Source organism: Netta rufina (genome assembly GCF_964035555.1).
Source record: "Netta rufina genome assembly, chromosome: Z".
Classification (NCBI taxonomy): Eukaryota; Metazoa; Chordata; class Aves; order Anseriformes; family Anatidae; genus Netta; species Netta rufina.
The window spans coordinates 15,651,120-15,779,822 of NC_140126.1; the positions used below are offsets into that span (position 1 = coordinate 15,651,120).

General features: G+C 39.5%; 3 protein-coding genes across 5 annotated transcripts; 2 read left to right on the forward strand and 1 right to left on the reverse strand.

The window, feature by feature from the left end:
• Nucleotides 1-20,938: 20,938 nt before the first annotated feature.
• Nucleotides 20,939-79,809, forward strand: MAP3K1 (mitogen-activated protein kinase kinase kinase 1). The gene is given in 21 exon segments (XM_084305527.1): nt 20,939-21,078; nt 21,080-21,478; nt 55,592-55,742; nt 57,212-57,418; nt 59,145-59,345; nt 60,200-60,316; nt 60,865-61,013; nt 63,472-63,593; nt 64,330-64,411; nt 64,534-64,711; nt 66,713-67,003; nt 67,388-67,509; nt 68,669-68,760; nt 69,015-69,204; nt 69,520-70,795; nt 71,855-72,007; nt 72,663-72,825; nt 74,046-74,177; nt 75,192-75,334; nt 75,797-75,928; nt 77,167-79,809. Coding segments are annotated over 21 exon segments (4,575 nt in total). The 5' UTR covers nt 20,939-20,953; the 3' UTR covers nt 77,317-79,809.
• Nucleotides 79,810-83,989: 4,180 nt separating this feature from the next.
• Nucleotides 83,990-92,247, forward strand: SETD9 (SET domain containing 9). The gene is made up of 7 exons (XM_084305329.1): nt 83,990-84,093; nt 84,179-84,504; nt 86,305-86,428; nt 87,337-87,452; nt 88,687-88,792; nt 89,821-90,573; nt 92,095-92,247. Exons 1-6 carry the CDS (start codon nt 84,008-84,010, stop codon nt 89,906-89,908), a joined length of 846 nt encoding a protein of 281 aa, XP_084161455.1. The 5' UTR covers nt 83,990-84,007; the 3' UTR covers nt 89,909-90,573; nt 92,095-92,247.
• A 5,374-nt stretch (nt 92,248-97,621) lies between these two features.
• On the reverse strand, nt 97,622-115,018 carry MIER3 (MIER family member 3). Of its 3 annotated transcripts, none has more exons than XM_084305327.1 (13): nt 115,015-115,018; nt 114,523-114,547; nt 112,111-112,256; nt 110,074-110,208; nt 108,272-108,392; nt 106,104-106,189; nt 105,811-105,883; nt 102,071-102,222; nt 101,448-101,529; nt 99,724-99,815; nt 98,498-98,625; nt 98,175-98,320; nt 97,622-98,089 (listed from the first exon to the last, which is right to left on the reverse strand). In XM_084305327.1, exons 3-13 carry the CDS (start codon nt 112,207-112,209, stop codon nt 97,632-97,634), a joined length of 1,572 nt encoding a protein of 523 aa, XP_084161453.1. In that variant the 5' UTR covers nt 112,210-112,256; nt 114,523-114,547; nt 115,015-115,018; the 3' UTR covers nt 97,622-97,631. The 3 variants fall into 3 exon arrangements, with proteins under 3 accessions (XP_084161453.1, XP_084161452.1, XP_084161454.1); XM_084305326.1 differs by having other exon boundaries at nt 99,724-99,818; XM_084305328.1 differs by lacking the exons at nt 112,111-112,256; nt 114,523-114,547; nt 115,015-115,018 and adding an exon at nt 110,932-111,058 and having other exon boundaries at nt 99,724-99,818.
• Nucleotides 115,019-128,703: the final 13,685 nt, after the last annotated feature.

Here is a 128,703-nt window from a genome sequence, read left to right on the forward strand (position 1 = left end):
GCAAGCACTCTTATAAGAAAAGTTTCTGACACACTTACATTTTCTAACAGGCTTTCTGTGAGTTTTGTCTACAGTTTAAAATAAAGTATGATGATCGATCTTCCTGCTAAATTCTAGGAGAGGAAATGTTTAACAGGCTTAGTGACATCCTATGATCAATCAAAGGAAAGCTGTAAATGCACAATGGGTGTGTGAGTAAGATACAGTTTTACACTACAATCACTTTTCTGTTTTGTTAGTATTCAGATTTGTTCTCCAAAATGTGGCCAACAACATCGCAGATTTCATAAAATTATGTTTGTGATCATGGCCCACAGGTTCAAAGCATACAGAAATAATATGTGTTCTCTATAGAAGATAAAAATCAGACTTTTGGTCTGCCTGCTTTCTGTCTCCAGTTGTGTATTCTTGTTTATCTCTGATATGTTATCACCTCAAAGTCTCCATTACCTGTGCTGTATTTTCTCCTCATTTTCTTTCTTCCCTCAGTTTTGATTTGGACTTGAATGGCCTTAGGGCATTGAAGGCTCGGAGGTAACTTCTTGTCTAAGGACAGCATAAGATGAACTGCAGAGCACAGCACAGTCACGCAACCCTGCAGCTCAGCATAAGCCCTGGTTTGTAGGGCTATCCTGTCCATGACCAGTGCACAACATCCTAGTAGCTGTGTAATAAGCTCTTGCTGCAACCTTGCATCTTCAGCAGCACACAGGTTTATAATCAAGCACATCTTAAGTAAGATTTTCCACAAGCCCACAAGCATATAATCTGAAGTACAGTTTTGTAGTAGATATACACAAACTTGCATCCACATAACTTTTTCATTGCATATATTGAAATGCAAATGCATAGGGTTTTACTCCAAGTCAACTAAAGGATTAATGATATTTCAGCATGCATGTACAGCAAGTAAGTTGGAGTCCCTGAGCCGCTCTGCCTCTCTTGGCTCACAATTGCTAGGAGCAGTTTATGCATAGAGACATCTGAAGTACTAAGCAGTGCTTTGAAAAAAGTAGGTTCAACCTGCTGGGAGTGGTGAATTTCCTGAATGATATAATGGCATTGAAATTTCAGCTAATCAGACATCCTTTAAAGCATGTTGAAGAAATTCAGATATAATGTGCTCTGTAACCCCTCAGGACATGAAGATGGAGGTCCCATCATTGATTCATAGACAATCTAAAGATTTTTCAGGGTAGTATTAAACTCTGAATATGCTTATATGATAAGTACTTCCTGAGTAAGTATGATAGGAACTTTCATGGACAGTGTATCCGATGTTCCCCAAACAACCGGATATCAGGGTATCAGGATACCACGAGTGCCAGCTAGTTTAACTTGTTCCAACAACACAAGGCAGAGATAAAACTTCTTGTAAGCCATCTTCAGTATTTTGCAACATACATCTTGACCAAGAGGCAGATTTTGAACTTTTTATTCTCTTTTTCAGTCCGGAAAAGTATGTTTCACCTTGAACAATTACATTACTATAAAAAATACTTAGATCAAATACCTCTGCCTTCTCACATGTCTATGTTCATGTGTTACTTTATGTTTTTAAAGGAAAATTACCTTTCCTCTGCCTTTAATTTAAGTGCCGTAATTATATGCTTTCACATTTGCTCCAATGTATATCATATTCCAAATATTGTAATGAAGATGAATATTCCACAATTCCATCCGCCTGGCCTCAGCATTATCTGGATATTGTAGAAGAGTGGAGCTGAGGCCAATATGGTCTAACAATAGAGTTCAGACAAGGCACCCCATGCTGTGCAGCAGCACTGTGCTGTAAGAACAGTCTGATCTTATATAAATTGTAAATTCCTTTCCCTGAACATAATTCTTTCTTGTGTATTAAACTGCCTCAAAAAGAAAGTGTTTTCAAGGGTTTTCTGGAGAGAGAGGTGGGAGCTTTCTTTGATTATTTTAATTTTCTAGACATGAAGATAATTATTCCCCCAATTTTCTGTTGGGGTAATTGGTACAAGGAGAAACAAGTTGTGAAGAGTCATGCATTAAGCTTGAAATTTTCCCTGATATGCCAGAAAACCATACATGGTTTGGCAGAAAATAAACCACTTAACTTAGGCTCCAAGTATATTTTTGATAAAGTTGTTGCAGCCTTTAATAAAAGTATTCTGTTGTTATAACTGGAGAAACTACGAAGCTCCCTTGTCTAAGTGGCTTATCACAGGTTAAAATACAAATAGCACCAATTTCTGAATACACTGCTACTGATGCAACCCTTTCCTGCCTTGGGAGTCTCCTGACCTCTCATCTAGAAAGATGATTTATTCTCATGATCATTCCTTTGCCTTGGTTTGTGAGCAATACAGCAGTAGAGATGTGAATATATAGCTCTTTAGAAATGGAAGAAGATGGACATATAGAAATCCCATAAAGTAATTACTACTATGATCTACTCCAGAGCTAACTACAAATTCTTCTGACTATTAAACTGATCTAATTGTCTGCAAAATAATTGATACCTTTTACTTTGTATTCTCTGACATGGTCAATCATCACTGGCTTTTGTCTAAAGGTTTACTTTATTGACTATCTCTGTATGAAGCTATAACAGAAGAAAATTAAAAGTAATTAAAAATGTGGAATGTTTTTAAAAATATTTTTCCTTGATCTTCTTATACCAAGGATCAGAAGGCATGTCACCTTGTACTTTCTGAATAAGCCTTAAAATATTACAGAGCTCTGAATGCTGAAAATAAATGAAATCAGAAAACAGTGCAAAACAAAACAAAACAAAGAAACCTCACCACTTGTGTCAATAATCTTTCATTTACTTTTAGAGGATTTGATAGGAAACCAAATTAGGGAAATTAGGGAAAATCAATAGGGAAATCGATTTCCTAGTTAGGTAGTTTTGAGTGATTTGTGTGAGTAAATGGTATATTATCAACCCCCTTGATCATTTCTTTCACACAGTGAAGTTAGTATCTTTTGTAGACAGGGTCTTCATTCTCACATGCTTATAAACATGTGTTTTGCCTTCATTTTACACTTCCAGGAGAGACACAGCATCCAGCTAACAAATGTTGGTACAGATCATATAGATTTTAGCAGACTTCAAAACTGGTTTAATTTTAAGAGCAAACTCAGAGTGTGCATATCACAGAATCATAGAATCATAAAATCATAGAATCATAGAATGGCTCGTGTTGGAAGGGATCTTAAAGACCATCTAACTCCAACCCCTTTGCCACAGGTATGAATGTCATCCACTAGATCAGGTTGCCCAAAGCCCCATCCAGCCTGGCCTTGAGCACCTCCAGGGATGGGGCATCCACAGCTTCTCTGAGCAACCTGTGCCAGGGCCTCACCACCCTATGAGTGAAGAATTTCCTCCTAAAGTCTAATCTAAATCTATCCTTTTCTAGTTTAAGAGTATTCCCCCTCCTCCCATCATTATCTACCCAAGAAAAGAGTCCTTCTCCATCCTTTTTATAAGCCCCTTTTAGGTACTGTAAGGCTGCAATGAGGTCTCCCCAGAGCCTTCTCTTCTCCAGGCAGAACAACCCCAGCTCTTTCAGCTTGTCTCTATAGGAGAGGTGCTTCAGCAATTTGATCATCCTCGTGGACCTCCTCTAGACTCACGCTAGCAACCCCACACCCTTCTTGTGCTGGAGGCCCCAGCCCAGGATGCAGCACTCCAGGTGGGGCCTCACAAGGGCAGAGCAGAGGGGCACAATCCCCTCCCTCCACCTGCTGCCCACTCCTCTTGTGTTGCATCCCAGGATGCAGTTGGCCTTTTGGGCTGTATACCTTTAAACCAATTTAATCTGTGCAGAAACCAGTTATAAGGAGAGGTTGAGGACACTTGTGCTGTCCAGTCTGGAGAAGAGAAGGCTCAGAGGTGGCTTCACTGCTCCCTGTAATTTCCTGAGGAGAGAAAGCAGAGGGGGAAGTGCTGGCCTCTGCTCCCTGGTAACTGATGGCAGAACACAAAGGAATGGCACAAAGCAGCACCAGGGGAGGTATGGACTGGATATTGTGAAAAAATTCTTTACTGTGAGGGTGGCCAAACACTGGAACAGGCTTCCTAGAGAGGTGGTTGATGCCACATGCCTATCAGCATTAAAGGGGCGTTTGGATAATGCTCCAGCAACATGATTTATCTTTTCGTAAACCCTAAAAAGGTCAGGCAGTTGTACTAGATCTTTGAAGGTCCTTTCCAATTGAACAGTTTCTCCTCTCCTCTCCTCTCCTCTCCTCTCCTCTCCTCTCCTCTCCTCTCCTCTCCTCTCCTCTCCTCTCCTCTCCTCTCCTCTCCTCTCCTCTCCTCTCCTCTCCTCTCCTCTCCTCTCCTCTCCTCTCCTCTCCTCTCCTCTCCTCTCCTCTCCTCTCCTCTCCTCTCCTCTCCTCTCCTCTCCTCTCCTCTCCTCTCCTCTCCTCTCCTCTCCTCTCCTCTCCTCTCCTCATTTCAGCTTGCCTACACATGAGAAGTTTCCTTCACACATTACTTTCAAGATACTTATTGTTCTAGGGAACTGTAATATGTATTTCCCATCAGAACTTTAAATTTTGATCTCCAAAAATGTCTCTGGTAGAACCACTTTTACTTTACAGGTTCTGATAATATTCAAATGCATTGTAACTGAAAGAATATTGAAATTCGGCATGGCCAGTCTGGATTTACAAGACACACAACTTTCAGAGCTAAATACGTGCAGTGCTGTATCTGTACAGTCATGATTCATCTTCTCTGAGAAGTCCGTGCCAAGTTTCGCTGTTGGCAGTTTTGTATAATAAAAAGATTTGAAATCAGTATGTGGTTGGCAATAACTACAGAAATAAGTTAAAAGATCCCAGCGTGTTATTTATTTTTAAAGTGTCTGGACAGTTTTCTTTCTCAAGTCGGTAGCACAGATCACTCTTTTTGTGTCTTGGGCTAGGCTTCTTCCAATTGCTGTTTCACAACTACAGTTTCACAACACTGAGGCAATAGACAAACTTGTCTGCCTTGGAGACAGCCATTGCTACCAGTTTACATTTCCTTTCAAATACTGCTGGAAAATTATGGTACAGGGGGGTTGCTACAAAAATACTTGTTAGTATCATTAGTGTTTAGTTAGAGATGAGACTAAACCTTTGACTGTATTGCAAGAATTTTGTATGAAGCATCACGGTTAAATCTTGATCCTGCTTCAAATGTCTCACCATTTTTTAGCAAGTACAGAAAACTTGGGTTTAGCCACTTTGTGGGAGGCTGACAGGATAGCTCAGGTAATGAGGAAAAGCTTAGCTGACAGTGGGCATATCATTAACATGAAATCCCAAAGAAAGACAGATACTGCTGGAAAACACATATCCTCTGCCTGGCGTATCTGCCCTGCCAAGTGGCTGCATTTTCCTCATGGCTTCCTGGAGTAAAAGAATGGCTGCTGTGCTGTGCTGTGGTACTGGTGTCACAGGCTTGCAGTGGGAGGTGCCTTGGGATGCCTGTTGATGTCAGTATATTTATAGAAAGGACTTGTCCATCCTTTGCCTGTGTCCTGCTGTGCTGTGCTGTGCTGGCCCTTACAGTCCTGCTTCTCTTAAGGACAGAGGATTTCCTGTCTCCTCAAAGCAGGCAGGTATGGTGATTTGTCTACAGACATTAAAATGACAGTTTTCTCATCCCTTTTGTTTACAGACAGCAGCATTTAAAGGCACAAATATGAACAGAATTGTGGTGACAGTCATCTGTATTGCCTTCTTCAAGGTCTTTGATGTTGCAGTCCCAGATAATTTAATTTCCTCTGTGCATCATGTCTTCAAGTCACTAAGACTTTGAACTATATTTAAATGCATGTAGTCACAGAATTTATTTACATGGTTCAGATGATGGGGAAGAAATGCTTCTGGTTTTGAGGGCTCTGCCACTGTGCTATTGCATATACAATATGTTTGTTTTCAGATGGTTCATAAAATGCAAGCAAATTCTGATTCTGTTTTTTACCCCTCTTTACTGGTCCTTGTGGTAGGGTAGAAGGAGGCTTAGAAGAGACTTGGACAGAAATGAGAGTGATGCCTCAGTGTGTCCCACTGTTCTCTTGCAGGTTAAGCTGGGCTGGGTCCAGCCCTTCTGCCAGCCAGTGTTGGCTCTTTTCTCTTCAGAGGCAAGGGACCTGGCTACTTAACACGCTCTGTGCCAGCACACCCTGCTCTCAGCTGCCTTCAAACCCTGCCCATTCAAATTTTCCTAGCAAGGCAGCCACGGCAGGCAGAGCTGGATGTCAACATTTCCAGGGACAGCCTGGACAGTTTGCCCTGGAGAGTGTATTGGTGTGAGGTGAGGAAGGCTATGCAGAAAGACGAGAAAAATCCCAGGTCCCCCAGGCCTCATCCTAAAGGTTTTCTACTGGACTCTGCTGGGGCTTCGTTGTGCCAGGGTCTCCTGAAGTTGCTATCCTTTGCACACACTTGCTGTGGGCAGCAACGAGGATTTCATTGGGAAGATCTGCTGCGGAGGATGGGAATGCTTGTAGAGCCCATCTGACAGAAGGTGACATTATTACGGTTGGGACAGCAGGGCAGATCTTCCTGTAGATAGCAATGACTGAGTACATATGTAGGCAATAAATAGACCAAATGTCATTGTTGTATTAGAGTCAGGCTGTGGCTGTACATCAGGACCTTGTCAAGAGATAATGCAGCTTTAAAGGTTATCAGCCAATGCCCCTTGCTGCCTCCTGGGCTAGAAGCAGCTGTCTCCTGTGTTGTGCCAGTAGCTGTAGCTGTGGCTGTTCCTTAAATTCAATATGCTTATAGTCTGATTCAAAAAAATATGAAACAAACAAAAAGAGTGACCTTTAAAAAAGGCTCTTATTCACCAGGGGAAAAAAAAAACAACAAACCTCAGGACAGCTGACAAGACACTTATTGACAATCTTATCAGCCCACTTCCCAGTTGTAGGGATGGCTGAGATGCACATGAATGAGCTGCTGAACCAGTGCAGTATACAGCAAGATTTGAAGGTGCATGCCAGTTTGTAATCTGCAGTTCTTGGGCAGCTGACCTGTGAGCAGCTCAGCAATCTTGTATGGAGAGCAGTGGCCTGAGTTGCCATCCTCTGCCATGACACGTCTGCTTGGGAATAAGCACTCTTGGCAGAGGTTGCTGGGATTTTAAGCAGGGTCATTGCATAACTTCGATTTAGACAAGCCATAGAGGAGACAGAATAGGCACAACTGTGGGGACAGAAACTTTTGGGATGCTGAGACCAAACTGCTGGGCTCAGACATTTGGTAATGTCTTGAACAGATCTGCTCCCCACAGATTAGTCATGTGCGATGGGAATCTAGTTTGGACACAGAGATAACCCAGATCAGAGTGCAGGATGTGAGTATGACACAGCTTGTGATTCAGAAAGCTAAAAGAGAAGAATATATGTATCCTCCAGTGCCAATGTTTGGAGGTTTATTCTTCCAAAACTTTCTGGATTTTATGCTGTGGAAAAACAAAACAAAACCAAAAAAAACAACCACCACTGTGCATGGAAAAGAAACAAACACAAAAACAAAACAACACAAACTAAGTAAGTAAGTAAAAGAGACTAATAAGAAACATAAGTTTCTTACGTTTAAAATGAAAAAAATATAGCTTTCTTCATGGACAAACACTTAAGGAAATATTAAATGTGAACAGCTATAAATCCATGGCCTATTCCTACAAATACTTATTTGTGGTATGTTCTTCCTCATGTATATCTGCATTTCCTGCACTGCATTCTTCTTTAAATATACATTGTCACAAAGCCTGCACTTCCTTATCCCTTCTGAAATAATTTCAAAGTCTCTTTCAGATGTATCAAGCCATGTCAAATTCATGAGCTGACAGTTTCCAAAGCATTCTTCATTTGAGGTTACTATGTGCAGTGATGTTAAAAGATTAAATATGATTTTTGTAGCAACAAAATTATTTGACATACAGTCTTGAAAAAATGCATAATATCTATCTGTTGCTATGTATATTATTTTATTTTTCAGCACAAAAATCCCAGAATTTTGAATGTGTCTTCTTCTTAGCATCTTGCTACTTTTTTATATCTGAGGTGATGACTTCTAGAACTGTAATATAACCACAATGAATCCATGCTTAAGAGGAATTCCGAAGTATGTGTGTTAAAGTTGTCTGCTCCTAACTTTTTGTTGATGCACACATATTTCTTCTAGTAAGATATTTTTCTGTGAATGAGCTTATCAGGAGACACCATTGGCTTTCACTCTAAGCAAAATAATTTTGATAGCTTTGATAAATGTCCATCCTAATTTGGATTTATTTTTGCTCCAACAACTGTTCATCATGCTGACTAAGTGCTCTGGGAAAACTGAGCAATGCACAAAGATTGGTCGCAGTTGTATGGAGACAGATAGAAATGTTTGAAACTGAATATATTTTAGTTGCTTCCAAAGGAGCTCCTCATCTGGTTTAGAATGATTTTGCCCAAAGGTTACTTCTGTGGTCAGAGTAAAAAATCCCTGTGAATTAGAGGGAGCCATGACTTCACTTGTCTGTAAGTGATCTCCAGAATCTTGTGAATGTGACAAGTAACAGACCTGAGCAAAGGTATTCCGCCTGCAGAAGGATTTTCTCATTTCAAAATTGGGCTCACTTTTGAATTTGATTATTTTTTTTTACGCTCCATGTGAAAAATCTGAGGAAAAATTCATCTGAAATCAACACAAGTATTTTGTGTGGATGAGATGTTTCATTTCAGGTTTAATTGCTATGTGATTAATTTGCATATTATAATATAAAATAAATAACTATAAATATACAGAAAAAAATAAGTTAGAAGACAGAAGAACAGGAGATTTACACCTCATCAGAATCCTTTAAGGTCTCCTTTACTCAAATGAAATTCAGACAAACAACCATGCCAAACACTATTTTGGATGTGATTAGACTTCTAGTTAGAAAACTTTTCCCTTAGCTCTTTCTGCTGGCTCTAACTAGCAGTAATGCATGGTAGGTGTATTAAAATGGTGTGGTAGCTACATGTTAGTTATGCCTCACATAGCATATAATGTGGAAATTATGTTTTCTTTTGTTCTCGCTTTTTCCCTTTGACAAACAAACAAACAAACAAACAAACAAACAAAAAACTGTCTTCCAGTTCCAGTAAGGTATTGATGAAATGAGACTGTGGTTTCTTTCCCATCTTAGGCTCCTTCTGGCAACTTGGTAGCCTTTAAATGCCTTTAAATGTACTGGACAAGGGGTAAGACAAATAAAAAGGTTACAGATCACAGTGCCTGTGCTGATCTGCAATTTCTCCGCTTTTTTTCTTTTTTTTTTTCCATATGGGAAATAAGAATACCAGAATCCAGAAAAGGATGAAGTATTATTTATAACAAGAACTCAAAAGAACTCAACCTGTTCATGTGTGAAACTGTGCTAATGACTGTGACCTATCCATAAATTGCTTCAGCATGTCCTTCTATATAATATTGGTGTTAGCTAATCCCCCCCCCACACTCACACACACAAAAAAAGACACTGAATATTTTTTCTCCCACTATAACAGACAGTATATTGTGGCAAATCAAGCATGTCTATTTTTCTGAGATCATGACTTTTACTGACTTGGCAATTATGCAAAATCATCCATTCTCAGGCTCTTTCAGATGTTACAAGCCAACCCAAATGTAAGACCCATTGCATTCACACCAAGTATAAAATTGCAGGACTGCTGAACTGTTGTTTGGAAGGACTCTCTTGAGGTTATCTAGTCCAACCTCCTGCTCAGAGCAGGACTACTGCCAACATTAAATCAGGTCAGCTATGGTGCTGTCTCACTAAGCCTTGGGAACCTCCAAGGATGGAGATTTCACTGCACCCCTGTATCCTGTTCAAGTGACAGAGGAAGATGGTTTAGTATTAAAAACAAACAACAACAACAACAACAAAAAAAAACCTGCTAGCAGTCCAGTGCCTGATAGCTCAGTGTTAGTACAGCCTCACTGAAAATGTAAGCTAAATTTATCTCTGCATCCTGAAGGCAGGATGGAAAGTGGGGTGATGTTTCTATACTTGCTATGCGATCAATCATTTTCATTGCTTTTTGTTAAATGTGTTGTATGCTTTTACTTTGTCCTATTTCTATTCTGCTACAGTGCTATGTTTTGGCTGTTGGATGGTATATTGACCATTTGAATGAAACTTTGGGTTGAATTTTCTGTGGTCTTAATGTGATGGGGGAGAAAGCCTCCAGGAATTTTACAGATGCTTCCAATACCAATTTCGCTGGCAAAAAGTAAGTTCTTAGAGATGGAGACTCTATTAGGAGCTATCATTGTGTAAAAACATTTAAAAGTGAATCAAATAAAATTTTTTTTCTCCAAGTTGATTATGATTACCTTGTAATCAGTGTAAATCACTGGTACATCATTACAAGGTTAAAAGAAATGTGATCCTCAAAGCACACCCACAGCAGGACAACTTGGAAAACCCATGCGGCTTTGTGGCTGAAACACTGAATCGGGCAGACACAGATTTTTATTCCCAGCTTTCTATTTGCCCACAGTAGGCAAACCATTTCATCTGTTCTCCATCTGTGAAATAGAGTAAATGACAGTGACCTACTTTATAAAGTGCTGAGATCTATTGACGAAAAAAAAATAAACAAGAGACTTGGTTGATACTAAATGAAAGTTTTTTTTTTTTTTTTTTTTGTTTTGTTTTGTTTTGTTTTGTTTTTTTGTTTTTGTTTTTGTTTTTGTTTTTTCCCGTGGGAATTACTCAGTGATGCTCTGAGTGTTCATGCAAGAGATTGCTCTGATTTAAAAATCCTTTAGAAGCTGATTCATTTAAATAAGTGCAACTTCTGTGATACAGACAAGACCAAAGCTCAAGCCTGAAGCAATAAGTACAGGGGAAAGGGAACGTATTTGTAGATAGTTCAGGCAGTGCAAAGCAAAATTATCTGAAGCAAGCACTTCAGTCATAACCAGTTCTCACTGGCCTTGACCACCTCTCAGTTTAATGTGGGATCATTCCATATAAGTGACTGTAACGGCAAATGAGACCCATTTTTTTCACCTGAAGTTCACCCGTGTGTCATCCTGTGTAGCAATATAAACCATATTTGCAACTTTCAATAGATTGTGCAGGAGGACAAATAAAAAGAACTAAGGAACAACCTGTGCCAGACATGGACTTCCTAGTGTATTTTAAAGTAGGGATGATTCATTTTGGCAGCAGTCCAAAGCCTGGGGGGAACTCAGCCTGAAGGATAGATGGTGTTGTCGCTGTCATCCTTCCTCATAGTTTTGTCTGGAACAGCTTAAGAGCCTTTTCAGCAGAGCATGCTGAATCAACTCATTCTTGGCCAGCTCAGTTTGCTTTTTGCTGAGCCCAGTGCCAACAAAGAGGAGGGTGTGACCACCGCAGCCTCTTTATTCTGCAGACTTCCTGCCCCCTTTGTCATGGTTTCTACTACCTGGACCCAGTGAAAATTCAACTATGTCCATTGTCCCATGTCTATTGTGACTGGAGTTGCAATTTCTGTGGATGTTCCCAAAGTGCAAAAAAGCTATGCGATTCACTGTGACATGGTCACAAAACTCCTTCTCTAATTGTGTTATCAAAAATTATTAGGGCTAAAAAATATTAATGTCTTTCTTTTCAGACTGTAATAAGAACAGGAAGAAAGTAAAGTAGAACACAATGGCCTGGGTGAATTAATTCAATCCTGGATGATTTTCTATAAATTTTAAGGGAAAGTGCACGTGCTTGCAACAAAGAGAGTTAAACATATTCTGCATTAGATGAGCCTGTAAGGATTCCAGTAAGATTATTCAAATGCTTGAATCCAAGAGAAACAGTGTCTAGCCAACCTATCTTAACTGCAATCAATGACATTTCAGCTACGAAGCACTGAACAAAACATCAGATCTTTCTTTTCAAAACACTTACTGCTGAGGCAAAGAGGCAGCCCAAGCCATGACATGGAAGCCCCATAATTCAATCATCTCTCCAAAAGGAGATGTGCTTGTTCCTGATGACTAGAGCAGATGGTCTCATCGTATATCCAGCTTATATATCCAGTTTTCTGTATGATGGTAAATTGTTATGCTTGGTTGTGCTTTAGAAAGTACTGTCATCCACATAAAGTTTGGATGTTCAAAGAATGGCAGTGTAAAATTTGCAGGTCAGCCTTAATAGTTTTCCTCAAAATGAACAATTTGGTTAAGTAGATAGATATCCACATCAAGGTTAATGCAAAATGCCACATGCTGTCCATTAGACACATAGTATGAAACAGAGTATTTTTATTTTATCTTTGCCTGATTTGGAAAAATACCTTTATTTTTTTTTTAAGAGGTTCTTCTAAACTTGAACTTCTTACAGGGATGAGATCCAGAACCCATAATTTTGGGATCCAGTCAAGAGAGGGCTTTGGGCATATGTTGCCTTCACTGGGCTCAGGAACATTAGCAGGGAAGGTAACAGCCTTCTCCAGGCACCAGACCACAACTGGTGCCCTACAAAAGCTTAGCTGAAGATTGCAGTGCTAAGGAGAAGTGGGCAGATTTTGTCTCTTCTCTGCAATTTCAGAAACTTCCTCTTTCCTCTTCTAGACCAATGAATGCCAAAATAAATCATATAGTAAGCTTGGGCTTACTACCAAAATTTTCATTCATATTTTCTCATCTTCAGCAGCTAGACTAGAATGTGAGACATCAGTGGAATTCAGACCTACGACCTTCTGAACATTCACAACAAACCCGCTTTGAAAGCATCATACACATCAGTCTCAGGACAGCTTTTGTTATCTTTGGTGTGGTACCATTACTAAAATAAGGTGGTAGGAATGTCTTTCCATGTACCAACACAGACAACAAACACCCTCAACATAGTTCTGTAACACACATCTGACATCAAATCTACTTTTGGCTATGGTTTTAAACAAATTAATGACTTGTAAAGGTAGTCTATGTCTCACACTTGAACCCTTATTATGCCAAATAGCAGATATTTATCTCATGCCTTGTTGGGGGCAAGGGAAATAGAAATGTTTGCTTTTCATAGCTGCAACTTTGGCTTTCATGACATCATCAAAATGCATTGGAATTTAGCTTCTCTTCTTTCAGTACTTTAAAAAAAGAGGGAAGGAGGAAGGAGACAGGAGTTTATGTTACATGCCTTTCTAATATGCTGTCATTAGCAATAGTTTTAAAATGAAAAATAAGACCTAAAGAAAATTTTCAGGAAAAAAAATGTGCAAAGATTTTAGCATTTATTGACCAATTAACAGACCTGCTCACAAAAGTTAGAGAAATAACTTTGTTTTATGTTAGAGATAAATGAGTTGCTTTAACCACTCATTTTAGGGAAAATGCTGGATTTGAAAAGTAAGATTTTTGTCTTCCTACGGATACTACAAATTGGCCACATTCTTCCTTCATAATACTTCAGAAGTGATAATTTTCTTCAATTTCCTTCAAAGACTGGATAGATTAGGATGATGAAAAGATGTGCTGTGATGTTCTTTAATTTTTAGGTTCTAGGATAGCACTTTACTCACAACTCAAATCTTTTAAACTTTAAATGGGAAGCTCCTGGTGGACACAGAAATATATACCTGACCGTTGTCTTGAAGCTGAAGATTCCTCAAACCCCAAAACCAAAGCTGAAAATCACAAGAGATTTTTGGAAATGAGGAAAATAACAGGGACTCTACTACTCAGGGAGAGGAATGTCCACTGATCAATGATGCAGTCGATGACTATGTATTAAAATCTAATCTGTAGGATAAAAGAATAAAGGAACCATTAAACAGAACTATAAGGCTGTTCTAATCTATAAAGATAAAAGTATCTTTTCTTAGGATTTAAGTACCTTTTTTATGGTTCAAGGTCTTTAATATCTCCCTGCAGCTTAACTGACATGGAGAACTGAGCTTTCCTGATACTTAAAATAAAATATTGCTGCAATTATATGTGCTTTCACTGGATTAAAACCAAATAAGTCTGAGTTCACTGAAAAAAAAAGGGGGCTGGGGGAGAGAGAAGGAATATATACTGCCACAATTCACAGTAAACATAGAGAGCTATAGTATGTAAAGGAAATTGGGAATAAATCAGGAAGTTTTAGTTTCAGGAAGCTGAAAATAAAAGGAGGCATTATTTTCTTTTTTTAGCTTCTTCATCCCATGTTTTATTTTTACATTTATTATCTTTCCATATTTAAAATGCACATGGTATGATCCACAGGGTGCAAGAAGTTATTTGAAAAGGGCCTGCAGTAGTTCTTACTGTATACTGAAAGGTACGTTACCGCCCTAAGAAGGATCCTTTGTTCTGGTTAAATAAAGCAAACAAAAATAATCTCACAACTTCTGTGCCTAATATGTATATGTCAATACAAGTTCTTATCTAGGATAGAAATTAAAAGGAAGATTGTTCTTTTTAACATAAAGCAGATAGTTCACACAGCTTTATGATTAAGACATTAGAGACTACATAATAAAGCTAATATAATGAACTTGGTGTTAACATCTGTAAATAAAATCACCTCCAAATCTTGTGTCATGGATGAGAAGCTAGGAGTGGCAACTCAGTTTTGCTCATTTGCTAACAAAACTCAAGGGAAAATAGTGACATGCATATTTGAAATGATCTGACTTGCAGTGTTAATACCATGCATGATAAACTCAATTAAGGCAATGTTATTGAAAAGCTGTTATACAACTCACAGGAAGTGTTTTACATGGTTAATACATTCAACAGCAGGTGGTCAGTTATGTTCTTGAGACTTGTATGCTTTTGTTCAAAATTTGAAAAGTTTTGGCCTAAACCACAAAGAAAGAGGCAGATAGGCAATCTGTCAAAATAAATGATATATCCTACCTCAGCAAGAGCTATGTTAATGCTCTCCCCCAAATCCACACAAACAGCATCTTCTAGGTCATTCCTAGCTTTTGAAGACTTTTCAGAGAGAAAACACCAAGCAAGTAAAGTCAGCTCAGTTTCATACCCTCACAACATTTCTAGGTTTAATCAGCTAGGTGAAATGAAATCATGAACATTAAAATTGCAAAGTGTATATAATATATAAAATCTATTAGGGAAGAAGCACATATATATTATACATATATCTACAGTATATGCAAATTTATATTACAAGCAAATTAACTTTGTGGATGTCAAAGATGATCAACTAGTACATCTATTTTCTGTGATTTCAGTATCTAACAGAAGGAAGGTAAGTATGTAGAAACCAGTGGATTTATTTACTTATGATTTATTGATAGGTGAGATTCATTAGTCTCTATAAACATCATAAAATATGTAAATGAACTGGGTGCAACAAAGGAAGCTATGGTATAGGGCAGTAAGAGCTCTATGAATGATAAATGAAACCCAGGAACAGCAAACAAATTCAAGAAGTAAGTTTATACTGTGGAATACATACCATATTTTTTGTAAAATCTTTTTATCAATAAACCAGATCTCATGTCCACATCACCTTTAACTTTAAAGGGTGTTTAATATAGATAGTAGCTTGTGACTCTGTGATCAAGTGGTTCTGGAAGCATTACTCTCAGGGATTGCCACTTGCACACAAACAAGAAAGTAGTGTTGGTCTTACTGTAATTGCTGGAGGGAATAAATTACTGAAGAGCTTAGGAAAAATATTAAGTGGCCTTTTCTAAAAGGTGGCTATAATAAAGATTTGGCTGTTTAGACATAAAACTACTTTTAAGGTCTGTAGACTCCTTGCCACCATTACAGCAGAAAGAAATTTGATTTATTTCTGCCATTGTGCCAGAAAATTGACGGGCTTGTCATGGAAGGATCACATGATGAACCAGACACTAATGTCGCTGCTGAGTTTTGTTGTTCCCTCTGACAGCTGTGAAGGCCTTGGCAAAGTGTGCTTGCTGGATTTATGAAGAGGAACAGCACTGCCACCGCTGCTAGCCATCATGAATGAAAGCATACAGACAGCATTACTAGAGGGGCCGGGTGGAATGAACAGAAATAAAAAGGCAGGAGAAAATGTGTCAGGCAGGATGCCATTCCTGTACCCAGAAATGATTATTCAGTTATGCCCTGGCTCTGGAGAAAGCAAGCAGGGTACTCTATGGAGGGTGTTCTTGCCAGTTTCTTCCCTGTCTGGTCATTCTTAAGGAAGGCAATTATCCAGAAAGGCAGCTGTCAAGCTGTGTGCCTCTAGTCTCCCTTCATCTACAGGATCCTCATACAGCTTGTGTGGCATGTGCTGAATATATCCATCATGCAAGACTGTTGGTTCACAGCCCACAGCCATGCTGTGACACACCGAGAGAACTTGGCCTCACTTCTGTGTTTGCTGTTGGTTGGATGTTTATGCTGTTGTCATGCTGCCGTCCTCCAGTAACTGCAGTTTATTGTTGGTACTGTATGATTTGCTGTTGGCACAATAAGGATGAAAGAGCAGCCGGCAGAGGAAAAGAATACCCTCAGGGTCCTCTTTGGTGTGAGTGAGGAAGTGGTCCTTCTTCCATCCTGACCTTTACTGCTCCCTTTCAGTAGGTAGCTATATTGACCTTTGAGACAAAAATATGATTAAAGTTCTTGCATTTGTTCTGTAATAATTTGGAAATCTGTAGCTTCCAACATGGGACAACTTCTATGGTGTATTAACAGCCATGCATATTCCCTGTGCCTTTGCTTCACAGAATGGAATAAGCGCCCAAACTGAAACGGTTGTGACCACCACTAGTAGCTTTAGGGTAAAGGAAAATGAAGCTATTGCTAGAATCCATAATCTGAAATAATGCAGTTGTTTTCCATGGAAGAAGGAACTGATCGTGGTGCTTAAAACCACTCAAAAAAGAGGTAAGTGCTGATCAAGGTGAGAGCTAGGTTGTCAATTCAGTAGTCTGGAAGAATATAAGAAACAGAGTTGATGGCTGTAATAATTTTGGTAGCTGTTCCCAAGCGTTGTATGAGAAGAGGTTTAACAGGTCTTGCCTACTTCATTGTTACACTTCCTGTGAGCAAGGGATCACCTGGAAACTCAATAATATCAAATCCATCAGCCTTTTGTCACGCCTGAGGCAAGTAAATATCTTAGCCTGTTACAGTTGGGAAAATTTGGGCAATTAAAGGACAGTGACTTATTTGAGGTCAGAAAAATCCTCTATAGCACAGCCAGCAAGAACATCCAAGTCAGATGTCAATTATTGATATTATAAAAAAATAACTGAGATGACAAATATAACTGATTTTAGTAGTTTATGCAAAATATACTAAATAGCAAGAAAAAAAAAAGTTTAAAGCAGCAGATAGACTTTTGCTGTACAAGGACTGTAGTCTAGATTGGGAATTGTTCCATTTCTCACCTGTCTGTCATATTTAGATTGCAAACTCTTTAGGAACATTTCACCTCGTTACTTTAGATAGCATGGTGCATAGACCAAAACGTTTGCCAGTTCATGACTAGACCACAGAATCACTTAAAGGTTTGTGTTAGAAGGGGCCTTAAAGATCACCCAGTTGCCCACTGCCATGGGCAGGGACACCCCCTACTAGAAGGTGCAGTAGACGCTACAGCCAGAGAACTGACAACTCTAGTGAACATGGCTAGACAGTACAGGACTGTTAGAAGAAATATTAATTCTCATTCAGAAACAGAGAACTGTCCTTTGGCAGAAAAGGGAGGTTGTATATACAGCTATTTTCATATATAATGTGTTCGACGCCTAGGTCAAGATACAATCTCATGTCTTGTGGACCCAACCTATTTTTAAGAGTTCAGTTGTGTGTGAATGGAAATGTGAGGGAAGAAACCTTTAAATGCATTTTGCATAGAAATCAATGCTGAAATCGATAGGTAAACTGAAGAGAAAAATAAGTAACAGTAAGACTAGACATTCCCAGCATCTAAAATGAAGCCAGAAACATCCCTGTAACAGATCCTGTTTCTCCCTGGCTTTCTCTCTCTTGAAAAGTGATATAGCATCCTGATTTTCTTAAGTGGAATAGCTTCTAAAAGGCACACCTGTTACATTAGGAAGTGAGCATCAGCAAGATGGCAAAGCATTTCTAAAGGCAAGAGAGATGCCAGCATATTCTCAGCAGGTCTGTGGAAACACGAATGAAAAGGACCTCAGGCTCTATGTCCTCATTTAGTTGCTTGACTTCTCCATTACACAGAGGAATAAACAGGAAAGGATTATGGCTCAGGAGCAGTTCTGCTTTCCCTTTCTCACAATGGAAAGAATGAATGGAAGATCAAGGTGGGGATAAGTATTTCTCCACAGAAGAATAAGGCAGGGAGAATCTAGTCTGTATACAGTATTAGCACTTTCTGCATGTTTAGTCAAGACCAGAAGCTATGGACTGTGTTATCTCTCATATTTATTCTGTTTGTGGATGATGATGCCTACTTTATGTATTCAGAGGCATGGCAGATTCCTATCTCTAGCGTGTTGAAAATTGTTGGTTATTCATGACACTGTTACAGGTTTTATGCAACAAGGAAACTCCTTGGCTTGCAAAAACTTAGTGTGTTCCCAAACAGAACTTTCTTTGTGTACAACGGTTGATGTTCCAAATGTTGCACGATGCTAATTTGAGGCCAAAGGCTTCTGTTTCATAACAAACCCTGAGTGCCGCTACTTATGACTTAGGGGAAATTGGCCCACTGGAAACTGCTAAAAGTCTCATATTACCCTCCACAACTGTATTCTAAATTGGAACCTTGGAACTCAGCACTGTGACAGACTGAGAAAGAATATGTGCAAGAGGTAACTCAATATCTTTCTGGGTTCCTCAGTAAGTTTTATGGTGGTTTGTTTTTTTTTGTTGTTTTGTTTTATTTTCTACAATCAGGTCAACTCCTTCAATAAATGCAAAAAAAAAAAAAAAATAATAATAATTTAGAGCAGATCACAGGAAAACACAGACCTCTGAATATTCAATTAATGATTTCAAAATTTAGTACTTCTAACAGAGCACCTGCCACACAGGTGCTGTATCTCTATTGTACATAAATCCGTGTTGCATACAGGCATAACATTATCTAGCATTCTGGAGTGAGGCATGGGAGATGTCTTCTCATTTGCCACTGTGTTCCCCTAATCAAGGCAGAGTGGAGAGACATCCATCTGAAACAATGGGATGAATATAAGTATCAGAGCCAAACGTAATTTATTAGTTGGATTTTAGTCAAAAATCAGGGGATAAACAGACCTTATAAGGCATGCCTTGTATCAATACATAAATAGTAAGGTTTGCTATTTAACTAGCTGCTAGATTGCTTTTTGCTATCCCCAGAAAGTAACTCAAAACCTTGCTAGTGCAGGCCTTATTCAAATGGCAAAGCCATGTCTTAAGAGGAATGGTGACTGCATCTGTCGGCATGCAGGTGCCTCACACTACCCCTGGATTTCATGTTTTGTCCTGTTTTTCTAAGCTGCTTTCCAGAAACCATTTCATCTCAGTGCACATGCACATTCCTCAGTACCCAAGTCCACTCCGACGTTTTGCCTCAAATTTCCTGTGTTTCCTTCTCCTGTAGGCTTTCTTGGAGCCTTGGCACCTGGGAGAGCTGTTCCCTGTGATTCTGTTAGACCAAAGGATCTCCCAGATCTAGTTTTATAAGAGATTTGCTCTTTTGTTCTTCTCTCTATCCCTTTCTAACCAAGTGATTGCTATTCAAAGCTGCTATTCTCCATGTGACCTGCATTTAGTACATTTGTAAAGTTGTTTTACTTCTTTTCAGAATACTTCAAAAATGCAGTATGTTTATTTTTCTGTGAATGTGATTTTATGGCACAGAAGAATATACAAAAAAGGTATAATTGTGCACTGTTGTTTTATTCCTGTTGAAAACTACTGCACATGCAGGTTACACTGCCAACAGCTGGTAATAATTTGAGTTCATTTCAACCATCTGCCTCAGAATTTGCATGCAACTAATCGCCTCCTGCTTCTACAAAACAAATACTTTTCTCTGCTCTTCCCACACTTACTAACATACTGACTGTGACAATAAGGCCTGCTTTAGGAATCCTGCAGAAAACCGTCCCTAATTTACCCATAGTTTAGGCTCTAAACAAGGAAGCTATCAAATACTATATTTCTGAAATTCAGAATGACTCTTCCTTTAACTGCACAACCCTGAGCTGCACATTACAGGAGGATATTTAGACGACCCGTTTATCCCAGAGGTGCCTTATTTACAAGATGACAATGAATGCAGCTGACTTTTGCACAGCATCTTTCACTGGGAAAACTTCGGTAAGGACAGTTGCAGCGTGGCATCTTGACAGACCATCCAAGTGATCCACTCAGCGTGACCTTGAGGCCACGATCGTGCTGATATTGATCTGTAATTACACAGAGCAGCATTTGAAACACTCTCCTCGGGCATTTTGTCTTGCGTGTTTAGAGGGAAATAATTCTTGTACTATGCTTGTGGCAACCTCCAGAGAGGACGCTATGTTTGGGTCAGCATCTGACCGTGTACGCTAAGGCAGATTGTGCTTCTGTTAGGACCAACGTCTCGTCCCAGCTGTACTGGGGGGACACACAGCAAATTCTGCGCAGTATGCGTGAGATACTCTAAAGAAGCGTGGTTTAAGTGGTGCTGAGGGCACAACCACCCTGTCTGTGGCTGCGGGGAAAGGCAGCAGCCCATGAGGGCTCATGGCCGGCAGCAGGTACCCGCCCCTCCCCCCCACCTCCCCTCACGGGGCGCGCCCCGCCAACGTCCGACACCTGCGCGGGGGCGGGCGGGGCGGGGCCACGCGAGGCCCCGCCCCCCACCCCACCCCACCCCACACCTACCGCCGGCCGCCCCGCCCCCTGGGGGCCAATCGGCGCCCGCTCCCCGCTACGCCGTTTGCGCAGACAGCGCCGTTTGCGCAGCGTGAGGGGAGCGTTGCCCCCCCCCCTTCCCCCCCCCCCCGCCCCGTCCCGCTCCCCGTGAGCCCGATGTGACCCGCCAGAGAAAATGGCGGCGGCGGCGGGCACTCGCGCCTCGCCGTCGGGACTGTCCGCCGAAGCGGCCGCCGCCGCCGCCTCCTCCTCCTCCTCCTCCTCCTCCTGCGGGAGCCCGAAGGGCGGCGGGGCAGCGGGGGGGGAGCGCGGCCGCCAGCAGCAGCAGCAGCAGCACCAGCACCAGCGGCGGGCCCCTGCGTGAGGCGGGCGGCGGCCGGGAGCAGCGCTCCGACTGGCGGCGGAAGCAGCTGCGCAAAGTGCGGAGCGTGGAGCTCGACCGGCTGCCCGAGGCGCCCCTCTTCCCCGCCGCCTCCTCCTCCTCGCCTTCCTCCTCCTCCTCTTCCTCCTCCTCGCCCTCCTCCTCCTCGCCGGAGCCCCCCGAGGCGCTGCTGCTGCACTACCTGCCCGGGCCGCGCTCCGGCCCCGCCAGCCCGGCCGCCTCCCCCAGCCGCTGCGCCGAGCCCAGCGAGCCCAGCGAGCCGCCGGCCGCCGAGAGGAGGAGGAGGAGGGCGGCGATGGAGCCTCCCCTCGCCGCGAGGTGAGGTGACAGCGGCGGCGGGACGGGGACGGCAGCGGGGACAGGGGGGGCTGTGTGTGTGTGTGTGTGTGTGGGGAGGGGGGGGAGAGGCTGTGGGACGCGGAGGTGCGGGGCGGGAGGGTTGGGAGGGAGAGGAGGCAGGCTGCGAGGAAGAGGAGGCTGCGAGGAGGGAGGCTGTGAGGCAGTGCCCCCGCAGCTGTCAGCGCCCGGTGCCCCGCGGCTTGCCCGGCAGCTGGCTGCGCAGCGCTGCTGCTCCTTCCCCCCCCCCCCTTTTTTTTTTTTTTTTTTTTTTTTTCCTTTTTTATTCTTTTATTTTTTTTTTTTTAAAGGGACTTCTGGAAGGTCTTGAGGCCGGTTCGCGGCCTCGCGATACTGCCGGACTCATTTTGTTGTTTTTTTTTTTTGTTTTTTTTTTCTTGAGGCTTAGCCATAGAGAGGGGAAATCCCACCGCACTGCCCCGTCCGCGCTTATTTCGGAGCGAAACGACGTGGTAACAGCGAAGCGATAATTAGCGAAGCGGTAATTAGCGAAGCGGCTTCGCAGCGCAGCCTGGGCACTGCCTTCATGCCGTTGCCTTCGCCTGCTGGTCGCCACCAGCCCCGAGCCCTGAGGTGCCTGCCATGTGCCCTCGCCAGCTCGGTGAGGGTGTGAGGCCGATGGTGTGGGGCTGGTGGTTCCTTACGGGTGCCTCCTAAGGCGCTGGGTGGCTTAAGGACTCAGGGTGAGCATCAAGAGACCTGTTTTAATGAGAGGCCTTACTGCTTGGCTCGTTATTCAAACCTCGTAAGAAGTGCGCTCCCCGGTTTAACAGATGGTGTGTGTTCTTTATGGTTGTGTCTTATGCCGGTTAAACCTTAAGGATATATTTTAAAGGTTAACTTGTGTGGGAAAAGCTGTAGTAAGAGCTGTCTTCTAGACCAACGTCTTGTTTGTATGAATTCTGAGCTACTCGGATGAATTTTGGTCAGCGCCTAGGGCAGTGAGAAAATACTTGATGTGGTGGGGTCCTAGCAGATAAGTCCCTCTGCAGTTATAGAAAGATTAGTGGAAATCTGAAGTGTTTCAGGAAGGTAAAAAATCACGTACGGATTTTAGCAAGTAACTTAATTCTGACTCTTTAGCACCATCTTTTCCTCTGTCAAGTCATGAAGGTATAATGAACTGTATCTTGTAATACAAATTGTTGTTTTATGGCAATATTAAGAGGGAGTTAGGCTGAATATTAGAGATTTGGGAAGGTCAATGTATGTCACATCAGTGCAGGAATATTGACTCCGTCCTTGCTAGTCAGTCCCAGGGCAGCAATGACAGAGCAGCTGTGGAATTTTTCCTTTCGCATGGACAATTTTGCTTACTTTAAAGTACCTACATTTGGACAAGTTAGTGTTTTGAGTGTGCATGCAAGTTATAACCCTTCTCCCCCACCCAAATGCTCTCTCACGTTTGACTAGGAATGTTCACAAATCACAGAAGATGGTAAATGGCAACTGCTTGTCTCTTATTTATTTATATGTCTCTTCAGAGATGGGCTATTTTGAATTTATCATGAGTATGGTTGAAAACACACGGCAGCGTTAATTGTAAGTGTCCTTCAGAAATACTCTACACAAGGATTTAAGGAATATCTCAGTAATTCTGTATGTCCTGTTACCAGTAAACAGATGTTAGATAAGTACTACTTTGTCAGGCTATATCAAGAATTTAAAACGTCTCTGCCCTTGTTGTGATTTCATTAACTTGTTCTAGCCAAAGGAGGGGGTTATTTGTTTGTGAGTTATGTGAGTATGCAGTTAGCATATTACACGTTAAATAAGTCAGTACATGCAGTTGTTACCCAGACACTTATTAAGAGGCAAGCTGAAGGACGTGATCAAAATAATGTGTGGAGGTTTTCTGTTCTGGTTTTAAATAGAGCAGTTATCCTCTCCCATAAGGATCTACTGCTCGTTAAAAGATACTGTACTTGCTCCAAAGTCCCCTTGTCAGTCTTTTTGGTATTACAGTCACTTACTTTCTAAATAGATTTTCTGTTTGTGCGGGAAGACCTGCATGAGCCTTAGAATGAAGCTGAAAAGGGAAACTGACTCTGCTGTTAAGTCATAAATGTAAATATTACCCTTTTTCTTCAGTCTCTCAAGCGCTCTGTTTGTCACAAGAGCAGATCACATTTTCACTAAAAGCTGTGACATTGTAAGCTATCTCTTTATACCACTGTAGGAGGAGAAGGGAGTTATTTTACTAGGAAATGCAGCTTCCACGTAAAACATTAGAACCTTTTATTCCATGGCAGTGTAATGATTTGGTTTATATAAATAGGTCCTAACAATGAGTTCAGTGGTAACTGTACTAAGATTTCTTGTAACTTAAGCTGTAACTTCTGATTTGGGGGGAAATCCATGAAGGCAAAATGCACCTCCTCCTGTGTGATCTTAACGATGTTCTTTTAAAATGTTCAGACAGTTCAAGTGATGTTTATTTTTGTCTAAAATTGGTGTAGGTAACTTACTGCATTCCTGGGTGCAGGGTTGGTTATGCTGCCATAACCTCATTTTTATAGAAACAAAAAGCAGGAAATGCTGTGATTTGTCTTCTCTTTATACAGTAACCATGCACTGTGTGACTTGCATGAAAATTTAGTGTTCCAATTTCAGAATGTATGTGCTAGATACAGCAAGCTTGTGGGTTCAGCTGCAAGAAAACCTGTGTAGATATTTATGCTGTATTATCTGCAATTCCTGTTTGACGCCTGCTAGAGACAGTAAGAACACAGTGAAAGCAAAGTTTCGACAACAAGTACAGGAGTACTGGTAAAAGCTTGCTGGTCTGGGGTTTGGTTACAAATTGTAGCACCTTTAAAGGAGTGCACGAATGCATTAACAGAGCACTGGTTTGGGCAGCGAGGTGGGAACAGGGTGAGCAAGTTCCGTCAGAGCACAGCCTAGCAAAGGTTTGATTTTTCTTTTTCTTTCCACTGAAATGATACTTGTCTTGGCTCCCGTTGTCAGATCGTACTTATTGTAAAATATATAGCCTATTTACTGTAGCTATTTTCAGCTAATGTAAAATATAATCGCGTGTTTTATTGCTTTTCATAACTCTTGATATTTTTCACTGGCTGCTTAAATAAGCCACCACATTTTCTGCTTCCAATTTAAGCTGAATCCTCCTGTGAGAGAAATTCCACCTCCTACCTCTTCAGTGCTCTGTGGCTCGAAAGTATTTTTGGAAGAGGGTCACCCTCTCCCATGTCTGATTTTTATCACTCTTAGTTATTGCAAGTGGTAGGGTTCTGCTTAAATGGCTTGATCTGCTATGGCAGTTTCTTTGTTCCTATGCAAAGTAAATAGATTGTAACTAACTAATCTGGAGCTTTCTGTCTGGTTGGATTTAGTGATACTAAAGATCCAGTCTTCACTGTCACTGAGGGAAGTCTAGGTGCTGTTACTGAGATGGATACCTGGGGGCAGACATGCGGAACCGGGCCTTTCCCAAAGCTGCGAGATGTTCTGTCAATTACAACACATCTTTGATGATCAGTTTGTCCTTCTGTAGATAGATTTGAACCTCAGAAGATCTTCTGGAGCGCTGATGCGTTTGTTATTGTTTGAAGTCAGAGTAAAGGTAATGGTGCAGCTGTGCAAGAGTTTATCCTGGTGTGTGAGAGGATGAGGTGGGAGTGGAAGCAAGCAGCTAGGGGTGGGGTGACTGTGGGAATGCCGCTGTTGGCTTTTGCTGGCTTCCAGTATTCGCGAAACTTGGCTCCAGTTTGCTTAAAATAGAAATTATGCGCTGCCACGTAATTGTTCTTCAAACAAGCTTTCAGAGGTAGTTCTTAGCAGTGGCTGTGATAAGAGAACGGATCTGTCGTGAGCTCTGGAGTTTCTAATGCTAGTCTCGGCGTTCTCGGAGAGCTCAGTGAAAACCCCAGGGTCGTCTTGTTTTACTGTCTATCTGCTCTGCTCTCACTTAAAACTCTAGAATTACAGCTCATTCTTTTGCTTGAGACAAAGTGGACAGAAACCCTGTAAGAGGAGGGCTTCGTTACTTGTCTCTGGGTGACTAGGCGAATCTTGTTAAATGGTATGTGGCTTTCTGTTGCTTCCCTCCCTTTTTATCTTTACCATGCTGCCTCCAAAAAGCTTACTAGTTCCTGCTTGACCACCATGCAGAACTTGAGAATCCTGCTCAGTGGTGAATCTTCTTGATTTTTTCTTTTTACCCTGTAATATAAATGGGGGGGGGGGTGTTGTTTTTTTGTGTTTGAGGGGATGTGGGAGGGGTTGTTTGCATGGAGTTTTTTGTTTGTGGTTCAGGGATTTTTTTGAAGATTGATTTTTGTCAGATCTTGACTGAAAATTGTCGGGGGGGGGGGGGGGGGAACAGCTCTCTTGACTTGATGCTTAAAAATCATCTGAAATTGGGAATTGTTTACCTTCTGCCTGGAGACTGACATGGCTTTTGAAATGTATTAATACAACAGTAATGATCCCTCACCCCCCCCCTTAATTTTGCTCAGAAATACTTCCTAATTTTTTGATAGTGCTTTGTGTCCAATGGCGATGGACTTGAAGGTGTTTGCAAAAAGAGTTCTGCTTCTTTTTCTGTAATGTTAGAATGTCATTGAGTATTCCTGTTTCTCTGCTATGAGATGAGATGGGAATTGAAGTCACAACCTCAGTTTCACACTTTCTCAGTATATTTCTTTTGTATCCCTTAAGTGTAAATTATTTGTGTCGTTGATGGAAATCTTACATAGTCCTGCATGTTCTCATCTCCCTTGTCCTAATATTCTGGGTTGTAATGGAATAGCCACTAATGTACTTATTACACCAGGGGACTTATGTCCTTCCATAGTGGTTCTCATTGATACATTGCATATCATTTATTGCTGACACATTGCTGTTGATAATTAACCACTTTATCCAGGGTCACTGTGGAAGATGTGAGTGAAACACTGGAGAAATGGATTGTGTCTGCTAGTCCACACTGACATCTAACCACATCTGACGTCTTGTTTTCTGTGCTCTTTTTCTTTTTCAGAGCATCCTGTCATCTTGCTTTTGAGCAAACAGAAATGAGCTTTTGCTCAGTTGTCAGCAGTGATGATCAGGTCACTTTGTGAGCTGTTAGTTAACCCTCAGAGGTGTGCAACTAATACTCCTTGTTTTAACCCACAAACACGTATTGCATTTCACTAGTTATTTCTGTCAAATAACACTCTTACATCCTGAGGGCTTTTCTGTGACCACTATGCTTGTATCTTCAGAATTGTTCCTCTCGGATACTGTTGAAGAAGTAAAATCTAATGTGTGAAAATACTAATTTGAGAAACAAATTTATTTTCTAAACAAATTCAGTGTTACCTCCCCTGCTACTACCAGTAAATGTCTGCAGACTTGTTTTTAGTAATTCTGTAAATAGGCAGCTTCAAAGGTTAGTAGGTAATCAGGTCTCCCGACTACCTACGGGTAACATTTACCTGTATTTGAAGAGGCACATGAAATGCAAATATCTGAGTTGTATGATGAATCTTGCAATGACCTCCCATTTGCAGTTCATGTAGAGTTTACTGACCTTGTCAGATTAATACACTCTAGCAGGCAAGTGTTTGTTTATTGTCATGGTTAAGACAATATTCTAATTGTTTTGAATCATGACAGAGTCCTTTAATTTCTGGTTGCTAAATGTGTTCTTTGAAAACTCATTTGTAGTCAGGGACGGTTCTTTCAGTCTATCAATGTCTTGCACTTTTTTTTTTTTTTAATTTTGTCATGTTTGTAGACTGCTGAGTTGTTTGGTATGATACTAATATTCCTTCCAATTTTTTCCTCTTGTTGTAGGTTAACTTTACAATCCTGATTACTTATCTAATGATAAATGTTCCATTAAAATGCATCTGAAATGTTTGTTTTTTTTCTCCACTAAAGTAAATATCAGTACAGATGCCTAGCCTATGACTAAAGACTTGTTTGCTTAATCTGCGAAAATATTGAAGTTGTGATTAGTACAGAAACTCACTGAAATAGTGCTAGTATGTTCTTTAAAAAAAAAAAAAAAAAGGGAAGTATCTGCCACATTAAGGATCCATAGTGCTTATTAATTTTGCTGATTTGTTCGTAAAGTAAAACATATGTGATGGTTCGTGGAGTTGTGTAAAGTTCATTCTGAGGAATTTCAAACCCGAAATGGAAATGTGAACAGCTGGGTTTTAAACAGAGGGGCTGGATGGAGTTCCTCTTAAAACTCCAATGTAAATATCCATATGCAGAAGTTTGTTTTCAAAAAGTTATTTCAATAACATCTTGTATTTCCAGCAAATGAGCACTTCCGTAAATACAGAACAGACATTACTTTGTTGTATGGGTTTTTTGTTTTGTTTGCTGTGTTGTTGGTTTTGTTTTTAAGCTGTAAGTTCTGCATTTATTTGTAATCACTGTTTCAGCACAGTAGGCTTCCTGTGCTCTGCAGGCACATCAGATGCCCCAGCCGGTCTGGAGGGCAGGGGCGGTGTGCTTTCTGCAAGGGTTTCCTTCACAAGCTATGGAAAGTAGTTCGTCCATGCTGCAGAGGAAAGTGCAGCCACTCTTCCATGCCTACACTGCAACTGTGGCCCCAGGCTGCTGGGCAGGCAGAGCTGTCTTTTCCTTCCAGCCTCCAAGGGCAGGGCAGGAATCTCCTGCACCAGTACCTCCTGCTCCACGTGGGCCCGTTCGCGCCCTCAGACGTCTTCCTGAAGTTAACTCTGTTCCCATTTGGTGGCCTGGCAAAAACTTGTTCTGAGTCAGAGCTGTGTGTTTCTTATTCCTCCCAGAGGTGCTAGGGAGGAATAGCAAGGGAAGAGGTGGTGGAGCAATGCAGGTTGCTCGCTGTTTGTTTTAAATCAGCGTTACAGGAAGAGGGAGGGGAAGGATCTCCCTCCCCGCCTTCTGTAGGAGAGCACAGTATGGCCCTCCGTAGGCCACGCGGATCTCAGGCAGAGACCAGCGCAGATAATCTCCAGGGCTGTCATTGTGGGAATGCGTCGTGCCAAACCGATTCGGAAAAGGTTGGGTGACTGTTTTATGGTTTCTCTCCCTGTGAAAACTGTTACGCAGACTGACACTGAAACTGCCTCCTTTGTGGAAGGCAGGCAGACAATCCCCACGAAGGGACTGAGTAATGAAACATTTCGGATTAAGCTAAGAAGCCTTCCATCTGTTAAAAGTTGGAAGGTGCTTTCATGTAGGGATGCGTTAAGTATTATAAACTGACATACGCTGATATCTTCAGCAAGCTGAAGGAGAAGAAATATTAAGGACTGGCAGAGTGTTTAGTTCAGGCGAAACAGGGCAATTTAGAACTGGAGTAGTGCCTGGCCATTGCTTTTGCTTTCTGTTGGAGGTCAGCTTGCCTTTCTGTTGTCTCTGACCCTACCAGAGCTCTGTAAAGTGATGGGGGAACAGCAGGTCCAGTAAGAGAGGATCAGCAGGCATTAAGGAAGCGCTCTCTTCTACCCCTGCTTAGAAACACCATCATCTGGCTGTCTTTTCAGAAGCCAAAGGACTTCAGGTCCGTTCAAAAGTGTCTGTGTTGTCAGTAATTTCAGCTTTATTGTTGGTAATGAAGGATTCAGTTCATAACAGAAATAAAGCTTTTTCCTTTCTCATGTATTTCAAAGGCAGGTGGGTCAAATGACTTTCCTGGAAATGGAAATCATGGAGGAAGGGTTCAAAAGCAGCAGATCAGTAGAATAAACAAACAGAAACTGCTTCCTTGTACCTGAGATACGCATTACTTCACACGCTATTTCAGCCCAAAAGAATTTCTCAGATCAAGCTTTTTTTTTATTAGAGATAAAAATGAAATCAGCGCTTGCAGACTGCACTCCTAACATATCCTATGAATCGTGTTTCACCTCTACAGTTGAAGCTAGATGTCGCCTTCTGAAGGGGAAACAAATATTGGAAGGCTTTGAGCTGAAAGCTGCCCGATGAGATGTCCATGAGAAAGGTCTTGATGCCATCTCATTCGAGTACTTTCTGTACCATCAACTGTTGGTGGTGGTACCTTTCCCTGACTGTTCCTGAGATACTGTATATGATGCAATTTTACTCATAACATCGCAAGCCTTTAGGAAGACTCTAGCATTTCTCAGAAAGGTACTGACTTTACCCAAAACTCTTCCCCATTTTAGATGGTAAACTAATTAAATTGTTTAATGTTCATCTTCCTGAACTCATTTAGAGTATAATTATATTTGGTCTTGAAGTTGCCAAGTATAATTGGTAACTTACATTGGAAAATTTTGAACTATAGACGAGCTCTTTAGAAAGTTGTTATGTGTACGTACTGTAAGAGAAACAGCACTAATGTTTCTTCAGTCTCTTGAGCATGTGTTCCTGCATGTTCAGGTACAATGGTAAGCCATCTTGTCCCAGAAAATATGCTGAAGCGTATAATTCCCCTCAATACCTCTGCAGAAAATTAGTATGCTGAAATGTTTGCTTGTTATGACTTGCTCAGCATCACGCGTGTGTGGCAGTATTTTAGTTCTGCTACCAGCAGTGGGGGTGCCCGATGAAGCCAGTTGGAGAAGGACAATGGTTTCAGTATTTTGAAATCAACTACGTATGAATTGCATTCCTATATTTTAAAATGTACTGCAAAAGGGAATAGCTATTCAGTGCCAGGGCAGGCCACTTGAAGACCCTGGGAATCTAGTCTGCCAGGAAGAGTGCAGCCAGAGAGTTTAGGTTTTTGGCTTCCTTTCAGCCCACAATGTGGACTGCTAAGAGGAACCAGTAGGAAATCTGTCAGCTTTTACCATGTAGACTAAGTTCCATAGGGACTTCATCAAATTGTCTTTGACTTTTTTTGATTTAACAAACGATTTTAAAAAACGAGTTTCTTTCCAGGCTGCAACTTGTCTGTACTCATAAGTAGTTCCATTACCTTTACTCACAAATGTAGAAACAATTGAGAGCTAAATAATCATAAATAGCTGGGACCTAGGGGAAAACACAGGTTTTAATCTTGTGATTGAATCTCTAGTAAAGCCTCAATGCAATTGTGGTGCCTTATAAGCTTGTTGTTCTTTGTAAGCAAGTGTCCATTTTCATGTATTTCTATTTGTGGTGTTGGTGCCTCAGGCTGAGATAAAGCAATGTGTATCACTAAGTAAGTGAGCCTTTGCTAATCTGTGTTTCATTCAAAGCCTGATCCCAACTCAGAGGGAAATTAGAACCAAATTACCACTATGTTCACCTTGGAGTGGCATGTGACTCTTGCAGTGTTCTGGATGAATCTTCTCCGCTCATCAGCCCCACAAAGCTACTGGCAGCGGGGTTATGCTAGCACAAAGACTGCTATGCTCACAGTAAGTGCTGTGCATCTTGTAGCCCTCAGCTGTGTAAAAGCTTGGTATGGGTCTTACAAGATACGGGTGCTTATCAGAAAAAGACAGACTTTCTGTGATGCTTCAGGTGACTGTTGCGTATAGCCTGGGCTTTCATGGAAGAACTTTAAGCACTGAATTTGTGATTCAGACAAGAAAACAGCTGTCAAGAGTAGGGAACCAAAGGCTTGAGGACAGAAGTGTACCTGGAAGAAGATGAAAGGAAGTAGAAGAGGTAACACGTTAGATGACGGGATACCAACATGAAGAAAACATGGGGCTGGGTCTGGAAAAAGAGAAGTCGGTAATTGAAAGACAGAGAATAAGTAGATGAATGAGTAAGCTGGAGGACTGGAAGGCAATTAGTTGGAGAGGGTGCAGTAGGAGAAGCAGTTGTCCTGAGAGGAGCTGAAAGTGGAGGAAGGGAGCTAGAGAAGATCAAGCGAAGGCTTAGAGAGAGAGAGAGAGAACACCAATCCACTGAATTTCAGAGAGGGAGATGGGAGTACACGCAGAGACACATGCATATACGGCAAAGAAGCTGGGAGAGATTTCAAAGGGTGACTGAAATAAGAAAACTTGAGAGGAAAGCACATGCAGAGCTTGGTGGAATGAAGGGTGTAAGATCTAACACATAGCGCAGCATGTGTTAAAAAGTGCAGGACCCCATGCTTTAACAGAATCTCTACAACCAAATGTGTTTAAATTTAGGTGCATTTATTACTGTAAGGCTGCTTCTGCTAGATCATGCTGATAGTGTTTTGATATATGCTGATTTGAGAACTTTAAAATTATGTTTCTGCCACACTTAAAACCCTGATTCAAAAGATACAACAGTGAAAGTTGCCAAATGAAGAATATGATAGTTCTTTTTTTTTTCTTGTTCTCTTTTTTGTTGTATAATGCACTTAGTACCTCTTCAACTATAAATAGCTGTGCGTTAGAGGCCCTACAGTTTTTGAAAAAATACTCATTTACTTTTTTTTTTTTTTTTTTTTGCTTAATGGGAAATTATTCTACTCTGTTCCAATACAAGTTTATAAGGGAAAGACCACTGTACAAATTAATTCTTCTATTACCATTTGTACAAAGCTCAAATCAAGTTTCTCTGATCTTAAAGCTGAAATGTCTACACATCTCCCTGATTTGCACAACTGGTAAGTAGGTAAATTGGCTTGGAACAAAGCCAAGAATAGATGAAGACCCGATTTATGCAACTGCTGCGTTTTAAGATCTGTGAAACCATCTATGCAAAAGAGCTGTACAGGTTATACTAGTGGGACCAGCTGTGCTTTGTCTCCCCTCTGTGGGGAGTATATAGCTTGTGATATAGGAGCTGGTACCTTAAGCGTGACAAGCTTTTTTTTTTTTTTTTTAACCTAAATAATTCCAGTAAATCTTGTGGGGAGAAGATACCATTGCCTCTAGATTTCAAAATGCTTTCTTGTGCAGCCAACGTGATGACAAATTTATGGTTTGGTGGAGGCACAAAGCAGGCCTATGGATCTTGCCCTAAAGAAATGCTTAAAACTAGTTTTTCTTGCTTGAAACCACAAATATCAAGTGGGTAAGCATAATTACAGTTGAATTTCTCATTGTAGTTAGGATTATTAGCCAAGGTTTTTAGCATTTGTCAGTAATAATCAGTCTATCCAATCTTTCTTCATGTTTCTTTACAATCAGTTTCAGAAAATAAAGCAATTACATGGAACTTGTTCTTTTTTACTTGTAAGCTCGCTTGCAAGAAGCAACATCATGCTTTCCCTCCTGAAGGTCCAGTGTCTGCTTCATTGGATTTCTGAGCCTTATTGTGGTGAGGTTTGCATTTTGATACCTAAAAGGAAGTGGGAAATGATGCAATCTGGGTCTAGCACTGTTAACTCCCTTTCCATGTTCAAATAAATGGCATGTTTTTATAACTGGGAGTGGAAAAAGCTGGCTCTCGTGAGGGAAATGGTCAGTATAGCTAGTTCTTACTATGGCAATTTTTGATAAGGATTTGTTGGGTTACTGTATACTTCTGTGCAGTTGTTAAAATAATCTATAATTACATGAGTAAAAATGTTTAGCTCTTTCAGTTTAACTACGTTAGTATTTCAGAAGCTGTGAATGAGCAGTTGGTAGAAGTTGTGAGAACAGTGCTATTCTGTAACCATGCTGCAGTTTTTCTGGTTTTGTGTAGATGAGTGGCTCTCTGGCTAACGCTTAACCCAGACATGCTACGCAAGTAAGTGGAAAGGCTCTCTTTAGAACACGTTCACCACTGTGGACAGGAAAGGTCAAAGAGATGCAGCTTGAGTCCTTTATTTGAATGTTCACATAGTATTTGTTGTTAGAAGTGTAACTTAAACCAACTGTGCCAATGTCTTTGGTTTTCCAGGATAGAATTGTTTGACGTTACATCCTTCATTTTTCCTGCATGATCTGGACTGAAATCAGCCCAATTGTATTTCAAAGGCTGCATCTTCTGACATCCAAGTGGACTTGGGGGGTGCAGTGACCGTAGTCATGGATTCTGCAGCCCATTGCCCGTAAGTTTAGTGTAGCAATTAATCCAGTGAGGGATGCTGGTCTTCAGTGACTAGTTCACAGCCAGGCCAGTTCTAGTACCTGGTCTAAGATTAAGCTGTTCCGAAAAGTATTTCCATAAACAGTCCATTAGCATGGCACAAGGGCATGATTTGTTTCATGCACAGACTCATTTCCCCAGCTAAGGTTCCATCAGTATTTCCTGGAAACTAGCTTTTATTTTTGCTTTCTTATATATGTGGTGTATTTTTGCAGTGGTTTGAAAAGTGCTTAATGCACCTATTCAAAGAAATGAGACTGCTGCTTTCTCAGTTAAGTTATTGTCCCATTTCTGAGAGACTGTTATTGTGATATAAGTCCTCATGGTCAGAAGTAAAAAGAGTCTAAGCCATCTTAAGTCATCACAAATGTTTGTTTTAGCTTTGAATATTTTGCTAAAACTTAATAAGGAACTTACCTCTGTGTTAAAGCAAATGCTTTTTTTACATCTACACCAGAATAGCATGCTTTTCAGTGACTTTAAAACCAACATATTTCAAATGTTTCAGTGACGGTAGTTAAACTTCTATGCTTTCTACTTATGCATTGATTTGACAACATCCCTCTTGTACTTGCTTAATACATGGGAATGCCATTAACCTAATGCAGTAAACCTCCAGAGTTCTAAGGTATGGATTCTTTGCACTTTTTCTTTCATGGTAAAACTTACATTCTGTAGCAAAGTAGGAAAAGTGAAATTGGGGTATGAATTTTTAATAAGAGCTGTGCACAAATTACTGTGTCATATCAAGATGAGCTGTTTTTAACTCTAAGGTTGAAAGTCCAATCAGAAGAGTCCTAACACAGCAGGGTGGTCAGAAATGGGACTATAAACCAGTACAGCTGCCAAGTTTGCCAGATTGCTTGGTAATCGTCTGTTTAATTTGTTGCTTCTTTATCCTTTCATACATTGCAGCACAGCTGATGAGTAAAAGCTGTCTTAGTGGCACCTCTAGGAGAACATTCAGATTCAGTTGTTGGTATTGGTTTCTTCTGAGTGAAGGAGGTTTCCTCAGAAACGAGGGGGATATTTTCCCCTTTGTAGAGCTGGTGTGCTTCTATTTTCCCACATTTTTGTGGGTGTTATGTTGCTATAGTAGGTATTGCTGCTTCAAGTCACAATCCTTTTTGTAGAGATAAAGATATGTGACTGAAAGAGATCATCAGTAGTGCTTAATTTGTGTGTATGCATGTATACTTAAATTATACAATATATACACATTCCCCACCCCATGTCATACATTAGTTGTAGTGGCAGAGAGGGAACATATGCATTATATCTCTGAGGGTTTTATAGAATCATAGACCGGTTTGGGTTGGAAGGGACCTTAAGATCACCCCATTCCAACCCCCTGCCATAGGCAGGGACACCTGCCACCAGAGGTTGCCCAATGCCCCATCCAGCCTGGCCTTGAGCACCTGAAGGGGTGGGGCATCCACAGCTTCTCTGGGCAGCCTGTGCCAGGGCCTCACCATCCTCTGCGTAAAAAACTTATTCCTAAAATCTAATCTAAACCTACCCTCTTTCAGTTTAAACCCATTCCCCCTTGTCCTATCGCTCCACTCCCTGACAAAAAGACCCCAGCTTTCCTGTAGGCCTCCTTTAGGTACTGTGAGGCTGCCGTAAGGTGTCCCTGGAGCCTTCTCTTCTCCAGGCTGAACAACCCTAGCTTTCCTACTGGGGGTATGTAGCCCCAGGCTTCACACTGTTTCAACGGTTAATCAACTCTTCATGTTAAAAATTTGAATTGTCTGACTCCAAAGCTAAAATTTTAAGTACCTGTTTGAACCTCACTTTAAAGTTATGCAGTGTATGTTGTGGCAAACATTCCAACTCTTGCTTTTTTTAAAACAAAATGCTAAGTTGTGTTATGCTCCATCAAAATTAAACTAGCTGATAGTACTTCATACTGCTCTTTGAGAAAAGATTTCTGAAGGAAGAGAGCTCATAAGTGGTTTTGCCATGATTGTTACCGTTACCAGTGGAGTGTACTTCTTTCTCAAACCCTGTGCCTTTTTGAAGTATAATGAACACCACTGGTTGTACACATCAGAGTTTGGCAGCTCCTTGCCTAGCGTGTTTTGTAGGAGTTCGGTAACATGAAAGAATCTAGAATGTTCACATGACAAGGTGGAAACTAACATTTCATTTAAGAAATTATTTCAGATGTTGATAATATTACTATAATTAAATTATCTTCTCAGTTTCAGAAGACTTTTTCCTGACCTTTCTCATACCCTATATAAGTATTTTAAAAATATTTTTGGTAATGGTAAATTTGGTAAAAATCAGGTGTATTGTTAACTGAAGGCATTAGAAGGCTGTCTGTTCAGGTGAGATTGTGTTGAACGAGGAAATTTTGGGGAAGTCAGAACAACTCTAGCTGTACTTTACAGAGAATGAAATGAGCTACAAAAGCCTCGGGTGCCACTTCTGTGAATGTACAAACTACAGTAGTCATGAAACACTGTCCAGCTTTCTTGAAGGTGTGTGCTAAGTACTTGTTCTGGTAATGGGTACTCGGCTTCTTCTACCTGTGAAAGAAGGGGTAGTGGGAAGCATGGGTTGCAGGTCTTCTATAAAGTTTCACCATATATTAGGCTCTCAATTTAATTCAACAGGACAGATACCTTATTTAAAGGTAGGGTGGAATATTGTGCGTATCGGTGCTGGTTCATTCTGGTTATATAATCATGTACAAAAGGTTAGAAAGTTGTTAAGACAAGTGACCTTAGGGCTCTTTTATGGCGGTGGTCCATCCTTAGGATATGCATTTGTCTTTCAGTTAAAGTTAGCAGATCTAATTTTAATACACGATTTGAATGAGAGGAATAATCATCATTAGCTTTGTTCTTTTTCTAAGTTCCAGTTCCCTACATTAATATGGCGAAGCTACGTTATAGTCTAGTTCAGTACTGTTTGGATATCAGTAGCTACAACACTTTTTTCATCTGTGTTTTGTTTCCTTTCAGTGGTGATGCACAGAAATTAGTTTCAGGTTTTAGTTGGTATTTGTTAAAGGCAATTTAATAAGTAGCCACTTCAGTAGTCTTCTGTGTTGTTGAAATGTCTGTGTTGGAGGTGTTGTGTAAGAGAGACTTTCTTGCCTGTTTCTTATCTTTTAATGCATTGCTTAAAATAAAATCCTTTTTTGGGGTAATGCTGATCTCAGTATGGGTTCCATTTTTAAATCCTCACAGATTGTCAAAGGGTGGACAGCAAGCAATTCAGTGAGGTGTTTTACTTACGGCTATTCCTGAATAAAATATCTATGAAATTTTTGGAGGAAGGCTTATGAGACAGGTATGAAAACCTGATCTTTCCAAATAAGAGTGTGTCTTCTGATTATCTGCAAGTTCTTCATTTTCATTTCACTAAAGTAAAACAGCTATGGCTGTTTGCCACTGATTGTTAAAAATTAGTTGTTGACTTAAGGGGACAGTGAGTTAAATGTAGTGAAAAGGGTCCTTAAGGGTCCCTTCCAACTCAGGATATTCTATGATTCTATGAAAATAATGTATGTAACAGTAAATTGTCACCTTAGTAATGGAGGAGATGTATAGAGTTTTCTCTTTTACAGCAAGTAGCAACTGATGAAAATGTTTTGCTTTCATATTACACCTTAATAGATGGAACTGCTGTGAGTTTGTGCTCCTTGTTTAATTTTTCTCATATAGAGTTGGATTTTCATTCATTGTAGTCTCATTTTCCCAGTAGCTAGGCTTTTTTCAAAGTAACTGTCATATTTCCTTTTCATTTTTTTGTTGAAAAGTTGAAGTTGGAAGTGATTAATGATCTTCCAAGCATAATGCCAAAATTCTCCTCATCTCCGAATATATGACTTTTTTGAGATGCTTTTCATTAAACTCCTGTTTTTGAAGAGAAACTATGTGGCTTCATTCAGCAATTCAAAAACTGGTAAGGCTTTTTTGAATGCACATTAATGTGCCAGAATTTGTTACTGCAGGAAGAAATGATAACGTGACTTCTAAAAGACATAAAAGATTCAGCTGTTATTAGTTTAATGTCCCTTAGACCGTTAAGTTAAAATTAACTAGAGACGTTCTGGGAACCAGAGTAAGACACGCTTGGAAGCACAGGTGCACTTACTCTTTCTGGCTTTAGGACATCATGGTATTCAAAACTACTAGAGAATTTTTCATGAGAAACTGTTAATAAATGGAAATAAAAATCTGCTGCAGGAATGCATGTGTTAGTTTCAGAAATTCCTGCTAAAACTGTAGTACAAGAAGAGTATCTCACTTAGTAAATTTTATGTTTTGAAGTAGATAAGGAGCTCTGTTCTAGCAACGTCCAAAACTGAAATGTCAAAATCTGCAAATTATCAGGCTTTTGGACTTTTTATAAGAGAACTCCCTGGAAAAAGAGGGCTTCAGTCTCCTATCTCAATCTATTTTATTGCTTGTTACTGAACAAGTTTACCAGCAAGCTTGGGTATGCGTCCCTATGGAACAAGTGACAGTTATAAGGAACTTAAGAAATGTGAAGACAACTTGCTGTGTTTTCTTTCCAGATTCAGTGTTATTTGTTTGCTCGTTTAGATAGAATTGCTTAATTGATTTCTGGGGCTACCATTAACACCAGCATAGCTCTAATGTCTTTTGGTCTGATTGCAAGTGGTCAGTATGTTTTATACTAGAAGCCTTGCTTAATGATAAAAATTTTTTGAATCAATGAAGGGATATACAGTGGAACATCATCTTCGCTTTTAATTATGTTTATTGCTGAATATACAAAGCTAGAAAAAGATGCAGACAAGACAGCTGCTCCCTACCACCCCAAACACTAGTGGCATTTGCGCATTGTGGTGAATTAGATCTAGAAAATTTTTAAACTTTTGCTCTCATACATTCGAATCCTACTGTCCTTCATAAGGAAGAAAAACTACAGATAGTTATCTGGAGGTTTTCTTTTAGTTTACTGAATTAAGCTAACTAGCTTAACATGTAATTGTCATTTTTTGTTAGCGACTTTTTCACACATTGGCTAGCTTTTACATCGCAGAGAAAGTTGCTTTTAAGTTGATGTTACATAGATGTGAATACCTTTTTTTTTTTTTTTGCTTATGGGTTTTGCTTATAGAAGAGAAAACAGTACGCTGCTCTGTGGATCACGGTAGGTAATTTGCTCCGTGTGCAATGCCTTGTGTACCTGATGGTGGTAGTTAGCAAGTGGAATAGTCTGCTGCCACTTGCTACTTAATAACTCACACTCCCGGATTAGGTAATATTTTCATTTACCTCTTCAAACTAGATTCATTATATGCAAATGACACAGGGTTTCTTTTGTAAAGATGATAACTTATAAGATAAATATTTGCATTTTGTGAACAGTAAAATAACTCCTCTCCCCCCTGACCAAATAGGTCTGAATTTCTTTCTCCTAGATGAGCTTTAAAAAAAAAAAAAAACTGCTGTAGAAGTCTCTTGAGACAAACTGTAGATAACACTTGCCTTGTTCTTTTAGCTTAGCTTGTGCATCTGTTTCTTTATTTGATACTGAGATTGCCACAGATTTAATACAAGGGGACCAAAGGCTTGCTGCAAGAAAAGTGCACCATGAACTGTGGTGCAAGAAAACAAAGTACTGATCTCCGAGTTAATGTTTCCTGTTGTGTTCTTAATGTGTCTGTCATAGTAAGCTTTTTATTATTTAAGCAAATCTTCTAGTGAATACTACAGATCATATGGTATAGCAAAACTCATTTCTGTGCCGATCCTCTGTATTAACTTTACTATTATGTACTTCAAATTGAGCCAGCTGTATACCATGCTATTCATAACAGTTCAGTGTAAAAGTCACGTAACACTGTTTGTCACACACATTTCCCTTCTTATAATTGTTAAAACAAACAGCTGTATTTCTGCATTGTCCAAACCAACTGCTTTGTTTTGGTTGGTTGTTGTTTTTTTTTGTTGTTGTTTGTTTGTTTTTAATCTAAGGATCCATAGAGTAGGAACTGCTGCAAAAAATGTGCTCAGGCATTAGGACAGCACTTGAAAATAACCTCTGTTTCACAGATTTCTGCCTTCCATTAACTTAGTAACAAAGATTTGATGTGTTACACAGAAGGGAGAAGGGGCTTTTCTTAGTCAGGAGTAACTGAATACATGCAACTAACTTCTGCAGAATGGTTTTTCATTTCCCACTTTTGCAAGGGAAGGATTCCTTCTGAAGCCTTCTTTAGCTTCCCCTAATAGCTATTTTTGTCTTTGTACTATGTGTTGTCAGACACAACTTTCCCAAGTATATTGAAACTTAAGTATTTGTTCTTTTTATTCGTTTCAGAGAGAATAAAATGCATCTTTCTGGATGAATGTCTAACTCTCCTCTGTTCAGGCCTTGGGAAGGGATTGCCTTTTGTTATTAATGCCTTCAGGAGTTTGGGTTTATGTTATTGTTTATCTCTAATTCTGATGTAAGCTTTCCTTCATAGCTGAGGTACCATTTTCAGTGTGATAATGAAACAGTATCAACATCCAGCTATGTTAATCTATTCCTGCCTGCCTGTTAAATGTTAAGAAGGTGACTTAATAGTTTAGATAGTTTTTGCAAAGCAGGAAATTACAGACTTCTTACACTTTGTCACTAACTTCAATGCCTAGAGCAGGAAGAACTGCGAAGATCCCTAAGAATCTGTTCCAAGATGCAGACACATGGTGTTTCTGTTTTAGCTTCAACACTTATAAGGAAATTGGTTTAAGTGCCTTAAAAGTGCAGAAAAGTTAATTTTGATAGAAGATGATTAACAGCTGTTAGTTAAGGTACGACTTTCAATTGATATTTTTCTCAACCTGGGGATCAATCAGACCTTGTATCTAAGAATTTATTGCTATAGTATAGTTACCATAGAAAAAGCCTTAATGAAATAAAGCTTGCCTTGCTTCCTCTGCTGTTTTGGGCTGTATGCATGTAATACACTGACAGGTCTGTTTTTGTTGTTGTTTGTTTTCTAAATGTCTTCTTGCATGCACAGCTTCTTTTGGAGTTTTAACATAAACCATAGTTGCATAGTGTCTCATTTTCCCTCTCCAGAAGGTGAAGTAGGTTGTTCCAAATTCCCCATCTGCCAATTTGGTCTGTTGAGTGAAGCATCCATCGAATTCTGAAAGTGTTTTATTATCAGATGTCCTAATCTCAAGCAGTATTTCTGTCTCCATCCTCCATCCACCTTTACCCGTAAAGGAGAAAAAGTTTTAGGGAAAGCTAAGGTGATAAATTACATGTATTGCTAGGAAATGCTGACTGTAAAACTGCCGGTAATATACTGCTAATATGTAACTCTGTAGTTCTCCACATTGAGAGAACAGTGGTGTTCTGTTTTCTTTTCTTTTGTAGTTTAAATGCATTTGTATATAATGGCTTTTCTGGCATAAGTTTGTCTCAACAATGAAACAGTGGGATTTTTTATCAGTATTCTTGCGTGTTCATGCTGATAGTGTCATGTGTAATCAAGAACATGTAATCTCTTTTACCTAGGGCAGCTAACTACCTTCTTAAATTATTAATAGGAAAAATAAGGAAAGCAAAGCCCATGCTCTTATGGACCAATTAGTCTTACTCAGTACTCAGGGGGAGCTCGAGGTGCTTGTGCCTTTACAGGAATTCTTCAAGTTACTGTATCCCCAAACTTTCCTTTTTTGTTTCTGTCTGTGGGGTTGTTCTCCAACCTTCATTTGTACGCAAAATCGGTATATAAGCTGACTGGAATAGACAGTATGCATTTACCTCTGTGTTCCTAGCATGCCTTTCTGTAACTACAGTTAATCTTGGCTAACAGCAACCTTTGCTCTTTTCTCGCATTGTGGTGTGGTAAGTAAACTTTTTTTCCCTGGAGGTTAGCTTAAATTTTTTTAAACACCTTGGGTCACGTCATGTGACATCCCTTGGTTTTCAGCATGCAGCCTACATACAAACCAGAAGGTAAAAGTTTACAGCAGGTCAGAAACTGATCAGGCAAACACATGCAGAGACATCCTCCTCCAATTCCACTCTGAGGCCACAAATTGTAGGTGATTGTGAGGAAGAATTTGAGTAGAGGAGTTGCTCCAAAGTTGTCGTTGTAGTTTTACCGTGCTATCCACAGATAGTTGCCATTTGATGTAGGATACTGGGCTAGATGGACATCGCGTTTGATTTTATAAAAATGACCTTAATAAAGATGCTGTCATGGCAGGGCCTGTGGAGTTGCAGACTGCAGCTGGAAGCCTTATGAATGTGCAGTAGTTAGTTGCCTGTAAGCTGATTCCTATGTTTGTGTTCAAATAGTCCTATCACACTTCCTTTCTGTCCTGAAAATGTTTTTCTTCCTACTGTAAGTAGTGAACAAAGGAAGTAGTTATTTTGGGGAGTAGCCTCTTGAACAGAAAAATCAAAAAGTAGCATTAATCGCTTTCAGAGCGTTAAGTCCTCCAATACAAATAACCTCGTGGCTGCAGGTCCTAGCCCTGATATCTTGCTGAACAAATTCAGGTTGAAAGAAAACAAACTTCAGATTTTGGTGGGGGCTGTAATTCCTACTTCTTCAGCTTCATTTTAGTAATAAAACTTTCTCCATCCTATGAATCAGTGTTCATCGGTTTGGTAAACTCCCTTGCTGTGTTTGGGACATCTTCTCCACTGGAAAGTGTATCACAGTTTATATATACATGCTGTGTGCATATGGAAGACCTAAATACTGTGTCTGCAGAGAATGACTGAAGCTTGTTGCTCAGAAATGCCATCCTGCCTGTTTTCCAGGGAAACTGTTGTGGGACCGTGCTAGGAATCGCATTGCAGAGCAAATCGAGCTTGATGCTTTTCCATTTTTCCTCCTTCCTCTCCATCCTCAAGTTTCAAAAATGTTTTTTGAAGTCAGATCCACAGCAGTGGGAAGGAATAGAAATGAATAACATAGGTGGGGAGGAGGAACTTCTTAAACTGACATTGCTGCTGAGAAGATGGAGTACGGAACTGTTTCAGCAAGTCACCTACCAAGACTGGGATAGCTTCTGACCCTTTCTTCCTCTCTATTGGTATATGTAGCTGTTTATTCAGGGCCTAGGTATTTAAATTACTTAATATGCTTCCGTGCTCGCTATCACTCCAGTTCTAATGTTAGTACTTGATCTAAGATTATTCTAGTGGCAAATCCAAGATCCTACTTGCATATAATCTTTTATGTACTTTTTGCTGTTTGACTTTAAAAAAAAAAAAAAAAAGCGTAGTTTTTCGTGTTTAAAAGCATCTTAAACACTTTGAGTTTTGTAGATTATGGCTGGGACTTAGATTTGTAACTAAACTGAAAATCCTGGAGTAATCACAGCATGTGAAACTGAAAGTCAAAGCTGATACTTTACTGCATAAAAATAAAATCATGCAGGGATAATTTGAATAAAATCTTTGTAAAGCAGAATCTAAGTTTCTCTAGAGCCATTCTAAATAAAATGCGAAAATATGGTTAATTCCACTGCTTCATGAATCACTCTCACTAATTCCTAGTAATGATTATTCTTTTAACCACGCACTAGTGGCATTGGCATCTAAGAAGCTGAGGAAAATAAACAACGTATCTGTACTTCTACATCTGTTCAGGTGGCTTCAGGAGGATATCACTTGAGGATGTTGTTTTTGAGGGAGTCATTTTTAGAAATGTAGGAAAACATCAGTTAAGCCAAGAAAGTGTTCCCAGTTGAGTGTGTTTGTTGGTAGTGAACTTCTGTGCTAAAGGTTTCAAGGGTCGAATACAAATGAATAAAATACAGCCACAGAAGCAAAAGTCATGCTGTTAGCCTCCAAAACTACTTATTGATGGAAGACAACTTTTTTTTTTTTTTTTTTTAAAGGTGGTGGGGGGAAGGGGTGAGGTATATGGGGGAGCAATTTAAAAGTCTGAAAGCATGCTTATGTATTCATGCTTTTTCTTCGAAGCTGTGGACTTCGCTGAATATTGCTATCTCAGCTGAAGCAACGTTTGAGGATACTGTGCAGATGGCTAATAACCATTTCCTATCTGTACCTTTCTGGGTCCTACAGCATGGGTTGACTGCGTGGCCATTCTTAAAACCATGCTTTCCCTGGTGATATCACTGGTCTTAAATGGTAATTAATGACTGATTGGCAACGTATAAGAAATCGGAACCTACTAGCTTGAATGCTGGCAGTCAACTTCTGACAGCGTAAGTCTTAATAATTTTGAAATATATTCTTTCAACATGAACATTTTTCTCAATTAAATGTGAAGCCTGGAGAGTACATTTACTCTTGGACTGTATGCATAAGGCCTGGGATATAATAAATCCACTGGGTATCTCAATGTTTCAGAATGAGCAAATAAATTAGGTTCTGGAAATTGACGTGAAACTCTGAACAGGGAGGTTTGGTGGTGTTGCCATATCAGAGGTTTGGAGTTTGCTCATTTCATGAGGGTTTGTGTTGTTTGACTGTGGGCTCTGGTAGACAAATTCTTGTAGAGTTTGACTGCAGCAGCGTAAAATGGCACCACTGTCCGTGTGCACAGCCATACAGTGTGGGTGGAAAGGGAAGCACATTTGTTTGGGTTGTCCCAGTTTACCCCAGTCTAAGTAATACCCCAGTGTAACCTATACCTGCCAAGTAAAATTGATTTGGTATTGTTATTTGTCCAAAGCCAAGTGGCTGTTCTTTTTGAAGTTATACGAATGCATCGTGTATATATATGATTTATTTATGATATATTTATATATATAAAAACAGCAAATGCTAAGAGGAAAGAAGGTAGATGTAATAAGAAGCTGAAAGTTACAAGGAAAGTTTTGATGCGTTTCTAATGGAAACAAAAGATAAGTACTAGGATAGTAGGAAAATGGAAAACAAGTAATGCTAGAGCTAGTATATGCAGTCACCAATTGCCCTGAGCACCTTTTCCAGCACTAATGAATGAGGATCTCCTGTTACTTAAAGCATGAGGTTTCATACTAAGGTGGAGCTCATTCTATCATTGTGCAAACCTTTTTAAATTTGGCTTTTTTTTAGAATGTTCAAAAATATTTTAATGCATTCTATACAAGAAACTTAGGGGCAAATAATTGATGAGAAGAATCTGAAGTCACACACTTTCAAATATTTAATACTGACAAACATCCAAGATGGAATAAATACTGATATTAAGTATTTTAAAACAAGCTCTGGAGAAACACAAACTTGAATTTTTAAGTATATCAAAATATTTCTATATAAGTTAATTTTTTAAGAGAACATGATGATGGAGAGATAATTGCCATTGAAAATGTCTCCTCTGCCTGAAGTAAATACATATATGCCAATGCCTTAGATAATTCTTATATGTTTGGCACGCATCTCACTGAAAATACCTTAGGAGCTTGTCCTATAAACAATGCTGTTTAATGCAGTTCCCTCAATAAGCAACTCAATGCTTTTTTTTTTTTTTAATAGTGTAGTTTCAGCTGTGTGAGTCTACTTCCTTTTCCAAGACAGAGAGGTTGTTTCTTTTTGTGCTTGTAGGTTAGGATGAATTAAAAAGCTTTCTTATGAGTCACTGTATCCAAGTATCAAATTAAATACGAAATTAAAATTACCTAAGGGCTGCAGTTGAAATAAGTGTTTTTGAGGTTCCCGTAAAAAATACTAGTGTCCACAGAAGTTGTGTTTTTGATCTGTGCTTATTCCTGTTTACAGATTACATGCTTTTCACAAGTTTATTTTTTTCATTCCCAGATTCTTTTAGATCAATAAAAAGATAACATTGGTAAATTCAGCTGCTTTGATTTTTAATGATATTATGTCTGAAAGTGTGAGTTACTGTTGTAACTTCATCCTGGTCAAAACCAACACTGTTACTTTGGGGAGGAGATTTCATAGAAAACTTTGAGGAATGCAGAAAAGAGATTTTCTTGGGGTAGTTCATAGTTCTGCCAAATATAGCTGCAGTTAGCATGATCTCAAGTGTATTACTTATATTAAAATAATATCAGTACTTATTTTCAATGTATTTTATGCCCTTAAAGTCCCAGATGGACCAAATCTGTCTCTAATTTCAATTACCATGTAGATATATACACCAGAATATTTGGGTAATGTAATACTATGAAGCAGCTGAAAATCAGGGCAGATTTTTTTGTTCCATGCTGTGGTTTGTTGTCATGTTGGTCATTTCTTTCTGTACTTCCTTAGATACAAAACTGCTTTCAGCGTTCAAAATAGCATGGTGGCTTAATCAGTAGAGTCATGATACTTTACTAAATCTTGCAAAATGATTGCTTTACACAGCCTTGGTGGAAGAAAAAGATTTCTTGTAGCTGGGGAGCATGGCAGTCCTGTAAAGTGCTATCCTTAAGTCAGAAGTTGCTGTTAATTTCAAAAAGAGATTCAAGAAGTGAGAAGCCGGTAGACTGCTGGAAGGCAGAAGTGAAATCACCACCCCCAGACTCTGATTATTTCCTTGATTTGAATCCAAAACATTATCTGACTTTCTGCAATACATGCAGGTTTGCTTTATTATTATTTTTCCCCTGTGCAACTTTCCCTGCACTGGTTACTGAAGCTGTTGATCTAGAGAGTCGTGGGTGTAGCCCAAGTGGGATCCAGCATGAAGAGCTGCACGTACTCAGCAGAGGGTTCAGGAAGCAAAGGGTTGACAGAGTTCTTGGTGGCCCACAAACCCTGATGGAGGCTGGCAGCTGTACATTGGAAGTCACTGTCTTAACCCAAGTCTGAAGGTAACGGGGGCACCTCTATTTATACAAATCAGACCAATGCCTTCTTCAAAGTAAGACATAGCACTTTTATATCAAGTAGTGATGCTTTGTTATGAATCTGGACTTAGCAGGACCACATACGTTTTTCTAGATAAAAAGAAGTTTTGCTTGCTGTATGTATTAACATTGTTTCACAGGGAGGAAAAAGAGTGATATCCAGCTGAATGATTAGCTCTTACTTGTTGCATCTTCCTTCAAATATTGTATACATGTTTAATACTATTTCTAGTTACTGATGCACGGTATTTCTTAAGGGAATTTGACTATTCTTCTATGAGTGTGTTTTTGTAAGTAATATGCCTGTGCTCATACATCTTTCTAGGTATACGTAATGCTATTTGTATCTTTTATGGCAGGGTGCCCATCATTTTTTGAAACTTTTTTTTCGTAGGTGTTTGCTTGCAGGGGTAATGTGTTGTCTGGCATCCTGGGAGAGGGTGGCTCTCCTGAAACCTGGATGTGAGGACTTTATAATCTAATTCTGTTTCCTCATGGACACATGAGGGAAACATTTCCCTATGCATCCTTTCTCAAATCGCTGGTGACAAAATAGAGCTGTTGTAAAATGATGTTTCTTTACTGGTATGCATTCGCACTACTTACTATATGAACGTGTTTGCAGTTATGTCATGTTTTAAACAAATGCTGAAGATATCCTTTTTTTCTTTATCTAGACCCACAAGAAAAGGGTGTGAATTCACTGCATTTTTTTTTACTCTGACAATATCCAATTTAGTATCAATTATATTTCTAAAGAAGTGTGTATGCTATAAGTTAAAAACCTGAAAACGTTGTTAAAAATTACATAGAAATGTAGTGAAGTTCCTCTCTCTCAGGAATAGACTGAGAATGATAACAAAGGTGGTTTTTTTTTTGTTTTTTTTTTTTAAGGAGCAGTCCATATACTTGCTGTCCCACAGTCAGCTTCCTTGCTTTGTTGTCACAGGTGTATTTGTTTATTACTCGTTTTTTTTGCAATTGCTTGAGTTACCTTACTAAATATTCTCCTCATCAGGTAAGATAAAATAAGTGATGAATCTTTATATTCTGTGGATTTTAAGGAAACTGGGATACGAGATGCTGAGACCATAACCATTTTTAGCCATATGCTTGCAGAAGTTTTGAATGCCTTTTCCTGCCATTTGTTTTGTCATGCTAGCTTGTTATTATCTTACAAAAATAAACATTTAATAGCAGCAGCCATTGTTAAGAGTGGGCGTAGTTACAGTGTGCTTGGCTTGTGTCTAGACTAGTTGATGGACATCTCCAGGTAGTCGCTCCCAGTTGCACAGAGAGGTAGTGCTCTCCCCATACAGCACGCAGAATTTTGGATAGCATGCAAGAGCACTATATGTGCCAGAGCTTAGGAACTGAAGATCCTCAGTCTGTCTGGAAGGCAAGAGCAGAGAGAACCTCTGACTTTCTGCTGATCAGAAATAACCCATCCATGATGGATCTGCCATGGGTGTGCGAAGGGGTTTAGTATATCTGTATAGGCTGGTGTTTCTTCACCCAGCAGTTACTCAAAATAGATTGGCAAGGATTTTTTTTACTTTATTTATGCGCCCTAGGAAAGATTTTTATGCTGGAGTCAGAAATATATGCAGAGCTGTCTAGTCCTATTTGGCTATTGGAGCAAAGCTCAATGTATGCATGAGTATTTGCAGGACAGGGACATTTGAATAGTGTCTGGTGACCAGTGTCAGTGAGACAGACCTCTCTGTAGCATGGCTTAGTGCTTCTTTAGTTCACCTAATTGAATCTCTATCATAAAGAGTCAATCAATGATATTAATTCCAGTGTAACTCAGTTTTTTTCTTCTCACTTTATATAGCTTGTACATACACTTAACAAATAAGAGAGTAAGATTCCAAAAGATGAATACCAAATAACAAAACCAGACACAGGCAAGATACATAAGTAAGAAAATAAATTAAGATGATTAGCATAATAGGGTCCTGCTTCAAGCATGCTAATTGCTGCTTTTGTCCAACTCGTAGATGACAATTTGTTACAATGCCATGAAACATAACCCTGGGGAGAAATCTGATTTTTACCCTGGATGCATGGAATTCAAATCATTCTTCAGAAGCAAGCAGAGCAAACTTGTTAAAAGTCTTTCTGTGTCTCTGGCCTCCTTCTGTAAGGCTGTGGATTGGTGGGTTTTATAACTTTTTATGAACTTAGCTCTAGGTCACTTACAGATTTATTATTTGTTTCAAAAAGAATTAAGTTTGGTTCTCCATTTGCCTTGGATACCATTTGTAGTCTAACCAGTTATTTAGACTTAAAAAAAAAAAATTAGACTTATGTTGTTTGCTAGAAATAATATGTTTATAACCTCATATTTTTTATTTGCTGTCTTATGTGGCTATTTTTATGATCTTTTGCTGAGTGTACTTTAAAATTCTCATTCTAGCAGCAACCTTGGACCAGCTAATATCTGCTGATAATTCTAGTTTTGAGCAATGCCAGAATGGTCCAAATTCCTTTTTTTTTTTTTTTTTTTAAGTCCTTCAGAAATGATTTAATAGGTTGTAGCTTCAGAAAATCTATGTAGCTAGTCCAGTCCAAGTTACTTCTTTGTATACTTTCTTATTTACCCCATCCATTTTGAGGTGGGGTTGTATTGTGCATGGTTCTATCTTCTCATCCCTGTCATCTTTAGCTGATTCAGAGTGTAACTTTTATTTTAAATGTCTGATACTCTTATCTGTTGAGGCTAGGGGAGCCAAGTTGTCTAAGAAAGTTTATCCCATGCATTATGGGTGGAGACAATCACTCAACATGCAGTAGCCAATTTCAGCTTTGAAGCAGGACAGACATGAACTCAAAATGGTATAAATGTTCACGTTTAATATATGAGTGTGCAATAAATCATCTGCATTGGGAACTTTATGACTTCTGTTTTGGGTTTTATCATACCTTTTTATCCCATTTTTCTGCTAATGATTTTAGATTTCTACATCAGCAAGGATCACATGTATTTTGACCTGACCTCTTCTGAGTCTAGGCCAATTACTTTTCACCTAATACTCTTGTTTTGGGGTATGACAGACTTAAAGAAACTGAAGCCGAAGTTCAGTTTGGTGCTTAAGAGATTAAACCAGTGAAGAATTTGATTATTAAAAGAGGAGTTGAGTTAGGTGATGCATGACCAAGCAAATACTTGGTCTTGTACTTCGGTGTGAGAGAGCAGAGGGCTCAGATGGAGTAACCTATGGAAAAGTCCCTTTCTGATACTCTACGCATGCAATCCTGTGACTTTGTGTAGATGAATTAATTGCATAGTTGACTGTCAGTGAGCATTCGTATTGCAATCTTTGTTTTTAATGACATTACTGCCGTTCTTGGAGTAGTGCCCAGTAGTGTGTCACACAGGGATGGGCGCAGGACACGCGCGTTCTCTTCCGTTGCCCCAGTGTGAACTGGGCATGAACTGGATCCTTCTTTCTGGGTATCTGGAGTTTGTCATATAGTAATAAGTTTATTGAATCTTTGTGTAAGCTCTGTTATCACACTTAGATATGTTCAAATACATAACTTTGAGTAAAGAATTAAGCTGCACAACTGTTAGTAGCCTTTGGTCTCCATCAATATAAACAATTGAGTATTTCCCATGAGACTGTGCGTCCAGAAATTCTACTCAATAATGGAATAATCTGAGCTATATAGAGATGAAATACCAATTTCCCTCTGCAAACTTTCCGGTATGAAAGCATAGTGTTTGAGGGATCCTGTAAAGGAGCTGCTGTTTTTACGTCTTGAAAATAGCATAGCACATGGATACCTTGATGCATTTGAGTTAGTATTGAAAGATTAAGTAACAGCAGGAGGGATTAGAGAGACCTAGGAGCTGCTGTCGTATTTGCTTCAGATGTCTGACTGCTTTCCTAGGAAGCCAGGAGAACAGAAGTGCATGTCATTACTTCTCTGGTAAGCATCTGTTGCAGACAGAGGCCAGCATTTCTAGTCCTGCTTTGTAGGAGAGCTTATTTTCAGTGGTACTAAATAGCCCCTATGGCTAGGTGGCTTCAGAGCAAACAATCCAGCTAACTTCCTAGGATTTTACTTCCTAGGAGTTAGAAAATGCAGGCAGGTGGTGTATCTTCATAACTTTAGACATCTGTCTTCTGAAGGTCTGAGTCTTTGTCTTTGAGTGGTTCTTCACCAGGACATACGAGGTTCTGCTGGAGCTGGTGGCTCAGCTTGTATGTTTCTTTTATGTCCTGTTATTAGTGAAATGTTTTCTTTGGCAGATGTACCTTCTGACATGTCCCATTCTGATATGTACAATTAAGATATGCTTGGCTGTAGTGGCCTTTGAGGGCAAACGATGTTATTGGGAGAGAAGATGACGAATTTAACCAAAATAAGTAATGAATATTACTAAACTAGCGGAGGATCAGTAGCTTTGGGTTTACAATCAAGTAACAAAATTCTTTTCTGCCATGTTTTCATATTCTGTAGATTTTTTTCCCTTTTACAGAAAAATTGTGGAAGAAATAGCGTAGGCTCTAGCTTCTAAAACTCATTTGCCACAAAAATGCACTGGCTGTCACCTATAGTGGTGTTTTCCACAATGTTTCTCACACTGTTGTCTGGATTCCAGACATCAGTGGAGGTTCCACAGAAGCCTCCCTGGTATTGAGTTTTGCCTGTTTCATTACTTCACAGGCCCCATTTATTCTTTTTCTGTTTTGTTTATTTTTCTCCTAGCATGTAAATGTATATATAATTAGTAAGTACATGTATGTTTCAAAATGTCTGTAGAAGATGAATGTTAATGTGCTTGAGGTAAATAGAAAGGTGTTTGTAATGCAAAACATTTTTCAGTGGTTCATCAAAGTGACATCTTGCTGATGTGAGGGAAAGGCAAACCATAAATGCAGAGCACCGCTCAATACATTCTCCTTGTGAGCTTCAGGGGACAGGGTGTTGGTCAAACATCACAGTCTGTGTTCTTCTCAAGGAAAGATGATGAAGCCAAGGGAGTTAGGAAAAAGGGAATACTATTTATTGTTTCCCCTTTTGTATTTGTCAGCTACTCTAACAGAAGAATGGAACTTAATTTCACACTTACATAACTTTTGGCCAGAATCCCTGTAACTATTTTAGGAAGCCAGATTCATTAGTCTCTGTGAAGTAGTGTGTTTAGTGCTGTCTTTTTGTGGCAGTTGTTGCCATTTAGTGTTAGGTCGAGAGAGTTTCCTGTGAAGTTTTTCATTGTAAAGGAAGGTGTCATACTTCATCTTTTGCTTTGTTAGGATGGACACAGGTGGTTAGGTGATGGATGCCTGCAGTAGTTGTTCAGGAGGAAAAGAAGCGGAAGACTGTCAGGAGGTCAGACTGTCTTGCGTGTCTATCTTGGTCTGGTTTTAATGATCTTGATAACAGTACAAATATTTAATTGCAAAAGAAACTCTAAGGACTGATGCAAATGTTAGTGGCCAGAAGTTATCTAAAGCACTAGTAGCTGACCTTCTTAGTCGAGCGAATTTGCACTGAGAAGAATATAGGATTCCTCCCACACTCTTTGCTTCTCATTCACTGCTTTTCCTGTCTAACTCCAGGCTCTCCTCCTCACAACCTGCTGTTAAATGCATCAGTTGTTCTCTGATAGAGCCTCCTGTGTGACCACTTCTTCATCAATATTTTACCATAGCTATGATCATAGTTTGACTGCTGCTGGTATAAAAGTCACCCTTACTAATGTGTTTCAGGCAAATATTTAAAAAAAAAAAAAAAAAAAAAGTTACCCAGCAGTTAATTTTCCCCCCTACAATTGGGTATTTGTGGATATGGCAGACAGAGCTTCCCTTTTACTGATGAATTGATTCTTTCGTATTTCAGAACTTTCAGACCTCTTTCCTGTTTTCCTACTGCTAATAAGAAAATCTGGTCCATTGTGGTTTTTGGATAAAGCTGTTCACCCAAATAAGATAGCAGAGAAGCCAAGAAATTTAACTAACAGTTTCTAAGCATTGAGAAGCTCAGGCAAATGTATTGAAGCTACCATTCAGCTTTTTTTATACTGTTATATGACCTTTGTAAGAAAAATACTTGCAAAGAATTAGTATTAAATTCACTGAGACATTCAGAAGTAAAATTTGTTTGTATTTTTCACAATAGTTTGCTAATTAACTTGTATATTGCATACCTGGTATTAAAATATTAAATCATTGACCCATAGAGATCCAGTTGTTAATAGCCTAACTGTTTGCAAGCCTTCAAAATTCAGACAGAAGCAAAGGACGAGGTTTTGTCTTCTGTATTTCACAAGATTTCATTACTTGTGTGTTCCCGTACAGTGCATTAATCTTAGCGTTGTAGTTCATGAAGCATTCATTCACAGTGAAAAATGCAGTTATTGAGATGCATACCAATGAAATTCATAAAAAGCAGTATTTATCAGCTATGTAGTTGTAAAACTGCTACAAGAATTTAAAGGATGCTTAGTGCCATCTTCTTAGTTTGGCAGGGCAATGACTTCAAAAGTTGCTGTTTTCTTTTTCCTAGAAAAAGCCTTGTATTCTTTTTGGTTGATTCATGAAAAGCTGAAACATTTAAGAGCAAAGTCCTTGATTCCTGATGAAGCAGAGGGTGGTATATCAAGAAGTGTCAGGCTCCCTAGTCCAAGCTAGCACATTAACCGAGATTTGTGTTTTGACCTGCTCTTTAGCTTTGAATTACTGTTCAGATGAAGTACCACCAGACAGTCACATCATTACCTTGACTCAACAATGGTTTTTGCTGTATTGAGATCAGGATGCACGGTACCTTGCAGGGTCAAGTCCTCTGTGGTGTGCCCTGTGGGTTTTCTACTATTTTTATTTAGTACTAAGTTACAGCAGTACGGGGACTGACAGCCCAGTCACATGGGCAAACCTAAATTTGACTAGAACAATTTTGTTGTTGTTGTTTTAGATTAAAAAAAAATAAACAAAGCCTCTGTAGGTTCGAGCCACAAAATGAGGGTGTCTGGGAGTATACAGGAGACTTAATGGAAACAATATTTTTCCTCTTAATGCACAGACTCAACAGCAGAAGAATACATAATAAATTATAATTTTAGCCAAGTTTGAGTTAAAATCTGAAGATTTCTGAAACATATTGAAAACTGTTCTAGGAAAACTCACACATTACTTAAAATCTGGAGAGAAAAAAAATGGTTTTGCTAAGCAGAAGCTTTCAGACTTGTTTTTTCCACCTGCGTGTAAGAAAAGCACAAGAGTTCTTTGTGCAGGCAAGAGCAGATTGGTTTAACTGTCACATGAGAGGAAGATAGTTGCTTCTACTTTTTAGAGAACAAGTACAAATTGTGAAGCCTTTCCTGTTGTATTACATTGTTCATGAATTTGAGTCCAAGGACCTCTAAAAGACTTTTTAATATCTGTTGGGAACTCTAATCAGGGTTATATAAGAAATATTGTGTCATTCTTTCACTGCTAGGATAGTTTTCTCTCTTGTATACAAAACAATTGAGTATCTTGTATTCATGCCACTGAAATAGTTTGTGTCATGGGATAGCTAATACAAAAAAACAAACTGACCTATATTCTTAATTTGCACCTATATATTTATTTTTTTTTTTTGGAGCTCTGTTTTTCTTATGCAGATGAAGATTTTTGTCTTTGGGCTTTACATTTTTCCCTAGACAAAAAAAAAAAAATCAACCCTGTGTAAGAATAGACAACAGGTCTGTCTCTCCCCCTTCCCCCCATTTTAAGCTTCTGGCATATTTGAACTCTTCCTGTTGCTGTCATGTCTTTCTGTGAATGAAGAATCGCTAGTTCTTATGTCTCTTTCTAGAAAATAACAGTATAATTTCAGTGCCAGAACAAAAATAATTTCTATGTCACTTGCTTTAAGTTAAGGCTTAACATCTGGAAAAAAAAAAAAAAAAAAAACCTTTGGTGGATTGTTTTTCTATTTTTAAACTTTCTTTTTTTCTGAGTCTTTAATCATTAAACATGGTTCCGAGTATCTAAAATTGGTTATTAATGGTAGGTTTAAATTTTGCTTGAAAGAAAATGTATTTTGTTTATGGTATCCATCTGCTTATTACATTTCAGCACTGAACAGGAAGAGTTATTTCCTGTCTCAGAATACTTTGTTTCCTTTGTCTCTACAGTAAGAGAAGAAAAAACATCATGCATCTCTTTCTGATCAGTGAAATCTTCTCATTATTCCAAGTCCAGATTTGTAATAAATGAACCTCAGTAATGTAGTGCTGGTGAAGATAGATGTTGTAATTTGAACGTCTTTTTATTCCAGGGAATATTGTAGGGAAAGTTGTAGGTCACGCTGTCATGCAGTCATACAGTACGCAAATGCAGTTGTAACTGCATAGCTAAACATTTTTGATGTTGAAGACTGCAGGCGTGAAAGCTGCAGCTCTAAATATGTAGTTACTTCTTGTTGAAACTAAGTTATTATCTAGTGGTTATCACCTTCCACTTAGAGTTGTGACTTTATTTTTTTGAAATCACACTTCATCATGAGAGTTGGCTTAATTAAGCTTGCTTATTTTTAAAGACAGCCAACATCAAGAAGGTGGGCGGGGATCATGTGCTGCTGCTTAAGAATGTGGTTTTCTTGGTGATTTAGCAGACAGCTCAACAGAATCAGGAAATCTTCCAGACTGCTCATATTTCTTTTTCAGTGTCTGAGAGGGATTTTTTCTTTCTTTCCTGTTGTTGCCAGCAATCACAGGCAGCTACATTGCTGTAGGTCAAAAAAGTACAAGCCAGATGGATTACACTTTCATTTTACAGATGTGAACTTGCTGTGAATTTTGCTATAATTGTAGCTGACTAGGAGTGCTTTTGAGTCATCAGTCACTCAAAGCAACTCCCAAGGACACTTGCATTACTTTCGTGATTTCTGTGCCTGGTTTAAACATACTCTGTGTATTAGTTTACAAGCCCTTTTTTTGAGGAGTTCACGTATGGGAAGAGGCACTACATAGTTGCATGCTTTTGTGTCCAATGAAGATGTGAGCTTTTCATTTATACTAATTTTGCAAATTGTTTTTGAAATAGAGATGGCAAGCTTTGAATTGCTGATGCATACACGAACAACACTTCTGAAACTTTTGGAGATTGACCTAACATGTAGGGGTAATTTTTCTATTGGTTTAATATTTGCCAAGACTTCCATTTTTAGTGGGTGTCCAATACAAGCAATAAATACATCTTAAAGAAATACCCCTCAGAAAATGTATGCTGCAGAGTGAAGAATAGCAAATTAGTTGCAGCAATTCTTAAGAGGGTTGCTGCAATCAGTTGGAATTAATGTTTCAGTAGCTTGATTGTAAGGAGAGGGAGAATAGGATGGTACAAAGATTAAGAATGCTGTAGTATTATACTTAACTAAAAATAAATGTATGAATTTTTTTTTTTCTTTGCTGTAGTCGTGACATGGAGAATAAAGAAACCTTGAGGGGGCTGCAAAAGATGGATGACCGCCCAGAAGAGCGCATGATCAGGGAGAAACTCAAGGCAACATGTATGCCAGCTTGGAAACATGAATGGCTGGAAAGAAGAAGCAGGAGAGGCCCTGTGGTAAGTAGCATTGAAGGGCGTTATCTGTAACAACTATTGCAAATAAAACTTTCTTAAGTTTTTCTTTTAGAGACCTATTTATCTTAACAGTTTGCTGGCTTTTAATTGTGATCCTCTTGTTCATTTTTTTTAGTCTGTTTAACAGGAAACTGTGGTTCACTTTCTTAAACGTACACATTTATTAAGCTTTTTGAAACAGACATATAGCTGCTCTGCAGGTTTTGTAGTATGGAGTACTGCTGTGGCAATACTGCCCTCTAATGTCAACAACAAAAATAACTTTTTCATTAGGTAAAAAACTGAGTGCAAAACTGCAATCTAGTAGTATTCTGTACTTCATTCTTAAAGGTTTTATGGCTTTATTTCCATAATTTGAGAAAGTTAAATTGAGGTTTTCAGCATGTTATAATGTAAGTATATGGAATTTTTGTTAGATAGGAAAAATGAAACAGCAAACAAAACACTTGCAAGCATACTAGAAACAGAGAAAAGCAAATCTGAGTACCTTCTTCACATAAGTCTTAACTCCGATAAACTGTGGATGCCAGAGAACCTCGTTAGTCTTTTTCAGTAATGCTTTTTGTATAAGTGGCTTAGAAATAATTTTAGAATCATAGAGTATTCTGAGCCAGAAGGCACCTACAAGGATCACTGTGTCCAACTCCTGGCTCCACACAGCACCACCCAAAAATAAAATCAGATGTCTGAGAACTGATGTCTTTAATTATATTTTCTCATAGCTTATATCACTCTTCGGTCCAGACATCTGAAAGTTGTGTTGAAATATTCCATATCTCAGTGCTGAAATTTGGTGTCAACTCAACCTGTATCAGGAGTGTAAATGCTCACTCTGGTTGAGCACATACCTGTGCAGGTAGTGTGGCACTGGGCATGATGATTAGCTCGCTTATTAGAAGTGATGTCGCTGTTCCAGTTGTATTGCAGGGTTCTCAAGGGGCACAGCACACCTTAATTTTGGTGTATTGGGTTCTGGGTTTAAAGTAATCTTATTTTGCAAAGAGTGGTCATATTGTTCTGTAGATACAGTAACCCTAATATTTCTCAACTGATACCTAAAGTAGTTGGTAGATAACTAATATAGGTGGTCAGTGTCTGGAGGAAAATATTCCTTCCGATCTTACCGTCCCAATGGGGAAACTGTTGTCCTTTGATATACCATGAATGACAGAGAAGCACATCAAGAATAAATCTGTTGCTGCAACAATTAACATAAGTGGCACAAAAGGACAGTAAAAATATCCTTTCTTTTCTATGTTTTGTATATAGACTAACAAGATATAATGCCTATGAGATGTTAATAATGAAGCTTAGGAAATGTGCAAAATCTGTGTGTCTGAATAAAGGCTTAGTTATATAATGCTAGTAAAGAAAGTTTTGATGGATTTGTATTGCTTTAATATAAAACGAATAATTTGTAATTCTAACATTCATGGTTTAATTCCTGCAAGGTGGTGAAACCTATCCCTGTGAAGGGAGATGGATCTGAAATGAACAAGCTATCTCTAGAACCTCAAGCTGAAGGACAAAGCACTGCTTCTTCACCTACACAGAAAGGAAGGCGTAGTCCTTCTCCTAGTAGCTCTTCTTCATCATCCTCTAGGACTGTTAAATCTGAGTCACCGGGTGTTAGAAGAAAAAGGGTGTCTCCAGTACCTGTAAGTTGCAAGCTGTGATGTAATTATTGATTTGGATATATTCTACAGTCTTTTGCTTAAATAGAGAGGCAATAAATACGTAATTCTCACTAGGTAGGGCAAGGCAAGATGCTGATGTAGAGGTGTTATGACACAGTATCACTTAAGAGTGAGATATGCAGATAATATCTCATGTTACATTTTTCTCATGTAGAATTGTATTCTATGCTCTTAGGGGTTTCTTCCTTTTAATTCAGTCACGGTATCGATTTTTATATTTATTTTTTTTTAGGAAATAAATGAGGAAGTACAGATCTGAATGTTCTCTTAGCTTGATTTGCACAAGGAGATGCCAGGAGTTTGGTTTTACTGTAGTTTTGCATGTTAGTTCTCCAAGCCAGTATATTCCCTTGAGGACAGGATTGATTATTAGAGCAACATTAGGGAATTGCATACCTGGTTCTTGTTACATTACCAGTAACCAGAACAGTTATTGGTAGGCTATTTGTGATCCTTCATTTCAGGACTGATATTTATCTACAGATTCAGAAAGTTTAGTACGTGCATTCTTAGAAGGTCAGATCTATATCATTACATTTGAGATCAGGAATGGAATGGAACATTTTGAGCATTAAGAATTAGGTTCATCAGACAAGTTTGGGAATGTAACATTTTGAGCAATAGTGTCTAACAGATTTGTTATTGCAAACATACTCATCCTCATTTGACTCATCTACAGTTTCACAGTGCAATTACAGTAAGGATAAAATCTAATTGCCTTCACTGTCCCATTGTTCTAAACAAGGTTTCCAGAATCACTAAAATATATACTGCCGTTCCACTGAACTAGGGATGAATACCACACAGCACAGCATTGCAGAACTCCTTTCCTCCTGATGAGAGAAATGAAAATGTTAAAATATATAAATAAAATAAATAATAGTAATAATAAAATTGTTCAGCTTTTTAAAAATTGTTCGTAATTGTTCTTTTTTTTCTTTTGTATAAACCTTTCACATGAGAAACCTTGAAGTTCAGAATATCCTTTACTTAACTGATGGGCAGTAAGTCAATTACAGCCCTCTGCATCATAACTTAAAATTCCAAGTAGATGCAAATCAAAGCAGAAGATTTGAAATTGGATAGTCATTAAAGTATTTCATAACATTAGAAATGTGAAATGAAATGTTAAATGTTAATGTTAAATGAAAACAATTCTTATAAAAAAGGGCCATTTTCTTGTTGTTTCTCATCATCAAAAATAACAACCTGAGCCAATAGTTGCTCTAATTGTGTAAAGGACAGGGAGATGTATCCTTTTTCTTTTTCTTTGGAATTTCTTAAAGTAAATTCTTATTTCCTTTTGTAAACTCTAGGCATAGAATTTCTTCACTTGTATTAATGTTACAAATTTAATTTAATATTGATCTATTGAGCCATAAGCCAGTGATGATCTGGTTGAATTCCACATTCTAATTCAGTAGTAATATAGAAAGTTTATTGATGAAGATTTGAAAATTTAAGCAACTTAAAAGACTTTCCTTTGTAATGTCAGACAATTTCAGTTACAAAGTTGCAGTTTTTCTTCTGTCGTCTTGTTCTGATCATGGAAGACAAAATGAATCCCTTTAAATTCATGAAGTCTAAGCAGGTTGTAGTTTCAGGTCTGTACACATACTGTATGTCATTCTAAACAAAATACATAGCTGAACTGATGGAACTGGAAATGATGGAACCAATTCTGTAGTTTCAGAGCGGACGTATAACACCACCTCGAAGAGCCCCATCTCCAGATGGCTTCTCTCCATACAGCCCTGAGGAAACAAATCGTCGTGTCAACAAAGTTATGCGAGCCAGGCTATACCTGCTGCAGCAGATAGGACCCAACTCTTTCTTAATCGGAGGAGACAGCCCTGATAATAAATACAGAGTCTTTATTGGGCCTCAGGTAATGAACATGTTTGTGTTGTCTATAGCTTTTAATAACTCATATTTACTCTTGGAAAATTGTGTACAAAACCAAAACAGATTCAGTCACCAACTTATGTTAATGTATCTGCAAAGATACGTAATTGCTTAAAAGGTGCAGTCTGTGCTTAGCTTGTATTTTTGTCAGATATGTCAGATATTTATAGCAAGTACTATTTTTGTCCAGAGCTTCTCTTATGCCTCCTTTAACTAGAGTCTTTTTCTTTGTAAATTTATTATTCCTACAAGTGGCTCCCAAGCATGTCTTATTAAGCATTTTTGTCTAAAATTTGGCAGCTTTCCTAGTTTCTCACCGTGAAATACTTCCTTTCATTTTTTTTAATGGAGTATATATAAATGACAAGCAATGTCACAATAATTCTAATGGAGTGATATTACCATTGATACCCATAATTATATCATTTTCAGAGACTTCAATAGTACCTTGATTCTGTATTGGAGAACATTGGGTTTTATGTAAACAGAAGTATCTCATTTAAGTTTGCTGTTACGATAGAGATATTTTTTAAGTTTAAATGCATAAATTTATTTTAGTATGGAGAATAGCTTTCAGTTGACTTTTTAGAAATGAAAGGAGAAAACTGGTATTATAATTGTCTGATTTTTTTATGGGTATTCCTGAACAATGTTTTGGGAATTCACTTTATGAATGTAAGAAGATACTGATACACATATATAAGATGCTATTTTGCCTTTTTTTTTTTTTTTTTTTTTTTTGAAAAATAAGAGGGCCTAGTATATACCCTCAGCGTGGAAAACTGATGCATGTAATTATCTAGTCAGTAGAGCCCTAGCATATATTTTTCTTTGCAGACTTGTAGCTGTGGTCGTGGAACATTTTGTATTCATCTGTTGTTTGTTATGCTGCGAGTGTTCCAGCTTGAACCCTCAGACCCAATGCTATGGAGAAAGACACTGAAGAACTTTGAGGTAATCAATCTCATAAAGATCTAATGGCAATCTAAAATCTGCCAGGTAAAAGTCTTCTGCGCACTATTTTAAAAATGCTGAAAACTGCTGTATTTCAAAGCCATGAGAATTAGTCTTTAATTGTTTTTCATTTAATCTTAAGAGATATGTAGGTAGAAAAAAACATCTGCAAATAAAAGGTGTAACTAAAAGAATTACTGGAGAGTTGCAGTGTAGTGAATGATTCAGATCTTGGATTTTCTAGTCAAACCTATTTATTTGCATCTCTGATTAGTTGAAAGTTAAATAAAACATGGGTCTGCAGAAGGATGTGTGTATACTTAAAGCTATTAGTTATTCTTAATAAATAGGGTTTTGATGTAAACAGTGTTTTCTTGTGATCTGTTTATTAGTAAAACTTCTGAAATTCCTGGTACTTCTGCTGCTAATATATTATTAAGAAGGTCATTAGATCTCTTCTAGTAATAGTTAAGCTCCAGTAATGTTGTCTTTAAATACAAGCTATTCATAGCATAAATGCTACTGTTGCTATCTTTTTCTGATGTTAGGTTGAGAGTTTGTTCCAGAAATATCACAGTAGGCGTAGCTCGAGGATCAAAGCTCCATCTCGTAACACCATCCAGAAGTTTGTCTCACGCATGTCAAATTCTCATACATTGTCATCATCTAGTACTTCTACATCTAGTTCAGAACACAGGTTAGTATTTTTCTAAAGGAATTAAAAGCTTTGTTATGTAGTTGTATATAATTTTGGAGATTTAGAATCACCTACATTATTTTTGCTTAAAGCTGCTTTCATTTCAAACCATGTTAAATCTCTATATTTGCAAACAATCAAGACTCAAACGTGTGTTAGTCATTGTGGTAAGGAGTGGGCATATTTGCTTTATGTCTTCCATTTGAGAAATGTTAACTAGACTTGGGAAAAGAATTTTTAGTATTAATTAATTTGGGAAACAAATTTTAGAAATGTGATTAAATGCAAGACTGAAGCATATATTAACTTTAGAAACAATTGTGTGCATTTGTTCAAATACAGCAGTTGTGCAAATGTTGACAAATGAAGAAACAGGATTTCATTTTTTCTCTTGTCCTAGTAAATATGTACTACTTTGGAGATATGTTTGTACATAAGAGAGTACACTGAAAATTTTCTGGGTAAACACACTGCTTGTAAACAATACTAAAATATGTGAGCATATGTTTAGATAAATTTTTTAATAAACTTTTTCATGTAAAATGAATGATTAAAATATTTTGAAGGGAGTTACTAAATTAATGTGCTTTTTCTAGTTTATACCATACTAAAATATGTCTTCTGTTTTAAGTGAGATTTGATTCTTTGATCGCTTTCTTTTTTTTTTTTTTCTACTAACCTCTACTACTCGAGTGCTCTTACATGTTCTTTTCCTGATATTACAAAGATCTTGTTTCTTAAACAAATGAATTGTTCATGAATTAGTGGGCTGAATGAACTGGGCATCCTCTAGAGAACCAAACCGCAATCAGAACTGAGACTTTTCCTGTAAAGTGAAACTCTAATATAAGGTCTACCTTGGTATATTATTTTTCAATTATAATCATATGGCTGGATGACTATAATCAGACATTTATAATTCTGATGTACTGACTGTGACCTTGATTTCCCATTGTCTTTCCATTGTCTGTTTTTTCCAAATTGTCAAATTGTCACTACATAGTAAACTACACTTAAAAAAAGAAAAAAGAAAAGAAAGAAAAAAAGAAATACATAATCTACCCTGAAACCACTTAGGTGGCCAGTTCTTTTAATTAGATATCTTGTTTAGAATAATTTTTTTCATCAGGATGGCTTCACTGGATTGTGAACTTCATTGTAGTGCTTATCATTTTTGGCAGGATAAAAAGTGTTTCCATTGTTTGCCAGTACACCTCATGGCTAGTTTCAAGCATTACTGGTTCAATGGGAGAGGTTACCATTTTGTGCAAGTCTGTATTTGTCTTATATGAGTGTTGGAGAACACTGAGCATCAGATTCATTTGAGATAAAAGTTTAGTCGGTTCTGATACTTACTGTGATTTGCAGTTATTTTTTGGTTTATTACTAATTCTTCAAAAATAAGTTTTAAATTAATATTTGCGTACTTATATATAGTGTAGAGTTTTTTTTTCCTTAAAAAATCCACAAAAACTTACAGTGGAAAAAAATTACAGTAGAAAAATCACATCAACAGTTTGCAAGGAAGTGGTAATGAATATATATATGTAGAGAAACAAATATATATACAAAATAGTTTTATTTTAAAAACTACTGTTGCTGAACAAATACAAGATTCCTTAAAACTTCTAGACATATGCCAACTATAAATTAAGATTTGAATATGAATAATGAATTTTGCACATTTAAGGAATAGTACAGAAGATTATATCTGTTTTTCTTTAAATGCTGTTTAACTTTTTATTTCTTCTGTTGAAATCACGAGTTATATGAATTTAAAACTTAAGGTGTGGGATTGTTGAAATGGAAGCAACGTGCAAAATAGGCAAATGGTATTTTTTTAAATCTACTTAAGATGTGTAGGTATATTCACTTTATTAGTGAATCTATTACATCTGTTTCTGTCAATAACAGAAAACGTGAGTGTCTGTTATTTTTTATTAATTCTTGAGTTTTACTTACATTCATCAAATCGTATTTACAGTTTTCTGTAATGCTCTAAACACTCACTCATGACTCAGTCCTCTGAAAGGAGTATGATGGGGAAAAAAAAAGTATGTAGTTTTCAAAATCTGAAAAGCTCCTAGCTTTTCAAAACTAAACAATAAGTAAAAAAGCAAAGCTTGGTTTGTTAAAGAAGCCTTGGGGGGTGGGGGGGTGGGGGTGAATCTAAGTGCCCTAGGCTGGGCCTTTCAGTCTCTAATTGGTATCTGACCTAGTTTGAAAAGATGTCATGCGTTTTGTGACTTTCATTTCAACAAAATGTTGTCTATCCTCAGTGCTTCTAAAAATTTGGTTGCTTATTTATGCAGACCAAGTTTTAGGGAAAGTGATTCCTGAATAGCACATAGTCATTTAGAAGTGATGGTTCCAAACTGGAGCTTATTTTTTATGGTTAAAGCCTGTTATGAATTCTGATATGCTGTTTTAATAGTCACAATTACCTATTTTTTTGTAGTATGAAGGATGAAGAAGAACAGATGTGCCCCATTTGTTTGTTAGGCATGCTGGATGAAGAAAGCCTGACTGTGTGTGAAGATGGCTGCAGGAACAAATTACATCACCACTGCATGTCAATATGTACGTTGTCATCTCTGTCTCATTAAATTGTGGTGACTCTCAATATGCAAAAGTATTATAATATAGTGAGTTTCATTATTTTGTTTGTTTTAAAAGATAAAAGTTAACAAACAAAAAAAATGCCCTTATGTGCTAATTGCAACTCTGTGAGACTTTGGTTCCATTCTAGGTACTACTGATATGCTGGGTTTTATCAGTTATTCACGATCAAGCTTTTAATTTTGTGTTTTGAGAAGAAGTTAACTGCAATGATAGAAATTTGAATCTCTTTTAACTTTAAGAGTATGTCCAATCAGAGTAAGGTTAGGAACAGACTTTTACTCCTCAATGACTTGCCATTAGAATGCATGAAAATCCTCCACTGTCAGCTTCGATTATGTAAGGAATTACAGAGTATTCTTGCATGCTACGTTAAATGAAGTATACAAAGTTTGCTTTAACAAATAGAATTCAGCCATATGTATGTTTATACTTTTCTTAAAAAGTATGTGTTTATGTTTGAGGTATAAAAAGACCCATATTTCAGCTCATTACTTGTAATATTACAGTACTCAAATGAAGCACTTCTGCAAGGAGAAACGTTTAACTACACATTTATTAGGCTGCTGCAGATGGCTCAGTTCAGAAGTGTGTGTCCTGAAACTGACATTCTTCAGTAAATCTTGAACATACTAATGCCATCTTCCAGTTACATACACAGTAATACTGGAATATATATCCTGTTGCTTTTTTCCAGGGGCAGAAGAATGTAGAAGGAACAGAGAGCCACTTATATGTCCTCTTTGTAGATCTAAATGGAGATCTCATGATTTCTATAGGTAAGTGGTCAGTCTGAATATAACTGTTTCTGGATCTCTATTTCTGTTCTTAGATGTAGTAAAGTGTTTACTTTGGTTAACGTCTCATTTGTTAATCTGTGCTGTTGGTTGTTAATCTGTAGTCATGAATTGCCTAGCCCTGTGGAGTCATCTGTTCTCCGTGTGGTTCAGCAACAAACTCAACAGCAATCTACGCTTGGATCACAGAGAAGAACCCAAGAGAGCAATTTTAACCTTACTCATTATGGGGTCCAGCAGATTCCTTCTGCTTATAAAGATTTAGCTGAGCCATGGATTCAGGTAATCTTACTTTTTAAATCTCAGGCTTGTTTTACAAAAGCCTTTTGAACTGTATCACTAGATTTGCTGCTTTTAGTGAACATTATGTTTGCACAGCACTTACGGAAAACTACTTGCATTTCCTTCAGAAGAAGCTAAGATCATTGTCTTCTGGAAACTATGAAATATGCTTATGTGTATTCACTCTTCTATTCTTAATTACTAAAGGATTTTTTGAAAAAGCTTGGAATAAGAGGGCTAATGTTTTGTTTTATACCTCCAACTTTGTTTCACATTTAAACTTTGCATTGTTGATGCAATCTGTGGATGCAAATGTGCAGAAAAGAGGAAAGAGTGAGTTTCTAAATACTGTTGATTCTGAAAAAGGTTGTGGTGGTGGTGGTATCTATTGAATTGACCTGGCATAAGAGAACATTAACACAAAGTTCATAGGAATCATTGGTTTGAGTTGGAAGAGACCTTATAGATCGCTCAGTTCCACTCCTGCCCTCTCCATGGTCAGGGACACCTCCCACCAGCCCAGGTTGCCCAAAGCCCCATGCAGCCTGGCCTTGAGCACTTCCAGGGATGGGGCATCCACAGCTTCTCTGGGAAGCTTGTGCCTCATAGTAAGGAATTTCTTCCTAATATCCGATCTAACTCTAAATTTTTTAGTTTAAAACCATTACCCCTTGTTCTGTTACTACACTTGCTGATAAAGAGTCTCTCCCCATATTTCCCGTAGGCCCATTTTAGGTATCGAAAGGCTGCAATAAAGCTGTACCCAGAGCCTTGTATTCTCCAGGCTAAACAACCCCAGCTCTCTCAGCCTGTCTTTGCAGGAGAGGTGCTCCAGCCCTCTGATCATCTTTGTGGCCCTCCTCTGGCCCTTCTATAACAGGTCCATGTCCACCTTAATGTTGGGAGCATCAGCTGAATGCCAGGACTCCGGGTGGGGTCTCACAAGAGCAGAACAGGGGGCGAGAGTCACCTCCCTCACCCTGTTAGTCACTCTTCTTTAGATGCAGCTCAGGATACAGTTGCCTTTCTGGGCTGCAAGTGGTCTTTGCCAGCTCATGTTGAGCTTATCATACACTGGTACCCCCAAGTCACTCTGCACAGGGATGTGCAATCCAGTTATCACCCAGCCTGTATTCATGTTTGGGATTGCTCCAAGCCAGCTGTAGGACCTTGCATTTGCAAACATAAATCACGTGTTGTTTGCATGGCGTCTTTTCTCTTTGCTTAAAGTGGACAATTTGAGGTAGAGCTACAATAGGATTCTATTGTATGAGTGTCTAATTCTAGAGCACTTGTAACAATTCAAAAACTTGCTCTGAATCCTATCAATTTTATGGTTGGTTATTATTGGGAATAATCATATTTAATTTGCACAAAGAAAAAATGTTTCCCGGTCATGTTTTTACTTTTTTTCTTTTTTAGTTTCAGACTTAATCTCAGGCCTATTATTAAAGGTCCATGTAATAAAATGTAATATTCCTAATTCTCATCTTGACTGTGCAGGTATCACATAAATACAAAGTTGTCAGTTACTGTTACCTACTATGGGTTGCTGGAGCCATATAGGCTAAATACTTTTTACTGGAGGTGGGTTCAACTGAGCAGGGATCACACTCTTTAAAGAAGAATGGTGGAACTTGTTTCACCTTTATTTCTGTTGCAACTTTTGTCTAGTAGAGCTAGAACTTGGCTTTAGGGTTGTTTATACCAACATATACAAAGAAACTGAATACTGAGTGATTGAAACGTAGTGAATGAAACTGGCCATACCATCTCCCAACTTGTCCTAGCAGAGTTTCTGGAAAACTGATAACACATCATTTATGAGAATTCATTTCTATCATACAATTTTTTAAGAAATACTGTATACCCTCTGACATATTCTTGCTATTAGGCTTATTTAGATGGTATTTCACCAGAAACATTCTCTTTTCTGATTGCTGCTCTTAAGCTGTAGTGTTATTCAATTTGACTCATGCAAGGTTGCTTCTTCTTTGGCAGGTGTTTGGGATGGAGTTAGTTGGCTGCTTGTTTTCTCGAAACTGGAATATAAGAGAGATGGCACTTAGACGTCTTTCCCATGATGTTAGTGGTGCTCTACTACTGGCTAATGGTGAAAGCACTGGAAATTCTGGAAGTAGCAATGGAAACAACACAAGTGCTGGAGCTCTGGGAGCAGCTAGTGGGTCATCTCAGACCAGTATCTCAGGAGATGTTGTGGTGGAATCCTGCTGCAGTGTGCTGTCCATGGTCTGTGCTGACCCTGTCTACAAAGTGTATGTTGCTGCTTTAGTAAGTAGTTGTTTACTCATTGTATTTGGATAATTTCAAAGTTGCTTAAGGATCACTGATGACTTGACTATTAAGTATCAAAAAGCAGGATGTATAAAATCCGCAGAAAGAATGAGTTGGCCTGACTCTGCTGGATAAAAATAAGGAAATGCTTGCTACAGTGCATAGTATTAACAGTAACTATATTGCTGACTTCTTGCCAATCTCAAAGGATACATGACTAATTCTAACAGCTAGTACCTATTAAGCTATTTTTCTTTTTAAAATTTCACTGATATTTTTAATATAATTTATATGAAAATATTTGCAACTTTAACTAAAAAAAATAAATATATATATAACTAAACTAATTTCATATATATTGTTTTTTCTCCTTTCTCTTAGAAAACCTTAAGAGCCATGCTGGTATATACTCCTTGTCATACTTTGGCAGAAAGGACTAAACTACAGCGACTTCTCAAGCCAGTTGTAGAGACAATATTAGTTAAATGTGCAGATGCCAACAGGTATGGTGTCCCATGAACATCATGCTTATTGTTATTGAAATGCCTCGAAGCTTCATTTATTGCTATTTTATGTGAAACTAGAAGACCATTTACAGGTGGTGGTAAAGTATATACGGATCATAAGTATAAACATACCATGGTATGTTTTTGTTAAAGAGTAGTTGTTACAGACAACTTCAGTCTTGAAAGATACGGATTTTGAACACATCTGATGCTATTTTTCAAGTGTTTACAGATCTTATGTGATGCTTTGCTTTCATAAAGACTTTTTCCCATAAAATGAAAGAAAATGTCAGGTGCAGTCTTCAGCCTTTCAACAACCTTTTCAGCCTGTTGGACTGCTTTAGTTTAATTATCCTGACTCCCCTTTGAAACTCTATAGCAAGTACCAATTACCAGGTTTTATGTGTTTAATATATTTGCATGCTTCCTACTTGAGCAAAGTCTGTTGTAGATCTGCTTCCTTAAGTGTTAATGTAATAATACTGTTAGTTCTTACTTCGTAGCATAATGATAGAAGATGGCTATTCTCGAATGTCTTCTGGCAGTTCTGGCTTGAGCAGGCTTTGTCCTCCTGTCCCCCTGTCTGCACTGCCAGACCAAGCATTTCTTTAGCTGTGTTTGGTACTAGATGCAGAAGACCATCAGCATGATTTTTGTCTCTTTCACTTTAGTTCCTAATAAGCCGCGTTGCTTCTGAAACAAGCTGGAGATGTGCCCCACCCCCACTAACAATAGTCTAGCAATAGAGTACCTAAAGTAAAATAAATCTGTTGTTGGATTCCTGAACTTGTTCTGTTTTTACAAGAGACAGTTCTAACGCATTGTTGAATTATTTCTGTAATAAAGGAGATTATTGCCTAAAAGTATCTCTCTCAAGAATTTGAGAAATGGGGATGTACTGAGAGATGGGGAAGCTGATTCCTATTTATTTTATTTATTTGTTAGTGATAGATACTAAGTTTCTGGAAATGCCCTTGTAAAAATCTCACAGTTAGTGGTAGCTTACAAGATAAAGCATTGTACAAGGTGATTGGAATAAAATGATGAGAAGTTGATTTCCAAGCAGAGTTCCAAGCTAATGGTCAGTAAAATGTTTTAATGTTTTCCCTTGAAATCATCAGCTCAAAGAGATAATTTTGTTTTTAATTTCTTGTAGTCGAACGAGTCAACTTTCAGTCTCAACGCTATTGGAGATGTGTAAAGGCCAAGCAGGAGAGCTGGCAGTTGGGAGAGAAATACTTAAGTCTGGTAATAGTAGCTCTTCATATATAAATGAATTATAATTACAAGCAAATATACTTGTTTTAAATTAAGTACAAAATTTATCCAAAAACAGCAACAGCGTTGCTCTTTGGAGTTTAGAGATGGGGTTAGTACCCCATAGAGAGATGGAGTTAGAGATGGGCACAGGTGTATTTCTGTGTGACATGGTTCTGATCCCTATGGAATTTAAACAGTGAAAGTATATATCTAATCCTTATTTTTAACTAATTTTTTTTTAGGGTCCATTGGTATTGGTGGTGTTGATTATGTCTTAAATTGTATTCTTGGAACACAAACTGAATCTAGCAACTGGCAAGCGCTACTGGGACGACTTTGTCTGATAGACAGACTTCTGTTGGAATTTCCTGGTGAATTTTATCCTCACATTGTCTGTGGAGATGTTTTACAGGCCGATACTGTAGTAGACAGGTACGTGCTTACACTATTTGACTATTACTCTTTGTAGTTGAGCATATTGTTGGTGATCTCTCAAAAAAAAACGGCAGGTTTAATTCCTGTAGACAAATAATATATATTACAGGAAAAAGTGAACCAACTTCAGAGCAAATGGTTGCCATTTGTAAATTTCTTATCTGTTAAGTAATTCTGAAGCATTAGTGCAGCAGTAAGTCTTTTTGCTACAGCAGAACTGATAGGAAAATACTTTGTCTTGAAATGGCTTTCTTAGCACAAGTTAACTAGAGCGTATCATTGTATAAAACACTATCTTTTTTTTCTTGTCAGGTATAAGAAACTTCTCTCCCTCTTAAATTTCGCCTTGCAGTCAATTGACAATTCCCACTCAATGGTTGGTAAACTGTCACGGAGAGTATTTTTGAGTGCCGCAAGAATGGTGGCAAGAGTGCCTCATGTTTTTGTAAAGCTTTTAGAAATGTTGAGTGTGACAAGCTCAACTCATTATGCAAGGATGCGTCGACGTTTGATGGCAATAGCAGATGAAATGGAAATTGCAGAAGCTATTCAGCTAGGCATGGAAGAAATGCAGTCCGGGGATTGTCGACATGAAGATTTTTTGCAGCTACCTGTACCAGATAACTCTCCAGAAGCTACAGAAAATAATACGCCTAACAATACTGTCCAGTTATCAGGGAAAAGTGGGAAAGGATTAAGTGACAAAAAAGTGAGTGCCAGTCCAGAGGACATTTCTGAGACACTGGCTGGCCTTGCTGTGGGACTTCCTGTTTCATCAGTAACCACTGAGCAACCAAAGCCAGCTGTTCAAACAAAAGGAAAACCCCACAGTCAGTGTTTGAACTCTTCTTCCTCAGCCAATCATTCCCAGTCACTATTCCCAACACTTCTCTCTCCTTCAAACCCATCTGTACCAGCTGGCACTGTAACAGATGTCTCTAAACTCAGACCTCAGGGATTCGTTCCCTGCAAAATCCCCTCACCTTCTCCTCAAACACAGCGGAAACTATCTCTCCAGTTTCAGAGAAACTGTTCTGAAAATAAAGAAGCAGAGAAACTTTCTCCAGTTTTCACCCAAGCCAGGCCATTGCCATCCAGTCACATACACAGGCCAAAGCCATCACGACCCACTCCATGTGATATGAACAAGCAGGGGGAAACTTCAAAAAATGGTATGACGCTTGACCTGAATGATATTTCACAGTGTGACGGCAATAGTAGTAACAGCAGTGCAGTTATTCCAAGTGAAGAGACGGTGTTCACACCGGTAGATGAGAAGTGTCGGTTGGATGTTAATGCAGAGCTTAACTCCAGTATTGAGGACCTACTCGAGGCTTCCATGCCAACAAGTGATGGCACAGTTACGTTCAAGTCCGAAGTTGCAGTTCTTTCTCCTGAGCGGGCGGAAAATGATGATACGTACAAAGATGATGTAAATCATAATCAAAAATGCAAGGAAAAGATGGAAGCTGAAGAAGAGGAAGCTTTAGCTATTGCTATGGCAATGTCAGCATCTCAAGATGCTCTGCCAATAATTCCCCAACTACAGGTTGAAAATGGTGAAGATATCATAATTATTCAGCAGGATGTAAGTATACACATGGAAATTTAGCATAAATGTCTAAATTGAGATTCATGGAATTTAAAGCAGCGTTGCTGTGTTTTCAGTTACAGAAACACAAACTCAGTATCTTCTCCTAGAAGCCGGGATATAAACATACACCCTCGGTATGCACGTTGAGTGTGCAAATAGAAACCTTCTGTGGTTATTAACAAGTTTAGAGAAGGTGTTTGGAAGAGAGACATTTAATGTGCCAACATTTAAAAAAAAAAAAAAAAAAGCAAATAAGGAAGTGTAAAAGCGAGGGAGTAGAATATGAGAAAGTTTTCAGGAAGGAGTAGAACTGAACTAGGTCTTAGTGCTGACTTACTGTGACAATTATCATGTAATACTAAATCAGTTTCTGTAAGAAAAAGAGGAGTAGGAAGAGATCATGCTGTCAGCACATGTTGAGGCAGAAGCTGCAAGATATTTAGAAGCCAGAAAAACAATGATTGCAAGTGAACAGAAGCACAAGAAATAAGAATAGAGAAAGGAGTGTTTTATGAAAGTTCACCAAAATGATTGAGTGTATTGACTTGATGGAGTAAGAGAGGTGCTGGAAGCTTTTGAGGCTACATGTCTAGGAAAGGTGGCAGAATTGGTAGTGCTGCTGGAAAGAAGAAAGAAATCTTACATTTTTTTGGCAATCATTTGCATGAGATAACAACATGTGAAGCACAAATTGCCAGGAGTAAATTAAATAGAAAACATGATTTTGGTTCTTTAAAGTAGATGATAAGTAAAAACCTGACTAGAAATGAGTTCAGAAATACAAAAAAGCCCTGCTCCTATTTGCGGCTTTGTATCTTGCTTTTCACCTTTGGTCACTAACACAGAGGAAGCACTCTGTTACTAGATATTGTAGGAATGTGTGGACTATGGAAAACGTGTGTGCTGGTCTCATCTGAAACATGTCTAACATGTGATATAAATAACTGTATGGGCAAAGAGAGGCATATAAATTTGGAAGTTTCATAGCTGTCCAGAAAATGTACATTTTAGATGTGTGCTAAAAAAGTAATTGATTTGGAATTTAACTTTTAGACACCAGAAACCCTGCCTGGACATACCAAAGCAAAACACCATTACAGAGAAGATGCAGAATGGCTGAAAGGTCAGCAAATTGGTCTTGGAGCTTTCTCTTCCTGCTACCAAGCTCAAGATGTAGGAACGGGGACATTAATGGCTGTAAAACAGGTAAATATGTCAGTTCCTTCAATGTATTCTTCTTGTTCTTCAATATTTTTGGGGGGGAATATTCTATATAAAAACCTTCTGCTCTCATAGACTGTTCCCTAGTTCTTTTGCTCCCTGTCATATATACTCACATAACACATAATACAAACTCTTTATACTCATGTTATTAATAGAATATTTTCTATTTCTTTCACTTTTTATTAAAGTAAAAAATACTCTACTTTCTAATAGACATTTTGAAATATATATTTTTATATGGTCTTTTTTCATAGTTTTTCAAATGCATTTTTGCTTTTATCAAGTTTACACATCAGTGACAGAGTTAGAACTGGAGCTCAGATTGCTGGGTTCCAAAGTGATACCCTATTTTCCTAGTTTAAACAGAGCAAAGTGAAGAGGAGAAGTTCTCTACTCCAGAAATTCTGTTAGTGTCTCCCCCTGAAGATCACTCTTATTTTTCTGTGACTGTCTTGCATGGAGATGAATTCTCAGCTGAAGGGACTTGAGATTAAAAGAACAATCGAAGTTTTTGGATGGTGAACAGAGATAGAAAGCCATCCATTCTTGTTGCTCTACTGAAAGGGTTTGGGGAGGGGGCACAGTTACAGAACAGATAATTATGTAAGGTAAATCTGAATATCATATTTCAAAACAGGTGACGTACGTCAGGAATACATCATCTGAGCAAGAAGAGGTAGTTGAAGCACTGAGGGAGGAGATACGTATGATGAGTCATCTGAACCATCCTAATATTATTCGCATGTTGGGTGCTACATGTGAGAAGAGCAACTATAACCTCTTTATTGAATGGATGGCAGGTAATCAACTGCATGTGGAAGAAAATTAAAGTATCGGTTGTCTTGGAACTGTAGTTTCTGCAAAAATATACAGCAAAACACTCCCTGTGTTGCTGAAGTTTGCAAACTTCTTTTCATTGCTGATGTACGGATTTGCGCTGATTAAAGATTTACTTGCTTACGGAACAGTTCGAGCAGTCATAGCGGTTTTCTTACTGGGATTCTTTTTTGGCTTGAAATTTTCCATGTCTGATTTGTTGTACAGCTAGTGCAGTTGAAAGCCTTGAACAGAAATTTTAGTACTTTAGTCATATTTTGCATCTAAAGAAGGAGCCAAGCTGAGACAGACACCTTCAGCTTTATATGTTTCCAGCATTTTCTGTGTAGCTCTGTTTAAATAATTTAATAATTTAAATAAGTTTAAACAATTATTTAAAATAACTTTGCTAGAAATTTTGCAATAACTGTAACTTTTTTGTGTCGCAAGCATTTTCATAAAAACTGTGTCAGAAGACACACAAAGGCATTTGAAAACTTAAAGTAAATTTCTAATAATATACAGTAAGTAGGATGCTTCAAGGAAAAAGAAAAAAGTAGTTCAAAATCTATTCAGTTGTAATTCAGTAAATTAAATATTTAGTAAATATACTAATTTAATAACAAATTAAATTTACTAAATTTAGTAAATTTTTAAATGGGATTTTATGTTGTTGTGATCTAGTTACCAAGACTAGATTGAGTGGTTTATACATTCTATTGCATGTTTCCTATGCACGAAAGCATTGCACTTCATGGTCTGTAGCAGAAACTACTTGGTAACACCTGGGTGCTAACAAGCAAAGCTAAGTTAAGTGTTTTTACAATCAGTAATGCAGAAAATCTTTTTTTCTTTATTTTTCTGAAATTATATTACTTAGGTAATAAAATGTTAGGAGATGTCTTTACATCACTCAAACCCAAGATATATTAATGTACTTTGATAAGCACAGTGCAAAATCCAGATCCTTGAGGATCTATATACCAGTACGTTAAAGTGTGTGTTTGTTTGTATTGTAAGGAAGGTTGATGTTTTTAGGAAGCATAAACATCTATGTCATTATAATATGCACGGTTCCTGGCAGAAAGTAATTTAGTAATCAACTATATTTCTGTTTACCTAGAGAACTGCTATTTTAGGAGGTGGTGCTGCCTTCCACTAATACGAAATACAAGTGTTGATAAATTCTGTTTTGATCTTCTAGGGGGATCAGTTGCTCATTTGTTAAGTAAATATGGAGCTTTCAAAGAATCAGTTATTATTAATTACACAGAACAACTGTTACGTGGCCTTTCTTATCTCCACGAGAATCAGATAATCCACAGAGATGTTAAAGGTAAGAATTATTTAGAAGGTCTCCTAAAAATTAATATTTGGAAAGCAGCATCTATTGTGGCTAGAGAGTTGTTGCTTCTCTTGGATACCATCTCTAGAGTGGTATCTGTTGAGTATGTCTGATCAGTTTAAGAACCTTTGTTCTACATAAATTAATCAAAACATTCATAGCATGCTTGGGGATATTTCCTACTTGTGCCAGTGATATAGAAGAATTTGTTTTCTGTATTGCTAAATTGAAATATAAAGTCACCATACAGCTTTAAATGTTAATTAATTAAATTTGTGTAAATACTTACTGTGAAGTGATAACTAAATCTGAACAAGACAAAACAAAGAGGTCAGCTTTCTACTGTATAGCAATATTGTGATTTCTTCCTTTATCCTGATCAAACGTAAAAGCAGTTGTGCTGTTTGACAAAAACAAAATTTGGACTTTACTGGGAAGTTCAAGCGTTATTAAACTTCTGCCTTTAATATCACTATATCTGTCCACAAACGAGAGAGAGATCCAGATAAGTATCAACCTAACTAATAATGGCAAACTCTTGTCTTTTAATATTTCTCCTTAAAATTGGAAAACTTTAATTTGCTATGTAATTCTTTTTAAAACATTCTTTTTAAAGAAAAAAAGTATTCTTAAAAGCTACTAAAGGATGAAGTAAGTTTAAATTTCACAGGGAGCTGCAGGCAATGAAAACCTCCAGGGTTTTAGATCACCATTTCTTTTATTGGTAGAGCTCCAAGCATTGTTCCAGAATCCTGTGTTTGCCCTATTTTGAAAGTTTGATTGCTTCTCTAAATCTCTCAGATGGCTTAAACCTATGTGCAGTATCCTTTGGGCGTAACAAAAAGGTGACGTTATTGGACTAGTCCTTGACTTTTTAGATTTCATTGATAGTGGGGGTGGGAATGTGAACATACGGTTTTGAAATGGAGGGAGGAAAATTGTCTGTTCATCCATTTGCCTTTAATAGAAACCCAACTAGCAGTATTTTTATTATGCTGTTGACAGGTGCCAATTTGCTAATTGACAGCACAGGTCATAGATTAAGAATTGCTGATTTTGGAGCTGCAGCCAGGTTGGCATCAAAAGGAACTGGTGCTGGGGAGTTTCAGGGACAGTTGTTGGGAACTATTGCATTTATGGCACCGGAGGTAAGAAAGCAGTTTTGGAAGTTACTTGAAAAATTGTTTGAACTCTGTAAGCTAATTCATACAGCTAAATAACAGGAGACTGCTATAAATGCTTCTAATGTATATTAAATTTAGTTGTTCCAAAGAATAGGAGTGATACCAACATAGAAATAATGACATTTCTTTATTGTTGTCAAAGTTGATATATTTAGTTTTTTGCAAGATACATCATGACTATTGTTAAGAAAGCCCAAGTGACTATTTGGTCAAAAGAGTGCAAGATTATTTGGTTTGTCCCTTGATCAGGCACTTCAGTAGCTCTCCTATATGGCTGTCTAGTGGCATTTATATCACTGATCACTCTGTTAACCAGAAATGTTGATCAGAATGCACTTGATTGTTTTTTTTGACAGAATTTATCGTACTTAGAGTTAAGAGACTTTGAAGTGGATAATCTGAGCTTTGTTTTGTCTATCTGTTCAGGTTCTGAGAGGTCAGCAGTATGGTAGGAGCTGCGATGTGTGGAGTGTTGGATGTGTTGTTATAGAAATGGCTTGTGCTAAACCTCCCTGGAATGCAGAGAAACACTCCAATCACCTTGCTCTAATATTTAAGGTGAGGTATTTGTTGCTACAACTATGCTTCAAAAGACACCAACCAGTTTCATGTATATAGCAGTGTGAATCTTAGAAAAGCATACAGGTAGTAGGAGTTGTTGCAATGGCCCTTTTTAATATGCAGAAAGAGCTCTGTTCTGAGATACAGAATGTAACAGGCCAAAAAAGAAATTGGGAATAGAGTTGATCAAATCATCTTCCTCTAGTCAAGGTTCTGAACTTTCATACAGTTCTGTAAAATATGGGAGCAAAAGAAAGGTGTTTCCACCATAAAACATTTCTGTGTATTCATATTTCATAGTGGGGAATTTCCTTTGGTAAAACCTGATGTTCCACGACCAGATTTCACTGAAAGATTATCTATCATTATGCCATGCTGTATATAAATACTGTCCCTCCCTTTTCTAGGTCATCAATTTCAGCATTCATGCTTCTTACTAAAATTAATTAGAGATATTTAATTCTAAAAATCTAGTTGAACTGTAGGCATGAATGAAGAAAATACTGCTATGGGTAAAGAAAGTGATTATAGTATTTACTAGCATGACTGAAGAAAGTGTTTCCACAAAAAATTAGCACAGTAGTATTCAAATAAAAAACATAATTGTCTTATGATTTGATGTCTGTGTGAACCTGGTGGTGTGACCCTAGTGTTCTCAATCATCTTGCCTAGTGAAGTTGAAAACGAATCTGGGGAGTAATCTTCCATCTGAAAAGGATTGTCTTGTGGGGTGTTAGCAGAAACACAGTAAAGAGAAAGCAAGAGAGCATATCTAGATTTAACTGAGCGATGTTGCATGGCGATATGCCAAGCTACGTCCGTGCTTTCTTCCATCATGGCAGTTAACACCAATGGCAAGTAGTAGACTAAAGAATACCCGCAAGTTTTGAAATAGAAGCTTTTTCTTATGGCTTGTCCTGCAGTTGTTCAGTAAAGAATTTTGCTGCAAAAAGAAAAATTAGAGAAAAGTGCAAATAGAGAAGCTCTGTGAAAAGCAAGTGAGCATACATTAGTGGGGAAAGAGGCATAAAGGGAACTTAAGACCCATTTTATAATATGGAAGAAATTAATGTAATTCTCAAACTGTAGTGGGAAATGTGCTAAGCGTATTAAAACTATGCATTAAAAGTATGCAGTATAATTCGTCAGCTGAAAATTATCAGCTTGTTGAAGGATTTTGGGGTAGAAGAGTGGGCTTAAGAGTCACTGACTTCTAATTTTTTTTCTTTGTTCAGATTGCTAGTGCAACTACTGCTCCATCAATCCCTTCACATCTATCTCCTGGTTTGAGGGATGTGACTCTTCGGTGTTTAGAACTTCAACCTCAGGACAGACCCCCATCGAGAGAGCTGCTGAAACACCCAGTCTTCCGTACTACATGGTAGTTAGTTATGTGTAAGGCTGATATACTGAAGAAGATGCTACTGAATATGTAATAACTGTCTTTCAGTGCAGTTAAGCACAGCAGCTTGTGTTATTCTGATGGCCTTAATGACAGATACATCAAGGACTTAAGGCCAGTGGAGGACCCTACCTAAGTATGTGATTGACAAATCGAGATCTTTACCTAAGCTTAGTATGCATCATTTCACAACTTGTTTAGAGATTTGTAAACTGTGCCTTTTCAAACATCTGGCTCTGTGTCAACACAAAAGCATTTTGCTTTAAGTCTGCATGATTATTTAGCAGATAAGTGATTTTTATTTTATTTGGAGCACTTTTTCAGCAATATTAGAGGCTGAGGGGCTCAGGATCTATTTTAATATAGCAATCACTGCTCCATCTTACATCATGTACATGTAAGCAGAGGATTCTGCAATTACAGTCAGTTTTCAGCACTGGTTAAAAGGAAGTTATGTATCTGTCCCTTTTGATTATACGAAGTTCTCTGTGTAAGAAATCCAAATGTTGATGGATACTTAAAAAAAAAAAAAAAAAAAAAAAAAAAAAGAAAAAATTGCCTTCCTTAAAGTAAGAGCAGGCAGTTGAGGTTCACTGTGCATTTACTGCTGGCTGTGTAATTTCTTTTGAAATTAAAGTTTTGTGCTTTCATTGTATTTTTAACTTTCAGGGAAAGGTGATCTTTTAAAATAGTCTTTAGAAAAAGATGCAAACAAACTGTGTCAATTAATATCTTGCTGACACAAGTTTTAAAAACAGATTTGCTGGAAATACGAAATGAAATAAAATGCCACCTTCAACAAGTCAGTGTTTCAGGCTCTCATAGTATAGTTTACTATAAAAAAAAATGTTCTGCGTAAAACAATTCAGAGTCTGAATCACGCAAAAAGTTGTTGAGCCTTCTTTTCATATAGCTTTTCGTACAATCTATTCTGGCAAATTAAGTAGAGAAACTACAAGTCAAAGGCCTCAAACCCAGTTCACACTGAAGTTTATGGGAGACTTTGTCCTGTACTTCTGTGGGAGCAGGTGCCAACTATGAGTAAATCTCATTCTTTCTGTAGCAAAACTGAGGCCGCATACGTTACTGATAATAAGTTTTACCTGCTGTTTTCCTTCTGCCATACATCATCTATTTACTGTAGCTGTTAGTGATAAGTTAATTTCTAAATGTTTTAAAAAAAATTTACCATAAGAAAGGTATTTATTTTAACAAGAAACAAACTTGGACTTGAAAAGCAAGATAAAATGTGAAGTAAAGCTTCACCTATAGTGCAAAACTTTTGTTTTTAGCAGGTGTGTTTTTAAAACATGTTTTTAAAATGATTCTAAACGCAGGTTTTTAGATTCTGATGCATGTAATTCTGAAGGAAAATGGCAGCTTTTCTTTTGCTTTTTTTAATGGGGATATTTTTAAATCATATACTGATTGTGTTTAATCCATTTGATAAAAATACTGTTTGTGTTTTAACTCTTCAGAAGCCAGTTGAGTTGTGGGACTGAAATAGAATTGGTTATTCTCAAAGACTCAGGACAAACTTAATAAGCTATAGTACGTTTAAAAATGTACAATACAAATTGGAAGTAAAACATCTTAAAGATAAGTTTACAGTAATGATAGTGCTCATACTAATACAAAAAAAAAAAGCAGTGTCATTAGTTGTGAATGTGTTTCTTTTGGAAATTTTACATTCCTTTGTCTTGGCAGATTGGCGGACTTTGAAGAGTTAAAAAGATAATACCGAAATGTGAAGTTTGGTAGCTCTAACTGTTTTGTACTTGACTTTTTTTTTGACCACTTTAGAATTTCTCATTCTAATAAGATTGTTTCCATGTCTTTCTTATGTGCAAGCTTTAAAGGATGCACTCTTGCCAATTCATGTACTGGAAGATCAGTTGTCAGATTAATACTGTTTCTGGCAGAAATTTAAACTGTATAAACTGATGAACCTCAGCTAATCAGTATTACTTTGTAGATCACCATGCCTACCACATTTCAAACTCAAACTGCCTCTAGATGTCCAAATGCATTTTGTTTGAGTTTGTTTGCGTTTCCCTCAGCTTGCTGGTAATTGTGGTGTTTTTAAAATGCAGATGTGATGTAATATTCTTATTTTCTTTGGATCAAAGCTGGACTGAAAATTGTATTGTGTAATTATTTTTTGTGTTCTTAATGTTATTTGGTACTTAAGTTGTAAATAACGTCTACTGCTGTTTATTCCAGTTTCTACTACCTCAGGTGTCCTATAGAGTTTCTTCTACCAAAGTTCACTTTCACAATGAAATTATATTTGCTATGTGACTGATTCCTAAGATTTCCAGGGCTTAAGGGCTAACTTCTATTAGCACCTTACTGTGCAAGCAAATTTTACAGAAATCTCTGGGTTAAGAAATTTGGCTTCATTATATCCTTTGTTATTTTAAATATATCAAGATATTTTAATTAAAAGTTTTTACCCCATTGAACCAATTTTATATAGTATAATTTGTACCTATTTTGGTGTTTTTGTCTTTATAGTAAATAAAAGTTTTTGAACAAATACTGTCCTTTGCTTATTGTCAATACGTTCAGTTTAACAGTGTGCTCCAGGTCCTCACAACCCTCATCATGATGGATTTCTTCATTATATCTAATCTAAACCCTCCCCATATATAGTTTAGAAGAGTTACTAAATACCCTGGAAGTTAATTCTCTCTTTTATGATTTTCAGTGAAGTGGTTCTGCTGCTTCTGATTTAAGTAGCAAACATAAATCCTTTTTTTCCACCAGACAGCCTGAATATGTATTGCAAAGCAGTACAGGTGATTTCAGGTGATAGCCTCTTTTTTTTTGTTTTGTTTTTTTTTGGAGGGGTGGTGGGGAGGAATGAAGGGGGAATATTTTTATTTAAAAAATTATTAATTTTAAAGTGTTGTTTTGTGACTACTAAAATCCACATTTTGCAGGATCAACCCCTTTATTTCCTTCATTACTTACGTGGTTTTCTGAAAATGGTGGTTAATGCAAAGGTATAACAGCAAAACTAGGCAGCAGCAATCTGCAGTTAAATTATGATCTTTAAAAGATGGAAAACACACTGTAATGTCAAGAAGGCAAATACATGATAAAACTTAGATAAATAGGGTATATATATTCCTGTTTAAGAACAAGGGATGGCAGAGAGCACCTGTCCTCAGCAGTGGGCAGTAAAAGTCAAGACACCTGTTTTAGGAAATACCTTTTCAAATGAAGACACATTCGGTTCTTCCACAGGCAAATAGTAAGTTATCCTAATTTTGATTTCCTTTGGTGAGAACAATACTAAATTTCTATTTCTAACTAAAGTTCTACGTGATGGTCATAGGTCGAGGTTTGACAGTGTTTCAGCTTTGCAAGATCTCACAAAGTTAACAATTGCTTTCAGAGCACATGGGAATGTCAGGAGGATCGTGCATCAGAGTGGCCGTTCTGTCCTTACTGTGCCTACCTTGCAGGACCTCCCCTTGTTTACCTTTATATCCATCCCCTTATTATTTTTTCTCATGGCTTAGTGTTCCTTGCTGAGTTGAGTCATGACAGTCGTCCTTTTAAAAGTCACAATATACTGTGGCAAATGTGTATGTTATTTTCTAATGAAGGCACGCTGCTGTTTGAATTCAGTTGTGAATGTTTCTTCAGTGTCATTACCCAGAAAGTCCCGAAGAGGGCAGGAAAGCACTTTGATGGAGCCAAAACCTAAGGCTTACGCTGACACGCTGTGCTGCTTCCCATCATTTCCCTGGGCTATTTTATATCAGCTTGCAGTATTATCATCGTTCAGTTCCTGCACTTTGAAGAAATGTACAGGGCCAATAATAGAATTAAAGCAAATAGGGAACAAATTAAGAGGCATTTGCAAAGCTCTGAGGTGTGAAGGGAATTCTGTTCTTGTCATAGCACTGCTGGGCATGGCGCCCAGAATCCCAAACTCTCGTCAAGAGCTCAGATGCACAGTTAGGAGTAAAATAGGAAGATGTGGCAACTGGCGGCCATCTCGGTCACAGTGACCATGAAGTGTTTTGAGTTTGGAATTTATGGTGACAGAAGGAAAACTGCCACCAAAACTTCAGCCCTGGGTATGGGGAAAGCAGACTTCAGGCTGCTCAGGAACTAGTCAGCAAGGTCAATCTTTAAGCACTGCCTCCTAACAGCACAGGATCAGGCAATTCCAGAATAGCGGAAGGCAGGCAGGTGGGGCAGAAGGCCAGCCTGGCTGACCAGGGATCTTCTACTGGAGCTTAGGAGAAAAAATAAAGTGTACAGCTGCTGGAAGTAGGGTCAGGCTACGAGGAAGGAATACAGGGATGCTGTTTGTGTTTGTAGGGAGAAAATCAATGTGGCCAAAGCCGAACTAGAGTTGAAGCTGGCCATGTCTGTGGGAGACAATAAAAAAGTTTTTTTTTAGATATGTGAACAGAGAAAGGAGAACCAAAGAAAACATAGGTCCGCTACTTGATGGGGAAGGTCTCCTCACAAACAATGACATAGGCAAGGCAGAGACGTTTAATGCCTTCTTTGCCTCTGTATTCAACGCTGAAGGTGGCCTTCGGGACCCTGGGTGCCCTGAGCGGGAGGACCATGACGGTGGGAATGACAAACTCCCAACCAACCCTGAACGTGTGCGGGATTTGCTGCTCCACCTGGATCCACACAAGTCAATGGGTCTGGATGGGATTCATCCCAGGGTGCTTAGAGAGCTGGCTCAGTAGACTGGAAGCTGGCAAATGTTGTGCCAATTTTCAAGAAGGGTAAGAAAGAAGACCCTAGCAAATACAGGTCTGTCAGTCTCATGTCAGTGTGTGATAAAATTATGGAGAAGATGATTCTTGAAGTTATTGAAGCACACCTGGGAGACAGTGCTATCAGTGATCCTAGCCAACATGGGTTCATGAGGGGTAGGTCCTGCCTAACAAATTTGACTTCCTTTTATGACAAGATCACCCATCTAGTCGATCAAGGGAAACCAGCTGATGTAATCTTTTTGGACTTCAGCAAGGCTTTTGACACGGTTTCCCATAGGATCCTACTGGACAAACTGTCCAGCATACAGCTAAACAAAAACATCATACGATGGGTGAGCAATTGGCTGACGGGCAGAGCTCAAAGGGTTGTGGTAAATGGGGCCACATCAGGCTGGTGGATGGTCACTATTGGGGTCCCTCAAGGCTCCATTTTAGGGCCAGTCCTCTTCAATGTTTTTATAAGTGATTTGGATGCAGGACTAGAAGGTGTTTTGAGCAAATTTGCTGACAACACCAAACTTGGAGGAGTTGTGGTCTCTGTTGAGGCTCTGCAAGAGGCTCAACAGACTCGGTGGACTCTGTGGACTCTGAAAGGCCTTGCAGAGAGACCTGGACAGATTGAAGAGCTGGGCAATCACCAACCACATGAAGTTTAACAAAAGCAAGTGCCGGGTCCTGCACCTGGGATGGGACAACCCTGACTACATGTACAGACTGGGCGACGAAACGCTGGAGCCTAGAGGGAAAGACCTATGAGGAGTGGCTGAGGGCACTGGGCCTGTTCAGCCTGGAGAACAGGAGGCTGAGGGGGGACCTCATCGCAGTCTACAGCTTCCTCACGAGGGAGAGTGGAGAGGCAGCTGACCTGTTCTCTGTAATCACCAGTGATAGGACCCACGGGAATGTTGTCAAGCTGAGGCAGGGGAGGTTTAGGCTGGACATCAGGAAGAGGTTCTTCACTGAGAGGGTGGTTGCACACTGGAACAGGCTCCCCAGGGACACAGTCACTGCGCCAAGCCTGTCTGAATTTAAAAAGCGTTTGGACTGTGCACTTAGTCACATCGTCTAAACTTTTGGGTAGACCTGTGCAGTGCCAGGAGCTGGACTCGATTATCCGTATGGGTCCCTTCCAACTTGGGATATTCTACAATTCTGTGATATTCTGTCACATCTTTCCAGTAACCTTTGACTCCATTGTCAGACCTTGACTAAAATGGGAGGTCGGGAGCAGCATCCCACGGGGCAAGTTTTATGAAAGGAGGTACCGAAGGGGAGAGGGGAGGCTGAGGCAGCGCTCCAGCGGGACAGGTAGCTGCTGTGAGGGAGAATCCGAGAGGTGTGAGCAGCTGGGAGCACCCCCAGGTACAGGGGAGTAACTTTATGGTGCTTTTGGGGACATCCTGTGTGCTTTGTGAGGCACCAAAGAGCTTGGGGACCACAAGGCTGGCAGGGCAGCTCACGGGGCTGTGCTTTCCAAACACGCAGCTTGGCTTTCACACGTCTTTGCATCTCCTATTGCATCCCCACGCCGTGAGCAAGGAGAAGCGGTTATATTTATACATCCCAAGCCTTCGGAGACACCACCCACGGACTTTTGGCCTTTAACACGACGGGCAGCGCCAGCACGGCCTCACTAAACACTGCCTGGGCGGGTGCCGACACCGCCCCTCACACGCAGCCCGCCGCCATGCCGCGGCCACCTCCCCCCTCCATCCCTCCCTCCTCCCCTCCCCTCCCTCCTCCCCTCCCCTCCCTCCTCCCCTCCCCTCCCTCCTCCCCTCCCCTCCCCTCCCCTCCCCTCCCCCGGCCCCGTAACCACCAATAGCATCTCGGTATGCAAATAGCGGCGCGCTGCCCGGGCGCCGATTGGCTGCGACGCACGGCGGCGGCCATGTCGCGGGGCTGCGCGGCGCCATGCTGCGCGGGCTGCGGCGGCGCTGGGCCGCCTACCGATACCGCTTCGTGCCCTGGCTCGCCCTCAACCTCCGCCGCCAGCGCAGGTGAGGCGGCAGCGGGGCGGGCGGGCGGGGGGGGTAGGGGGTTAACACGCCGCCGTCCTGCTCAAACGCCCCTCTTCCTCTCCAGGACCCTGCGGTACGTCCCCGAGAGCTCCCAGGACAAGATTATCCCCGACGAAGCCGTTTTAGAAACGCTGCTGAGGGCGTTCGCGGCGTTGTTCGCCAGCGACCTGGGCAGGCAGGCGCCCGTCCTGGCCGCGCGTCCGGAGATCGGGCGAAAATACGGGGAGCCGGGGCGCTGCGAGGGGGCTGCCCGCGGCCCCCAGGACGTCCTGTTCCAGGCGCTGGGCTTCGGCCTCGCCCGCCGCCACAGCTCCCTGCCCGCCGCCGGCACCGGCGTCTTCCTCAGCAGGGGCGGCGCGAGGCGAGGGGCGGTGGTGGCCATGTACCCCGGTAACTGCCACCAACTGCCACTAACTGCCATGTACCCAACGGCCACTAACTGCCATGTACCCCCGTAACTGCCACTAACTGCCATGTAGCCCCGTAACTGCCACCAACTGCCACTAACTGCCATGTACCCAACGGCCACTAACTGCCATGTACCCCCGTAACTGCCACTAACTGCCATGTAGCCCCGTAACTGCCACCAACTGCCACTAACTGCCATGTACCCAACGGCCACTAACTGCCATGTACCCCCGTAACTGCCACTAACTGCCATGTAGCCCCGTAACTGCCACCAACTGCCACTAACTGCCATGTACCCAACTGCCACTAACTGCCATGTACCCAGTAACTGCCCCCAGGGTTTGCTTCATGCCGGGTCTCGTCCTCACCTCACAGGCTGCCCCGGCCGAGAGTGTTTCTGTGTGTAAACCAACCCCAGTTGCTCTCCAAATCGGCCCAGCAGTACCGAGGGAGGGAGTTTTACCCCCAGATCAAACGATTTTTCAGTGTGAAGGTCTCGCTTTTCACCTGCCAGGCTCTGTAAACGCAGCGGTGTGGGAGCAGCGTGAAGCACAGTGTGGTGCTGTGGGGTTTGTGTTTCGGACGTGTGTCTGAAGGAATGGGGATTTGAGCTATCCGCATGGACGAGTGGATCCACACACTTCCAAAGCACAAAAATGCATATTTATCTATATACCCCTTATCTAACGGAGCTGCTCTCCATAAAGCATGTTCGGAGACGTGCCCTTCTCTGTTCCTCGTTTCTTGGAACTGTATTTGCTTACGTTTTATAAAAGATTCATAATTATATAGGTATGGGAAAGCCAGGGCAGCTCTGTTGAAGAGCTGGGATTTGTTTCAGCTCACTTAGGACTTCGGGCACATGTTAAACACAAAGACTCATTGAGGGTCTCGTGTAGCAGCTCGTCCAGCAAAATGAGGATGAGCTGTTGAAATGTCTTTTCCATAGGTGACAGGGAAACCAGAGGGCTGCTGGCTGGGGAAGGGACCACTGTAGAGACCAGGTCAGTCAGTGCCATCCTGCCCGCTGTTTGGCAGTGAATGCAGCCTGCCAGAGGGGGTCCTTGCCTATCACCCCACAAGGTGTCACTGGGGGTTTTCTGCAGGGCGTTGCTGGAGATATAGTGGCTGTGAGGGATGCACAACTGCAACATCAGGAGAAATGACAAGCCAGTCCGCCCTCACTTGTCTATGCTTGAAGTGCAGGGCACAGATCTGGGGAATGTTGTGCTAAAATGACTTGTCCTTGGCATAGTGTCATGGCATTTTTCCCTCTTGTACCAAGCAAAACCTCTGATCAGGGTGATGGGGGGCGGGGGGAATTCATGTTTTTGCTTGTATGTGTGTTTTTCAGACTTCTGGTACAGTAGTAACAGAGCAGCTGGGTATCTTCAGATGTGCTTTCCTGAGCAGACATCACCTTTTCCTCTCTAAAAGTTCAATCATCACTTTTTCCTTTCTGGTCACTTTTTCTCTTTCAGACCAGTTGCCTATGATGTTTCAATGTTTCATCTACTTCTCGCATGGGTTCTTCTTTTTAACAATTTCCTTCAATGGCTTCTCTTTGGAATACCTCAGCTGACGTAGATTTTTTGTATCTCTCAAAGAGGTGTCTAAAAGCTTGCAGACATTTACAAGAGTCAGGGTCGTAAGCTGAGAGAAGAGATCTTGCCTATTCGTTCTGTTGCTTCAGGTTCTGTGTAGAGGAGGCTGGATGATGTCGTAAGCCTATCCTCAAATAACATATTTTCTTCTGAAATAATCATATCTGTTTTGTAACAGGTACAGTGTACAGAAAGCACGAGCCGATCTTTTTCCAGTCCCTTGGCAATCCTTTTATTTTTAGGTGCATAGATGGTGTCCTTATTGATGGGAATGATAAAGGACTATCAAGAGCAGTGTACAGGTAAGCAATCATAAGAAATAGGGGAATGGCACTCAGCTGGTATCTTAGAATCTAGTGCTAATATTGTCAGGTTTCTCTTGTCTCGCCCTAATTTGATTTTTATTTGAAATATCATCCACTTCTGTGTATGTCATGCTGTAAAACAGCACAAGGGTAAGAGCTGCTGGACATGATCTACTATGTCCTTGTGTCTCTGTAACACCAGTGAGAAGCATTTTGATTAAAGTTGTGGACAGGGACTGTTTCTTATAAAGAAAATAGTTCTAGTAGGAACAGGACAGCATATTTTTAACATGCTTCAGAATTCTTTAATCAAATCTGCTTTGTGAATGGGGAAAAAAAATGCCTCCATATGGAATTGCAAATAGCAGAAGGGAGAATCTGTCAGCTCTGTCTCTGGTCTGCAGATGGGCAGCACTTAAGAGAGCTGTAGCCCTTAGCAGTAAGTACAGAGCTGACATGAAGTGGACTGTTCCAGCTTAGCTTAAAATACAGTTTGTAGGAACTTTGGTGGAGCAGTTTCTGTGTTTGAAAATAAAATGACTAACAAGCAGAAAGGGTGTAAAATAAGGGACAACTAATACAAGGCTTGAATTCTGGGAATGAGATTTATGATGATGTTGTAAGGAGGCTTCACATCTTTAGAGACGAACAAAACTCTTCTGTGATTGTAAAGTTTGATGCAGATTTCTGGAATTGTACATGGTGTTTTCATGCTGGTTCTCTTGGGGTGTCAGAGACAACCACTTCCTGACAGTAGTTTTAAATGTACTTTTTAAGCAGTCATCAAGGTATTGTTCCTTCCAGCCCTTTCCAAATGTTGTCCTGGCTATTTCTGCAGATGGAAGTGCGTACCACTTGGTAAGTGAAGGAGCAGTGATACATGTTAGCACTGTGGGTCATTTCAGGTCTTGCAGCAGGAGGGATCAGCTCGGCCCATTCCAGATGAGTGATGTGAGCTGGCTCACGGCTGCTCCACAAAACCCACTGGCAGTGGGACAGTATGTTAACAACTGCTCGTATGGTAAGTTGCCAGGTAAATTTTCAAAGGTTGAGTTTGTCTGTTTGGATATAAATTATTTTGCAAGTGACAAGGAGAATCAAATATTGATGGGGGATGAGGGATGAAGGGCAAAACTGTTTAAAACAAGATAAACAAGGAGCAAGGAGTTTCTGAGGCTCTTTGTAAAAACCAAGTGTTAAAATCTTTCATCGCAGCAACTCTGAGAACATCCTTGTGCTTTCCTCACTGACTCCCCCAGATGTCTCCTTGCTGGTATGTGGTACAGAAGGCACACGTCCCAGAGTGCAAGTCACTGGGAAAAGATACCTGGCACAGGAGTTCTGGACTGAGGCAGTACAGATTTGAGATTCCCACTACAGTTCCAGCAGACTTCTTGAGAAAACCATGTGCAAAGTGGCATGTACCAAAAGTTTCTGTCGCTGTTCATTTGGACTATAATAATTTTTTAGACTTAAGAAATAAAAGTGCACAAAATACAGGAAGTGGCTAGTATTGTAACTGTGGGACATAATGAGAACGATTTATTTCTTTTGCCTCACAGTATGTGTTGGTCTTAAAGCTTGGGGGAAAAAGTGACTAATGCAGATGGTTGTGAGATACAGAAAGTTTAATGACTACCATAGCTAGCCTGTAAGTGGCTTTCATAGCCTGCATTACACCGATACTATCCTGCTTCCAAGTAGCATCCAGAAAGGAAGAGTAATGAACCACGTATTGACTGGCATGTAGACAAAGTTCTGTCCCATCATGCCACTCATTCCAGAACCCCTGCAAAGAAAATTTCAGTGTTTCTGCTGGGCAGATGGCGGTTTTCTCCCTGGGTGTTTTTGTGACATATTTTGCCAGCATGGAAATTTATTTTAATATACCAAAATGTATTTTTTTTATTTTTATTTTTTTAACTGTACAAGTAACTGTTGTCCTAGATATTAGCAATGCTGTAAGCTGTCTCTGGTACTCTGCAAGGTGTGCCCCTTCATATCAATGCTAAAAATCAGGTCATCGTTTTTAAAGTAATAAGGATAAATTAACCTCCAACAGCTGGTTATGTTGTTTATAGCTGCTTGTATAAATTCACAGTAGGACTTCAGGGGAGTGTAGTAGCTCTCAGCAGAGGCATTGTTTTCAGGCTTGATGAAACATCTGCTACTTTTGGAGCAGTACTTTTTTTACACACCTGTAACCCCTATCTGAGAATTTCTCAGCATCATAAGATTTTTTTTCTTATTTCTAGAAAAAGCAGCCAACGTGTGTTACCAGGAATTTGATGTGCCAAGTTGTTTTCCAGTAGAGCTGAAACAGTACCTGCCAAACATCGTCTACAGCCATGACATACAGAGGTTAGCAGTGAGTCAAAGAGCTCATGGATTTGTGTGACACAAAGCTTGCTGCATTTGTGAAAAGGGCAAACGTGGTTGAAGAGAACATTACTGCACGTGAAGAAAAGTGACATAGAAGTGTGTACCTGTAAGGACAATTTATCTCTTTGAATAGGTCCATTTTAAATGGCTTTCAGGGCTGAGTGATTTTGTTCCTTTCCCACATATTTGCAAACGAGAAAAGCATAGCTCTGAAAACATGGAGCATAAAGGTTTATGATTTCTGGTTACACAATTAAAGCATGCTGAATTTCCTAAATTTCCACCTCTTTTAGAACTTAAAACATTTGGAAAGCTTTAGTTTTCCCACTGGAGATTTGTGGAAAGTGTCAGCATTTCTATGGAGCTGTCTGGAAATGTGAAGAAGTAAGTTGTATGTCCTGAAGTAAGTCCTGAATGTAATACACCAAAGGATTTGAGCTTTTGGTCCAGTCGCTACCCTAGGAAATAAATAATTCTCTTAATCTAGAGGATGCAAGAGGATTTTAAGGAAAACCATACAGACTTTGAATCTATTTCTGGAGCTATTCTAAAACTGAATCTTGGTTGGAGAGTTACGGTACATGTTGGAAAAGTGGCTTTTCTGATTGACCTTAGGCTTTATAGAGGCGAAGTTAAAGATGCACTTGTAAACTTCAGATAACTAAAGAAATGCTAATTAAAGAAGAGGTAAGACTGAAGTTTAAGAAAACCTGGATGCTGTGCTTGAAGTGTGAAAGCACAGTGAAGAAAGATGGGGCTGTTTCAGAAAGGGCTGTAGCTTCTTAACGTGTCTTAGTGTCTTTTCCTCTGTCATGATTAGTCCATTTAATTTCTGAGTCACTGTGTGAATGGAAACAGTATTTGAATACCACATGGGTTGCACTTTTTTTGGTAATGATACCAGTTCTGATTCTGTTTGCTCTTTCTCTTTATTTCAGTGTTCTTTTCATAGGCTTTCTGACATCTTAGTTGTTTGCTTACACGTTTTGCTTTTCATTTTTTTACAGCCCCCTGAGGTGTGTAGTGCTTGTCACTCTCAGAGACATCAAGCAAGGAGAAGAACTTTTTTCTAATTACTACACTGTCATCAATTGAATTAATAGATTCAGGACTGAAGAAATCTGTGCCATTACAATACTTTTTGTGTGTGTGCTTCAAGCTCCATGAGCATTTTTACACAATGAAGAGCTGTAACTTCAGCCTTCAGAAAGAAAGCTGTGGGCTTGTATTTCCCTGAGATTACTCCAGACGTGGTGCAGTGGTGAAGGTTTAACTGTTTACATCACTAGGTTTTCAGCTACCTCCTATCATGGATATTATTGCTTATTGCTTTTCAGCTGTCCATACAGCTCATAAAATAAAAAAATTAAGTTCTGTACGTGTCATTTAATCTTCTAGTTTGCACACGTTTCTGTAAGTGGGTCTCAGTATTTTGCCACCATTTCTCATGCTCACAATGAACACAGTTTGTAAAACTGTGTAAATAAATAACCTGTTGAATGAATAAACCTGTTTCTCAGGTTTATGGTGATTACTAGTTCTTATTCTGGTTTTCCTGGAGTCAGTTCCACTCCTGTTGGTATCTCTTTCCTTACAGAAAGTATTTCAGTGTCGGCAGTTGACTGCATCTTACCTTTTATGAAGCCTTTCGGAAGGAGCAGTGTCAGTATGTACTCAGGATGTGCCTGCAGGGTGCGCTGTCACAAAAACCACAGCTGCTGGCTTTTAAAGCGGGAGGAAAACCGGCCTGATGTCTCAAGGTACTGTCCAACTCCAGTTTCTGTGGTACTGTGAGTTTCCTGGCACGTGGCAGGAGCTTTCATAGCTCCTGTTCTCAAACAGAGAACTTCAAGTTGTGGAGTAGCTGTAGGAAGTGATGCCAACTGAGTGTGCTGTGTGTTTTTTGATGAGTTACTGGCATAAGTAGAACCAGTTATTCCCACGTTAATTCTTGGAGCTGTCTGCAAACTGCTTTCACAAAGTAAACAGGAGACAGCTTGTCAGTCTTCAGATCTGGCTAAACAGCTTTCTTGGAAAGAGAAATCATCCTGGTACTTCCTGCAAAGGTCCAAGCAAGCCTCCCAGTGAATCTGTGGTTGGCATAAGCTCATGAGAAACAAGGAGCTGGGAAGTGATGTCTGTCAAATCTGGTAGTGGTTGGGGCAGCCAAGGTGCCTTGCTTAGCTGCAGAATTTTTCTTTTTCAGAATTCATAGCTTTTCAGTGTGTTTTACTTGTTCTCCTTCCAAGCCTGAACCTTGCCTTCCACATTCATCTAGAAGCCCTCAGTCAGAAAAGGCTGGGCATTTCGGTAAGACGCAAAGAGCAGAGCTGCAGGACGGCAGCGTGTGGCTCAGCACGGGTCATGCGAGGCTGATGAAGCTGTTGGGAACAGCTCCTAGGGACAGACCTCACCGTGTCGCCCTGTGTGGTACCGGGTTAGAGCGGGGGCTGCTCTCCATCCTGTGGAAGAGAACAACTCATCCCCCATCCCTGTGAAGATCCCTCCTCTCCTGGGCTGGGCCTTTTCCCCCAGCTCTCAGGAGGAGGTTACTGGGCATCTCCTGCTCTGTGAGCAGGGGGCTGTTTGTCAGGGTGCCCGCGGTGTTGCATGGCTGAACAGGTCGGGGTTTATGGCTGGGGAGGGAACGCTAGTCTGAGCCTGCCAGAAAAGGCAGGTGCTGTTCACGTCTCTCCAGGCTGAGGTGCTGTTTGTGCAAGGGCACAGATTACTTCAGCTGTCCCATTACACATTTGTTGGTGATTTTTAAATGACCAGGTTTGAAAATAAACTCCTGTCTGACAACTGTGGAACTTATTTTGCAGCTATTTTGTTAAGAAAGCATTTATTTACTGCAGTGTCTGTCTCCTGGGTCTGAATGTATCTGGTAGTGGAGCAGTGCAGCGCTGAGGTGCAGGCTGCGTGTCACCTAACAAGACAGGTGGCAGTGGTTTCGTCCTGCTCAGACAGTGAAACCTGACAGCCTGCGTTGGTGACTGGTGGTACACGAAGGAAAGCAGGGCCTGGCCTGCAATGGGCAGCAGCGACTGGTGTCTGTCTGCTGGTGGCTACAGAACAGAATACAACAGTTCAGTTGGAAGGGATCTTTAAAGATCATCTAGTCCAGCTGCCCCGCCACTTCAGGGCTAAACAAAAGCTAGAGAACGTTAAAGAAGGCATTGTACAAAACCGGTGCTGCAGTAAATGCTCGGGACAACATCTGCTCTGCTATCCATCCCCTTAATCCTCACCCAGAGGCTCTCCTGTGTCATCCCTCACAGGAAGGGCTGTACAGCCCCGTCTCTCCCTCAGGCACAGCACAGCACTGCCTCACCTGCCCTGCCCGCCTCTCCTGAACCACCGAAGGGCCTGCGTGCCAGTCCTGTCTCACTACTGCCAATGATGCCACAGCTCGGGGGAAGGACCGAGGCTTCCCGTTCATCCCGTTTGCTCCTCGTGTTGCAACAAACGTGTGTTGGTGTACAAGCGTTTCAGGCGTGCTCCTCAATCTGCAGCGCTCCCTGGAACGACGTAGGTGCTCCCCTCAGCTTCGCCACCCTCGGATGGTGCTGTGCCATCCCTCGGCTGAATCTCAGTGTTCCTGATGGTGTCCTCCTCCCACGCTGACCCTAGTTTAAAGCCTTCTCAATCAGTCTCGCCAAGTTACAGACCAGGAAACGTTTCCACCTCTGAGACAGGAGAGTCCAGTCTAGAAAACCAAAAGCCAGCAGGGGGAAGAGGTGCAGCCAGGTGGTGCTCAATAGCAAGGAGCAACACAACATGGGGATGGAGCAGGAGAGGAGAAAATGGAAGGGTTAAAATAACAGTTCAGTGAAATGGTACAGCCTGTGGAATGCCTTCAGGTAAATTGACTGGTTTCTTGTCTTCTTAGGATCCGTTTCATCGTTAAAGGAAAGTGAAAGTCATTCCAGTTCTCTGTGTGTCCCTTCATTCCTACCAGACGCACAAAGAGCAGGATGCATTATGACACTAATTCAGATGTAATGTGCACTCTGATAACACCCCCATAGTTCTCAATGCAATCTATTTATTGTTTGTTAATAATAATAATTTATTAATAGAATACAACAGAACAGGGAGAAGGTTAGAAGGGATCTTTGAAGATCATCAAGTCCAACTGCCTGACCACTTCAGGGCTAACCAAAAGTTAAATATTGGTGGGGGCATACACCCACCCCTCTGGATGGTCCCTCTGGATGGCATCCCTGCCCTCCAGTGTCAGCTGCACCACACAGCTTGGTGTCATTGGCAAACTTGCTGAGGGTGCACTCGATCCCACTGTCTGTGTCACCAACAAAGATGTTAAACAGCTCCAGTCCCAGAACTGACCCCTGATGAACACCGCTTGCTACTGATCTCCAGCTGAACATTGAGCTGTTGACTGCAACTCTTTGAGTGCTCCCATCCAGCCAATTCCTTACCCACCCAGGAACGGTCCATCCACCCAATTCACATCTCTCCACTCTAGAAACAAGGATGTCAAAGCGGGCAGCATCAAATGCTTTGCACAAGTCCAGGTAGATGGTGTCCATTGCTCTTCCCCTATTCACTATAGTACTGTAGGATGTATTTTTGTATCTCTTCATCTTAGCTCCTTGAGAAAGGGAAGATAAGTTCATTAAATTACTTGGCAAATTACTTTTTGCTGGTTAGATTTATATCAGTGTGTGCTCCTAGCTAATTTAATCACCACCATCTTTTCTTTACCTGAACCTTTATTGTGTCAGTCATTTCAGAAACAAGCACCCTGGACCTAGGAAACCACAGCACAAATTCTGGTCTCTGATGGAATTGGTATGTGAGGTCGCAGAAGCAATGCAGTGCTTTTCAGGGTTCAAGATCAGTAATCATTTTCGTGAGGGAAAAGGAAAATTGTAAAAAAAAAATAATCTTAAATAATACAATTTAAGTACTAAGACTAAACAGAGTAGAGATTTTTTTCCTGCCCACACCCGTGACTGAGCCTGATGTGTGGATTTATGCTGTGGCTTTATGGATTTGGGCAAGTTTTCCTTTAGAAATGAACAGAGACATACTCCCCCTCCCAGCTTACTGTGTAGTTTGAACACTGAGTTATGCTGCTGTGCTGTTACTAGGAAGCCGTGTTAAAGCCCTCTCCAAGATTTTGCTGTACTTAAGCCACAATTTTTGAGGGAAACCGTTGCTTATTATTTACATGTATATCTGTGTGTTACATTTGTCATGCTTCACATTACATGAGGTAGAGGGGTAGTGTGTACTTCAGTGTTACCCAGGATGTTAAAACGTGGCCAATTAGTGCTAAATAATTCTGAAAATGAAGTAACAAACATGGTGCAGATGCATGAAGAGCTTTACAAGTAAAGAAGGGTTTCCAGACATTTATTTCTGGAACTGTACACCAGATATTAAAATACAACAAATACAAAATAATGCTCAAAAAAATCAGTGTTTATGTACAAATATTAAAACCAATGCAATAGCGACTTCCTCTTGAACATCTGATACTAAAACATGTTCCGATTGTCACTAAATTTATTGTTATGCACAGGGTACTTTGAACTGAGAATAACTGGAATCTCTGTTTTATTAAGACGACTATAACCATATGTACTTATTTTACAGTTGATAGTATTTTCCTTTTTTTTTTTTTCAATTAAAAATAGGAATAAAAGAAAAAATAGTAACCTGGTCATTATTTTATAAATTACTGTATTTAGTTTTCCTATCTGTAGACAATGTGCTTGTAATGCTGGGCAAATAACGTCCCTGTTGGTCAGTCCATCCATTAGTTTACATTCAAAGTTAAAATACTCACTAGAGACTTTGGTTAAGTTATGTAATATCACTATGTTCTACTGGATCTGATTTTTTCATTCATTTTTGACCCTCAGATTTAAAAATTAAAAACAGGAAACAATTGTAAAATTCATTGACCTAATTGTACACAATTTAGTATTCTTCAAACAGTATTGTACATCCTTCAAGTAAATTCAGCAGTTTGACCATGACAAGAGGAAAACTAAACATTTAAAAATCTAGCATGAGAAGATGATGTATGACTAACAAAAGTAAAAGTATTGCTATAATCACAGCACCAGTTACACTTCTAAATGAATCAGCTATCCTCTTCAGATTCCCTGTACATAAAAAGGATACATTTACCAACACTGCAATTGCCCATTATGGATTTTTGGTTTGTTTGTATGAAGAAAAAGTGTGGCAAAGAATAAAGAATTCATCACAGTTTGTTATAAGAATTGTGCTTCACCATCTAAGAACCAAGGCAAGGTAATTTCTTCATATGCTTGCAATTCAGTTATCTTCATGCTGACTTTCAAAACGCAATTCTTTTAATAAACAGTAACAAGTTCTCCATTTAAATGTTTAAACTGAGAGAAAAATAAGTAAGTCCAGCTTTTAAAAGAATTCAATAAATAGCTATTTTACATGGATAAAGTCATAGTGGTACAAATTTATGAATGTCACATCAAGCATGCACAAAAATGTTCCTATACACAGAAGTAGTCAGAAAATATTGAAATAGATATCTAAAAAGATATGAAGAATTTACATATTTACAAAATCTTGCAAATTATTGCCTCATTTTAACAAGGAATTAAAAGTAAACGATACCAGCTAGCTAGCCAACAGGCTAAATAAGATCAGCATTTAAAAATCTACTAGACTAGCCGGAATTCATTTTTCTCTCATATCATTTTCTGAATTTTGGTCAAAAGTCTTTATTAAATAACTAAAGTGTCCATTCAACTTGCTGACAACCCAAACCTTAGACAAGTCTCTGTCTATATTAAGATCTCAGCAATGCATAGATAAACTGAATATATTACTGCATCAGCTAATGAGAATGGGCATGTTCATTTAAGTGCAACTGGTATAAGCATTCAGTCATCTTTGTATAATGATTTTTATACACACCAGCCACTCACTGTAAACCCATAGATAAAATTGAATGTATAACAATGAAGGAATATGGCCAGTATTTTACAAAATTACATAAAATGTGTTGATTCATAAACAAAAGAAACAAGATACAAAGTTCAGCACAAAACACAGCAACAAGAAGCTGACAACTTGGCTAAAAAATGTCAGAGTACAACACAGGGCCAAGGCTACCTGTTAATTACTGTGTACTTACCAAAATTACACGTTCTGGATGTATAAATTAAGAACTGATTACAAATTATCTCTGCTTTTGTCCACTGTGCTAAACTGATCTGCATTTAATGTGGTAAGTGTGCTATTGTGTAAACAATTCAAAGCAATCTTCATTACAATGCCATAAACTCCATACTCTGCATCTGAAAGTCAGGATGACAATGCAGTTCACAGTATGCATAATAAATACCCTCGTCCCTTTCAAATATTAGTCACTACTTTCTAATTACTCAGAATGACCTTGAAGCAACTATTACATATATCAACAATGCAAAACTAATCGCTTGAATAATGAAAACAAGTTAGTGGCAATTAAGTTTAAAATATGAACAGTGCAAAGAAAAGTATGGAGGGAAAGCAGTAATCTTACTGAAATATGGTTTGGATTCCTATTAAAAAAACCTGCAAGTTGTATGCTACAACATGTTACACACCAGTACTATGTTTGATTTGACTCTCCCACAAAAATTAGAAGAAGCATTTGCAAGACAAATATTCTGGATGGCTGAACTGGACCCAATGTTCAGAATAAAAATTCACTGAAGTAAAATAGTTACTTTTGTGGGAAACATTTTTACTCGTCCTTTCCTATTTGACCAAGCTAGCAAAATGCCATTTTTCAGCCAATGACTTTGACAAAACAAATAAATGCAATCCACACTAAAGAAAAGCTTTTAAATACATACTTCAAGGTTCTACTACTTCTGTATAAACTAGACAGTCCCTCAAAACTGTAACACTTTGAACTGCAGTACTCCAAACAATTTAAGATGTCTTCCAAAACATAGACTGTTTAGTGGTAAATCCTAAACTGTGCAGACTGTAGGTTTATGCAACAACAGCTGCCTTAGGAAAGTTAAGTTACACAATTACGTTACTCTTCAAGTTGTGGACAAACCTCATCAGAATACAACAGCCAAAAATGCATCTGTTTAAGCCAGTCAGTTTAAAGCACACAGACACCTCTGGCAGTATAATTACTTCTTGTAAGGTAGCCATGGCCTATAATTTTGCAACAGCATCCAAGTGTAGGTCTTCATACTTTACTCGTGTTAAGTCCCTTGTGCTAGCTTCCACCAAGATGAACTTGCTGTTTTGTAAACTGAAGTGCTCTAGTTTAGTATCACATGAGAGAAGGTTCCATTTAAAAAACATCCTTGTATGTTTGTGCAGTTTAAATTAAAGAAGCCCATCCCTGCCTTTATAAGAAAGAAAATGCTACATTGCGCAGGGATCAGGATTGGTACCTGTAAACATTGTTATTCCACTGCATTTGTGACAGCAAAAGTAACTTAGACTAAAAAGCCACTCCAATCAGTTCAGAACTTCTGTGCTGGTTTTGAAATGGTGGCCTCTGTCTACAGGCTTTAAAAAAAAAAAAAATTGAAGCAGAGCTTAAAGCTGCACCACAGAGTTCTCTTAGTCCCAAACTCTGCCAGACATCCTATGACATTTCCACATTTATGGACTGAAAAAAGAAATTACTCTTGATAAATCAAGATAATAGTTCTATACATACAAAGACATCACTGATGTCATAATGTTCAAACTTCCAGTGAAAGACTAAGCAAACCTGATAGCTCCCATCAAGTTTACTACTACTGCATAAAGTACCCACTGTTTGTTTCGTTTTCCACAGTCATTCTGAGTGAAGAGCAGTATGTTGGTGAAGAGTGTGGGTGTTGATAAAACCGTTTGTCTCATTTGAAGATAGACTACTGAAGTCAGCCACTGAAACAGCCATTTTGGCACTGGTAATATGGTGTGTATGGTTCTCAAAGTCCACACCAAGGTTATTTACAGAGACATCATTCATGAAGGATTCTGGGACAGCAATTCCCATTTTCAATCTCTTTGCGGGTCTTTCTGTATCCTCACTGCACATGTTCATTGGGTTTAGCTCTGAATGATAAAAGCCAGTCTCAAATAAATTAAAACAATCACTTTCACCATTGCTTGGCAAGTTAAGCAACTCTTCTGTTCCAACAGGCACATGATTAACTGGTGCTCGGGGTAAGCTGTCCATAGGAGGAAAGGCATCATCCAGGCAGTTCACATCTGAAGCATGGCAGACTGTAGCTACGGTATTTGTCAATGCTGGAAAAACAGATGAACACAAATGTAAATGAAATAGTAGTTTATGTATTCACTACAGTTAGGAGTTTTGTTTTCCTTGATTTACCTGTCAACTCATTGGCAGTGATGGAGTTCAGAATGCTTAGCTGTTGATCAGGAATGGTTTCTGCTCGACTATTAGATGTTAAGGCTGGAGTGTGCACTGCTCCACCAAGGGCTTCTGCTTCATCTACCAAACGATCCATGTAGTCCCTAAAAGAATATTACAACCACAATGGGTTATTTAACATGAAATCAAAGCCTAGAATGATGACACAATTTAATTTTAGTTGCCATAGGCACAGCAGCATTACACTGCAAGGATGGGAGAAAAAAAATCTTCTACATTTAGGATTTGCAACAGAATACATATTCCAGCATTATACTTACGTAACTCCTGGATGATGGTTATATCTCTTCTTTCCAAATCTTGTTTGCTGAGCAAAATAATCGTAACGTTCTGACTTCTTCCACATGTAATAGAAAGCCACACACTCAGCAACTGTTCTGGTTCTTACCTAAAAAAAGGCAAGAAGGACTGACAAGATTAATGCACAGACATTTTGTCATCTCTGCAGTTCCCATACCCCTGCAATATTGTTAGATTTATTCCAGTATCTGGAATAAACAAATTCAGTTACAGACTCTGAAGAGATCCAAAGTTTCATGTAACTGTTATGTCAGGTTCTACTGTATTACATTGCTGTATGTTCTTTTTCACAGATTGAAACTGTATCTATATCTGAAACATTTCAGTTCATAAACCATGTAACAATTTTTAAATTGTAAGACTGTGAGACAGGCTCTTGGAAGGAAAAAACTCATCAGATCATGACCTAAGAGTAGTAGGCCAAAAAAGACAATGGGTACTGATTTCTTTTGGGAAAATCAGGAACTGTTGAGGTTTGAAAACAGATATGCACAACAGTATGTTTAAACAAAACAAAATTGTTGTCTTGTTGAGAAGACATTAAGGACTCCAAAGACTCATTTTGATGTATATTAACCTGAAATCTGACAAACACATCAGTCTCATAAAGAAAAAAAAAACTCAAGATGGTATCAAAACATAAAGGAAGTACACAAAGTTTGGAAGTGTCCATATTGATATATATTTTTGATCAAAAAATATCCAATCCTTATTCTTCAAGCACAAAGGAATTAATCAGAAGCAATCCAGATCAAGATTAGAATTCCTTCAATTAGCCAGAAAACATAAACCTGATAGATGAGTACAGTACCTTCTGAAAACACAAAAAGCTAAGCCTGCGTTTGTACAATTACACCTTTCTTGTGATAAAAAGAAAGTTAGGATGTGTTTTCCCCTCCCACAGCCACAGTATGCGGGTTTTATACTTTAGGAGAGACAAGCATTTTAACTAAAACATAATATAAATGCATAAATAGAAGCGATGTCAGCGCAAGTCAATTTCAGAGACAGTATTTAGCTTTTTCAATGATATCTGAGGTAACCTTAGCACAAAAATGCCCAACTGGTTGCGGTACGTTGGTTCTTATTTCACATTTCTGCATAACTTTGGACAAATGTATTGCTTTTAGAGATTTCCAGCATCATATCATCTACCAGTTCTTCCATTTAATTGTAAAACACTAACCTTGTTTTTCTGTATGAGATGGAAGTCTTTTCCATAAATCAGAAGTGCGTGTTCAAAGCTTCTGCATTCTTCTTCTGTCCATGCTGTCATCTCTTCTAGCCAATAACAAAAACAGCATATTATTTGTGCTCAAGAAACTTTTACAGACAATAAAATAATTGTGTTGCTAATGCATGAATATGCAAACACACTGTTAAAAACAATAGGTTATTTAGACCCAGTTCTTTACTGTACAGATATCCTACCCCAAATCTAACACTCCTATTTATAAAGACTCATGGAAGAGTTTGATTTCTAAAATCTTTTATCCTTGAGGGCAAAGGATATTCAAAAACTGATTATTTCCTATGAAATTTGTCATAAAAAAGACTTAAAACATCATGAAGGTATTTGATTAATTTTCTGACATACTTCTTGCATAGGTCACTGATCAATATCAACTGAATATCAAGTTACATACAGTATGTATGTTAAGACCCCAGAACTGTTTTTACTAAATCACAGAAAGGTTTGGATTGGAATGGACCTTAAAGACCACACAGTTCCATCCCCCCGCCATGGGCAGGGACACCTCCCACCAGACCAGGTTGCCCAAAACCCCATCCAGCCTGGCCTTGAGCACCTCCAGGGATGGGGCAGCCACAGCTTCTCTGGACAACCTGTGCCAGGGCCTCATCACGCTCACAGTAAATATTTTTTTTTTCCTTTTATCTCACCCAAACCTACCCTCTTTTAGTTTAAAGCCATTACTTCTTGTCCTATCACTCCACTCCCTGACAAAGAGTCCCTCCCCAGCTTTCCTGTAAGCCCCCTTTAGGTACTGGAAGGCTGATATGATGTCTCCCCAGAGCCTTCTCTTCTCCAGGCTGAACAACCCCAGCTCTCTCAGCCTGTCTTCATAGGAGAAGTGCTCCAGCCCTCTGGTCACCTTTGTGGCCCTCCTCTGGACTCTCTCTAATACGTCCATGCCCTTCTTGTGCTGTGGAACCCAGAGCTGAACAGGACTGCAAGAATACATTGCCGGCTCACAATAAAATCTGATTTTCATGTAAGGGAGTAATAAAACTAGGGGCAAGCAAGGCAGAAGTCCATTTTCCACTTAACTCAAAGTTTTCCAAATTCTACCAAAGGCCTGCAGAACAATATGGTGGATTCAGATTAGGGTTGACATAACACAATGCTGATGCAGTGAAGAAAAGAGTAGGGCTCATTTACGTAGCCAGCTATGTTTTCCTCATTCTGGTATAAATGCCATCAAATTATTGTTGTGTGTGCCCCATTGCTGAAGGTGTCAGGACCAGGTTGGACAACCTGGGCAACCTGGTGGCATTCCTGGCAGGGGGGATGGAACTGGGTGATCTTTAAGGTCTCATTCCACCCAAGATGTTCTATGATTGTTGACCATGAACTCAAACTGTAACAAGGGTGAGAACTGCCTTACAGGAGCAAAATCACAGCTTCTTTCCCATCCCTCAGTCTGTGCCATTCTTACAGCTGCAGTGGAGGAAAGAAGGGAAGAAAAGGTGTAAGAGCTGATCCTGTAAACTTGCATAAATTTGCAAACTTCTCTAGCAGAAATTTCCAACAGATTATACTTAATCCGTGCTAAAGACATGATGGATAGGGAAATGTCTAGAAAAACCTTGAGTAAGAATCAGATTGACAGGCAACTTTAAGATTTTTTTTCCCAATGCATTTCTGAAAAATCATATACTATTTCTTACCCTGAGACGCCTTTCCATTTGAACAGTATCTCTCAATTGCTTCTTTAACGTTATGGCTACTCTTGAGAAGTTCATACAGAGCCTACAAAATAAAAGAAGATTTAGATCGTATATTTGCAAGTGTATGCAAAGATTGTATATTTGCAAACTTTATAAAGAAGAACCCTCTTCTTTATAAAAAGAGTTAAAGTTTGTAAATATACAATCTAAATTTATGAAACTAGCCTTTCAGTGAGCATGCCTCATATCCAAAAAAGAATTTGTCTTTATTTATGATAAAAATATTTTAAAAAATCAGTCAAAACCAAAACTTTCAAAAAGTTGAAGCAAGGTTTAAACAAGCAAATGTAAAATATGCAGTTATTTAAAAAACACCTGGATTTGTTGAGTGTGACAATTAGAAGATCAAAATACTGCCAACATTCAAATACATGTAATTTGCCTAAATAAGCACATGCTTAAGATTACAAATAAGATCCTGATCCTAATAATATTCTAAACTAAAAAAAAAAAAAAAAGAAACAATTACATTGAGTATTGCTGTCTTTATAATACAAGCAAAGAAAGAGAACACCATAATTACAAAGCAATGTGTCACAAATGGAACAGGATATAAAACATACTTGTTCATTGTCCCGTGTATGTAGTCCTTCAGGAATTCTGCCAATCATTTTTTCATTTCCTGTTCTTAAGGAGGTTTCAAAAAGGTATTCTTTAACTTTATTTTCTGAGATCACATCAGGCTTCCAAAGTAAATGGTCTTCGTTTTCATAGGCTGTTAAAACAGAAATCCATTAACACCAGGTGTGACATTTTAAGGACTATAACATAAAAGCTATTTTACAAAGACAGAGAACAGGAACGCAAAAGAAATCAAATCAAATACCATCATGCCACTTATATATTGCAGCTCACTTTTTGCACAAATGCCTCAGTTAAAAGACAAACTGCTGTATGGTGTGGTGAAGAGATCCAGGTTCCATGAGGGTGAGATAAGGGACTGAACTCTCCAGAGTCTTTTCATAGGAATGGTTTGTAGACTGCTAGATGATTCAATCAAATTATGCATGTATACACATCATCTTCATACGAACAAACTAGCAAACCACTGTTTTATTCCGATGTGTATCAGGTTTACATGGCAAAGATTTGGTAGTGGGGGACTGCAGGGGTGGCCTCTGTGAGCAAAGCCCAGCAGCTGCCCCATGTCAGATCAGAGCCAGCTCCAGACAGCTGCAAAAGGGACTCATCACTGGCCAGAGCCGAGGCAGGGAGTGACACTGGTTGGGCCACTGGAAGAGCAGAGTCAAGGAAGGGGAAAAAAATACTGCTGGGGAACAGCAACTGGGAGAGAGAGAGGAGTGAGAAGCAGCTCTGCAGTCCCCAGGTGAGTGCAGGAGGAGGGCAGGAGGTGCTGCAGGCAGGCAGCAGCAGTTCCCCTGCGGGCTGTGCAGGGAGAGGCCCCTGGTGGAGCAGGCTGTCCCCCTGCAGCCCATGGGTCCCACACGGAGCAGATCTCCACGCTGCAGCCCCCCCATGGGTGGAGGAGCCCCCGGTGGAGCAGGTGGATGTGGCCTGGAGGAGGCTGCGGCCCATGGAGAGCCCCCGCAGGAGCAGGCCCCGGGCCGGAGCTGCAGCCCGTGGAGAGGAGCCCACGCAGGAGCAGGGGGTCTGGGGGGAGCTGCCCCCACCCGTGGGTGACCCGTGCTGGAGCAGTTTGCTCCTGGGGGATGGATGGACCCCCTGTGGGAGCAGTGCTTGAAGAGCTGCTGCCTGTGGGCAGCCCCCGCAGGCTCAGTTGGGGAAGGACGGCATCCATGGGAGGGACCCCACGAGAACTGACCAGAGTCCCCACTCCCCATTCCCCTGCACTGCTCGAGGGGAGGGTAGGAGAGGGTGAATGGAGGGAAAGTGTTTTTGGTTTGCCTTTAGTTTCTCACTGTTTTAAACTGCTAGTGATAGGCAACAAATTACATCAATCTCCTTCTACTGAGGCTGTTTTGCCCATGATGATAACTGCTGAGTGATCTCCCTGTCTTTACCTCAACCCTTGAGCCATTTCCATGTTATTTTCTCCCCCTTATCCTTTGACAAGGGGGAGTGAGAAAGCAGTGTTATGGAATTTAGCTAGCCATCTGTGCCAAACCACGGCAAACCGTTTTCAGCAAATAACTTACAGTTTACAGTAACATTGTAGAAAATTACTTTAATATTTTAAATATTATACATCTGGGAAGAGAAAAAAATAGAAGAGGAGGCGGCTAACTGATCACTTTCAACAAGAATTTGCCAAAACTTACTTATCTGAATAGAATTTAGGTCTTCATGTTGTTATTTCTTTTTGTGTTCATTAACAACCAAGTTTTGTAATCTTGTACACTGCATGTTTTACAAACAATAAAGGGTGGATAGTCCTTCATAGTACACTGAAATCATGTATGTACCCTCTTAAGTAGCTTGACAGACAACATATCAGTCCTAAAGAAGATTTGGCTTGAACCTTTGCCAGTCTGTGCACACATTGTAAGATCTATAGTTTAATCTAGAATTTAACCAACAGATCTGATTAACATTGCATATAATGTTTCATGTAATCTCTTTGTAATGCAAAATTCAGCATTTTTCACACACAAGCATAATGGATGTTACAGTAGAGAGGCAAAGAATCTTCTCTAACCTCTCATAAAACTGCAGGAAACAGTACTAAGTAAAGGTGAGAAATAAAGTTACATCTTCTCAGAAAGTGCTGTTATGGCATGATACAGAAAGATTTCAAATGGATATGTTATAAGCATAAGGTTTATAGAAAAACTGAGCTGCCATCTATGACAGTTCCAGCAGCTGGGACTACATGGCAGAAATATAAGCCTGTCTGCCATCACCACCTCTTCAGCTAGTACAGAAGAGGCTATCACAGGATCACCTTTACGTAGAGGGGGACGATTCTAGAATTGCTGCAGTGTAATGCCAGAACTCTGAAGCCTGTTTATTCCAGTACATGCAGTGTTTCAGAGTACCTCCACCTTACACCTCTGAGTGCTACTGACCCTCAGGTCCTACCTCCTTTATTTTTTTCCCCTTTCACTAATCAAGACAATCCAGCATTTCTTGCTGGAGTCCATGCCTGACATTCTCAAGAGGAGCTCCATGGGTTCTCCAATCCTGAGAGCTACCACACTGCTGGCCAGGCCAGCAGACATGACTCTCACCAGCTCTCTAGCATCAGCTCATTCCACTGAAAGTTGTTAGGTTAACTCCCTCATGGTCATCCTCTGGTTATTCTCTAATTCTTGGCTGATAAAAAATCAAGTATGAACAGTAAAAGGGCTATCCAGATAAATCTTGGTTTTATTCCTCCATTTCTTGCAACTGGTAAGCATCATGCTTGAATCTTCAAAAACAGGAAGCTGCCCTAGGTTTCTTACAGAACAAGAGATGTTCACTCACTAATGCTTCCAGCTCTGTAGTTAACAGCCTTCTTCTCTATTACAAACCATCATTGGCAATGGTGAAAAGACTTCATATGCTTCATTAGAATAATATTCCCATGAAATGTGTTGTTTTGAAAGCAAGTACCTGACAGAATTTTGAAAACTTACAGAAAAAACAAAACAAAACAAAACACAGAATGCCCTTCATTTATTAAGGTATCTCCCAAACTGTTCCTTAATTTCACAGTTGTTCTATCCATGAGAAAATTTCTCTTTTTTTTTTATTCCACTGCTATCTGTGTTGCACTTTTCTCATAGTGAAAACCTTTAAAGATACTAAATAAAACTCTTAGATTATTTTTTATATTCAAGCACAACTGCAGTTTTTAATCCAAATTTACAATGGAATAATATCAGACTTAGAATGTGTTTTGTAAAAGACAAAATGTATCAGGACCTGTATCTCCTTCTCATGCCATGGAAATTGAAAACAGTTTATTATGCTTTCTATATCCATTTCACAGCCCACACAGTTTTGCTTGCCAAACAACAACAAAAAAAATTTAAAAAGCAACTAAAGAAAAATACTGTTTTGAAGATCTTCATTGTAAACTAGGTTACAAACTCATGGGCCAGTTATGATTCTCTGAGGAAAGTATTTCCTTCTTGACCCAGTGTTTGCTTCCTCCTAAAATCACTAGCTAGTTCTGAATTAATGTTGTAATCCACACTCCTATGTCTTCTTGAGAATGTCTTCTTGAAGTCGTAGAATCACATTTCTGAGCAATAATTATATGGTTGCATCACTTCACATTTTTAGTATTTTTAAAGTCTCTGAGATTTTAACAATGTCATTGACTTTACAATAAAAAAATTAATCAACTGCTACACAGAAGCATAAGATAAAAAGTAAAATAGGCAGAAGAACTTACCCTTTTCTTCATCACTGTACCTGCCAAGGTAAGGTGGAATTTCAGCCTGGTACTGTGAACCAACCATTATTTCCTGAAGATGTTAAAAAAAAAAAAAAAAAAAAAAAAAAAGAGAAAAATATGATCAATATTTTTCACATGGAAGCATTAAAAACTGCCATTTACTTGGCATTCAGCACAGGGAATTTCAGAATTAAGGTATTATTTTAAATATGTACTCAAAATCATAACATAGAAACTACTATTAAAAAATGTTAGCTTTCTGTTTGATTGTCTTAAGAAACAGTAATTACCTTTCTCAAATCTTCAGATGAATTACCATTGTCTGCCTCTACATCTTCACCATCTGATTCTTTATCTCCATCACACGTAGTGTTTGCTTCAGACACAAAAAAGTTTTGTTTTAGCTAGGAAGCATTTTCAGTTTAAACATAACTGCAAGACATTCGTTATCTTTTGCTTTTGAGAGGAACGCCTGCTTTTATTCAGGAAGACACCGATCATGATTCTGTTGATCTAACCTTCTGACAAAGAGTCAAACTATAGCATTAAGTCATAAAGCACTGGCAATTGTATGCTACAGAACTGAAACATTCATCCTCACTGCAACTGAACCAATTTACTAACAGATAAAGGAAATGCAATCATTTTTCTTCATTGTTTTTTTCAATGAAAGCTTGTAACTTACTGAAAAGGTACGAGAAAATAATAATTAAAAAAAATAAATAAATCTAGGGCTAAAACTTAGCCCCAGTTAATCAAAAAAAAAAAAAAAAAAAGTAATGTAGAAGGCAAGTCTTTTTTACCTAGCAAAGACTTTAATCAGAAGTTTTAATGGGTATTCAAGACATTATTTTAAACAAGGCTGCTTCAAGATGAAGCAAAGATACAGCAGCAATATGCAAAACAGAATAAGCAAAAGACAGCTCATTCATTACTCTTTTCTACGTTGTTTTTTTTTTTCTCTCTCTCTCCTTGGGAAGGCAGACAGCAGAGCGCTCTATGTAATTCAAATACAGTACTTCACAGAATAACACATATTTTAGAATCTGGAACAGTCTGCTACTGTATTCTGAAGTAATTCTATTTTTATAGATGTATAATCCCTGGTAGAACGGAATCTACCATTATAATAAGATTAAAGCTATTTTTTATTCTCAAACTACAGTATGCTCAAAAATGGGGTTGCATTTTTAACTTCGTCACACCTAACTAGAACTTTCAACATCATAGACAAAATCCAAAAATATATTGACAGAGGCTCCTCTTCTGTCATTATTAGAATCACTAGTCTCTCTCTTTTTGCTGTTAGAAGAAGCAGACAAGAAGCTAACATGAATTTATGAAATAACGTTATGCCTGGATAATCACATGCAATTATTTATTTCCAATTAATCCAATGTTTAACTTAACTTTACCTTAGTACTAGAGAAATGAAAAGGGAACACAAAAAAACATAAGACTGCCAACAGGACAGACACAGTAAAATGGTGTCAATAATTAGTAAATATTTGATTTAAAGTGACCAACCAGAAGTTCTAATAGAGAAAGAGTAACATGCTAACAGAAAAACATGGTAGCTGAAAGCAAAGATGACTGTTCCTTAATCCTAAGTAAGATGAGGGTTTTTTCCATAAAGCTGCCTCATTTTCAGTGTCGTATTTGTTACCAGTTCATGAGCAACGTTTAAGTGCCACCAAATTTGGTGTTTCCTTACTTTAAAAAGTTCACTGCAATTTTTAAGGTTTTAGAATAGGGTTTTAGGATATAAGAATATATAAGAATATGGTTTAAGGATTTAAGGTTTAGAGTATCTCTTTCAATATGAATTTCTTAGACTACACCTTAGCAACATGTGAAGAACTACAACTGCAGGTGACTGAGGCAGCACCTTTATCATCCTTCACCTCTAGAAGGCTGAACTCCCCCAGAAATAGCTTAAGACACTTGCCAAATTGAAACCATGATAAAATCCTTCGGCTCACCCTATGAAGTCCCATAGAAAAGTGCTGTATGTACGAAAGAAAAAATCACAAAGAAATCACAGCCATGTTCATATCCTCAGGCTGAATGGAGGAGTCACTAGCTTAAAAATGGCAGCAAAGTTTTAGTAGAAAAACACTAACTTAAAAGAATATGCTACAGATTCATGTCATTCACTAAAACACTGAAAACCATAAAAGTGTTCCTCGACACCACACTAAATAGTGATTACAAAAAGTTACTGTATTTGTAGCAAAATTAATCAATTTTATTTTATTTCTTTGAGCATGGCACCAAGTATAGGTCTTCTAGGTAATTAGTAATAATGACCAAAGAACATTCATGTCCAACACCCCCCAAAGCATTATTTCTTATCTCCCGGTAAAGTTAGCAGTCTGCAAATGTGACAGTTTAAGCTAGGAAGCTGTACATAATGTCAGGACTTTTTAGAATACTGTTACAAAATTAGTTTTCCTACATCTTAATGGCCGAGGAAAGAAGTCTGTAGCCTCATGTGAAGTAACCGATGGTGTCAAGTCATCAGCAGAGGACTGTGTTTCTTCATCATCACCCGACAAGAGGTCTTTAGCTATTTCCTCCTGTATCATTAAAATAATAACAAAATAATAATAAAAAACAGTAACAACAACTAAAAAAAAACCCTCAAAATGTCTATTAAGTATAGACCAGTAAGGAGTCAGATTCATCACATTTTGATAATTTAATTAAAATGAATTATTTTACCCTAAGTATCACAGAATCACAGGACAGCTGAGGCTGGAAGGGACCTCTGGGGATCATCTCGTCCAAGCCCCTGTTCAAGCAGGATCACCTAGCACACACTGCACAGGATCACATCCAGGCAGGTTTTCCATATCTCCAGAGGGAACTCCACAGCCTCTCTGAGCAACCTGTTACAGTGCTCTGTCACCCTCACAGTAAAGAAGTGTCCTCCCATATTCAGAAAGAAATCATTTTAGTAGATTGTACTCCATTCATTAAAAAGCTACTTTGCTCTTCCTAAATCCAAGAACAAATATAACTTTATTTCAGAGTTGACACAGGGGTTCATTTCTCTTTTGTCCTTTAATAAAGTAAAGGTACAAGAAAAAACTCTGCAACCATCAATCTCAGACATTTGTCTAACTGCTTCCAGTGAAAAACACTAATGACAAAATTCTAAAGTTCTGAGGCAACTTCCATTCTTTACATCACAGACACATTGAAACTTTAAGAACCTGCTACCCTTTAAACTCTGGGAAAAAAAAAAATTGCCAGGAACAACCTGGTATCTTACCAAAATACACACAAAAAATGAATTTTTCATAGGTTAAACAAGAGAAAAGGAAGAAGATGGAAAGAAAGAAAAAAAGAAAGAAAAAGCTCACTTCCTCCACTAGCAGACATGTCTGAACCCCTCTGAATGGAGGTTAGGGAGGGAAAGAATGGTATTAGACAACAAGCTGACTACATATTTGTAGCCTCAACACAATCGTGAATCCTAATGAGAATCAGATGTGCAGAGCCATCATTATACTCTACTTTCTGTGGCGTTTACCATTACATCATACTTTCAGAAAGTATTTTTAAAAAGCATATACTTACTACCTATAGATTTTATAATCCAAATTACTGTCTGAATACTCCTTACAACCAAAAATGAGCTTAAAATCTCAGAATTCAATGTTAGCCTGCAAATCACGTAAGCTCATGTTTTTTACATCAGTAATGCAACGCATATAGTCACTGTAGGTAAATACAGTCTCTCTCTCTCTCTCCCTGAAGTTGAGACCTTCCCAAATGATACATATCTGAAAGGAACATTCCAAACATCCAGGAGAGCATTTTCAAGTCATCCACATAAATTTTGATACATAACACATACGCTGGAATCCAGAATTATTATTTCCGGATGTTGCATACATTAAAATAAAATATAGAACATTGGGGGAAAATCCCACTTCTCTTTAAAAACAAACAAAATCCTACAGTTCTTTGGATGTGTTTTAGAATAACTGAACTTATTCATCTCTCATTTGTTGTTATAAATTGCCATTGAAGCTGCCATGCATTTGTAAGTGCAATAAGTGTAACTAGAACCAGATCTTCATTGTCCTTGAAAATTAATAAATTCAAAATAATACAGTAATTATCAATTGCATATTGAAATTGACAAAGATACACATTGTGTAACATCAAGAGGTAGTCAAACATAATTTGAGGTCATTTGGATTTCTGCTTTTAAATTGTAATACCGGTAAAGATGGCTCTCCAACTTACTTTATCTAGAGTCATATCTGGAAGTTCATCTGCAAGTTCACTTGGAGAGCTATCCGCACTGGAACCTGCTATAACTGGAATTGTGGGTTCATAGCCATAGAATGCCAGTAAATCTTCCAATGGCATGTTTCCTTCCTAATACAAGAGGATTTACAAACACTTTAACATATTGCCAAATACTTGTGAACAGTTCAGGCCTAAAAGGATAGGACGTATTTTGAAAAACAAAAGTAAGAACAAACAAAGAAATACTTAATTGAAAGCAGAAAACTTGAATCAAGATTTTAAATATTTTCAGGCACAGGATTGAAATAATTCATCACCACCTCTATTGTCATATAGTGAAGTCCAATCATACAATTCAAGAAAAATCTTTACTAGATGAAACTAAATAGTAATTGACTATTAAACATTGATCCTTATCTGATGATTTGCCTGTATTTCTTCAAGAGAAGATACACTAGGAATACAACCCCCCTACAAGAGAGAACTGCAGAAAAACTTGATTTTAGTCCTACATAGTTACAGCTGCATGTGTAAATTCAAAACCCCACAAAAGTAAACCAAAATAGCAACTCTTTATTCCTCATATCCATTTTCCGCACAACATATTTGGTAGTGACTGCTGAGCAGCTGAGAAAGACAGCTAACGATTTAGAATGCAAAAAAATAATCGAGAGAGAGGCTGGATTTATAATTTTTTCCGACAGTTTTTGATCAAATGATTCTACTAAATACCGTATTTGCAACCTAAGACAATTAATGAAACAACAAACCATGGAGATTAATTTACCTGATTCAAGCCATCAAAGAATAAGAAATATTTTCCAATATTTATACCTTTAAAAGTTTTATTACCTTTAAAAATTTCTTGTTGAACTCATACACTGATTAAATTACTTGTTTTCTTTAGTCAGCTAAGGTGTTAGTCCTGCAAAGACTTTTCACAATGGGTAAACGTAAACACATGTCCAAGTCTTTCCAGGATCGGGACCTAAAGTAATAAAGTGTTTAAGATGAGTGGCTCTCAGTTCTATTTCCTTCTATTATAGAGGCAATAAGATCATTTTGTGGAGTAATAACTCCATTTTAACCACTAGACTTGGCAAGCTCCTTTGTTATTGTAACTACAAGTTCATAATCAGCAAAAATGTAATTGTACATGTAGAAGGACGAAAAATCAGGAGTTCATTGAATTCACTGTCAATTCAGTATTTAACTTTTTTATATGGGCTACACAGATACAGCTTCATATTTGATGCCAGAAACTACGCTTTCCTGAAACTCAACCAAAATCTGCAGTTATGTTGAGCAATGTAAGTGGGTCACTGAATGGTAATTCAAGTGGCGTCAATTTGTGGGTGTTCAGCATTCAACAGACATTTGAAATGGGTGATGCACTGACATGGATGAACAAGAGGCATAAACAGGAAAAGCATGTAATTAAACAGTGTAAAATACACAATACGAAAAGCCAAGGAGCACGTTGGTCATTCTGTACACCCACCAACTGCCAAACTGATAAAACCGAGACAGAAAACTAGCATTTACATAGCGAATGAATGCGATCCATCACATCTAAAACATAAATGTTTGTTTCCAGATTGGAAAAGCAAGAAATGACCAACAGAATGAAATACAGCTAGTTGTCACTTAAAAGCACGCACAATGTATAATTTCTACCTATTTCCAACTTCTAAAACTGATCTGAGTGATAAGAAGTGATATTTGATAAGAGGACTTTCAAAGTCAGCTTCAGTGGTTTCTCCTCCAAAGTGAAGGCACTCTTAAATGAAGAAGAGTCTGACTTTAACCTATCACTAATTCCTTTGAAAAGCCAAATTCAGCCTTTTTGCGAGAACACAGTGCTGTCTCCTAACTAAACCTGATTTTCTTTTCCTCTTTTTAAACAAGCTGCAAAAGCATTTTTTAGGAAACTGCATTATACAACGCAAACTAAAGAACAGGTTGAGCGTTCTTTACAGTAAAAAGGGCACAACACATATGGACATTTAGAAGAGGGTTAGTCACTCTTACCTTTTCTAAATCTTCAATTTCAGAGCTGAAATTTTTGCTTTCTTCCATCATTTCCTCTTCTTCAAGAGTGCGTTCATCGTCATAATCATGCACCAGCATTTCAGCAGAAGGGTCAAAGTCATGATCCTCAGATGATAAAGAGCCAACTATCAAAAAAACCCTAATCTGAGTTATTTTTTCTACATCAACACATGAAGTCACACACACACAAAAAAAGTTGCATGTATTCTTTCACATATAGGGTCAAAACTTTAAATGGAATAACTGGAACAAACACCTAGCTACCTGACAAATTCAGCTGTTTTAGCTGGCCTTCCCTTTTCATACTTCTAAGTAATAGGTATACTTTTCTCTCTTGCAGAACTTGGAAGAACTTTCTGAACTACTGAAACAGTTGCAGAAAGTACAATCCCAAATGAGTATTCTGATGGATAGAAGACTATTCAAACCATCCTTGAAAACACTGTTGAAGTATAAAGCATGTATATCACAAGAAATCAGGTGCTGCAGGAAAGCCAGTTGTACCTTGCAAATCCAGAGGCTGTGATTTATAGTCTCTGATTCTATTTATAATGATTTATATGGTAACTAGTCTAGCTTTTCACTGGTAAATGGCTACTTTTAGCTTAAGAACCAACTTTCTACTAACAGCAAAATACACAGTGAGACTCACTTCAGCTTAGTTTAGCTGAGGTCTTAGCACTTGATCTAGAAAGAAATAACAAAATCTGCAGAGTCTCAAGAAATAGAGGAAAATATATGGGAAATTACAAAATGCTTCTAATGGATAGCATTTAGTTACCCAGCCATTGTGACAGCTCTGTGGTGGTCCGACAGAGAGTTTTTCATTACTCGAGGAGGTAAGTCACCCAAAAGTACTGTTATTATTTTATGTGCATTTTGTCAACTCTCAGAAACCTTATCATTATATTCGACAAGTCATACAGATGTAAATAATTTTGCACTGCAAAGTCAAAGAAAACTACAGAAATACAGGGTTGTTTTATACTTTAATGTGGACTTGCTTATGGCTTTCAGGATGGGAAAAGTAAGCAGATTGGGATATTTCTTTCGCTTCTGATTTCCCCTTCCAGTTTTTACATACTAGTGCTATATGCAATCCTTGGCTGATGAGAAGCAAAGAAAAGGTTTATTAGGAACTATGTCCTCAGAAGAACTTCTTTTGAACATCAAGAAAATATCTACAAATTTTCAATCCTCTTCTTCAAAAAAAATAAAATAAAATAAAGCAGTATCCCTCACTGCACTGCTTCTAGCCTTCAAAGAGACACTTGTATATACTAACACTGCTGAGTCTTAGAGCATCCAATTAATTTTCAGCAATTACACTAAGTGTTTGTTCCTTACATGCAGGTAATTAAAGTAAACTTTGTCCATTTAGCGTGCTTAAGACAATACTGTGCAAGTTCAAAATGCCATACCAGAAGGAAACATTCAAGCCAAAAATGCTTTTTATTCACATGCTGTTCATATTGTGGTCTCATGGATCTCCCAGCATAGCTGATACTACTACCCCAATTACGATAATTACATTATGTGTTGAATTTTTCCACTGTTAGCTATTACATCCCGATCCCATAGCTTTTCAAGAACTGAGAACCATCTTGATTTAGCATATATACATATGTCTACATATATACACAGGCATATATGCCCATATGCTCAAGACTATTGTTTCAAATCACTGCTATAACTAATTTTATATTTGAATAACTGAATTGGAAGGTGTACACAACTCGTATATTTTAGGCAAAAAAAAGCCCCCCCTCAGCGTCTCTGAACACTCAATATCCATCCCATACTCAAGTAACACAAGCTTGCTAAATTCAGTAAGAGCAGTTAAAATGAAGAAAAGTAGCTAATGCAGAATAGAAGTAGGACGGAAGCAAAGGCACTCCCCAACATACTTATTCGCGAGTAGCCCTGATGATGTTACATACGCTTGCTGGTGTAAAGGGAAGGTATTCCAAAGAACCTTTACAGTGGTTCAGGCCTTAACGACTGCATATAAGTATGATTTTAAGTGCTTTCTGGTAATATCAAGAAGTCAGAAATTCACACGGGCCTGTAGTTATCAGCAAGAAGAGGAACTGTCTCTCTCTCTCTACCCTGACTACATGACTTTCCTGAGATGCTGACTTAAAAGCACCGTAAAACTTTGTGTTGGTCAGGGGCTCCCAGCAGCCGATCACTAACTGCGCCGGGAGCCGGGGGACGAGCCCTCAAGCGCGCATCCCTTCCTTTGGAAATTCACGCAGGCGACTATGAGTTACGTGAAGGCGCTGCGCTAGGAAAGCTACGAGGCAAGAGAGGAGAGCCGCGGGGAGGACCCGGAGGGAGAGCACGGCGGGCAGGCAGGCTGCTGGGCAGCAGAAGCTGGCGAGGACGAACCTGGGCTCGAACTCCCAAACGATGCCTGTGGGGAGAGCAGACAGCGCGGTGAGTCCCGCCGCAGGTGGCCTCCCCCACCTCCCCTCCACCCACCCACCCACCGGCCCCGCCGCAGGCCCCGCACCGGGCCCGCCGCTCCCGCTCCCTCCCTCCCACCCCGGCCTGCGCGGGCCGTGACAGGGGAACCGGGAGCCCCCCGGGAGCCCCCCGGCACCGGCCGCCGCCTCCCGCCGCCCCCGGCCCTGCCGCCACACCGGGCCCCGTCCCGCGGGCTGCGCACCGGCCCCCGCCGCGCGGCCTACTCGCGCAGGCTCCCGCTGCCCCGGCGGCTCGCCCGGCCTCCCCGCCGCCCCTCCGGCCCCGCCGCCCCGCCGGGCCGCCCCGCAGCGCTCCTCACGGCGCCGGCCGGGCGGGCGCGGGGGGCGCGGCGGCGGCGGGGGGCGGCGGGGAGGCGGGCGAACCCCGGCGCCCCGGCCCGCTTTCCCCGCTCACCTCCGCCATATTGGGGACGATCGGGGCCGAGCGGCGGCGCTGCGCCGAGTGCCCGGATGGCGCCGCTGAGCCAATGGCAGCCGCCGAGCCCCAGCCGGAGCCGGCCGGGGAGGGCGCCGAGGGGACGGCGGCACCGGGATGGGGCGGAGGAGCCGGCACCGGGACCCCGCCTTCGCCGCCTGCACACAGCCCGCGGGGCAGCCCCCGGCCGCCGCCGAGCAGCCGGCGCTGAGGGAGGGGCGCTCCCCGCAGCCCCGTCCCCAGAGTTGGAGCCCCCCCGTCCCCGGGGCAGCCCGCCGCGGAGCGGTGCTTGTCGCTCACCTGCGCCCTAGCCCCGAGTTTGGTCCTGGTCCCCGGTGCTGTCGCCGGCAGCGCTTCTGCAGCTGCCCGCAGTGCCGGGGCAGGAAAGCTAACGCCAGGCGCCGTGCTGCTCGCGGTTGTGCGGCGTGGCTTGAACAGAGAAAGGGGGATTCACTGCCCGGCGCGTTTTTGCTGCTTAAAGCGGGTGCGTTGTATGCGCGAAGTAATAATCCCGTTTTGTGGTGGTTTCACCCCACAAACGCTCTCACTCCCCCTCCTCCTCAAAGGACAATGGGAGAGAAAATACCACGGAAAGGGCTCAAGGGCTGAGGTGAAGACAGGGAGATCACTCAACAGTTATTGTTATGGGCAACACAGACTCAGCATAGGGAGGTTAATGTAATTTATTCCCTATGACCACTGGAATAGAATAGTGAGAAACGAGAAACATACCAAAAACACCTTACACTCATCCACCCTCTCCTACCTCCTTGCCCCGAGCCATGCAGGAGAACAGGGGGCTCTGGTCGGTCCCTGACGCTTCGTCTCAGTCTCCGCCGCTCCTTCCCGGTCCCTCTCTGCCCCTGCTCCCCGTGGGGTCCCTCCCATGGATGCCGTCCTTCCCAAAATGAGCCTGCGGGGGCTGCCCACAGGCAGCAGCTCTTCAAGCACTGCTCCCACACGGGGTCCATCCATCCCCCAGGAGCAAACTGCTCCAGCACGGGTCCCCCACGGGTGGGGGCAGCTCCCCCCAGACCCCCTGCTCCTGCGTGGGCTCCTCTCCATGGGCTGCAGCTCCGGCCTGGGGCCTGCTCCTGCGGGGGCTCTCCATGGGCCGCAGCCTCCTCCAGGCCACATCCACCTGCTCCACCGGGGGCTCCTCCACCCATGGGGGGGCTGCAGCGTGGAGATCTGCTCCATGTGGGACCCATGGGCTGCAGGGGGACAGCCTGCTCCACCAGGGGCCTCTCCCTGCACAGCCCGCAGGGGATCTGCTGCTGCCTGCCTGGAGCACCTCCTGCCCTCCTCCTGCAATGACCTTGGTCTCTGCAGGGCTGCTTATCACTCTTCTCTCTCCCAGCTGCTGTTGCGCAGCAGTTGTTTTTTTTTTCCCCCCTTTCTTCAATCTTCCCTCCCAGAGGCCCAACTAATGCTGCTCCCTGGCTGGTCTCTGGCCATCAGTGGGTCCCTTTTGCAGCTGTCTGGAGCTGGCTCTGATCTGACATGGGGCAGCTGCTGGGATCTGCTCACAGAGGCCACCCCTGCAGCCCCCCTGCTACCAAAACTTTGCCATGTAAACCCAGTAAAATGTGCCTGAGTTCTGTTTGCAGATGGTGTAGTGATCCCCAGCTAGATTAGGTACTTACGCAGTCAAGCTCTGTACTGTTTATTTTATTCCGCTGCACCTGTTGCTCTGATAAACAGAGTAAATTGTCAAATGCTTTCTGCACTGCTGATTTCACTCTAATTCCAATATGTAAACTAGTATTGTACCTCCAAACTACACAGCATCTTAAGATGTAGAAATACCTACCTTTGATGTACCTGGTGGTATGATGTTAACAAAATAAAAATCCCAACACTTTGCAGAAACACAGAAAGGATTCTGGAAAATGCACAGAACTGTAGTGGATAGGAGTCTACAAAACAGGAAAAAAATGCAATGTTTACATTCTTCTAAAGTGCATCTAAGAGAAAAAATAACTTTGTATATTCTGTTTTTTTCCTGAGATTTTATCAAGTTTTGCAATCAGAAATTACATCTATTAAAAAAAAAAAAAAAAAAAAGAGAGAGAGAGAGACAGAGAGAGAGAGAAAGAGAGAGAGAGAAAGAGGGAGAAACTCACAAATATTTGCAGATTCCAGCATCTAAAAAAAATTAAAATCTGATGAATATCTGAATTCTGAACATTTGAAAAGGGACAAATGATTCCGTATCCAAGCGGGGGCTGAATTTTGCTACCATCACCTATAGTGTAATTATGTTCTATGTTGTTACAGCATGTTTTGTCTCTCAGTGGTTTTCACTGGGAGCAAATCAAGGTTAAGAGTGAGGAGAGTGAAATTTCTGGTGTGAGCTTGTTTGTGGAAGGTGGAAATGAAAAAGGATGCAATTGTACCACTGCTTTCTCAGTTAGCATTTTTGTCCAGAAAAAGGGATGAACAAGAAGGAGTCACCTGGCTTCCTGGAGCAGTAGGGCAGTGTGAGATTGTTCCTTGCATTTTACAGGGACTCCAAATTAAAGATCACTGAACAAAATATGCATATGTACAGTGAGTCAAATAGTTACATCAATGCAGTTTTCCATAGCTGTTGGGCACACAAGAATGCATGGAGTTCTGTATTTTGAGGCATCTTTTCTCTTCAGGTAGAATTAAGAGGATGGGAGAAGAAATATGCCTAAGAAAAACTGAAAGAACTGACATGAATTAACACAAAGGAATCTATTCTTTAAAAATAAAGAAGTAGCAAAAAAAAAAATAAAAAAAAATAAAATCAATTAAACCAAACAGTTATAGATGAGGAGTGGTAAGATAAAAAGTACATAAGCTCTAGAAGAAAAACACTTGGGATCTGCAGCATCTTTTATCCTTTACTCTTACAGAATGAAAAAACTAAGTATGCCACAAATGCCTGTTATTTTGCAGAAACTTTTCTCCTCTCTGCACTCTTAGGTATAAGAGTGTATATATCCACTAGCATGGATACATTTGTCAGATGTATGGTGTTTAGAGAATGCCATAACCACGTTTGAAATCTTGAACTGTTTTTGGGTGCTATGAATGTTGTGATACTTTTTCACGTCTGTACACATTCCTCCAGCAAATCCATTGCTGAAAGTCCTAGATTAATGGCCTCAAGTAGCCATTTTCTGTAGGCAAAACAGGACTCCTCATAACAACAACAACAACAAAGATGAAGCCTACTTGTTCAGGAAAGGTAGCTGATCTTAGACTCTTAAGCTTTATCTCTGCTAGAAAGTTAAATATGCTAAGGACTGCTTCCTAAACTTTAAAACCACCAGAACTGCACACATCTCTGCTAGCAAAACCTCCGTTTCCTTCACAGACCACTTGTTGCAGATGGACCATTGGACGCTACTCCTGAAAGTTCCTGAAGATGCAGGTTGGTGTCAGCAGTGCACAAAGTATGCGGGGATTACACTAACAGGTTGATGATATGGATGATTATGTGCCAGTGTTGTTTAATTTACTGGAAAAATAGCAGAGAGGATGTTGTGAAAATACAAGTCACCATCTTCTGCAACTCTACATTTTTCAGCTTAGAGAAAGAAAGAAGGAAGGAACCCCATGTAGGCATCACTGACATCACTTATGGCTGCTAGACACATTGCTCAGTGTTCAGATACCATGGTGTCCTGGTTTTGGCTAGGATAGACTTAATTTTCCCCCTAATAGCTGGTATGTGACAGTGTTTTGGATTTAGGATGAGAATAACTCTGATAACGTGCTGATGTTTTGGTCATTGCAGAGCAGTGCTTACAGAAAGCCAAGGATGTTTCAGCTCCTTGTGCTTCCCTGCTGGTGGAGGCTGGGGGTGCACCAGCATCTGTGGGGGGACACAGCCAGGACAGCTGGCCCAGGCTGGCTGAAGGGGTGTCCCACACCACGTGGTGTTGTGCTGAACAATAAACTGGGGGATTTGGTCAGGGTGGAGTTGGGGGTGCTAATCAGGATCTGGCTGGGCACCGGGCAAGGGGGGTGGCTTTCCCCCTGCTCCTTCACCTTCCCTTTCTCATTTCCTCTTCCCCTTCTCCTCCAAGCTAGCCACAATGACCCTTGAGAATTCTGAATATTCTTCAGATGTTCAAACCAGTGTGTTCCTAATGTTATGTCTCCTGAATGTGTTTCAGGCTTTCTTTAATGTTAAACAACTATTCAAGAACACTACCCATTGAGTGTGGGAGGGTAGATATGGGCAGGCACCTAGGACAGTGGACACCTCTGGTATTTTGGAACTTCATCCCTGAACGAATGCAGAATCCTGAAAAACTGGTAAAATGAAAAAGGCATGCCATCACCCTGGCAATTCCAAACAGACACAGATGACTGCAATGTGCTGGGGCCTGGCCCATGCCTACCAAGTCACAATCAACATTACTACAACCCCTGAGACAGGCCCTGCAGCCACTCCAACCCCTGTGGCAAACAATGTGGCTACTCCAGCCCTGGAGACAGGCCCTGCAGCCAAACTCCTGTGACAAACAATGTGGCTACTACAACCCCTGAGACAGGCCCTGCAGCCTCTCCAAGCCCTGTGACAAGTAAAGTGACTACTCCAGCCCCTGAGACAGGCCCTGCAGCTGGGCCAGAGAACCAACCCATGATGGAATCAGTCACCCCTACATACAAGATGAAACAATGGGTGTGAAAGGTCATTTAGTAAGGGAAGAAACTCCTACCATGAAGAGGAAGGAGGAAGAAGAGGACAAGGCAGGCTAGTCTGAAGCATGGCCATCACAAGAACAGATGAAGGAAGAGGCGTATCTCGTAAATGTGGCAGTCACAACCCAATCCCTGTCCCTGAGAGAGCTGTGAGATATATGAAAAGTTTTCAGCTGTTATACAGGTAAGCACATTGCCACCTGGCTGCTCTGATACAGGGCCGGTGGCATGGAATGAGAGGACAGGGAAGCCAAGCAGCTGGGATCCTTCTTTATGAAGGGGGCATTGACAAAGTGATTGGAAAACAGGCACAAGCCCTCAGTCTCTGGAGGAGACTCCTGTCAGGTGTGAAGGAAGGATATGCCTTCAAGGAAGATTTTATATGTCACCCAGGCAAGAGGACCACAAGGGAGAGAGCTATCCAGTACCTGAGGGAATTAGCCATGCTGGTAAATGCCCTGTGGGGTTGGATAAAGCAATGGAAGTAGAGCAGCTGGCAACACAGAGGCAAACTCATCTGGGCTGATGCACTGTGGCAAGATATTGCAGCTCAGATAGAGAACCTGCTTGTAAAAGTGTGAAATGTAGATGCTCATGCATGCAAGAGTCCATCCACTGAAGAACATCAAAACAACCAGCAGATGGATCAGGCTGCTAAGACTGAAGTGGCTCAGGTGGATCTGTACTGGAAACATAAGGCTGAATTATTTATTAAGGGCATTGGCCCCATGTCACCTCAGGCCATGAAGGCGGAGACACAACATTTAGATGGGCTTGTGATCGAGGGGTGGACCTGACAGTGAACACTATTGCACAGGTTATCCATAAATGTGAAACATGGTGCTGCAGTTAAACAAGCCAAAGAGTTAAGGCCTCTCTGGTACTGAGGATGACAGCTGAAATGCATATATGGGGAGGCCTGGTGGATTGATTGTTTCTCACCCCCACAAACCCAACCAGGGCACGTGCCGTGTGCTACAATGGTGGAACCAACCACTGGGTGGCTGGAAACACATCCTGCGCCCCATGCCACTGCCCAGAATGCTATTCTCAGCTATGAAAATCAAGTCTTATGCTGACATGGCACCTCTGAAAGAATTGATTCAGAGAATGAGACTCACTTCCAAAACAACCTCATAGACACCTGGGCCAAAGGGCATGGCATTGAGTGGGTGTATCACATCCACTATCATGCACCAACTTCTGGGAAAATCGAACAGTGCAATGAGCTGTTGAGGACTACACCGAGAGCAATAGGTGCTGGGACATTCCAACATTGGGATACACTTCTAGCAAAGGCCATGCTTTGCTAGCTACCAAAGCTAGCTAGCTAGCAAAGGCCTAGGGTTAGTCATCACTAGGGAATCTGCCAATTGAGCTGTCCCTGCCCAATAAAAAAATGTATGTATGGTAGAGGGGGATAAATTCCCTGGAAGTGCACATAAAAACGTGTTTGGGAGGACAGTCTGTATTATTCCTCCCTCAGGCAAAGGCAAACCCATCTATGGGGTTGCTTTTGCTCATGGACTTGGGTGCACTTGGTGAGTAATGCAGAAGAATAATGAAGTCAGATGTGCACCTCAAAGGGATTTGATGCTGGGTGAGAACAACCCATGATTTAAATTGTATGACACTAATTGCTGTACAATACTGTATGTTATCATTGTGTTTGCTATATATCACATCCACAGTATTGCAGTAAGGATCACGCAGATTAATGATGAATGAACTTTGATGGAACCAAGCAAAGTGCAGCAGTGATAGAAACAGACAAGCACAGCGGTGATGGAACCAGCACTGGTTTCAGCATGCAAGAATCCAACACCACACACCACCTCTCCAGCCCTGAAGGACTGGTATGACAGATTAGGCCTGAAAGCGTGGACTAAATGGACTTTGTGGACTAAATTTGAGAGGAATGGCCCACAGACCAAGGGAATTATATCTGTGTGTGTATGTATAGTAAAAGACAGCAGAGGTGATGTTTATTAATTGGGATGTATGAGAGAGTGTGACACCCGAGCATGACATAGATGGACATAGATGGTATGAAATAAAGGGTGGACATTGTCCTGGATTTGGCTGGGATAGAGTTAATTTTTCCCCTAGTAGCTGATATGGGGCTGTGTTTTAGTTTCAGGATGAGAATAACTCTGATAGCATCCTGATGTTTTAGTTGTTGCAGAGCACTGCTTACACTAAGCAAAGGACATTTTAGCTTCTCACACTGCCCTCCACCAAGAGGCTGGGGTGCACCAGGAGCTGGGAGGGGACACAGCCAGGACAGCTGGCCCAAGCTGGCCAAAGGGGTGTCCCACACCGTGTGGTGCTGTGCTGAACAAGAAATTGGGGGATTTGGCTGCAGGGGGAAAGGAGGAAGTTGACAGGCCACTGCTCAGGGACTGGTTGGACATCTGTCAGTGAGTGGTGAGCAGCTGCGTTGTACATCACTTGCTTTGTATATTCCTTTATCATAACTATTATCATTACTTCTCCTTCCTTTTCTGTCCTATTAAACTGTCTTTATCTCAAGGCACACATTTTACATTTTTCCCCTCCTGATTCTATCTCCCATCCCACTGAGGAGGCATGGGGAGTGGGGTGAAGGGAGCAAATGGCTGTGTGGTATTGAGCTGCTTTCTGGGTTAAACCACAACACATAGTTTTGAGGATAATATTTGCAATAAAGAATAGATACACAAAGGAATTTTTAAATCCCTTAGATGTGTCTATCTCCCTATGCTTTAATTTTCCTAAGTCCAAGTAATACAATGTTTTACAATACCAAATAGACTTGCATATAATGTAAGGAAGTTAGACTTTTTCATTAAGAATTGCTGACTTACTCCCATGCCAAATTTTCAAAGAAAATAGTTTCCCTTACCTCCTCCTCAAGCCAGTAAGTGTTCTGCCATTTTTATAAAAAAGAAAGTTTAATTCCTCCCTTAAGAACATGGAGAAACACTTTTAACATATTTGTTTTTCATGGTAGTAATAATATTTTAGTTTAATTTTAGTTATAGGCAAAGCAGATTTTTGTTTGTTTGTTTGTTTGTTTTGGTAAGGTTCACCACCAGGCAGCAGATTTACAGCAAGGATATGTTTTACCCAGACTGACAGATACAGCCCATGTACGTACAGAGATGGTGTATGTAAGAGATGGTGTAATATGTGCATAATTAATATTTTTATTTAGAGAACATTTTATGGTTTCTTTACTGAATTGAAATGATTTATTTTTTATATAATCATGAAAGGTTGGAAACGAAAGGGTAGTGGCAATAGCAGGAACTTGTGCAGCCTGGCTCTCCTGGTCAGTTCACTCTCTCATCTCTCTTCTACCAGAAGCAGCAGCTTTCAGTGAACATTTTATTCTCTGTTGGAAAAGTTTGTGCTATTTTTTATTTATTTTTAATTGTCTTTCAGTTTCAGCCATGGGGTTTGTAGCTAGCCAATATCTTGTTCATTTTGCCCTTCACATGTTGCCTACAGAGCTCCTATATTGTATTTCTCCCTCTTTTTAGACTCTAGAGTGTTCCCCATCTTTTTCCAGGCATCTGTGATGTGGCTCCTCACTTCCTGGGTGGCAAGTCTGTAGCAGGGTATGAGTGCAGGGGATGAGCCCCATGCACCCTTGATGGCCCAGCTTTCCCCAGGAAAGGCAACTTGCTTCAAGAAAGCAGCTTTCTGATTTTCTGGTCAGCACAAAATGTCTATGTGCTGGGATGTAACTTCTCTTGCAATCTAACTGAAAACAACTGTTAGCCAACTGCACATAGAAAAGCATGACTGCTTCCTCTGTATGCCTTGCTGTTGGGCAAGGAGGAGTGTAGGAGTTTTTTAATGAAAGGGTAGGTGTGTGATTAAACTGTAAACAATTAAGAGCATGACAAAAATCATCTGGTAAGAACAGTATTGCAACTTGCCAATTTATTTTCCATAGCATCAGCAGATGTGTCAATTTACAGGAAGGAAAAAAACATCGTGTTTTCCAGTGTCTCCCAGAATATTTTAAACATTGACATAACAGCCATCATAATTTAAACAATATTTGCAGGAAACTTGCTTTTATTAGTAAAGTAATGCTACTAGCCATTCTGGCAAAGTTAGTATAGTGCAATATGATATTGTTGTTTTGGAAGGAATGAGGAGGAATGTTTCCTAAACAGGAAGCCCAGTATTTGTGTGTTGAGGGTGTTTTGCCCATTTCCTCTAAGCCAAGTAATAATAGTTAGCAAGATTATAAAAGTATCATCACTATCTTTAAAAAAGTTCACAAAGATAGATAAGCAATTATATTATGCAGATGTGGAAATTAAAGCACAGAAAAGTTGAAAAACACAGCCAAAGCCTAATGCGGGATCTCTGGCAGAAGTGAAAATCAAAACAAGACAATGCTGATTTCAAGCAGTTGCATCATCTTTTTAGACTGAAGCTAGCATTTCAGTGATTTCACATTTTGACTAATTTTCCACTTATTTACAAATAGCAAGAGTATCTACTAGCAACATGCAAAAATGACACTGTATAAGAGTATGAGTATCGCTTATGTTGGGTGGGTGGGTGGGTGTCCATTGAGAAGGAACCATATCTCTTAGTTATCAGTTCTGAAGGAATGAAAGAGGGCCAGTGGAATGTGGAAAAGAACATTAGATATCTCCAGGAAGAGAAGTCTTAGAAAATATTTCAGTTGTGGTTGACTCTGTTCTCAGCATTTTACTCCATCAACTCCTTGTATTTTTTTTTTTCATCATTTAAGGTGAGAGAACCATGCAAGAGATAGGAGAAACTTCTGCTGCCTGTTTTTGCCCATGAAAGGAAAAACAGAAAAAGAAGAGCATCTGAGACAAAAGGTAGATTTCACTCTTTTTAACCTTTTGCATTTAGCATTAGAATATTTGAACACCCTGTGGCATTGCAGCCTGGTTTAAGCATGGAAGGAATTTTCCACTAGTCAGGGAAATGTTTTTGGTCTCTCTTGAAAATACTTGTAGGTGAGTCTTAGGTGGGTCATATGTGATACATTAATTTATTTATTTTTCTTTCTTTCTAAGGCTATTTGGTAGTAAAGTTAAGGAATTGCAGAAGCAGAACCTACTGTACCGGCCTTGGCAGTCATTTGTTTTGGGGATCACATTAAAAAACACTGAAGATCTTTGAAGTGTGAGTTATCTCCCACAGTGTTTGCTATATAAGAAAATATCTAGGTTTCAAGCAAACAGATCCAAAAGCAGTACAGCTGTGTCTTTTGTATGTATTTATTTATTTTTTTGGGGGGAGGGGAAAGTGTAGGAAATTTAATATTAGTTATAGTTTTATAACGATAATTTTATAACTAATATTAAATCAATATTAAATTAATCTCAGTTAGTATAGCTGAGAAGACAGTGACAGACTTTTGTACATGTGATTTCTTCATCAGGTTATCTGTGTATAGAAATAATAGGTGTGTTGGGCCAGTCTCCTAAAGGAAACAACAGTAGTAACTATACATACTTTTAAAAATTTTGAAAATTTGTTTGTTAATGGTGGGCAAAACTTGCAAAAAAAAACCTTCCAAACCTGTTTTGTTCACTTTACTCATAAGTGAAAATTTGCTAAATGAATTTAGTCATTAAAAAAGGAAGGAAATAATATGTTAAGTTGTCAATTTTAGAACAGATTTTAGGAAAAAAAAAAAAAAAAAGGATAAAGCAAATAGATTTTGCAGTGAAATGAATCTGCATGAAAATATGAGATCTGATTTAATTCAAATATGTGCCAGATCTTGTCACCATACTGGCCATGTGGTCTTTTTATTTCAAAATCAACATGCTGTAAATTCATAAGTTAGCTAGGTGTGTTTTAGGGAAAACATAGGAATTTAATTTCGTAGAGAAAAGGGTAGGGAAAAGATAAGTAGCTTATGAAAAATTAGTGATTTACTATTGTATGTTGTTTATAATTCCTTCTCTTTTCATCTAAATTGCCCCTGGCAATTAATAGTTACTATTTTGAGTTCTTTGTGAGATTTAGAACAGTGGGTATTAATTTGCTGTCATTTCAGTTTCCTGGGAGAAGCAGCATATAATTTGAGTATGTTTATGATTTGCTTCCTTATTATCTTAGAGAAGGTTTATAGCATGACTTTATCCTTAGACAGAAACAAATACCATGTAGTAGTATTCACTCAGAACATATTTAAAGAACTAGATGTACTCTTTTAACTTCAATTCATTACAGGACAATGTACAAGGAAGCATTGCTGCTTAATGTAGAAAACAACAACAACAAGAAAAAAAACAGTTTCATGTAACCCTTGGTATAGTATTTCCTAGTGTTTTTGAAACAGTGTTACAGATGAATGCTTTTACTGGTAAAAGGGAAAAAGTTAATGGCTAGGCTGCTTTTGATTACAACATGGGTGAAGAACTCAGATGGAGAGACTATTCTTCTAAAAGCTTGATTCTTAATAAAGATTTTACCTTTCAATTAGTTAAAAACAAAACAAAACAAAACAAAAAAACTTCTTATCCTGGCTTTTTACTAGTGTCATAAAAATACTGATTCTTCCAAGTCGAAACAGTCATTACCTTTAGAAAGATGAAATGATCAATTGATTTCAATAATATAGAACAAATTTTTTACTTTTGTGTCATTGGTGATACCTCAGTATTACCTCAAAATATGAATTCAGTCTTTACTGAAGCTTTACTGAAGTCTGCACAGATTGAATGTTGTTCTTATCAACATTCAATCTATTCATCAAAATCAATCAAAATTCAATCTAAATTCAATCTATTATCAAAATCAATCTGTTTTTTTTTTTTTTATATTAAAATAATTGAGAAAAGAACGATTTGGCAAGACCCTTTGTTCTAATTTTCAGACACGTTTAGCATTTGCAAAGTGTACTGAAGTGCACTGGACACTGAGATATCAAATCAAATTAAAAAAAATCAAATAATTAAAGGCTATACATGTTATGATGCAAGTAATAAAGTTCATTTAATATAGTTAAATCCCATTCTCTTATTTGTGTAAGTGTGCCCCTCCAAATCCTGAAACAATTAGAAAACTCATCTTTCCTTTCCTAGAAGGGATAATAAATATGAACAGAGAAGCATAAATTCTTTATACTAGTGGTCATTGTGTTACTGCAAATGATAATATCTGGATGTTGCTGTGTACATTTGTATAATACTTACTTTTCTTGGTTTATATTCCTTAAAATTTTTTATACTGTGACCGTGCAGCTGAAAGATATTTAAAACTTGGAAACAAGGACTGTTCATGATCTGTGTTTGTCGTGATGAATTCTTGCTCTATTTGGAATCTAATTGTACAAATACTCCTCTATTGAGAAAAACATACATTAGAACTTGTTTTCTACTGTTCAAATTAGGTGGCCATTTTCTTTCTCTTTTTAAATTTTGGTCTTAAGGCATCAGAAGCTTTCTGGATCAAATCTGTATTAACAAGGTTCTAAAGCTTCTAAGTGAATATTTTGATTTTATCCTTTGGCTTGATTCTTCTTTGGTTCAGATTGATTTTGTATTTGGCACACTGGGTTTTTAGTACAAGGTTAAGTATTCTGTACATTTTGGAGTGTCAATAAATGTGTAATAGGAAGAAGTTAAAATTCTTCTTCATATATTTTTTTTTCCCTTAATATTTACAGTATTAACTTTTTGAGTTATAATATACTTATAATATACTTATATATGTACCTTGTATTCTATTCTAGAACAAATTGAAGTCAAAGATATTTCCAGTGCCTGCCAAAAAACATTTTAAACTTTAGGTTTAGTACTTCATCCCACCATCAAATTTTATGAGCAGAAGATTTAATTTTAAATTAATTACATATATTTTTTTTCATGTTAAAATGAGCTCTAAGGTTTGAATTTAGGTAGGGATATCTAAGATTTTGTGGGAGTTAAAATGTTTCTGGTTTTGTTTCTTATACCTCAGCATTTCCAGCAGATTTTTGTTTCATTGTATTTATTGAATGCTCTCATATACTGATAGACAATCCCTAAATATGGCTTCACCTATACTATATCTTTCTTCACTTATCTGAGAGTATGTAGTCTGATCTACACTAAACTGAACCTTAAAGTACATACTGAAGAATAAGTTTGGATTAAAGTTCTAGTTGTTTTTTCCCCGTCTTCATCAAATTACAGGAAGTACCTCAGTACTTCCAAAAGCAGTAATTCTTAGCTTTGTTCTTAAATATTAGTTGTTGTCCAAATTCCATGAGTTACTCATTGCTTTTATCATGGCTCAGCGGAAGGCCTGTTAAAAACATGGGTGAGAATCTGTGGCAAAAATCTAGGCCTACCTTTCCAAGTTTGCCTAACCAAAGAGAAATGTTCATATGAAAGTACCATATATTCAGTTCTCCATGTCAAAATTGTTCTGCTCAGCTTACCTCCTTTCAGAAGCTGCTTGTGTTAAAATTAGGCCACTTTAATGCTTTAACTTTTAGTGTCTGATATTAAAAATTTATTGCTTGAGGCAAGCTGTTTGTTAGCATGGCATACTGTTACGTTTGTGTACTGATGGCATCAGATTTATTTTATCTCCCAGTATGTTCAAGCATTCGCAAATTCTTATGTTTTATACGAGTCCCTAAGACCTATGTCATCTTTATCTCAGTACATGCAGTTAAAATCGAACAGTTTTAACTTTACGGTGAACATTTTTCACGTATAAGTGGTTAGCCCTCGGAAATCCAGACTTCACGTGTAGTCTGAGCAACCAAGTAGCCAAAAATGCTACCAGTGTGATGAAATAGGATCTGGAATCCTGATTTATACTTTCACATAAAAAATAGGAAAAAAAAAAAAAAAAAAAGCTGGGAAAGCCAAAATATAAATGGCTTCGTTTGCTTTATTTTATGTGTTTCCTTTCCTGTAAGTGACCGTCCGTTTCGGTGGGAGGGGGCGTGGTTTAAGGGAGAGGGGGCGTGGTTTAAGGGAGATGGGGCGTGGTTTA

Excerpts from the sequence above, each read along its gene's own strand:
- MIER3 (XM_084305326.1), bottom strand. The coding sequence starts at position 112,209 with ATGCTGGTGCATGATTATGACGATGAACGCACTCTTGAAGAAGAGGAA. Across the intron at positions 108,393-110,073 it reads CAGATATGACTCTAGATAAA|GAGGAAATAGCTAAAGACCT; the intron begins GTAAGTTGGAGA and ends TTAATGATACAG. Across the intron at positions 98,626-99,723 it reads ATCTCATACAGAAAAACAAG|GTAAGAACCAGAACAGTTGC; the intron begins GTTAGTGTTTTA and ends GCCTTTTTTTAG.
- SETD9 (XM_084305329.1), top strand. The coding sequence starts at position 84,008 with ATGCTGCGCGGGCTGCGGCGGCGCTGGGCCGCCTACCGATACCGCTTC. Across the intron at positions 84,505-86,304 it reads GGTGGTGGCCATGTACCCCG|GTACAGTGTACAGAAAGCAC; the intron begins GTAACTGCCACC and ends GTTTTGTAACAG. Across the intron at positions 86,429-87,336 it reads CTATCAAGAGCAGTGTACAG|GTCTTGCAGCAGGAGGGATC; the intron begins GTAAGCAATCAT and ends GGGTCATTTCAG.